The following is a 116939-nucleotide window of genomic DNA, read 5'->3' as shown; positions in this document are numbered from 1 at the left end:
AGGTGGTACACACGGGTGCCACTGTGCATCAGTGGTGGAGAGAGGAAATGTTTGTGGAGGGAGTAGCAATCAAATGGGGCTTCTTTGTCCTGGATGGTGTTGAGCTTCTTGAGTGTTGGAGTTGCTCCCATCCAGGCAAGTGGAGAGTATTACATCATACTCCTGACTTACGCCTTGTAGATTATGGATAAGCTTTTGGGAGTCAGGAGGTAAGTAACTTGTCCCAGGATTCCTGACTCCTGTCTTGCTTTTGTACTCACTGTATTTATATGGTTGGTGCAGTTGAGTTTCTAGTCAAATTTTGCTGAGGGGGACATTCAATGCTGGTAACACCATATAATGTCAAAGGATGATGGTTAGATTGATGGTCATTGCCTGGCATTGTGTGGTGAGAATGTTACAACATAGAAACAGGTTATTCTCCCTGACCAGCCCTTGTCTGTTGTATTGCTGGATGCTTCAGATTTTATCTGGAACATGAGGGGCATTTATTAATAAGGTAAAACCATACAGGTGTTGGCAGCCCATCAGCTGCCCCATTCCTTACATGTCTATTATATGCCTTCTAGATGAATTCTGCCTAAGAGAGGACTCTACCCCTACTTGGTCCCTCAAACCAGGTGATCCTGTTATGCTGTTTTTCCTTTAAAGGGACAATCACCTCCCTCTAATTATTTTACATAATCTTCAAAACTAAATCGCTTGAACCCAAATTCTAACTAAACCTTATCATGAAATTATAAATTGTTCCTTTGAGCGATTGTCTGTCTGCTTCTTGTAGAACGGTGTAATTCTGTACTCTGATATACTGCCACAAGATTGACATTGACGGGAACTGAAAATAATGAAACCACTTCTGTCTTCCACAGAGGCATCAATGATATTTATGAAAGGTCCACCAGATACTTTGGTGCTTACAAGTTTGAAAGTGTTTCTTGATGGCAACATGTCTGCTCGAGCGCTACTGTTCCAGTGCTCCCCAGGTTTCTAAATGATCTGTTTCTCCATATCTATTGGGAATGACAGGAGTCTGATCGCAAAAGACAATAATTCCAGGGACAGCTTGATTTGCTACCAAAGTTTCTTATTTTGATACCATGTCATATTATGTACTTAACATTGCAACAATAAAAAGCCATAGTGATGGCTCATTAAGATTTTGAAGCTTGTGTGATTAAACAAAAATGTTTTTACTAGTAGGCTTTAACTATGCACGGCTCCAAATATGGTCTTGCATGGACTTTTCCCACAAAGGTTTGCTGCTTATTCATTAGTGAATTCAGCAAACTTGTTCAAGCTTGTAATCTCTGTGAATTGCTGATACAGCTGTCAATTTTAATGTTTTACTTTACCTTTTCAGTTAATTTTCAATCAAGCTTCCTTTCTTCAAGCTCGTATTCTTCTGATGAAATTCATCACTGGATTTGTTATTTTCTGCATGGAGTTCAGCTTATTCTTGATTGTCTTATTGAATTGTCCTTCATTTTGTAAATTGTTTTGCAACTTTTTTTTACAGTTTGCTGTCAGTCATTTATTTCATCTTGTGTTAATGACTTCTTAAGAATTATAATTCTTTCTGCTGGTTCCTCTCTATCTTCAGAAGATCCTAGTTTCTTTTGAAGTCTGTAATTCCTTTGTTTCTCCCAAGTTGAATCCTTGATGTACTTACTGGCCACATACATTTCACAAATTGAATCTTCATTTCTACTTGTCTTAACTTCAGCGAAACCCTTTTTGATTTCACTCGTTGGTTAGGTCCGTCTCTGGCTCAGTGCTGACTTGTTTCCATTCTGCAATTATCTCATTGCATTCCTTCTGAGGTCTTTAATGATTGTTCCCCCCTTCTGGGGCTTTCATCATTGCCTCCCCCCTTCTGGGCCCCCCTCCTCTTTCTGAGCTCTGTCAGGGTTCCCCCCCTTCCCTTCCGGCTTGTGTGACACCCTCCCCCTACCCTTATGGCTTGTGTGTCACCCCCCCCCCCCCCCCCCCCCCGATTCTGTTGGCGTCCTCAGAGATCACAGAATCTCACAGTGCAGAAGAGGCCCTTCGACCCATCAAGTCTGCAAAAACGCATGAAAGGCCTTGACCTGCCCATCTAATCCCACTTGCCAGCACTTGGTACATTGCCTTGAATGTTATGGTGTGCCAAGTATTCATCGAGGTACTTTGTCAGGCATCCTTTCAGCTCCTGCAATTTCCTCCCTTGCCTACCACAACAGCCTGGGACACAATTCATCCGGACCTGGAAATTTGTCCAGTTTTAAGCCTGCCAATACCTCCAATACCTTGTTACTCCCTGTGATAATTTTCTCTAGAGCCTCACAGTCTCTCTTTCCCAAATTGCATAGCTACCTCCACATTCTCATAGGGGAAGACATATGTGAGATATTCATTTAACACCCTACCAACGCCCTCTGCCTCCACCCACAGATTTCCCCCTTGGCCTCTAATGGCCCCTAGTCATTCCCTGGTTATCCTCTTTCCATTGATATACTCATAGAATATCTTGAGATTTTCCCTACTTTTACCAGCCAGAGCTTTTTTATATCCCCTCTTTGCTCTTCTGATTGATCTCTTAAACTTCATCCTGCACTTTATGTACTCCACTAATCCCTCCGCAGACTTATTCTCCTCTTATGCTTGTTAAAAGCCTTTTTTCCTGCTCATTGTATCCAGAATGTCTCAGGTATTCCATGGTTCTCTGGGTTTGTTACACCTTCCTCTTACCCTAGAAGGAATATGTAGGGCCTCACCCCTCCCTCCCCCTCATAAGAGCATAAGAAATAGGAGCAGGAGTAGGCCATCTAGTCCTTCGAGCCTGCCCCGCCATTCAATAAGATCGTGGCTGATCTGAAGTGGATCAGTTCCACTTTCTTGCTTTCTCCCCATAACCCTTAATTCCCTTGTCTATCAAAAATCCACCTACCCGTGACTTAAATATATTTAGCGAGGTAGCTTCCACCACTTCAACGGGCAGAGAATTCCAGACACTCACCACCCTTTGAGTGGAGAAGTTCCTCCTCAACTCTGATCTAAACTGCTCCCCCCACCTTATCTTGAGGCTGTGCCCTCCAGTCCTGCTATCCTTTCTAAGTGGGAAGAATCTCTCTACCTCTACCCTATCCATCCCCTTCATTAACTTCTATGTCTCGATAAGATCCCCCCATATCCTTCTAAACTCCAACGAGTACAGACCTAGTCTATTTAGTCTTTCTTCACAGTCCAACCCCCTCATCTCCGGTATCAGCCTAGTGAACCTCCTCTGCACCCCCTCCAAGACCAGTATATCCTTCCGCAAGTGTGGTGACCAAAACTGCATACAGTACTCCAGCTGCAGCCTCAGCCCGAGGGGAGGACCAAAGGATGGTGGGTATGGAGACCCCGACTCTACAGGGCCTGCGTGTCCTTCGATGGGCTGTCAGATGCCATGTGTTGTCACAGACTGCGTCTCAGCCAGGAGACAGTTGCAGCAAGACCTCCCTACTTTTATATTCTATCCCCCTTGCTATAAAGGCTGCCTTGATCACCTGCAGACTGGATTTTTGTGAATCGTGCACAAGGACCCCGAGGTCCCTCTGCACCGTAGCATGCTGCAGCTTTTTGCCTTTTAAATAATAATCCCTCCTACTATTATTTCTGCCAAAGTGGATAACCTCACACTTGCTAACATTACACTTGATCTGCCAGGTCCTCACCCACTCACTCAGCCTATCCAGATCTCATTTCATCTTTGAACACTCCCCACTGCTCTTCTGTAGATTTTCTCCACAAGTAACTCTATCCAGTCTATCTTGGCCAGATCTTGCATAATTTTGTTAAAATCTATTCTCCCCCAATCCAAAACCTTTTTCTGCAATTTGTCAATTTCTTTGTCCATAGCAAATTTGAAATGAACCATGTTGTGGTTGCTATCACCAAAATGCTCCCCCACACAACCATCTGTCCAGCTTCACTCCCCAGAATTAGATCCAGCACAGCTTCTTTCCTTGTTGGATCCTCTGCATATTGACCTAAGAAGTTTTTCTGTGAACAGTTTAAGAACTGTACTCCATCTAAGCCTTTAACATGATAGCTATCCCAATTACTGTTGGGAAATCACCTGATATAATTACACTTATTATGTTTACATCCCTCTGCAAGTTGTGCACATATTTGTTCCTTCCCCAGTCCTTGGGTGTCCTGTTTCCCCATCTCAGGTCTCCCGCTGTCTCTTCCCTGATGTCTTAATTTCCTCCTCTTCCACCTTGCTGACATCTTAATGCGTCTTCCCCAAGATCTGATGTTTCCTCTTCGTTGAGGTCTTACGTTGCTTATGGACCTCTTTTTGAGAGTTGCACTCTATTTGGGGTTGTCTTCAATTTTCCTGTCCTTTGCCCTATTCCTTTTTGTGGTTCTTGCATTAAAAGTATTGCCACCTTAAATGCATTGCTGATTTAAGACCGTCAGTTTTTTTAATGGTTGCCTGTTGTCAGTTCGCTTTGTGCTTTTCCTGTGCTTTAAAATTTTGGGGGGAACCTGTTACACTTTTGAACCATTTTTTAAACTTTTAAAAACTTCTTCTCCGCAGATGGAAAGCTCTCAGTGATCTCTGCAGCTTTTTCCTCTCCTTTGATCGCCTCTGTAGCTTTTCCCCCTCCATTTGACATGCCCACTTTTTTGTTGATTTCACAGGAAGATCTTGTGCTCTTGAGGTCCAAGGGGCCATTTTGAAAACATTTTACTTTTAAACAGATGGAGGTCTTGTAAAAACTTAGAAACTTTACTGCTTGAAATCTGTCAGTGCAGGGACCACTACCCGAAACCTGCCCCACCCAGCCTGGCAACATCTCACTATATACACGTCTCGGGCCACAGGTTGTGCTGTCATAATCCATTTACCAGTGTAATGTTGCATGCTTCAGACTATCAGGGACTTAAACATATTTATTAATACAAAAAGCTGTGTCGTCTTGTCCTCCTCCTCGTACCCCCCACCGCCCCCAAAGGACAATTGCTACATCTGTGCTTCAGTTGAGTCTTCTATTTTTTTCATCTAAATCTATGGCAATCAAGGACAAGCATAAAAAATACACTTTTGCCACCATTGTCCACATCTTGGGAATAATACATGAAAGTACAGGATAATAAAAACCACGGACAATGATATGCATTAGTGACAGCATCTTGCATCTTTATTGCCACAGAATATTTTTAGCATTATATACCTAGTTTTTCTTTCTGCTTCTCCAGCTTTAAACTGTAAGATGGTTGTGTTGCTTATTAAGTAAAGACCTGAGAGCAAACATCATCTGACTGTGGCTGAAAGGGTGAATGGATGGCTTCTGGAGTGTATGTTCTGAAAAGTTCTCAGCTCACTGATTGAGAAACATAGGAAACACAAGGAATGAATAACCACCTGTAACGGAGATTGGAACAAATGCGGAGGATCAGTGTAAGAGATCACTTTGTCTTGATTTGTCTATTTAATTTTGTTTTATGTATGTGGCAGAGAAAGAAATGTAGCATTCGGCAGACCATTGTCTTTTGAGCTTGCTCTGCATTCAGTATGATCGTGGCTGATCCTCTATTCCAATGCCATTCTCAAATGCTCGCCCATGTCCTTTGGCATCTTAAGAGTCTAGGAATCTATCTATTTCCTTCATATTTAGCGACTTGGCTGCCACAGCACTCCGTGGCAGAGAATTCCACAGGTTCTCTACCTGTGGGTGAAGATATTTCTTTTCTTTTCGATCTTAAACGGCCTACCCTGTATTCTGAGACTGGGCCTTGTTCAGAACCTCTCAGCCAGAGGATACAACATCTCTGAATCCAATCTGTCCAGCCCTGTCATAAATTTATACATTTCAATGAGATCCCTTCTCTTCTAAATACAAGCCTAGTTGATCCAACCTCTCATAGAATCATAGAAAAACTACAACACAAACAGGCCCTTCGGCCCACAAGTTGCGCCAATCTTATCTCTACCTACTAGGCTTACCTATAACCCAATCCCATGTACTCACCTAGAAGTCTCTTAAAAGACCAATCAAATTTGCCTCTACCACCACTGACGGTAGTCGATTCCACTCACCCACCACCCTCTGAGTGAAAAACTTACTCCTGACATCTCCTCTGTACTTACTCCCCAGCACCCTAAACCTGTGTCCTCTTGTGGCAGCCATTTCAGCCCTGGGGAAAAGCCTCAGAGTCCACCTGATCAATACCTCTCATCATCTTATACAACTCTATCAGGTCCCCTCTCATCCTTCATCTCTCTAAGGAGAAAAGACCGAGCTCTCTCAACCCATCCTCATAAGTCATGCCACCCAATCCAGGTAACATCCTTGTAAATCTCTGCACCCTTTCAGTGGCTTCCACATCCTTCCTGTATTGAGGTGATCAGAACTGAACATAGTACTCCAAGTGGCATCTGACCAGGGTCTTATACAGCTGCAGCATTATCTCCCGACTCCTAAACTCAATTCCTTGCTTGATGAAGGCCAGTGCACCATACACCTTCTTAACCACATCCTCTACTTGCAAAGCAGATTTGAGAGTCCTATGAACCCGGACCCCAAGATCCTTCTGATCTTCCACACTGCTAAGAGTCTTACCCTTAATATTATATCCCTTCATCCTGTTTGACCTGCCAAAATGTACCACCACACATTTATCTGGGTTGAAGTCCATCTGCCACTTCTCCGCCCAGTCTTGCATCCTATCTATGTCACGCTGCAACTTCTGACACCCTCCAAACTATCCACAACACCTTCAACCTTCGTGTCATTGGCAAACTTACCAACCCATCCCTCTACTTCCACATCCAGGTCATTTGTAAAAATCACAAAGAGCAAGGATCCCAGAACAGATCCCTGGGGCACTTCACTAGTGACTGATCTCCATGCAGAAAAAGACCCATCTACAACCACTTTCTGCCTTCTGCGGGCAAGCCAGTTCTGGATCCACAAAGCAACGACTCCCTCGCTTTCTCACCTCATGACTATCCTGCCATCTTATGAATCAGTCTGGTGAATCTTCGGTATACTCCCTTTATGGCAAGTGTATTTTTTGTTTTGCTGAGGAGACCAAAACTGCACATAGTACTCCAAGTGTGGTCTCTGCAAGGCCCTGTACAGTTGCAGTAAGACAACCATTCTTCTGTACTCAAGTTCTCTGAATAAAGACCAACATACCATTAGCCTTCTTAACTGTTTACTGTATCTTCATGCCTGCTTTCAGTGACTAATGTACGAGGATACCCAGGTCCCTTTGTACGTCAACATTTCCCAATGTTTCATAGTTTAAGTACATTGCCATTCTATTTCTCCATCTGAGGTGGATAACTTCACTGTTACCCATAGTCTGCATCTGTCATGTATTTTTCCGCTTACACATAACATAAGAACGTAAGAAATAAGAGCAGGAGTAGGCCATCTAGCCTTTCGAGCCTGCTCCACCATTCAATAAGATCATGGCTGATCTGAAGTGGATCAGTTCCACTTTCCCGCTTTCTCCCCATAACCCTTAATTCCCTTCTCATGTCTAAATCATCTCAAAGCCTAATAACCTCCACCCACAAGTTTTGTGTTATCAGCAAATTTGGAAATATTACATTTGGTTCCCTCATCCAAATCATTGATGTATATTGTGAACTGCTGAGGCTCTAGCACTGATCCCTAAGAGACCCCACTAGTCACTCATGAGCAGTGCCATGAAACAAATAGTTACATAGAATGAAAATAGTACCATTAACAAGGAGAACAGGTTTGTTGACTGTTCTATACTTAAGAGGATATGTTGAGGCAATGACAACTGGGACTTTTGAACGGAGAGTTGGCTGCTAGTGATGAGTGGAGAAGTGTTTGAAACATAGAAAATAGAGCAGGAGTAAGCTATCCCCCCCCCCTTTGAGTCTGCTGTGCCATTCATTTTGATCATGGCTGATTTTTAAATGCAATATCTTGATCCTGACCCCTCCCCCCACCCCATACACACATAACTTGATCCCTTTAGCCCCAAGAGCTAGATCTAATTTCTTCTTTAAATTACACACTGTTTTTGCCACAACTACTTTCAGTGGTAGTGACTTCTACAGATACACCATTTTCTGGGTGAAGAAATTTCTCTTCACCTCAGTCCTAAAAAGTTAGCCACTTATCCTCAAATTATAGTCCCTAGTTCTGAACTCCTCCCACCCCCCCCCATTCAAATAATAATCTGTCTTTCTATTATTGCTACAAAGTTGTTAACATTTATCCATGTTATATTGCATCTGCCATACATATTCCCATTCAGTCAGCCTGTGCAAATCTCATTGAAGCATCTCTGTATCCTCCTCATAGCTCATCCTCCCATCCAACTTTATCATCTTAAAATTTGGAGATAATGCATTTAGTTTCCTCTTCCAAATCATTAATATATAACGTAAACAATTGGGGTCCTAGCACAGATCCCCACAGTACCACACTAGCCACTGCCTGTCAATTGGAAAAAGACCTATTTATGCCTACTGTTATGTAGCAGAAGTTGATCCCCTCTGAGAGTTCACACCTAACCACTCAAAGAGGAGTACCTTGCTTTATAATATGTTAAAAGTGTGTGAGAAGTAGTGCGATCTGTTCTTCAACATTTAGTAATCAAATAAAAATTACTATCTGAGACTCTTTCTGTAAAATTGGCAAGTAACATTTTATTTACCTACCTAACAGTAAACAGGTTAACTATTAACAAACCAAATAAAACACTATTCTAATGGAATGCTGTTTAGATAAGTGCAATTTCCAGTTATTAACAAAAAAAAAATTATTAGTATTCTCAAAATTTCAACTAAGTTTGTTGTCTTCCAGAATCTTCTGTATTCTTTCTTCTATCTGGAATTGCTGTCTTCTTTTGGTACCTTTGCTATTCAGATGAGTCTTTGAGCTAAAAGCAATTAGCTGTGACAGTAGTTGCTGTGTCTGTCTGGAGCTGAGAGCTGTTTCTTTATACCCTGATGACACACCAACATCCCCACAATAGGGTTGATTCTCAGATTATCAAAATATCAGATTTAAATCTAACAAGCTGCTGTTATCCAAGTGCCTAATTTAAATTGATTGGTTAAAATTCAAAAACAGCACTACTGTTTGGCCTTTAATACAGTGTTTCAGTCTGTGTACTACATATGCACATGCATCTTTTTTTAAACTCTTCAGTACAGAAAAAGCACTACCTTTTTAACAGTTAATTTTACAAACCTCAACTTTGCAAAACTACTCTGCTTCCTATCTGCTAACCAACTTTCTATCCATCTCACTACCTGCAATCCCACACACTTTGAATTTACATAGTGGCCTGGTATGTGAGACTTTGTCAAAAAACCTTTGGAAAGTCTAAATAAACCTCATCCACCGGCTTTCCTTAGTCAACTCCACTAATTATATCCTCAAAAATTCCAGTAGATTCATCAAGCATGATTTCTCTTTTGTAAATCCATGCTGACTTTGCTTGATCATACCACTGCTTTCCAAATGCTGAGCTATGAAATCCTTTAAAATGGACTTTAACAACTTCCCCAACATAGAATCATAGACTCCCTATAGCGCAGTGGAAGGACATTCGGCCCATCAACAACAATTCCACCAAAACCCTATTCCCATAATCACATGAATTTATGTTGTTAACCCCGATTTACCCTAAGAGGCAATTTAGCATGGTTAATCAACCTAAAATAGTGGCCTATTTCCAGACCACTTCCTTACATATTCTGGGATGTAGATTATCAGATTCTGTTTGTGTTTAATATAAATGTATATAAATGACTTGGAAGAAAACATAGCTGGCCTGATTAGCGAGTTTGCGGACAATGCTAAGATTGCTGGAGTTGCAGATAGTGATGAAGATTGTCAGAGAATACAGCAGGATATTGATACACTGGAAAATTGGGTGGAGAAATGGCAGACAGAATTTAATCCTGTCAAACGTGAGGTGATGCATTTTGGTAGATCCAATTCAGGTGGGAACGATAAATGATGGAACCATCAAGAGCATAGGTACACAGAGAGATCTGGGAGTACAGATCCACAAATCCTTAAAAGTTGCAGCACAGGTGGAAAAGATGATGAAGAAAGCATATGACATGCTTGCCTTCATCAGCTGAGGTATTGAGTATAAAAATTGACAAATTATGTTACGGTTATATAAAATGTTGGTTAGGCCACATTTGGAACACTTTGTCCGGTTCTGGTCACCACATTACAAGAAGGACGTGAAGGCTTTGGAGGGAGTACAGAAAAGGTTAATCAGGATGTTGCCTCCTCATATTAACTATGAGAAGAAATTGAAGGAACTGGGACTGTCCTTCCTGGAAAGACAGAGGATGTGGGGGCGACTTGACAGAAGTTTATAAAATGATGAGGGGCGTAGATAAGGTGAACAATTGAAAGTTTTTTCCCAGGGCAATTACAATTACGGGGGGGCATGAGTTCAAAGTAAGGGGAAAGGTTCGGTAGAGATGTGGGAAGTGAGGTTTTTTTTACACAGAGGTGGTGGGGACCTGGAATGTACTGCCAAGTGAGGTGGTTAAGGCAGACATATTAGTGACGTTTAAGACTTACCTAGATAGACACATGAACATGTGAGGAATAGAGGGATATAGGCAGTTGGTCCAGATAGGACAATGTGTTCGGCGCAGGCTTGGTGGGCAGGAGGGACTGTTCCTGTGCTGTACTTTTCTTTGTTCTAACTCGCACATCTTTGGATGATGTTAGGCTCAGTGGTCTTTCTCTCTATTTCTGAATAGTGGACTTACATTAGCTACCCTTCTATCTGTAAGAACCAGTTCAGAGCCCAAAGAATGTTGGAAAATGACCACCAATGGATCTGTGATTTCCAGGGCCACTCCCTTAAGTACTCTGGGATGTAGACTATTAGGCTCTGTATATTTATCTACCTTCACTCCAATCAATTTCCCCAAAAACATTTCACAGCAAATACTGAAATCCTTAGCTCCTCATATTTCTTTCAGAACTTCTAGGAATATTATTCATAACTTTCTTTGTGAAGATGTAGAGATGCTGGCGTTGGACTGGGGTAAACACAGTAAGAAGTCTTACAACACCAGGTTAAAGTTCAACAGGTTTATTTGGTAGCAAACGCCAGTAGTTTTCGGAACACTGCTCTTTCGTCAGGGAGTGGGAGTTCTTTTCACAAACAGGGCATATAGATGGTGTTGTAAAACTTCTTACTTTCTTTGTGAAGACAGATATTTTCTGCTCTTGCTGCTAAACCCGCCTAGCACAAATGGGAGTAGGAAATATCATCCTTATACCTTATTCTTAATACCCACAAAAATATAAATTAACTAAACTATTTCTATTTCCTAACACAATTGAAGCACTTAACAGAGCCATTAATTCCCACTTAAGAGTTTCATCCACTGTCACGAGTATTCTCCCTGGGCAAACAGAGAACTCGCTATGGTAAGTCTGAAAAGCAAACCCTGTTTGGGTTACTTGCAGGCTTTGAGGAGGGGATTGTCCTTATTCAAAGACAGGCTGCCTGAACAATGGACTGTTGCTAAGAATATGGAGCTTAGAGTCAACCCCTTGCCCTTGCTTCCAACCCTCTTTCAGCTGTAATCCCCAGTCTGCCCCACTTCTTTCAGGTATTCAGTGACAGTTCATTGTGAAGACTTCAATGTGTTAATTGCAGCATCCATGTCCAGGTTTTGGGGGAGGGATGGGAGAGGTGGAATATTCACCCTACCATGAGTGGGAGGGCCGGTTCTGTCTGTTTATGTGTCTGCTTATCTTATAATTGCGTTGGGTTTCCTTTGGATAGGCGATGCAGAATTACTATCAGTTTTCCAATTGGTGGGCTGTGTGGTTGTTGCTGCTACATAAAAATACTGTCCGTGTAGTCTAACTAATTTCCTAAATTAATTGGGAAATTGTGCATGTTTTATCCTAATAGAATGTTGATTGAAAAACACTGTAGGTGGAATTTTACGAGAAAAAAGTATCCAAGTGTGAAACCGGGAGAGTTTCAGATCTTTTTGGGGGAGTCTTTACGCTCAATCTTGTGCATTTAGTGCATGAAAAAATGAGCTAGACCATTTCCAGCCACTGGAGGCAGTAGGTGGGGCTGACTTTGCCAGCCAGCTTGCTCTAGCAGCAAAGGGAGATAATGCACCTGTGCAGATTGCTCCTGAACCCGCTAAACACATGGTAATGAGGATTAAAATAAATATGCATAATATATTCAGCCTTGCCTGAAATGGGTGAGAGGCTGACTGTGCTGGGAATCTGGAGTCAGTAATATCAGGCATGATCCTGATTTCTTGGCTTTTGCATGATTTTACAGCTGGCCCCACCCAACAATAGGTGGGGTGAGCCGGTACAATTGTGGCCTATAATGAGATAGAGTTGATTGTAACTTTCATTGACTGACGTGTTTCAAAGACAGGTAGAGAGACAGAAGTTGTTTAATTGAACAGGGCTGGAAATGGCAGCAGGTATGATAATATGTAATTAAGCTGAACATGTTCCTTCTGTGCTGCCTGCTAATTTGCCTGATAACTTCATACAACCAATGCTAAACTGCTGTTTAGTGGCTGCCTGCCACAGCAGAGGTTCAAGCTTGATGCTAGCATTAAAAGCTAACTTGCATTTCTTCAATCCAGCCTGTATTAAAGGATAGGACATTTGTTGGAACTAATTGCAGAGGAGCATGAAAGCAGGAAGAACACTGAATTATGGCACTTCAAAGTTCCATGAAGTTGCTTTGGTAGAAGTGGTGGATGGGAAGAAAGAGGGATCCTACTCACAGGAGGTCCTTCAGACAAGCTACATGAAGGCAGCTGGACTAGATAGCCATTGTGGTATTTACCAGAAGTCTGACCCTGAGATACCTGGATGCAATGTGGCAAGAAATGCAGTGACCCCCACATGGATGGTCAAAGTCTTGAATTCATCTTCCAGTGCCAAATCATACAAACTGAATGACTAGCCTCACTGCTCAATACACCACATTCCATTACTCTTTTAACAACAGTCTCCATCAGCCATGAATCATACCTCACTTTCATAGCTTCACACTCTCAGACTTGCATCTCCTCTCTGTGCTAGATAGTGCATAACTGGAGGCAGCAGCGCCCACCCAGTAGGGAAATGACATAGCAACATATCTTAACTCTGATGGGAGAGACAATGGTCAACATCATTAGAGCACTTCAACCCACTGAAGGGGCTGAAACAATGAAAGAAAACAGTGTCCAGATTCCTTGCCTTCTTTCTCAGATAATATTACAAACTGGAAGTTGTTGCAAATACCTCCTGTCCCAGTTTGGCAATGCAGTCCTCATCCTGCTCTAATTTTGCATGTAGCAGGTGGCAGATTTCAATGATATTGTCCTTAATGTAGTGGAGATGTCTGACACTGTTCCCCACTGAGACTGAGGTAGGAAAATTATTCCCTGAAGATTCTGGGTGAATAATGGCCTCCTGCTGCAAATCCTTCTTCCATCTCCATGTCCTCTTCAAATAGCTTATCCAGTTCTGTGTCACCTCTGTTCATTCTATTCAAAGGAGTTACAAAAACTAGTGCCTCCACAGCCAGTAAATTTTTTTCAGTAATTAACCTAAAAGTAATTGATCCCTTTAGATTAATTCTGATGGGGGTTCTTTACTACTGTGTGAGGTTAAGAAAAGACAATAAATGGAATGATGTTGATTTCCAAAGTGACAGTGCTGGTATCAAATCATAATTGACACCCTGATCTGCATACTTCTGGTGGACGGTCCCTTGCTAATGTCCTAAGTAAAATGGCATCTAACACAACTAGCTTCATAGTTATATCTTCTGGACACCATTTTGTAGGCAAAAAGCCACCTATAGAGCAAAAAACTAGGTTCCATGGAGTTGAATTTTGCGATGAAAGATTTCCTAAAATCTGTCAAAAATTGGTTTGCCGGTGTGCTAATTAAAGTTATCACCTTGATTGAGAATTGCCCTTATTAGCGAGAGTACGTAATTTTGGTGTTTGTTTTGTCTGGTATTAATTGTTCTGCTGAACATTCCAGATGGCTTTGTATATGAGGAAGATAATCTTCTGTAAATTAAAGCTGACTTTGTCAGTAACAAATCTTAAACCAAACTCTGATCAAGGCCATGGATAAAACCCCCAATGAATTATGTCAGCTTTACCCAGATTGTAAGTGGAACTAATTATTCTGAATTATAATTTTTTAATACAGATGAAGGAAATAATTGAATGCTGTGAAATATTGCTTGTCTCGGATATGCAGTAACGTCCGCCAGTAAAACTCCAGAATGTTTGACACCATAATCTGTATACTCTATTGCAGCTTTGTATCTTTGCCACCAACTCTGTGCCCTCTTTGGCTATTGTCTCAGGCTGAACTAGATTTCCTGCAAATTTGGCATGCTGGTTGACCCCATGTTGAGGTTCTGATCACATATCCTGTTCCACCTATGTAATGATTTCCCTGTTTACCTCAGCTGTATTTAGGTGATCATCACTTCCTGATGGAATAACCATATTCTCTTGATGACTGGCTTCAGAATCCTTCAATGTGCATAAACTTAGGAAATTTCCCCTGACCCTGCTGAGTGCATTGGAATTGTGGCCAGAAGGGCCTCATAGCTGAGCATTTTCCAGCAAAAATCATTCAGTGGTGATCAAGACAGGAATTTTGGGCTATTTTCTCCCTTAGGTTGAAACAGAGTGTGTGAGGCTAGTTGTAGTCTTACCGTTATTTTGACTGAGATGAACTAACTCAATGCAGAGTGGAGATCAAATTTGAGAGCTTCCTGACCTGGATGACTGCGTTAAATTTATTCTTGTTATAGAATGGCGTGAGTGAAGAACAGGTTGCAGGAAAGGAGGTTATCTTGCGTCCCTAGTTTGTACTCTCATCTTCTCAGTTTATTTTGTTAATTTTGTTTTCTGGTTTACTTCCTTCTTTTACTCCCCTTTCTTTTCCTATGCTTATTTTAGTGTTACCTTTGTATTATATTTGTATATTTTAATAGCTATCTATTATACTGAGTTAATAATTTAGAAGGAGAACTAAAGTCAGCTTTAAATTAATATTAGGTTGATGATGGAGCCAGGAAAAGAACAACACTGTAATGTTCTGCATCGTCTTATGAGGAGCTGCTCCTTTGACAGCTTTTTCCAGTGCAGATGGACACATGAGAAGGAATGTAGTGGATTAAATCTGAAATGGCGTAACAGTGTCGACAGCTTGATGTGTACCAAAGAGCAGCACTCTGCATTAAGCGATGCTGCGGTAAAGAAGACTTTATCATTCCCTTCAACAGGTACACATGGTAAGTTTTCCCTAGCAAGTGATTATATAGTGATTCACCCTATGCATCAACTCCCACTCTTTGTTCTTTCTGACTTTCTCCAATATTATATCTCTATATATCTCCAAGCTATTAAGAGGGTGCAGAGGAGATTTACAAGGATGTTGCCTGGATTGGGAGGCATGCCTTATGAAGATAGGTTGAGGGAGCTAGGTCTCTTCTCCCTGGAGAGACGAAGGTTGGGAGGTGACCTGATAGAGGTTTATAAAATATTGAGAGGTATAGGTAGGGTGGATTCTTGGAGGCTATTTCCTAGGGCTGAAATGGTTGCTATGAGAGGACACAGGTTTAAGGTGCTGGGGAATAGGTACAGAGGAGATGTCAGGGGTAAGTTTTTCACTCAGAGGGTGGTGAGTGAGTGGAATTGGCTGCCGTCGGTGGTGGTAGAGGTGAACTTGCTGCGGTCTTTTAAAAGACTTCTGGATGAGTACATGGTATTTAATGGGATTGGGAGTTATAGATAGTTCTATGGCCTGGTAGGTATGGATATGATTGGCTTGTGGGCTGAAGGGCCTGTTTGTGTTGTTATGTTCTAATACTTAATTCAGACATGATTCAGAAATCAGGAGCTGTATCTCATTTTTATAGATATCTTTCCATTGTTTGATCTGAACATTGCCTTCCTCAGAAGAGTTGTGATGAAAGGTCAGATTTAAAGCATTAACCTTTTTTGCTCTTTTTAGGAGCTGATAGAGTTGTGCATTTGCTGTTTCACTTAGTGGGGCATCAGTTTCACCAGTTCTTAGTGATTGAGTTTTATGTATTAGCAGTAACCTCAGAATAAATTAGCCAAATTTAGTAGAGCTGCTAGGAATAAAGGGTTTATATAGGGCAATGTTAAAAAATCTGGTGTTTTTACTTTAGGTTTACTTATTGCCAAGCAAGCACCTTACTGAGCTCAGTGGATTTTTATTAGACATCATTCTATATTTAAATTAGTAGCACTTTATATCTCCAAGAATTTTAATCCTTTGACTAGACTGTCAAATCCTTCAGCTTCACTGTTATGAAAGCACTAGATTCTAACGCATGCTTGTTGTTAATCAATATATGTAATTACAAAATCTGCTCAGCCATTTAGCTGTTTAAGTTTCTCTGGTAGTGCCATAAATGATTGGACAAAGGAAAAGGCTGGAAAAAGACCAGAACCCCATCAATCTGCCTTATACCTCCAATTCATACAATTACCTCAGAGATACAAAAATCTGAAGAAAAGAATCTGGCTATTTTGAAAGACTTTAGGTGACTGATATGTTTAAAGGAAAACTGTGATTTGATCACCTTTGTCATCTCAGCCAGGCTGCAGTGAGAATAGGCCCTTTCTGATATCTTCAACAAAGAAAAACATGTTAATGGACGGCTTTTGAGTGACAAACCCTATTCCTGTCCTTAAAATAATCTCACTAAAGGTGGTCCAATCAGTAACAGGAACACTGCAATGAGGCACTGTTATCTGTAAAATTGGGGTGGCTTAAAAATCATTCAGAATCTTAAGGGGATGTTTTCACTGACTAGATAAGTGGTGGTACTGTACATTATGCTGCAGGTGCACAGCTATAGCCTTCAGTGCCCTGCACTTCAGTTCACAGCTATGTCTAGAGTTTCATTTGTCAGGCGGTGGAATGATGAGGTGTCCAAGACTTTGATAGAGGCAGAACATTATTTGCTAGCTTTCCTAGCAAAGGAAAGCGTGTTAGGGAACTGGAGAAGGAGCTTGATGACCTCCGTCTAATTCGGGAGAATGAGAAGTATATGGACAGTAGCTTTAGGGAGGTAGTTACACCTAAGCAGCAGAGCACAGGAAATTGGGTTACTGTAAGGAGAGGAAATGGAAAAGTGAAAGCACAGGCAGAGCAGTGTTCCCCTGTGGCCATACCCATCCACAACAGGTATACTGAATTGGGTGCTGTTGTGGGGGATGCTTTACCTGGGACAAGCTGTGACAGCCGGAACTCTTGATACTGAGTCTGGTTCTGCAGCACAAAAGGGTGGGAGGAAGAAGAAGAGTGGTAGTGATGGGGGACTCAATGGTCAGAGGCACGGACAGAAGGTTCTGTGGTCGGGATAGAGACTCCCGCGTGGTTTGTTGCCTCCCGGGTGCCAAGGCCAGGGATGTCTCTGATCGTGTGCACAGTGTTCTAAAGTGGGAAGGTGATCAGCCAGATGTCGTGGTACACATCGGTGCCAATGATGTAGGTAGGAAAAGTGAGGAGGTCCTAAAGAGAGAGTATAGAGAGCTTGGAAGGAAGTTAAAAAGCAGGACCCTGAGGGTAGTAATCTCAGGATTGCTACCTGTACCACGTGCCAGTGAGGGTAAGAGTAAGATGCTGGGTGGATGAACACATGGCTGAGGAACTGGTGTAGCAGGCAGGGTTTCTGATTGTTGGATCATTGAGACCTCTTCTGGGACAGGTGGGACCTGTACAAGAGAGACGGGTCACACCTAAACTACAAAGGGACCAATATACTTGCAGGGAGGTTTGCTAGTGTTATTGGGGAGCGTTTAAACTAGATTTGCAGGGGGATGGGAACCAGAGTGCCAGAGCAGATAGTGGAGCGGGGGTAAAAAGACAGGTTAGTTCAAGCAAAATCACAAATGGAAGGGTTGAGTGTGGTGGAAATAATCTTTTGAGGTGTGTCTGTTTCAATGCCAGGAGTATTGTGGGGAAGGCAGATGAGCTGAAGGCGTGGATTGACATGGAAATACGACATTATAGCCATTAGTGAAACTTGGCTACAGGAGCGGGGGGACTGGCAGCTCAGTGTTCCAGGGTTCCAGTGTTTCAGGCGTGATAGAGGCGGAGAGATAAAAGGTGTGGGGGGGGGGGGGGGGGGTAGGTGGCATTGTTGGTCAGGGAAAATGCTACAGCGGTACTCAGGCAGGATAGATTAGGGAGCTTTTCTAGAGAGGCCCTATGAGTGGAGCTGAGAAACAGGGTATGACTACATTAATGGGGTTGTATTATAGACCACCCAATAGTCAGCGAGAATTGGAGGAGCAAATCAGCAGAGAGATAGCTGACAACTGCAAGAAACAGAAAGTTGTGATAGGGGATTTTAATTTTCCACGTATAGATTGGGACTCACATACTGTTAAAGGTTTAGATGGAGTAGAGTTTGTTAAATGTGTTCAGGAGAATTTTCTACATCAGTATATAGAGGTGCCAATTAGAGAGGGTGTGATACTGGATCTGCTATTGGAAGATGAGTTAGGGTAGGTGATGGATGTGGGTGTGAGGGAACACTTTGCATCCAGTGATCGTAATGCCATTAGTATCAACCTGATCATGGACAAGGATAGATTTGGTCCTCGGGTTGAAGGTCTAAACCGGAAAAAGGCCAAATTTGATGAAGTGAAAAGGGATCTGGGAAGTGTGGATTGGCACAAGCTGTTCTCTGGTAAGGATGCAAATGGAAAGTGAGAGGCCTTCAAAGGAGAAATTTTGAGAGCGCAGAGTTTGTATGTTCCTGTCAGGATTAAAGGCAAAGTAAATAGGAATAAGGAACCTTGGTTCTCGAGGGAGATTGTAACACTGATTAAGAGGAAGAGAGAGTTGTATGAAATGTACAGGCAGCAAGGAACAGATCAGATACTCGAGTATAAAAAGTGCAATAAGCTACTTAAGAGGGAAATCAGGAGGACTAAAAGAAAGCATGAGGTTGCTTTGGCAGACAGAGTGAAGGAAAATCCAGAGAACTTCTATAGGTATGTTAGGAGCAAAATGATAGTGAGGGATAAGATTAGTCCTCTTGAAGACCAGAGTGGTAGACTGTGTATGGAACCAAAAGAGATGGGGGAGATACTAAATGGGTTTTTTGCATTTACTGAAGAAACGGGCATGGAGTCTACAGAAATTGGGCAAACAGATAGGGAGGTCATGGAACCTTTACAGATTAAAGAGGAGGAGGTGCTGGCTGTGTTGAGGCAAATCAGAGTGGATAAATCCCCAGGACCGGACAGGGTATTCCCATGGACCTTGAGGGAGGCTAGTGTTGAACTTGCAGGAGCCCTGGCAGACACATTTAAAATGTCAATATTCATGGGGGAGGTGCTGGATGATTGGAGGGTGGCTCATGTTGTTCTGTTGTTTAAAAAAAGTTCCAAAAGAAATCTGGGAAATTACAGGCCAGTAAGTTTGATGTCAGTGGTTGGCAAGTTATTGGAAGGTGTGATAAGGGATAGGATCTACAAATATTTGGATAGACAGGGACTTATTAGGGAGAGTCAACATGGCTTTGTGTGTGGTAGGTCTTGTTTGACCAATCTATTAGAGTTTTTCAAGGAGGTCACCAGGAAAGTGGATGAAGGGAAGGCGGTGGATGTTGTGTACCTGGATTTCAACAAGGCCTTTGACAAGGTCCCTCATGGGAGGTTAGTTAGGAAGGTATAGATGGGGAGGTTGTAAATTGGATTAGACACTGGCTCAGTGGAAGAAACCAGAGAGTGGTTGTGGAGGATTGCTTCTCTGAGTGGAGGCCTGTGACTAGTGGAGTGCCGCAGGGATTGGTGTTGGGTCCGTTGTTGATAATGTGGTAAATTGGATCAGCAAATTTGCTGATGATACAAAGATTGGAGGTGTAGTGGACAGTGAGGAAGGTTTTCAAAGCTTGCAGAAGAACTTGGACCAACTAGAAAAATGGGCTGAAAAATGGCAAATGGAATTTAATGCAGACAAGTGTGAGGTATTGCACTTTGGAAGGGCAAACCAAGGTAGAACGTACAGGCTAAATGGTAGGACTCTGAAGAGTGCAGTTGAACAGAGGGATCTGGGAATACAGGTACAGAATTCCCTAAAAGTGATGTCACAGGTGAATAGGGTCGTAAAGAGTGCTTTTGGTACATTGGCCTTTATAAATTGGACTATCGAGTATAAAAGTTGGAGTGTTATGATAAGGTTATATAAGGCATTGGTGAGGCTGAATTTAGAGTATTGTGTACAGTTTTGGTCACCCAGTTACAGGAAGGATGTAAAGAAGGTTGAAAGAGTGCAGAGAAGGTTGACAAGGATGTTGCTGGGACTTGAGAAGCTGAGTTACAGACAGAGATTGAATAGGTTAAGACTTTATTCCCTGGAGTGTAGAAGAATGAGGGGAGATTTGACAGAGGTGTATAAGATTTTGATGGGTATAGATAGAGTGAATGCAAGCAGGCTTTGTCCACTGAGGCTAGGGGAGAAAAAAAACCAGAGGGCATGGGTCAAGGGTGAAAGGAGAAAAGCTTAAATGGAATATTGGGGGGGATTCTTCACGCAGAGAGTGGTGGGAGTGTGGAATGAGCTGCCAGATAAAGTGGTAAATGCGGGGTCACTTTTAACATTTAAGAAAAACTTGGACGGGCTCATGGATGAGAGGGATATGGTCCAAGTGCAAGTCAGTGGGACGAGGCAAAAAATGGTTTGGCACAGACAGGAAGGGCCAAAAGGCCTGTTTCTGAGCTGTAATATTCTATGGTTCTATTATATAGTGCATTATAATCACCAGGAGTCTTTAATGACAGCTGCAAAGGGCAGTAGAGCACACTTTATTGTAGAGCTTCAACTTTTTGCTGTAATATTGTCTGTCATTGACATCACAGTCATAACTTTTCCTCATCCATTTACAAATAAAGAACCTTTCACTCTAATTCCTATCCTCGCACCTGACACTGACATAGTGGAAGATTTTCTGGCCCTCCTGTGGCTTACTGGAGAAACCGTCGGTGGGAAGGGCAGGCAAATCCCACCTGTAGTATTTTCTTCTCTGCATAACTACATAGGAACATAGGACCATGTCAGTAATCATCATGTAATTGAATGAGTCAGAACCAAATTGCATCTTTTCTGTACGACTCTAAATCCATAAATAACTAGGCATCGGTGCAAATTATATTATAACAAAATTCAAAGTGAACTGGAATTAACTATTTACACGATATAGTGGAAAATACTTAACAGTCATGTAGCCTCGGGAAAGAAACTGTTAACATTTCAAGTCAGTGATGTCCCTTCATCAGAACTCTTTGGAACTCATTGAGTGCCATTCTTCCTCTGGATGAACTTATTGTGCATCCTGATATAACCTGACTATGTTGTGGATGGTCCTTTTCAGGCTCCATAATCTGTTGTGATTATTTTAGTGTCCTGTATGTTATTGTAATAAATTAGTTAATACAATTTAATCCCACCCAAAAAAATTTAATCCCCTGAATGCATGGCCATAAATCTTTCTTCAATAGAAAATGCTGGAAAATCTCAGCAGGTCTGGCAGCATCTGTGGACGGAGAACTGAGCTAACCTTTTGAGTCTGGATGACTGTTAATCGGAGTTCTGTCATCCAGACTCAAAACCTTATCTCTGTTCTCTCTTCATAGATGCTTTCAGACCTGCTAAGAATTTCCAGCATTTTCTGTTTTTGTTTCAGATTCCAGCATCCACAGTAATTTGCTTTTAATGTTTCACCAATAGTTTAAATAGCACTTCTTGTTGAATGAGGTAATTTTGTTTTATTTACCTAATGCTATGTGGATAATGTGTCAGAAAATGGATTTCTTGTCCTTTCAGAATCAATGTGTGAAATTATAGCAAAAGACTCCTTTGAGAAATCAGCTGACATGGATATCTGCTCAGAGGAAGATGTTCTAAATTGCACATTTGAATCCTGTGATATTGAAGGAAAAGGTAACGTAACTTGCATAAGGTAATATGTAACTTGCTTGTAATCCAATGAAAGGATTTAAATGTTACCAAAAGCTTCAGTGCAGTTTGCAGAGATATTGTACAATGTAAGGGTTGTACTTTGGAACTGTGTTCAATAATAGCCACATACCGTAAAAGAAGGTATGTGAAATGCATGAACAACAAATAATCCGAAACGTAAAGGAGCTGAGTCCTGAGAGAAAGTTAGAGAAGCACAAGCTCTACAACCCATTGCCAAGATACAACTTCAGAATAAGCCATGCCAAATAGAAATTATAAATGAGCCAAAAGTAAACTTCAAATAGATGTTAGAAAAACTTCATTATTCAAAAGGAGATATTTTAGTGGAAACAAAGATAATAGAAACAACTAAAATGGAGTTCGATATTCAGGCGAGGAGAGTTGGAGTGCTAGACAGAAGACCTTTGAGGGAATATATTACTGTTGATGACCCTGGACTGTTCTAATGCTCCTGTGTACAGGCTATTGTAAAGTTGATTGCGTTTTAAACTAGCTGTTTTTCAATGGTCAATGAAGCCTGGCATTGACTATTCCTCTTGTGTCCGTAGGGGAAGTATATGTATCCAGAATCATTGGATATCTGGAAGATGTAACAGGACAAAGCTGTGAGAAAGGACAGTTAAAACTACTGCACAAAATGCTAAATCCTGAAGAAAGAGACATTGCTGTGAATTTAGGAACTTTTCACAATATCATGAAACAATGGATTGCTGAATGCAGACAGGAAGGGTAACTACCATAGTTTATAGATATGCTGTGCCAAAAGGTTTTACATATATGTTGTATATTTATTGAAAGCTTTGCAATTGTATTATTGTAATGAAGTTTAACATTTCTGACATGCGATGATTTCTGAGTTTAATTTGAATTCTTTCAAATAATGAAAAAAGGAATGAAAATGTAAGAGCAGGTTTTCTTTTGACACTTCTCTGGGTGTTTTATCAGTTGCAGTTTATTTGAGTTGTGCTGTGCTTGTTTAAAAGTGAGTAATGTATGTCTCATTGCAAACCTTTCAAAATGGCCATCACACAAAAGTGCAATAATATTCAGATTCTCCATATACATGTTACACTCTGAGGTGCTTCAATGTAATCAAAGATATATTACGGACATTTCAAAATGATCATTACAAATGATGCAAAGGTACTTTAAGTTTTCTCCTAGAACAAGTTGCATTCTGAGATGCTTCCATACGATTGTATGATATATATAATATTCACTGCATACATTCAATAAAGCCCAAGGGGGTTCTATACAATTTCCCTCTCTTCAGTTAACAATGGCTGGAAGGTCTTCTGCAGTAAGAAGTCTCACGACACCAGGTTAAAGTTCAAAAGGTTTATTTGGTTCTGAAAGCTAGTAGCTTTTACTACCAAATAAACCTGTTGGACTTTAACCTGGTGTTGTGAGACTTCTTACTAAGTTTACCCCAGTCCAACGCCACCATCTCCACGTCATGAAAGGTCTTAGACAGCAAGCTTCCCCCATTGCGCTTCTGTGGTGGCTGAACCCAAGATTTAATGCATCCCTCAGCACTTAACCCTGAGCTTTGGAATGTGTCAGTCTGCAACATTTTGCCGCAGACAAGTCCTTGCACTGGAAGACCAACAAGTTTTGGATAGACCAAAGAGCATCTTTCACCAAATTGATGTTTGTCTCAGTGTGCGTACCCCTAGGAACAACCCATAGAGCACAGACTCCTGTGTTACCGAGCTGCTCAGGATGAACCTTGACAAAAAATCACCTCATCTCTCATGAGACCTTTTTTGCACAGACACATTTTACAAGGAGATGAACAATGATCTCTTTCCCCACCAGTCACTTCGAGAGCAACATAAAGATGGGTTAAGGTTCTGGGTGTGCAGGAAGGATCTGTCGGAGAAGGCCTTTCTCATCACCAGCCAAGCTATGTTTTGGTACTTGTTTGAAAGTTCTGGTGATTCTGCAAAATGACTTTGACAGTCTGCTCAGGGAACGATCCAACAAGAACAAAGAAAGGTACAGCACAGGAACAGGCCCCATCAGCCCTTCAAGCTTGTGCCAATCATTATGCCAAACTAAACTTCCTCCTGCCCTTACTTGATCTGTATCTCTGTATTCCTCCCTCTTCATTTACCCATTCAGATGCTTCTTAAACATTGCTAATGTGCCTGCTTCCACCACCATCTCTGGCAGTGCATTCCAGTCACCCAGTATTCTCTGTTTGAAAAATCTTCCCCCATACATCTCCCTTAAACTCCACCCCCCCCCCCCCCCCCCAACCTTGAACCTATGCCCCCTTGTAATTGACACTTCCACCTTGGGAAAATGCCCCTGACTGTCCATCCTGTGCTTGTCATAATTTAGTAGACCTCTCTGAGGTCTTCCCTCAGCCTCCATCTTTCCAGTGAAAATAATCCTAGTTTATTCAACCTTTCCTCAGAACCAACATCCTGGTGAGCCTTCTTTGTCCCCTCTCCAAAGCTTACCTGTCCTTTTGGCCGTGTGGCGACCAGAACTGCAAGCAGTATTCCAAATGCAGTCTAACCAAGGTTTTATAAAGCTGTAACATGATTTCCCAAATCTTGAACCCAGTGCCCTGGCCCGTGAAGGCAAGAATGCCATACACCTTTTTAATAACCTTGGCCACCAGTGTTGCCACTTTTAGGGAAATATGGACCTGCACGCCCAGATTCCTTTGTATATTAATGTTCCTAAGGGTTCTGCCATTTACAGTATAATTCACACCTAAAATGCATCACCTCATATTTGCCTGCATTAAACTCTATCTGCTTTTTGTGTGCTCAAGTCTCCAATCTATCTATATCCTGTGTGTCCTCTGACAATCCTCTGGTGGTACTGCATGGTCCAACTACTTGGTGCACTCTGTGAATGTGCTACCAGATCCATTCTTTGCAACACTTGGGACAGGTAGAGCCTCAGCACATAGTGACACTTGATATTTGCGTATTGAGGATCTATGCATAGCTTCATGCTGTTACACACAAAGGTGGCCATCAGGATGAAGGCGATGTTGTTCATTTTCTCCTCCTGTTTATCTGGAGGTTTGTACATCATGTCCTGATGAATGTGGTTCATTATTGACTCCCAAATGAAGCAGAAAATGGCTCAGGTGATTATCACATAAGAACATAAGAAATAGGAGCAGGAGTAGGCCATCTGGCCCTTCGAGCCTGCCCCACCATTCAATAAGATCATGGCTGATCTGTCGTGGCTCAGTTCCACATTCCCGCCCTCTCCCCATAACCCTTAATCCCCTCTCTTATCAAAAACCCATCAACCCGCGTCTTAAAAATATTTAGCGAGGTAGCCTCCACCACTTCAACGGGCAGAGAATTCCAGAGATTCAGCACCCTTTGAGTAAAGAAGTTCCTCCTCAACTCCGTTCTAAACTGCCCCCCCTTTATCTTGAGGCTGTGCCCCCTAGTCCTACTATCCTTTCTGAGCGGGAAGAGTCTCTCCACCTCTGTCCTATCCATCCCATTCATCATCTTATACATCTCAATGAGATCTCCCCTCATTCTTCTAAACTCTAACGAGTACAAGCCTAATTTATTCAGCCTCTCCTCTTAGCTCAATCTCCTCAACTCCGGCATCAGCCTAGTAAACCTCCTCTGTACTCCCTCCAAGGCCAAAATATCCTTGCGTATTACAGCACAGGAGCGATGAATGGGCCAGACCTTTGCCATATACAGCAACACTAAGAGTGCCTCACACTTGATGACCAGGTTCTTACCTGCAATGGAGAGGAGCATTGCTCCACGTGCCCAGTTTTTGGTTCATTGTATTTACTTGTTCCTTCCAGTTTCTAATGCATATTCTGGTTCCTTTGAGCGTTATCCCCAGCACTTTAGATCGACTGACGTGATGGTGAAGGGAACAAGGTGTCGGTCAGCCCAGTTCCCAAAGAATATGGGTCGCTTTTGCCATGGTTTACCTTGGTTTGAACTGGTAACAGAAGTTGACCAGTCAGCGCTCCAACAGTTGATCCGAGCAGAAGGCGATGACATTGTCCATGTACAGGGAGGTTTTGGTTTGAGTGCCTCTGTTGCCTGGGATCGCCACTCTTCTTAGGCCCATGTCCTACCTGATGGACTCAGTAAACGGTTCTATGTATCACACAAACAGGATGAGAGAGACAGTGCAGCCATGTTTGATTCCAGATTTAATTGGAGAAAACTTTTCTATCCCATCTGTTGATTGAAACTGCGCGACTGATATTTGTGTAGAGTAGTTGGATTCAATTGCAGATTCCTTCTGCAAACTCCATTTTGGAGAGGATATCCATCATGTAGGTGTCAAAGGCCTTTTGATACAGACTGAGGCAGGTATCCACATTCTTGTCCCACACATAGGTGATAGTGTCCCTGGAGTAGTGTGACGCTATCGGAGATCTTTCTGCTTGGAACAGAGCAGGTCTGGTTAGTATTTGGATCACTGACTCCAGAGTAGACCTGGCATTAATGTTTCCTTTCTACACATGCCTCTCTGATGAGAGGTTCAGTGGTTGACTGAGGAGTAAAATGAAGTGGGCCTCATTTTTCCTCTCATCTTCACGTTAGGACTGTACCAATTCCAGGCATTGATGATGGAGAATTGACTTAATGGGTCACTGTTGCTTTTTGTTGCTTTTCGTCCTTGTTGCGTGATACCTCAAATCCCACCTGCTTTTTCTAAACACCAATTTACTCTTCTCTACCAACTTACTTAGCTCTGTTTGAGCCTTTACTGAAAATCTCCATTACCTACTCCAAAAGTTTTTTAGTTTCTGGTAAAAGAAAAGCCAAGACATACGTTAACCGCTATCATTTTAACAAACTTTTGGTCATCCATTCAGTATAACTAGAATGGTTGGGGGGAGAGAATTGAAATGAAGTGACTGGGAGAGTGGAGGTTAGCTTGCAAATAGAGAGAGAGATTGTCAACAGTGTGAGAGGGAGGATAGGTGGGTGATGGAGAAGGGGAGCGCTCAGGCCGAAGGTTTGAGATGTGTCTATTTTAACACTCGGAGTGTTAACAAAGTGGATGAGCTTAGAGTGTGGATCGCTACTTGGAAATGTGATGTGGTGGCCATTACAGAGAGTTGGATGACTCGGGGACAGGACTGGATACTTCAAGTGCCTGGTTTCAGATGTTTCAGGAGAGACAGGGAGGGAGGCAAAAGAGGTGGGGTTGATCAGAGGTAGTGTCACGGCTGTAGAGAAGGTAGACGCCATGGAGGGATTGTCTGCAGAGTCTCTGGGTGGAGGTTCGGAACAGGAAGGGGTCAATAACTTTACTGGGTGTTTTCTATAGGCTGCCCGATACTAACAGGGATGTTGAGGAACAGATAGGGAAACAGATTCTGGAGCGAAGTAACAATAACAGAGTTGTCATGATGGGAGACTTTAATTCCCCAAATATCGATTGGAATCTCCCTAGGGTAAGGGGTTTAGATGGGGAGGAGTTTGTTAGGTGTGTTCAGGAGAGTTTCCTGACACAGTATGTGGATAAGCTGATAAGAGGAGTGGCTAGACTTGATTTGGTATTAGGTAATGAACCTGGACAAGTGGGAGAGCATTTTGGGGATAGTGATCATAACGCTATCTCCTTTACACTAGCATTGGAAAGGATAGGATCAAACAAGTTAGGAAAATGTTTATCTGGAGTAAGGGGAATTATGAAGACATTAGGCAGGAAATTAGAGGCATAAATTGGAAGGAGATTTTTTTCAGGGAAACGTACAAAAGTAATGTGGCAGATTTTCAAGGAATGTTTGTCTGGAGTTCTGCACGACAACATTCTGATGAGACAGGGCAGTTTTGGTAGGTTACAGGAAGCGTGGTGCACGCACGTTGTAATGAACTTAGTCAAGAAGAAAAGCATACAAAACGTCCAGGGAGCTAGGTAATGTTAGGGATCTAGAGGAGCATCAAAATAGAAAAATCGCTGAGACCGGATGGGATGTACCCCAGGCTACTGTGGGAGGCGAGGGAAGAGATTGCAGAGCCTCTGGCGATGATCTTTGTGTAATCAATGGAGACGGGAGAGGTTCCGGAGGATTGTGGATGTGGTTCCTCTATTCAAGAAAGGGGTAAGAGATAGCTCAGGAAAGTATCGACCGCTCAGTCTAACTTCAGTGGTTGGTAAGTTGATGGAGAAGATCCTGAGAGACAGGATTTATGAACATTTGGAGAGGTATAGTATGATCAAAAATAGACAGCATAGCTTTGTCAAAGGCAGATCGTGCCTTATGAGCCTGGTTGAGTTTTTTTGAAGATGTGACTAAACACATTGACGAAGGAAGAGCAGTAGATGTGGTTTATATGGACTTCAGCAAGGCATTCGATAAGGTCCCCCATGCAAGGCTTATTGAGAAAGGAGGGGGCATGGGATTCAAGGGAACATTGCTTTGTGGATCCAGAACAGGCCTGCCCACAGAAGGCAGAGTGGTTGTAGATGGGTTTTTTTCTGCATGGAGGCCGGTCAGCAGTGGAGTGCCCCAGGGATCTGTTCTGGGACCCTTGCTCTTTGTGATTTTTTGTTATAAATGACTTGGATGAGGAAGTGGAGGGATGGATTGGTAAGTTTGCTGATGTCATAGAGGTTGGAGATGTTGTGGATAGTTTGGAGGGATGTCAGAAGTTGCAGCGAGACATTGATAGGATGCAAGACCGGGCAGAGAAGTGGCAGATGGATTTCAGCCGGAACAAGCATGTAGTGGTTCGTTTTGGCTGGTCAAGTGGGATGACGGAATATAATATTAAGGGTAAGACTTTTAGCAGTGTGGAAGATCAGAAGGATATCGGGTTCATAGGACTCTCAAATTGGCTTCGCAGGTAGAGGATGTGGTTAAGAAGGCATATGGGTGTACTGGCCTTCATCAGTCGAGGAATTGAGTTTAGGAGTTGGGAGATAATGCTGCAGCTGTATAAGACCCTGGTCAGACCTCACATGGAGTGCTGTGCTCAGTTCTGGTCACCTCATTACAGGAAGGATGTGGAAGCCATAGAAAGGGTGCAAAGGAGATTTACAAGGATATTGCCTGGATTAGGTGGCATGCCTTATGAGGAGAGGTTGAGAGAGCTCGGTCTTTTCTCCTTGGAGAGACGAGGGATGAGAGGTGACCTGATAGAGGTGTATAAGATGTTGAGAGGTATTGGTTGAGTGGATTCTCAGAGGCTTTTTCCCAGGGCTGAAATGGCTGCCACAGGAGGACACAGGTTTAGGGTGCTGGGGAGTAGATACAGAGGAGATGTCAGGGGTAAGTTTTTCACTCAGAGGGTGGTGGAATCGGCTGCTGGTGATGGTAGTGGAGGCAGATTCGATAGGGTCTTCTAAGAGTCTTTTGGATATGTACATGGGACTTAGTAAGATAGAGGGTTATAGGTAAGTCTAGTAGGTAGGGATATGTTTGGCACAACTTGTGGGCTGAAGGGCCTGTTTGTGCTGTAGCTTTTCTAAGTTCTATCTCCTTTGACTGTCTTTTATTGGGATTTGTCTACATTAGAGTGTTATACAAATGCAAATTGTTATAGTCTGAAGCGCTTTGGAATGTTCCACAGCAACTGTACACATATAATTCCTTTTAGATGCTTTTTTCTAGAGACAAAATTGAGTAGAATTAATTAGACGCTTTGTACAGCCACAAATGAGAGAAATAGGGCAGGAAATCTTTGTTGAAAGCAAGGACTGATATAGATATAAATACATTTTCGCATCTGCCACCTCACTCAAGTAACATTTGAGCACATGTCTAGAGATCTGCCTCTCTCAAGCAGCTTCACTGTTCCTGAAGAAGAAACTACTTGAGGTGAAAGAAAGTAAAATAATGTGTTCAGCTGGTTTGCTTGTTAATTGCCTTCCTTAATGATAATGAACCATGTTGATTAGGAAGGTTGTTTATAATGCAACTTGGTTGGAGATTTAGATAGTAAGGGTGGCTAAGATTTCCAGTGTTTTAAGATATAAAAGAAGCTGGTGACTTGATTATTAAAAATATAATCTCTCTAGGTTCTCCAGTGGAAAGAATGAAGAAGCTACATCCTTTGAAAACATTTGCATTTTACCAGCAGGTTTGTATCATGCTGTATCAATTTTTAAATATTAATTGGTGAAGGGGGACTAATGAAGTTAACATCTTCAGTTTTAGGATTTTATTTCCACTGGCCAATGAGAAAGGTTCTGCATAACATTTGAAACAAGGTAGCAGAAGCGTGTGGCAATAATATTGGGCGTGTTGAACTTTCTGAAATTACTAAACAGAATTAATTGCTTTGTACACAGGCAGAATAGGTTGGAAAATCAGGGCTACTATTTTCTATTTCTGACTTGTTTTCCTTCGAATGTGGCTTCTATGGAATCTTGGGATGATGGAATTAACCTTTGTATTTAATGGTAACTAGCTTTTAACTAATTAGAAAAAAAACAATGTTTTTCCCAGATAAGAAGTCTGATGCAACTTCAGGGCAACTGGAAGGCTATGGAGGTGACGTAAACAGAGGAAATCTGTAAGTATTTGTGTAGCTATTGAATTTAAAATTAGCAAGTACAATCCCAAAACTGTAAAGTATTTTGTTGAACTATTACATTCGTAATGTTTACAGTTTCCATCCAATTCCTACCTCCCTTCCACCCCTTCAAGTCACTTTTAGCAAAAGTGTTCTCAGTTTTCTTAGACAAAATGTTGTATGTATGTGTTCCCTCATCTTTTTGGAAGACAAACACATTGGTCAAGTGGAATGACAGCTGACTCCTGGGCTGTAAATATTGCATAGACCTGAATGTAAAGGCAGCAAAAACCTGATTGACAAGGGAACCTCCAGGACTCAAATGGCCACAAGCCAGAAGAGAAGGAAGAGAAAGAACGGAAATTTCTCTCTTCTGCGTTGCACGCTGGGAAAAGGTGGAAGCAGTGTCTTGAAAAAATGAAGTACTTTCAGCTTCTATAAAGAACTTTGCAGCTGTATCATTCATTGCTGCTATGAAGGCAGGAGAAATATTTAGTATCTGAGTCATGAATGAATCTAATATATGAAAAGAAGAATGAAGAACATTATGAAGACACTGCTGGCCACGAGGAAAGGAGGACTTACTGTTAATAGAGTAGGAATTTCATTTTCTGGAAGCAGATTTTTAATCAGGGAATCAAGAAATAAAGTAGAGCTGAGGTCTATCGGATTAGTCGTGATCTCATTGAATGGCAAAGCTGACTCGATGCTCTTAAGTCTTTTGGTCTTCCCTTGCTACAGCACAAGGCTGAGGCAATGTGATTTCTGCGTCAACAGGAGAAAGGAGGTTTGTGCCATCATGAACATTGGAATAAATCTCAGGACTGGAAGTTATGAGAAGTTGGTGCGTTGTGCTCTGGTCTACAAATGTGCTTGAAAGTTAAACATCAGTCTTGAGGCTTTCTATTTCAAGGATCTTGCTAATAATGGAAAAGACAACGAATGTCAGTACCTTTTCAGAAGTTGTTCTGTAGCGAACACTTCCATCAGATGCTGTGGCAATTTCCTTTGCAGTACAGCATTTATGCACTCCTGTACTGCAATATGTTTACTTTCTTTTGTTGTACCATTTCTAATGTGTGAATCCTTCTGTGGCTTGCTAGTGCTGTGTAACTGCTAAAGACTGGGTTTTTCATTCAGTATCCTATTTAGATAGTTAGACTTCCACCATCTTGCTTAATTTGAATCTATTCAAGCTCTGTTTGATGTTTCACTGTAGTTTGTGCTCCTTCTTTACTGAAGAAAGTTTGGCTCGCTGATGAGATCCAAGTGTGAGCTCCAGTTTACATTTGCATTGGTTAGTAAGTTCTTTACTTTCACTGTTGGTTTGATTCGATTTGGATTTGAACATCTCTTCTTCCTGGATAGCTTTTTGCTGGCTGATTGCAATTGTTGATACATATCATCAGGTGGGCTCAGTGAGTAAGTAGACAAATTCACTTCTTTATTAGCTTTTGAAACAAAAGGATGATTCTCCTCAAAAGAGAAAAGAAAGACGTCATGATCATTGGCAATGGAGTCAGAATGTAGTAAAGTTTAAGACCTCTTGCAGCAGATAGTTTGCCTGGGCAGCAGTTTGATTCTCTTGAATTTATCCTGAAAGAATAAACCAAGATCTACGGGCTTACTAACAACTGGTCACTGCCATTGGTGCATCAGGCTTCTGCCTCTTTTAGCTTGTTTCCAAAGAGAATTGAAAGGTCTGCAATGTCCTCCTGTGGCCCGGTTGATGGTGCTTCTTCAGTAAAGACTGATTCATTGTGTAATGAGTTGACTTCAATTGCTTCTGCAGTTCTGAGCTTTTCTAGTCCTTGGAACACTAATTCCTGAATGTTTGTCTGCTATTATCTACTGTGACCTCATCAACCCTTTGTGGAAGACCAAGCCCTGAACACGCTGCCCTGCTGAGCAGAGAAATTTGCTGGCTCCGTAAGATACAAAGAGTTTCTTTAATTCTTTTCATTATGCCTAAAGATTATTCTGATCTGACCTTTCATTTTGAGCTCTATGCCTCCTGGTTCCTGTAAATTTATTTTTGATGGGTGAATCTGAACATAATCGCCAGCCCGATTTGCCCATTAAGATTGTTACCCTAGCCCCAGTATCCAGTTTAAATTCTGTTATATATTATTTGATTTCCAGCTCTACAGATCAGAACTGCTCATTGGGATCTTTTATTTCTGCCAGGAAATCTTCAGTTCCAAGTTTTTATTTCCAATTTCCTTTACTATTAAAAAGCATTTAGATAGTTCCATGGATACGATGGGTATAGCTGGATATGGGCCAAATGTGGGCTATTGGGATTAGCTTAGGGGTTTTAAAAAAAAATGCGGCATGGACAAGTTGAATCGAAGAGCCTGTTTCCATGCTGTAAACCTCTATGACTCTAGAATGGCTGGAAGCTTGTTCCAATTTTGTTCCTTTTAAATTGTGCTTTAGAACTGCAGAACTATTTCAAATGTCTAGTCCCGCCTTTACAACTTCCCTTGCTGACAAGCATTGTTGCAATGCAGGCTTTTGGCTCAATTTTTTTAATTCATTCGTGGGACATGGGTGTCACTGGCTGGCCAGCATTTATTGTCCATCCCTAGTTGCCCTTGAGAAGGCGGTGGTGTGCTGCCTTCTTGAGCAATTGATACAACTGAGTGACTTGCTAGGCCATTAAAATAGGTGGTATTGTTGACAGTGAGGAAGGTTATCATAAATTGCAGTAGGATCTTGATCAGCAGGGGAAGTGGGCCAAGAAATGACAAATGGAGTTCATACAGATAAGTATGAGGTGTCCCATTTTGGAAAGTCAAATCAAGGTGGGACTTTCACAGACTTTTCATACCTTAGGAAGTATCGTGGAACAGAAGGACCTTGCAGTTCAGGTGCACGGTTCTCAAAAGGTGAAGTCACAGGTAGAAAGGGCAGTGAAGAAGGCTTTTGGCATGCTGGCCTTCATCAGTCAGGGCATTATGTTGCAGTTGTACAGGACATTGGTGAGGCCGCACCTGGAGTATTGTGTTTGTTTTTGGTCACCTTGCTACAGGGAAGATGTTACTAAACTGAAGAGATTTACAAGAGTGTTGCCAGGACTCAAGGGACCGAGTTTTAGGGAGAGAGTGAACAGACTAGGACTTTTTTCTTTGGGGCATAGGAGACTGAGGGGTGATCTTAAGGAGGTGTATAAGATCATGAAAGGCATAGATACGGCGAATGCACTCAAGTCTTTTTCCCAAGGTTGGAGAATCGAGAACATTAAAGTCACTTAGTTTGTAAAATATCCACAGCAATGTTTGAGTTGTGAAGCAAGAGAGAAATAAATATTTTATTCATGAAAAACTAACTAATGTGAAATATTTCTTTTTGTTTTGTTTTTATTCCAATTCAATCCAATCAAGACCAATTCAGAGTCTCAACAAGCTGAGACATTCCCGATCAAAGCTGACAAGACAGGGCTGTCACCTCCTGTTTTGGGCTTGATCTACATGATCCAAGCTATTTGGAGTAGGCATTGCACCTCCTCAAAGGCTTGATCTCATTTGCATCTTAGCCAAAAAGCTGAGATGCCAGTTTTAAAAATTGCTTCAAATAAAGCTAAAATATAATCTAATGACTTCAACCAAGCACAGCATGTCGATACTACACTCGATCTTAGCCAAAAGGCCGAGAAGCAACACAAATCCTGATTTGGGAGTGAGTGTCTTTAAACATTGACTTTGAAGTAACTTTTAAATGTAACTTTTTTGTTCTCAAGAGAAACAACTGAGCTAATCAATGACATTGAATGTCTGGAATACGCGAACAGGAAGTTGGTGGATCAAAATGCAAAACTACAGAGATCAGTAGAGGGATGTGAGGAAGCAAATGTACGTCTGACTGAGGAAATCTTTGACCTGAAAAATAAACTCAAAAGGTAGCTTGAAATAGAATGCCCATGAAAAGCCTGTGCTACAAAACAGTGACCCTACCTAATGATAGAAAATGCTGTATCAATATAAATTAGATGAGTGAACATCAGAATCACAAATGTTTGTTAGTTTAAAATGCAGCTTCTGCCAGCAGAGGGAATCGTGACAGGTGGTGACACTAAATTTGACATCAGTTTCCTGCCAGCAGGAAATTAGTTTGGAATTTTGTTCTCCCATCTTTAATGGCTGGTTAAAGGTGGGTCGGGTCTCTCAGCTTGGTAGCACGGTGATCAGCGCTACTGCCTCAGCGCCAGGGACCCGGGTTCGATTCCCGGCTTGAGTCACTGATTGTGTGGATTTCCTCTGAATGCTGTGGTTTCCTCCCACACTCCAAGGATAAGTTGGTTAGGTCCATTAGCCATGTACCCAAACTGGTGTCAGAGTGTGGCGACTAGGGAATTTTCACAGTAACTTTTTCATTGCTAATGTGTAAATGTAAACCTTATTGTGACACTAATAAATGTTAAACTTTAAAAACTCACTGATCTATGTTACACACATGTTCAAAGACCAATGCGTTGTAGTTAAGTTCCCCCTCCAACTTAAGTGTCCCTCCGGTGGATAATTAAAATGGTCTATTTCACAATGTATGTATACTTGAAGGGTTATTAGGGATAGACAGGAATGTGAGTTTGAAGTTACAGTCAGATCATCCATGATCTTATGGCAGAGCACGCTCAAGGGGTTGAGTGACTGCTGCTGCTCCTAAGTTGTACATTTGCATTTAAGTGGCACGCACCTGGCGAGCTTCACTTCATCAATGACATTGAATTACATAGACTCTGCTTTTGCCTAGCTTGAGGAGTATTGCTGCTATATTTTGGGTGCTTGTATCAGAAGCTGCAACAAGGCTACGCGTGGGAGGTGACATCAGAGGGGAGGGGGAGATGGATGCAGGACTAGGTGGAGTGGTGGAACGAGGGAGGGAAGGGGAAAGACGGGCAGGACTGGCGGTGGTTAAATGTTATGTCAATAAGTCATGATACCAAAACTATGTATCAGATGTTATTCTTCCTTGCTATTTTAGAAAATGGACTCCTGAACCACTAATTGCACCACATCTTTTGGATACTGCCCTTGAGATGTTTATTTTTACACACATTAAAGGACAGAACAATATTTGTAACTTGGGTATCTTTGCCATGTCAGCGCTGATTGCTGTCACATCAGTGACCACATTTTCAACGATGTGGGCTTGGAATATTTGTTAGACCAACAAACCTTTTTCTTTGCACAGTTCTAAGAAAAGAGAGGGCACAGATTTGAAATAATTCATAAAGGAAGCAGAAGTGACATGAGGGAAAGAAATTTCAAGCAGCAAGTGTTAAGGTCTGGATTGTATCGCCTATCAGTGTGGTGGAGGCGGGTTTGAGGTATTCAAAATGCTTATCTGAAAAGGATGTGCAGGGTTACAGGGAGAAGGTGGGGAAATGTTTTTTGTGATGCACTGAATGGCTGCCTTTGATGCTGTAACAATTCTGTGATTCTGCAATTCACTTCTTTGATCCATTGCTTGCAAATGTCTTCATTTATTTTTATTAATTTATGGGATATGGCCATCACTGGAATTTATTGCTTGTCCTTAGTTGCTCTTGAGAAGGGGGTGGTGAACTGCCTTGAGCATGGATGACAGTGCCATTCTGAAATCTCTTTGGGGATGCTTTGCGCTTGAACATCACCATTGAAATTAATTGTCACCTGCTATGTGAGATAGAGTTGCTGTGTATCACATAGTTTCATGACTTGCCATCTTTACAAGGATGGTTTTTTTTCACCAGTCTTGATAATTCTGTACATAAAATGCTTGTTAAACTCAGCAGGTTTGGCAGAATCTGGAGAGAGAAACAGTTAATGTTTCGAGTCCACCTGAACCTTCTACAGAACTGAAGAGGGATAGAAATAAGATGAATTATATACTTGAAAGAGGGATGTGTCAGAATCATATTTCCATCCCTCTTCGGTTCTGTACAAGTTTTGTATAGATTTGAAATGTTAACTGTTTCTCTTCACAGATACTGGCTGAGTTTATGCAGCATTTTTTGTTTTTATTTCAGTTTTCCAGCATCCATAGTATTTTGCTTTTATTTGATAACGGTCTTGCTTGCCGTCATGTCAAAGTTTATTGGTGCTTTGTCCATATTTTTAATGCAGGCAAACTGATATTCGTTCTGACAAATTGGTGGAATTTGGTGGGTTCATTGTCTAGTGAACTGATGGATGCCGTGACATTTAATTTTCTGTGGAATACTGGTATCTTTTAATGAACCTTCTGCACCACCTAGCAGTAGCCTTGACTTTTGGAATATCATCTTTCTTTGCTTCTCTAAATGTGTAGAATATTGGCAGCATGGGTGATGTGACCATTTTGCTGATGTTAAGTCATTCCATTATGATTTTTGACAGTTTAAATTGAGCTGTGTACTGGTTGTTCTTTCTTGAAGGCACTATTGTTGATTGCCTGGGAGTTTGCTGCTGGAATTGGCAGAAGGGAAGTATTGAAACCTTTACATGAATGAGCCTATTGAGGCTATGTGGCCCATTGAGTCATGGCTAATTCGCCTCCTTTTGTGCTGTAATAATTACTCTGTCTTTACAACCAGATGGGGGATTTTAAGAATGTGCTTGAATTGACCAGAAATTGTCCGGTGGTGGGGATGTCAGTTACCCTTGGGTTTTAGTAAAAAGGCGTGATGGGTTATTCAATGCATTTCAATATAAAGGGGATGATTTTTGCTTTGGAATATTATGCACCTCAATGGACGCTCTGTCCTCCATTGATGGAAATTTAGGGCTTTAGTGCAAACAATTTCATAATACGTGCTCCTGGCCTGCACTAAAGTGTAGAATAACTAAATAAAAACAGAAAATGCTGGAAAAGCTCAGCTGGCTTGGCAGCATTTGTGGAGAGAGAAACAGAATGAATGTTTTGAGTCCAGATAACTTCTTCATAACTATTTGTCTCTCTCCACTGATGCTGCTGAGTTTATCCAGCATTTTTTCTGATTTCCAGCACCTGCAGAATTTTGCTTTTATTGTAGAACAATATTCCTGTACCTACATCAGATTCTTCAGGGAACCACATTATAATCATAAGGAAACCACATGGAAACTACTTTTTAAAGTTCAGACCATGTTCTCAGTCCAGACCTGTCCACTGCAGAATGTTAAATAATGGTGCTTATTAACCCTTGCAGCTCCCAACAAGTGTTAATTCATGTGAAGTTACTGGAGAATGAACTGGAGGATTTGAAATCCATTGTGAAGAACCTGGAGGACAAAAATTATAAGCTGCAGAGCCATAACAAACAGCTGGTATGTATAAGTTTCAAATTTGATTTTAAAAGAATACATTAAGGTGAGGTTTACATTTGAAATGCTTGCCTGAATTGAATTTATTTGAACATAGAACCCTACAGTGCAGAAACATTGAGTCTGCACTGACCACAGTCCCACCCAGGCCCTACCCCCACACATTTACCCACTAACCCCTCTAACCTACACATCCCAGGACACTAAGGGGCAATTTTAGCATGGCCAATCAACCTAACCTGCACATCTTTGGACTGTGGGAGGAAACCGGAGGAAACCCATGCAGACACGAGGGGAATGTGCAAACTCCACACAGACAGTGACCTGAGCCGGGAAGCGAACCCAGGTCCCTGGAGCTGTGAAGCAGCAGTGCTAACTACTGTGCTACCGTGCTGCCCACAGTAGCTTTGGGGCTAACTAAAAATAAATTCCTTCTCTCTCCTACTGATCAAGTGGATTACCACAGATAACTGTCATCCTTCACAAAGAAGTCTTGATAGTGATTTGTCAGTAGGTTCTTCAACAGTAAAGAATGTTACATCTAAACCTGATCTTTTCTTCACCTAGTGTCCATAGTATGTTTTCCAGCAGCAGTGACGGGATAGTCATTGGGCAACTGGTGTTCTGAGGCCATTTGTTGACAAAGATGAGCCTCAACTGAGATAAGGAACAGATCACACAAAGATGCCACAGGAGGAAGATAACATAGACATGTAGCAGGATCCCTGATAGAGTGAATAAGTCTGAGAGAAAAGAGTGTATTATATTTCTCAAATTGCACTAAAAGGACCGCTGAGTGGGTTCATCATTCCATTTGTCCCAGTTGGGACCTGTTGTGTTCATCATAGGCTTGTGGTTCTTGTTTTACTTTATTTTTGCAGTAAAGCATTGTTCCTTTGCAGCCGACTCCTGGAGTTATGATAAAGAAAAGGGAAGGTAATAACCATCTGACAGATTGAATCCTTGTCCTTGATTCATTGATTAGAAGAGTTTGAAGAGGTTATTGGTAGCTTACCCAATGGCAATCTCCAGCAAAAGGGTATATTCACAAGTGCTCAGACACAGGGTACTGTCACACATCATATACTGGAGAGGTGACAGTGCTTATTGGATGGCTGTTAACCCCAGAATGGAAGAGGAGGAGTAGGAAAATCACATCAACGCATTCTGTGCCAACCATACATCGAGAATCATAGAATCTCTGCAGTGCAGAAGGAGGCTATTCAGCCCATTGAGCCTGCACTGACAGCAATTCACCCAGGCCCTATGCCTGTGACAAATGTATTTATCCATCTAATTCCCCCTGACACGAAGGGGCACCTTAACGTAGTTAATCAACCTAATCTGCACATTTTTGGGCTATGGGAGGAAACGGGAGCACCTGGAGGAAACCCATGCAGACACGGAGATAATGTACAAATTCCACACAGAGAGTCACCGGAGGCCAGAATCGAACCTGGGACCCTGGCACTGTGAAGTAGCAGTCCTAGCCACTATGCCGCTGCCCACTAAATCTAGAACCATGAGCGTATGCTTTTTCTGTCCAATTAATTACTGCATCATATCTACACTGTAGTTTGTTAAGCAACTTAATAAACCATTTAAAATTCCTTATGACTATTTATGAATCTGTGGCCCCTGAAATTGGCAGACTCTTACAGTAATTTCTTTTGAACACGTATCTTCCTGTGTTTCTTTGAATTCAGTATTGATTAGGGTTCAAACCAAGCTTTAAATCAGCACTGCACAGGTTGAATATAAATACCTATCCTTTAAAAAAGAAACAGAATCTTTTCTTGTCCTGAGAGAACATGGTGATTTGTTCCAACTGGACTGAATTCAAACACAAACTCAATGAGGAAAAGAATGTTCCAACTTTATTTACAGATGCTAGGGCCTTTCTTTCTACTTCCTCAGGCCTCAGCTTTGAAGACCATGTTCCAGTGAACTGTCATACAGTATTAACTTGTATTTAAATGGCACTTTTAGTGTTAAGAATGTCCCAAAATGTTTTATAGGATGTATTCAAAAAGATAACCAAAATGTAGGTAATAGAAGTGGGTATTAAGAAAAAAGGCAGATGAGGGCAGTTGAAATGTGCGTGAGTTCCACGTTTGGATTTCAGACTGACGCGTAGCTGCTAATGGCATAGTTGCCGATGTGGATGGGAGATGTACAAGAAGAGTCAAGGGAACAGGACTTTCCAGGTGGGAAGGAAGTGTACGGCTGAAGTGATCTTTGATGAGGAGGAGGCAACATCATGTGGAAATTTAAGCCAGAAGATGAGAATTTTAATAGTTGAACAAAGTCAGCCGGTGGACTTTGTGCAAGGAAAGATATATTTTTATTCTTTCATTGGATGTGGGCATCACTGGCAAGGCAAGCCATTGTTGCACGTTGCTAATTGTTCTTAAGAAGGTAATGTTGAGCCTTAATTGTCTGATGTGGGTATTCCCACAGTGCTGTCAGGAAGGGAGTTTGAGAATTAGGGGATAGCCAATGTTGTCCTGTTATTTAAGAAGGGTAGCAAGGATAACCCAGGTAATTATAAACCAATGAGCTTGACATCAGTGATAGTGAAATTGTCAGAGTAGATTCTTAGGATCTGTAAACACGGGCGGCACAGTGGTTAGCACTGTTGTCTCACAGCGCCAGGGACCTCGGTTCCATTCCAGCCTCGGGTCACTGTGTGGAGTTTGCACATTCTCCCAGTGTCTGGGTGGGTTTGTTCCTGGTGCTCCAGTTTCCTTCCGCACTCCAAAGATGTGTGGGTGAGATGGTTTGGTCATGCTAAATTGACCCTAGAGTCAGGGGATTAACAGGGTAAATATGTGGGGTTACAGGGATAGGGCCTGAGTAGGATTGTGGTTGGTGCATATTTGATGGGCCAAGTGGCTTCCTTCTTCACAAATAGGGATTCTATGATACAAGGGGCGGCACTGTAGCACAGTGATTAGCACTGCTGCCTCTCAGCACCAGCTCGATTCCTGACTTGGGTTACTGTCTGTGTAGAGTTTGCACATTCTCCCCATGTCTGTGTGGGTTTCCTCTGGTGCTTCGGTTTCCCCCACAGTCCAAAGTTGCACGGGTTAGGCGGATTAGCCATGCAAAATTGCCCCTTAGTTAGGGGGACTAGCTAGGATAAATGCATGGTGTTATGGGGATGGAGCCTGGTGAGATTGTTGTCAGTGCAGGCTCAGTGGGCCGAACGGCCTCCTTCTCCACTGTAGGTTTCTATGATTCTATGACATTTGGAACTCAATAATCTTAATAGTGACAGACAGCATGATTTTGTACAAGAGAAGTCATGTCTCACTAATTCAGTTTTTTGAGGACGTGACAAAAATGATTGACAAGGGAAGGGCCATGGGTGTTGTCTACATGGACTTTAGTAAAGCATTTGACAAGATCCCTCATGGCAGGCTGGTACAAAAAGATTAAATCACACGGGATCAGGGGTGAACTGGCCAGATTCCTTGGCCAAGCCAGAACTGGCTTGGCCACAGAATACAGAGGGTAGCGGTGGAAGGGTGTTTTTCTGAATGGAGGTCTGTAAATAGTGATGTTATGCAGGAAGCAGTGCTGGGACCTCTGCTGTTTGTTATACATATAAATGACTTGGAAGAAAATGTAGCTGGTCTGATTAGCAAGTTTGTGGATGATACTAAGAGTTGTGGATAATGATGAAGATTGTCAGAGAATACAGCAGGATATAGAAAGGCTGGAAAATCGGGAGGGGGGAGAAATGGCAGATGGAATTTAATCTGGACAAATGTGAGGTGATGCGTTTTGGTAGATCCAGTTCAGGTGGGAGCTATAAAGTAAATGGCAGAACCACCAGGAGCATAGCGACACAGAGATCTGGGCATGAAGGTGCACAGATCCTTTGAAGTGGCAGCACAGGTGGCAAAGACGGTGAAGAAAGCATATGGCATGCTTGCCTTCATCGACCGAGGCATCGAGCATAAAAATTGGGAAATTATGTTCCACTTATATAAAAGTTGGTTTGGCCTCATTTGGAATACTGTGTCTAGTTCTGGTCACCACATTACCAGAAGGATGTTGCGGCTTGGCGAGAGTACAGAAAAGGTTTATCAGGATGTTACCTGGTATGGAGGGGATTAGCTATGAGGAGAGATTGAATTAATGGGATTGTTCTCCCTGGAATGACAAAGGCTGGGTGGCGTCCTGATGGAAATTGATAAAAATATGAGGGCATAGATAGGGTGAACAGTTGAAAGCTTTTTCCCAGGGCAGAAATGACAATTACGAGGGGGCACAAGTTCAAAGCACGGGAGGAAAGGTTCAGTGGAGATTTGTGGGGGAAGTTTTTACACAGAGGATGGTGGGGGCCTGGAATGCACCGCCAAGTGAGGTGGTTGAGGAAGATACATTAGTGACATTTAAGACTTATCTGGATAGACACATGAACAGGTGGGGAACAGTGGGATACTGGTGGTTGATCTAGATAGGACAAAGTGTTTGGTGCAGGCTTGGAGGGCCAAAGGCCCTATTTCTATGCTGTACTGTTCTTTATTCTTTGATTTTAATCCAGCTGTAGTAAATGAAAAATTATATAGTTAAAAGTCAAGATAGCATGTGGTTTGGAGGGGAACTTGCACGTGGTAGTGTTCCATGCATTTGCTGCTTTTGTCCTGCTCAAAGTAGTGGTTGCAGGTTTGAAAGGTGCTGCTGAAGGAAACATGGTGAGTTGTTGCTGTGCATTTTGTATATAAGTAGATACCGCTATCACCGGTGCGCTGGTGGTAGAGGCGGTGAATGTTTAAGCTGGTCAGGTAGAATGCATTCAACACCAGATTCATCAACTGCACTCACAAGATAGCCCCGAACATTACCCAAGCATAACGCAGTGCCATCCATGCTCTAAAGACCAACTGCAACATTGTCATCAAACCAGCAAAGTAGTGGCTTCAGTATCGTCATACTGAACACAACGGATGACTGCAAACAAGTGTACTGGCAACTGAACAACAAGGAACACTACAGACAGTTATCCGCAGATCCAACCAAAGAACACACCCGTTAACTCAACATTGTTATCAAGACTTTTGATCCGGACCTTCAGAGCCCCCTCCATGCTCTCATTCCATGTACTCCCCAAGTTAGAGACCTCTACTGCCTCCCAAAGATACACAGAGCAAACACATCTGGCCTTCCCATCGTATTGGGCAATGGGACTGTGTGCGAGAACCTCTCCGGCTACATCGAGGGCAGCCTGAAACCCATTGTACAAAGAACCCTTAGCTTTTGTTGCAACATTGTGGACTTCCTACAAAAACTCAGCGCACGTGGAGCAGTTGAACCACTCCTTGTCGCAATGGATGTCTTGATGCTCTTCACCAATGTCCCCCATGACGATGGCATTGCTGCAACTGCCTCAGTACTCAATGCCGACAACTGCCAGTTTCCAGATGCAATTTTACAACTCTTTCACTTCATCCTGGACCACATTGTCTTCACCTTCAACAACCAGTTCTTCATCCAGACACACGGAACAGCCATGGGGACCAAATTCGCACCTCAATATGCCAACATCTTCATGCACAGGCTTGAACAAGACTTCTGCACAGGACCTTCTACCGATGCTATACACTAGATACATCAATGACATTTTCTTCATTTTGGACTCATGGTGAACAATCACTGAAACAACTATATGATGACATCAACAAGCTCCATCCCACCATCAGAATCATCATGGACTATTCTCCGGAATTGGTTGCATTCTTGGACACTCGCATCTCCATCAAGGACGGTCATCTCAGCACCTCACTGTACCGCAAGCCCACAGCCTCATGATGCTCCACTTCTCCAGCTTCCACCCTAAACACGTTAAAGAAGCCATCCCCTACGGACAAACCTTTGGAAAAAGCAGGATCTGCTCAGATGAGGAGGATCGCAACAGGCACCTCCAGACGCTGAAAAATGCCCTCATAACAACAGGATGTGGCGCTCGACTCATCGATCGACAGTTCTGACGCGCCACAGCGAAAAACTGCATTGACCTCCTCAGAAGACAAAACACGGGACACAGTGGACAGAGTACCCTTCGTCGTCCAGTACTTCCCCAGAGCAGAGAAGCTACGACGTCTTCTCTGGAGTCTTCATGCCATTGATGAAGATGAACATCTTGCCAAGGCCATCCCCACACCCCCACTTCTTGCCTTCAAACAACCGCATAACCTCAAAGAGACCATTGTCTGCAGCAAACTACCCAGCCTTCAGGAGAACAGTGACCACAACACCACATAATCCTGCCACAGCAACCTCTGCAAGACATGCTGGATCATTGACACGGATGCCATCATCTCACGTGAGAATACCATCCACCGGGGCACGGCACATACTCTTGCAACTTGGCCAGTGTTGTCTACCTAATATGCTGCAGGAAAGGATGTCCTGAATCTTGGTACATTGGGGAGACCATGCAGACGCTACGACGATGGATGAATGAACACTGCTCGACAATCACCAGGTAAGACTGTCCCCTTCCTGTTGGTGAACGCTTCAGTGGTCACGGGCACTCGGCCTCTGGTCTTTGGGTAAACGCTCTCCAAGGCGGCCTTCAAGACATATGACAGCGCAGAGTCGCTGAGCAGAAACTGATAGCCAAGTTCCGCACACCTGAGGATGGCCTGAACTGGGATCTTGGGTTCATGTCACACTATCTGTAACCCCCATGACTTACCTGGGCTTGCAACATCTCACTTACTGTTGTGTCTGGAGACAATACACATCTCTTGAACCAATGTATAATGCTTTCTCCACTCACATTGTCTGCACCTTTTAAGACTTGAATAGCAGATTAGCTATAAAGACTTGCATTCTAATCAGTATTCTGTAAACTGTGTGTGCCTTTATATGCCCTGTTTCTGATCAGAATTCTCCACTTACCTGACGAAGGAACAGTGTTCCGAAAGCTTGTGGCGTTTACTGTCAAATAAACCTGTTGGACTTTAACCTGGTGTTGTGAGACTTCTTACTGAGTGTACTGGGGATACAGGAGTATACTCAAGGATGAGATGGCTTTGGCTGAGAGGATTAAGGTGAATCCAAAGGGATCCTTTATGTATATTAAAGGAAAAAGAATAACTAGAGAGAGAGAATAGGACCCTTTAAGGACCAAAGTAGACACACGTGAATCCGCAGGAGATGGTCAAGGTTCTCAATAAATATTTCTCCTCTCTGTTTACTGTGGAGAAAAACATGAAGACTTGGAAACCTGGGAAAGTTAGCAGCGATATATTGAGGACAGTTCGCATTACAGTAGAGGAGGTGATGGATGTATTAAAATGTATGGAGATGGATAAATCTCCTGGCCCTGACCAGGTGTGTCCAAGAACACTGCGTGAGGCTAGAGAAGAAATTGGAGCCCTGGCTGAGATATTTGCATCATCATTAGCCTTGAGTGAGGTACCAGAAGACTGGAGGGGAGCAAATGTTATGCTCTTACTTAAGAAGGCTGCAAAGAAAATCTTGGGAATTATAGAGCGGTAAGCCTAACATTCGTGGTGGGTATGTTGAGAGATAAGATATACAGACATTTGGAAAGACAAGGTATGATTAGGAGTAGTCAGCACGGCTTTGTGCGTGGGAGATCATGCCTTACTAATTTGTTGGAGTTCTTTGAAGTGACCAGGATGGTTGATGAGGGCAGGGCAGTAGATGTAGTCTATATGGACTTCAGTAAGGCTTTTATTAAAGTTCCACGTGGTAGGCTGCTCTGGAAGATTTAGATCATGTGAAATCCAGGGAGAGCCAGCAAATTAAATATACAATTAGCTTGATGGTAGGAAGCAGAGAGTAATGGTGGAAGGGTGCTTGTCCATCTGGAGGCCTGTGACTTATGGTGTGCCTCAGAGATCAGTGCTGGGCCCATTGCTATTTGTTAACTATATCGACGATTTGGATGAGAATGTACAAGACATGATCAATAAGTTTACAGATAACACTAAAATAGGTGGAATTGTAGACAATGAGGAAGGTTATCAAAAATTGCAGCAGGATCTTAATCAGCTGGGGAATGGGCCAAGAACTGACATTTATATTAATGATTTGGATGAGAATATAGGGGGCACGGTCAGTAAGTTTGCACATGACACCAAGATTGGTGGCATAGTGGACAGTGAAGAAAGTTTTAGCACTGATTGCAACGGGATCTTGATCAGTTGGGCCACTGGTTTGACAAATGGCAAATGGAGTTTGATTTAGATAAATGTGAGGTGATGCATTTTGGTAGATTGAACCAGAGCAGGAACTTAGTTAATAGAACATGGAAAAACTACAACACAAACAGGCACTCCGGCCCACAAGTTGCACCAATCATATCGCTACCTACTAGGCTTACCTATAACCCTCAATCCTATTAAGTCCCATGTACTCACCCAGAAGTCTCTTAAAAGACCCTATGGAATTTGCCTCCACCACCATCACTGGCAGCCAATTCCACGCACCCCCCATCCTCTGAGTGAAAAACTTACCCCTGACATCATCTCTGTACCTACTCCCCAGCACCCTAAACCTGTGTCCTCTTGTGGCAGCCATTTCAGCCTTGGGAAATACCTCTCAACATCTTATACACCTCTATCAGGTCACCTCTCATCCTTCGTCTCTCCAAGGAGAAAAGACCGAGCTCTCTCAACCACTCCTCATAAGGCATGCCACCCAATCCGGCCAATGTTCTTGTAAATCTCCTCTGCACCCTTTCAATGGCTTCCACGTCCTTCCTGTAATGAGGTGACCAGAACTGAGCACAGTACTCCAAGTGGGGCCTGACCAGGGTCTTATACAATTGCAGCATTATCTCCCGACCCTTAAACTCAATTCATCATTGAGAAAGAATTAATGGGAACCTGAGGAACAACATTTTTACACAGAGTGTGGTATGTATGAGCTGCCGGAGGAAGTGGTTGAGACAGAGACATTGACAACATTTAAAAGGCATTTGGACAGATACTGGGATAGGAAAGACTTCAAGGGATATGGGTCAAATGCAGGCAAATGGGGTTCGCTTAGACAGGCATTTCGGTTGTCGTGGACAATTTTGGGACGACGATCCTGTTTCCGTGCCATAGATTCCAGCATTCTATAATTCTTCAAATGATGCCTAGGAACAATATTACTAGGGTCAGTGCTCCTTTAAACTTTTCTGGAAAAGTCCATTTATTCTTTCTAAGAAGCTTAAAACAATGGAAGTTCTGACTCTTATTAGTTATGTAATTATATATTTTATGTAGAGAAAATAGGGAGGAATTTAAAATGTGGATTAAGAGGACTGAAAGTGATCATGGAATGTCTTTGGCAAAACATAGTCAAGGAGAATCCCAAGGCATTTTATGCATATGTTAGGAGGAAGAGGGTGGCAAGAGAAGGAGTAGGCCCACTTAAGGACAAAGGAAGGAAGTTATGTCTGGAGCCACAGGAAGTATGTGAGATCCTTACTAAGTACTTTGCATCGGCATTCACCAAGGAGAAGGACATGACGAATGTTGAAGTCAGGAATGGGCGTGTGAGCGCTCTAGAGAATGTCAATATATCAAAGGACGAAGTGATGGGGATTCTAAATTGCATTGAGGTAGAACATAAGAACATAAGAAATAGGAGCAGGAGTAGGCCAAGTAGGCCATCTAGCCCTTCGAGCCTGCCCCGCCATTCAATAAGATCACGGCTGATCTGAAGTGGCTCAGTTCCACTTTCCCGCTTTTTCCCCGTAACCCTTAATTCCCTTGTCTACCAAAAATCTATCTACCCGTGTCTTAAATATATTTAGTGAGGTAGCCTCCACTACTTCAACGGGCAGAGAATTCCAGAGATTCACCACCCTTTTGAGTGAAGAAGTTCCTCCTCAACTCTGTTCTAAACTGCCCCCCACCCTTATCTTGAGGCTGTGCCCCCTAGTCCTGCTGCTCTTTCTGAGCGGGAAGAATCTCTCTACTTCTACCCTATCCATCCCTTTCATTATCTTATACGTCTCTATAAGATCCTCCCTCATCCTTCTAAACTCCAACGAGTACAGATCCAGTCTATTTAGTCTCTCTTCATAGTCTAACTTCCTCATCTCCGGTATCAGCTTAGTGAACCTCCTCTGCACTCCCTCTAAGGCCAAAATATCCTTGCGCAAGTGCGGCAACCAAAACTGCACACAGTACTCCAGCTGCGGCCTCACCAGTGCCCTGTACAGTTGCAGCAAGACCTCCCTGCTTTTATGTTCTAGACAAGTCTAGGTAGACAAGTCCCTGGAGCCAGATGGGATCGATCTCAGGTTACTGCTGGAAGGAAGGGAAGAAATAGCTGGGGCCTTAACAGATATCTTCATGCTCTCTTTGACCGTAGGTGAGGTTCCAGACAACTCGATTGTGTAAGTCGTTGGTGAGGCCTCACTTAGAGTATTGTTACAGTTTTGGTCACCCTGTTAGAGGAAGGACATTGATAAACTGAAAGGAGTGCAAAGAAAATTTGGAGGATGTTGCCAGGACCAGTGGGCCTGAATTATAAGGAGCAGTTGGCCAGGCTAGGGCTTTATTGCTTGTAATGTAGGAGAATGAGGGGTGACCTTACTGAGGTGTTTAAAATTATGAGGGGCCCACGTAGAATGCATGCACATAGCCTTTTTCCCAGGATAGGGGAATTGAAAACTGGAAGGCGTGGAACATAAGAACAGAAGAACTAGGAGCGGGAGTATGCCATTGAGCCTGCTCAAGTGGCCTTAGGATTCAGAAAGGTACAAAAACTAATACCTCCGTTAATAACATCTCCTGAGTTTTCCTTCCTTTTTAACTTTTTTCCTGATTTTCAATGTAGTTGAAACCTTCTCCCCACTTGCTAACCTGCTGCTTTGTTTTCCATTAATCATTATACTTCCTGTAGTTTTACTCTTCCCTTCTACCCAACTTGCTAGTTTAAATTCCCTGTGAGCACCCTATTTATCCTTTTCGCACTGGTCCCAGATTGGTTCAGGTGAAGACCGTCCCAACGATACAGATCCCCCCTGTTCCAATAGTGATGCCATTGCTCCATGAAATGGAATCCTTCTTTCCTGCACCATTCCTTTCGCCATGTGTTAAATTCCCTAATTTTCTCAACCTAGTGCCAATTTGCTCATGGCTCAGGTAGTGTTCCAAAGATTATAACCCTTCAGGACTGTTCTTTAATTTAGTTCCTAGTGCTTGATAGTCGCCAAACAGATCCTCTTTCCTAGTTTTGCCTGTGTTTTGTCCCAACATGGACCACAAAAACTGGATCCACCCCCTTCATTCCAATATCCTTTCAAGTCGGTCAGAGATGCCCATCACCCTGGCACTAGGCAGGCAACATATCATGCGGGTCTCACGATCTGGCTTACAAAGGATGCTATCAATCCCCCAAATTATAGGATCTCCTACAATGACCACTTGTCTTTTAGCTCTCCCCTCTTGAATGGCCTCCTGTACCACTGTGCAGTGGTCGGCTAGCTCATCCTCCCTAGAGCCCTTTTCCTCATCCACACAGGGAGCAAGTACGTCATACCTGTTGGACAAGGTCAAGAGCTCAAGCTCCTCAGTTCCTAAATTCTGGATCCCTCTATCTGCCTCACTTGCATAAGGTTTAAGGTGGGGGGAAAGATTTAAAAGGGACCCGAAGACAACTACTTCATGCAGAGGGTGGTGTGTGTATGAAATGAGTTGCCAGAGAAAGTGGTTAAGACAGTTCCAGTAGCAACATTTAGAAAACATTTGTATATGTACATAGATGAAAAAGGATTAGAGGAATATGGGCCAAACGTGGGCAATTGGAACTAGATTGGTTGGGCTGAAGGGGCTGTTTCCATGCTGTATTGCTCTATGATTCTATGACTGGAGAATAGCCAGAATTTTTTCATTGTTTAAGACAGGAAGCGGGGATAATAAAGGAAATTATAGGCCAGTGAGCCTGACATCTGGTAGAGAAGCTTTTGGAGATGATACTTGGGGACAGGATATATGCACATTTGGAAGAAAATAGACTAGTTACTGATTGCCGTATGGTTTTGTACAGGGAAGGTCATGTTTCACCAACTTGATTGAAATTGAGTTTTTGGAAGAGGTGACAAAAATAATTGAAGGAAGGGCTGTGGATCCCGTTTGTATGAACTTTAGATAGGCATTTGACAAGGCCCCACATGGCAGACTGGTGCAAAAATTAAATCGCATGGAATTCAGGGTGGGCTGGTTAGATGGATACAATTACACTGGTTTAGTTATAGAAGACAGATAGTAGAAGTGGAAGGGCGTTTCTCAGAATGGAGATCTAGTGGTGTTCGCAGGGATCAATGCTGGACCTCTGTAGTACGTATAAATGATGTGGAGAAAAATGTGGGTGGTCTGATTAATAAGTTTCTGGATGACATGAAGATTGGTGAAGTTGCTGCTAGCGCCGAGGATTGTCAGAGGATACAACAGGATATATAGATAGATTGGAGACTTGGCCACATAATGGCAGATGGAGTTAATCTGGACAAATGTGAGGTGATGTATTTTGGAGGATCAAATTTAGGTGTGATTATACTGTAAATGGCAGCACCCTAAAGTACATTAATACACAGAAGGATCTGGGCATATAGGCCCACATTTCCCCAAAGATGGCAACACGGGTGGCCAAGATAATTAAGAAGGCATATGGCCTTCTTGCCATTACGGGCCGGGGCATCGAGTACAAGAGTTGGTAAATCATGTTACAGCTATATAAAATTTTGGTTAGGCCACATTTGGAATATTGCATGCAGTTCTGGTTGCCACACTATTTGAAGGACAGGGAAGCTTTGGAGAGGGTGCAGAGAAAATCCAACAGGATGTTGCCTGGTCATAAGGGCACTGGCTATGAGGAGAGGTTGAATAAACTAAGATGGTTTTCACTGGAAAGATAGAGGCTGAGGGGAGACCTGATAAAGATCTACAGAATTATGAGAGGCATAGAAAGAGTGGATAGTCAGAAGCTTTTTCCCAGGGTGGAAGTGTCAATTACAAAGAGGTACAAGGTTCAAAATGCGAGGGGAAAGTTTAAGGGAAATGTGCAGGGCAAGTTTTTACGCAGAGTGATGGATGCCTGGAATGTGCTGCCAGTTGAGGTGGTGGAAGCAGGCACATCAGCAACATTTAAGAGGCATCTGGATGGGTACATAAATAGGGAGGGAATAGAGGGATATGGACTGAGTAAGGGCAGAAATTATTTTTAAAGTTTATTTGGGGCGTCTGATCGCCACAGACTTGGAGGGCTGAAGGGCATGTTCCTGCACTGTACTTTCCTTTGTTGTTTGTTCTCTTATAAACAGCAGCCTTTGAAGTTTGGCATCATCTGATTGCTACTCTTTGATTGAATTCACCTCCTATCCTGACATTTACTGTCTAGCTGGTGTCCTGCTTTATAGATTTTGCCTTTAATTAGATTCCCAAATTCAAAATTAATGAAAACATTCCAATTGAAATAGATATGCTAAAGTCTAGTTGAAGAATTGCAGATATGATTGAAATTATTCCAGTGTTGCAATAAAATATAATGAAAAAAACATTGATTTTCCTTGACAGGTGGTAGACAGAGGGGAACCGGTGGATGTGGTGTTTTTAGATTTCCAAAAGGCGTTTGATAAGGTGCCTCACAAAAGGTTGCTGCAAAAGGTTAGGGTGCGCAGAGTTGGGGGTAAGGTGTTAGCGTGGATAGAGGATTGGCTGCCTAATAGGAAGCAAAGAGTTGGTATCAATGGGTGCCAATCTGATTGGCAGTTGGTGACTAGTGGAGTGCTGCAGGGATCAGTGCTGGGGCCTCAACTGTTTACCATTTACATAGATGATCTGGAGGAGGGGGCTGATTGTAGGGTAACGAAATTTGCTGATGACACGAAGATGAGTGGAAAAGCAAATTGCGTGGAGGGTGTGGAAAGTCTGCAGAGCGATCTGGATAGGCTGTGCGAGTGGGCGAGGACCTGGCAGATGGAGTATAATGTTAGCAAGTGTGAGGTTATCCACTTTTTGGCAGAAATAATAGTAGGAGGGATTATTATTTAAAAGGTGAAAAGCTGCAGCATGCTACGGTGCAGAGGGACCTGGGGGTCCTTGTGCACGAATCGCAAAAACCCAGTCTGCAGGTGCAGCAGGTGATCAAGAAGGCGAATGGAATGTTGACCTTTATAGCGAGGGGGATAGAATATAAAAGCAGAGAGGCCTTGCTGCAACTGTACAGGGCACTGGTGAGGCCGCAGCTGGAGTACTGTGTGCAGTTTTGGTCGCCGCACTTGTGGAAGGATATATTGGCTTTGGAGGAAGTGCAAAGAAGATTCACTCGGCTGTTACCGGAGATGAGGGGGTTAGCCTATGAAGAGAGACTGAATAGACTGGGTCTGTACTTGTTGGAGTTTAGAAGGCTGAGGGGGAGTCTTATAGAGACGTATAAGATAATGAAGGGGTTGGATAGGATGGAGGTAGAGAGATTCTTCCCACTTAGAAAGGATAGCAGAACTAGAGGGCACAGCCTCAAGATAAGGCAGGGGGGTGCAGTTTAGATCGGAGTTGAGGAGGAACTTCTTCACTGAAAGGGTGGTGAATCTCTGGAATTCTCTGCCCGTTGAAGTGGTGGAGGCTGCCTTGCTGAGTATATTTAAGTCACAGGTAGATAGGTTTCTGATAGACAAGGGAATTAAGGGTTATGGGGAGAAAGCAGGAAAGTGGAACTGACCCACTTCAGATCAGCCATGATCTTATTGAATAGCGGGGCAGGCTCGAAGGGCTAGGTGGCCTACTCCTGCTCCTATTTCTTATGTTCTTATGAATTTAATTAAGTCTCTTTTCAATAGGAAAAGGAACAACAGAATCTAAGCACAAGGATTTGCCAACTTCTGGAAGAGGTAAGGTCTTGGATTGGGGAGGTATGTCAATTATAGATCTTTTTGACTACCACCTGAGGTGAGGGTGCGTATATTCATTTAGGATATGTGGGCACTGTTGCCTGAGTCAGCACTTATTGCCCATCCCTAATGGCCCTTGAACTGAGTGCTTTGCTAGGCCATTTCAGAGGGCATTTTTAAGAGTCAGTGCCATTTTGTGGGCCTGGAGTCACATGTATACCAGACCAGGTAAGGACAACAGATTTCCTTCCTTCATGGACATTTGTGAACAAAGTTGGGTTTTTACAATAATGAGCAATAGTTTCATGGTCATTGTTGGACTTTTTTTCCTGAATTCAAAATTCACCATTTGCTATGGTGGGATTCAATCGCTGGTCCCAAGAGCATTACCCTGAATCTCTGCATTATTAGCCTACTGACAATATCTCTGCAGTAGTCCAAATAACACATTGGTTGGAATTCTCTGTTTTTGAGGCTAAGTGCTGTGGCGGATGGTTTTACCGTTCCCACTGGCCAGAATTGCGGAATTCTGCACCAGATTTTGCACTTGAAACCTCATTAATTACGCACAAGTGAGTTGCCCTTTGAATTTCGTGCCGGCCCTCTGTCAGCTGACGGGTTTGAAAGTTCAGGCAATAGTCCCACCTACCTGTGTCACTCCCTCCAGCCACCAGACCAAAGGATGTAGGAGTGCAAGCAGTCCATTTGGCCTGTTGAGTCTGCTGTGCCATTCAGTAGATCATAACTGATCTGATATAATAATCTCAATTCCACTTTCCTGCCTTAAACCCATAACCCTTAATTCCCTTGACTGATTAAAAATCTGAATATATCATCCTTGAACTTTCTTAATAACCCAACCTCTACATCCCTCGGCAGCAAAGAATTCCAAGGTTCACTACCCTTTTCTCCTCATCTCTGTCTATAACCCCTTACTTTGAGATTATGCCCTCTAGTCCTAGAGTCTCTCACAAGAGGGAAAAAAAAACACCCAGCATCTACCCTGTCAAGCCCCTGAGAATCCTATATGTTTCAATAAAGTCACCTCTCATTCTTCTGAACCTTAATGAGTACAGGCTGAACCTACTGAAATACCTGGGTTCAGCCTTGAGAAAAGCTTCTCTGGAATGCCTCCAGTGCCAGTACATATTCAGGAGAGAATGCAGAGGAAGTTTACAAGAATACTGCTAGGGCTAGAAAAGTCTAGCTAAGAGAAGAGATTGGATATGTTGGCGTTTTCTTTGATTTTCGTTCGTGGGATGTCGGAGTCCCTGGCTGGGCCAGCATTTATTGCCCATACTTGGGGCATTTAAGTGTTAACAACATTGCTGTGGATCTGGAGTTACATGTAGGCAAGGCCAGGTAAACCTGATAGATTTCCTTCCCTAAAGGACATTAGTGAACTAGGCTTTTTATGACAATTGACAATGATTTTGTAGTCATCATTAGACTTTAATTCCAAGTTTTTAATGAATTAAAATTTCACCACCTGCCATAGTGGGATTCAAACGTAGGTTTCTGGATTACTAGGCTAGTGATGATTTCACTCTGCCACTGCCTCCCCTGTTTTCCTTGGAACATAGGATGCTGTGGGATGAGTTGATTGAGGAGTACAAAATTATGAAGGAAAGAGATTGAGCGGACGGGATAAAATTGTTTCCCTTGGAGGAGCATTCTAGAACCAGGGTGACATAGATTCAACGTAAGTGGCAGAAGATGTTGAGTGGACATGAGGAAGAACTTCTTTACACAGAGGATAGTGAGTGTTGAGAACTCACTGCCTGAGTTGGTGGTGGAGGTAGAGACTCTAAACTCTTTTTAGAAGTACCTGGATCTGCACCTTAAGTGCTGTTAACTACTGAGCTATGGGCTGGGTGCAGAAAGTTGGGATTAGAAAGGGCACCTGAGTGTCCTCATGCTGGTGTGGGCCAAATGGCCCCCTTCTGTGCATAACTTTTCTATAGTTCTGTTCTTCGTTAGGTAAGAGGATCAAAGCTGATCATAGTAGCAGTGTGAAATGGCTATCTTTATCTGTTGGTGTAGTTCTTGAGCCACCAAACCCTTCCAATGTTATTTGTAATAGTCTGGGCATTTCTCAGATCTGAAAGTGGCAGCCTTATGCCCATTCGTGTGTGTTATCCATAGCAAACAATGGACTCTTTGGGGTAGCCATTGTCCCGCAGGATAGCTTTGTTGTATCCTATTTCAGAGTCAGGTTTGAATGGTGAGGCAAATGGCTTAAGCCCTATTTTGCTGTTGATGCCAATCCTATTATGTGTAGAACTTGAGAAATTTCAATATGTATATTGACCAGTGAAGATTTTGGCTTGCAGTGGACATTAGTAGAACATAGAACATAGAACATAGAACATTACAGCGTGGAACAGGCCCTTCGGCCCACAATGTTGCGCCGACCAGTCTTATTTTTAAAAAAAAACACTGACCCACTAATCTAAACCAATCCCTTTTCGTCCATAAACCTATCCACCAATCTCTTAAACGCCCCCAAACTAGGCGCATTTACAACTGCAGCAGGCAGGGCATTCCAGTCCCTCACCACCCTCTGGGTAAAGAACCTGCCCCTGACATCCGTCCTATAACTACCCCCCCTTAATTTAAAGCCATGCCCCCTCGTGCTAGATTTCTCCATCCGAGGAAACAGGCTATCACCATCCACCCTATCTAAACCTCTAATCATCTTATATGTTTCTATAAGATCCCCTCTTAGCCGCCTTCTTTCCAGTGAAAACAACCCCAAATCCCTCAGTCTCTCCTCATAGGACCTCCCCTGCATACCAGGCAACATCCTGGTAAACCTCCTCTGCACCCTCTCCAAAGCCTCCACATCCTTCCTGTAATGTGGGGACCAGAACTGCACACAGTACTCCAAGTGCGGCCGCACCAGAGTTGTGTACAGTTGCAACATGACGCTGCGACTCCTAAATTCAATCCCCCTACCAATAAACGCCAAGACACCGTATGCCTTCTTAACAACCTTATCTACTTGATTCCCAACTTTCAGGGATCTATGTACACATACACCTAGATCCCTCTGCTCCTCCACTCTATTCAAAGTCCTCCCGTTAGCCCTATACTCAACACATCTGTTATTCCTACCGAAATGGATTACCTCACACTTCTCCGCATTAAACTCCATCCGCCACCTCGCAGCCCAGCTCTGCAACCTGTCCAAGTCACCCTGCAAACTTCGACACCCTTCCTCACAATCTACCACACCTCCGACTTTGGTGTCATCAGCAAACTTACTAATCCACCCAACTATACCCTCATCCAGATCATTAATAAAGATTACAAACAGCAGTGGCCCCAAAACAGATCCCTGAGGCACACCACTCGTAACCGAACTCCATGATGAATAATTACCATCAACCACCACCCTCTGTCTCCTATCTGCTAACCAATTCCTGATCCACGTACCTAAATTACCACCAATCCCATACATCTGCATTTTCTGCAGAAGCATACCATGGTGAACCTTATCAAACGCCTTACTAAAATCCATATATGCCACATCTACTGCCTTACCCCTATCCACCTCTTTGGTCACCTTCTCAAAGAACTCAATAAGGTTAGTAAGGCACGACCTTCCCGCTACAAAACCATGCTGACTATCTCTAATCAATTCATTACTCTCCAAATAACTATAAATCCTATCCCTAATAATTCTTTCTAAAACCTTGCCCACTACAGAAGTAAGACTCACTGGTCTATAATTCCCAGGGAAGTCTCTGTTCCCCTTCTTAAACAATGGGACAACATTCGCTGTCCTCCAATCTTCCGGTACTATACCAGAGACCAACGACGACCTGAAGATCAGAGCCAGTGGCTCTGCAATCACCTCTCTTGCCTCCCATAGAATCCTAGGGTAAATCCCGTCTGGACCAGGGGACTTATCTATTTTCAACCCATCTAGAATATCCAACACATCCTCTGTATCATACAATACTTTCTATTTTACACCCCTTCACCCCAGTGACCTCCTCAGCTACATTCATATCGTCCTGCGTGAACACCGAAGAGAAATAATGGTTCAATGCCTCTCCAATCTCTTCCGGTTCCACACACAACTTCCCCCTACTGTCTGTAACTGGCCCTAATCTTGCCCTGACCAACCTTCTGTTCTTGACATACCTATAGAACGCCTTAGGATTCTCCTTAATCCTATCAGCCAAAGTCATCTCATGCCCTCTTCTAGCCCTTCTTAACTCCCTCTTCAACTCCTTCCTAGCCAATCTAAAGCTTTCTACTGCACTACCCGAGCCCTCAAGCCTCATCCGAACATAAGCCTCCTTCTTCTTCCTAACCAACAAATCAACTTTTTTTGTGCACCACGGTTCCCTAGCCCTACCAATTCCTCCTTGCCTGACAGGGACATACCTATCACAGACCCACAGTAGCTGCTCCTTGAAAAAACTCCACATTTCAGACGTTCCTAGTCCCTGTAATCTCCTAGTCCAACCAATGCTTCCTAATTCTCTCCTAATGGCCTCATAATTACCCTTCCCCCAGCTAAAACTACTGACCCGAGGTTCATGCCTATCCCTTTCCATCACTAAGGTGAACGTAACCGAATTGTGGTCACTATCACCAAAAAGCACACCAACTTCCAAGTCTAGCACCTGGTCTGGCTCATTTCCCAGCACCAAGTCCAATATAGCCTCACCTCTAGTTGGCCTATCTACATATTGAGTCAAAAAACCTTCCTGCACACTTTGAACAAAAACTGACCCCTCTAACGAGCTAGAGCTATAGCAATTCCAATCAATGTTAGTAAAGTTAAAATCCCCCATAACAATTACCCTATTACTTTCACTCCTAACCAGGATCGTCTCTGCAATCCTTTCCTCAACCTCTCTAGAACTTTTTGGAGGTCTATAAAAGACTCCCAACAGGGTGACCTCTCCTCTCCTATTTCTAATTTCTGCCCATACTACCTCAACAGACAAATCCTCATTAAACTTCCTCTCTGACACTGTGATATAGTCCTTGACCAATAATGCTACTCCACCCCCCCTTCTACCTCCTTCTCTACTCCGACTAAAGCACTTGTACCCCGGCACCTGCAACATCCATTCCTGACCCTGCTCTATCCACGTCTCTGAAATGGCCACAACATCAAAGTCCCAGGTACTGGTCCACGCTGCAAGTTCATCCACTTTATTGCGAATACTCCTCGCGTTAAAGTATATACATTTCAAACCTCGCTCCGCCCCACCCCCACAATGCCGTGCAATGCCGTCCCCTTCTATGCCCCCCTCACTTTCACCCCCTCTACCCAGGATCCCACCCCCCCTCTGAATCAGTTTAAACCACTCCGCATAGCCTTCACAAATTTACCCCCCAGGATATTTGTTCCCCTCTGGTTCAGATGTATACCATCACTCTTATAGAGATCCCATTAACTCATGAGTTAGAAAACTCATTAACGGAATACTTGGGATAGTAACTATCCTGATCACTTCTCGCTATGAAAATATTCCCAACTTCTCCAATCCAACCATAGTAAGAAGTCTCACAGCATCAGGTTAAAATCCAGCAGGTTTATTTGGTATCACAAGCCTTTGGAGCACTGCTCCTTTATCAGGTGAGTGGACAAGTAGGTTTCACAAACACAGCATATACAGACAGAGATTGCAGGATAATGCGAGTCTTTACAGATAATCAAGTCTTTACAGGTACAGACAATGTAAGTACAGAGAGGGATAATCGCAGGTTAAAGAGGTGTGAATTGTCACAAGCCAGGACAGCCACATCAATCCAACCATGTAACTGAATTTCCTCAGAGAAACACACGTTCACAACTCTCTAAGTGAATAAGTTCTCCCTCACCTCAGTCCTGAATTGTTTATCCTTTATTCTTAGACTGTGAGCCCTACTTCTTGCACTTCCTCAACATCAGGAACATTCTTCCTGCATCTAGCCTGTCCAGCTTCATCAGCATTTTATATGTTTCTATGAGATGCCCTCTTATTCTTCTGAATTCCAATGAGTACAAGCCCAGTCAATCCAGTTTATCTTCATATGTCAGTTCTGCCGTTCTGGGAATCAGTCTGGGTGAACCTTTGCTGGACTCCCTCAGTAGCAAAAATGTTCTTCCTCAGACCACAAGACCAGAACTGCATGCAGTCCTCACGGTGTGGCCTCACCAAGGCGTTGTATAACTTCAGCAAGGCATCCCGACTCGTGTATTACTCAAGGTGTGGCTTTCACAAGGCCCCTGCATAACTGCAGCAAGACATCCATACTCCTGTACTCAAATCTTCTTGCTATGAAGGCCAACGTGTCATTAGATTTTCTCACTGCCTGTATGCCAACCTGTTCCACCATGATATCCAGATCACGTTGCACTTCCCCTTTTCTTAAATTGCCACCATTTGGATAATAATCTTCCATCCTGTTTTTGCCAGCAAAATAGATAACCTCACGTTTATCCATATTATTTTGTATTTGCCAAATATTTGCCCAGTCAGCCTGTCCAAGTCATCCTGCAGTCTCTTAGCATCCTCCTCACAGAAAACGCTGCCACCCAGCTTGGTATTGTCTGCAGATTTGGAGATAGTCAATTCCTGAATGTATATTGTGAAAAGCTGGGGTACCAGCTCTGAACCCTGCGGCACTCCACTAGTCACTACCTGCCATCCCGAAAAGGACCCATTTATCCCCACCCTGCCCACTGTCTGCCAATCACATCAATCAATTAACCGCAATACCATGAGCTTTAATTTTACTCGTTAATCTCTTATGAGTGACCTTGTCAAAAGCATTCTGAAACTCCAGACACAACATGCACTCATTCACCTTTGTCCACTTCACTAGTCACATCCTCAAAAAAAAGATTTGTCAAGCACAACTTCCCTTTAGTTATTACATCTTCAATAATTGATTCCAGCATTTTCTCTACCGCTGATGTCAAGAATAACCGGTCTGTAATTTCCTGTTTTTCCTCTTTTTAGGAAGTGGGGTTACCTGGTCGAGTGAGGGAACCATGGCTCACAAAAGAGGTTGAATGTCTTGTCAAGAGGGAAAAGGAAGCGTATCTAAGGATGAGAAAACAAAGTTTAGTTGGGTCGCTTGAAGATTACAAGGTAGCAAGGAACGAGCTTAAAAAAAGGGTTTCGGAGAGCCAGGAGGAGGCATGAGAAGTCTTTGGCGGGTCGGATCAAGGAAAACCCCAAGGCTTTTTACTCTTATGTGAGAAATAAGAGGTTAGGGCCAGTCAAGGATCGTAGTGGGAACTTGTGCATGGAGTCAGAAGAGATAGGAGAGGCGATGAATGAATACTTTTCTTCAGTGTTCAGCAAGGAGAGTTTTTGAGGATGAGAGTGTGATGCAGACTGATGGGTTGGAGGAGATGGATGTTCTGAGGGAAGATGTATTAGCAATTTTGAAAACCTGAGGGTCAGTAAGTCCCCTGGGCCAGATGGGATATATCCTAGGATTCTTTGGGAGGCAAGGGATGAGATTGCAAAGCCTTTGGCTTTGTTCTTTGGGTCCTCACTGTCCACAGGGATAGTGCCAGAGGACTGGAGAGTGGCAAACATTGTTCCCCTGTTCAAGAAAGGAAATAGGAATGACCCTGGTAATTATAGACTGATTAGTCTTACTTTGGTGGTCAGTAAGTTAATGGAAAAGGACCTGAGGGATAGGATTTATGATCATTTGGAAAGATGCAGCTTAATCCGGGATAGCACAGATTCGTGAAGGGTAAGTCTTGCCTCATAAATTTGATTGAATTCTTTGAGGAGGTAACTAAGTGTGTAGATGGAGGTAGAGCAGTTGATGTTGTATACATGGATTTTAGTAAGGTATTTGATAAGGTTCCCCATGGTAGGCTCATGAAAAAAGGTGTGGGATAGAGGGAAATTTGGCCGATTGGATAAGTAACTGGCTGTATCATTGAGAAGACAGAGGGTGGTGGTGGTGGTGGTGGATGGAAAATTTTCAGACTGGAGGCCAGTTACCAGTGGTGCACCACAGGGATAAGAGCTTGGTCGTCTGCTATTTGTAGTTTTTATCAATGACTTGGAGGAGGGGGCTGGAGGATGGGTCAGTAAATTTTGCTGATGACACCAAGATTTGTGGAGTAGTGGATGAGGTGGAGGGCTGTTGTAGGCTACAAAGAGACATTAGTAGGGTGCAGAGTTGGGCCGAAAAGTGGCAGATGGAGTTTAACCCTGATAAGTGTGAGGTGATTCATCCTGGTAGGACAAATTTGAATGCAGATTACACGGTCAATGGCAGGGTTCTGAGGAATGTGGAGGAACAGAGAGATCTTGGCATTCATGTCCACAGATCTCTGAAGGCTGCCATTCAAGTGGCTAGAGCTGTGAAGAAGGCCTATAGTGTGTTAGCATTTATTAACCGGGGGTGAGGGGAGGGGGTTTGAGTTTAAGATCCGTGGGCTAATGCTGCAACTGTACAGGACCTTGATGAGACCTCATTTGGAATATTGTGTGCAGTTCTGGTCACCTCACTATAAAAAGGATGTGGAAGCGTTGGAGAGAGTGCAGAGGATATTTACCAGGATGCTGCCTGGCTTGGAGGGTAGGTCTTATGAGGAAAGGTTGAAGGAGCTGGGGCTTTTCTCTTTAGAGCGGAGTAGGATGAGAGGCGACTTGATAGAGGTTTATAAGATGATGAGGGGGAATAGATAGAGTGGATGTTCAGAGACTATTTCCTCAGGTGGACGTAGCTGATGCTAGGTGGCATAACTTTAAAGTTCATGGTGGGAGATATAGATTCTTTACTCAGAGAGTGGTTGGGGTGTGGAATGGACTGCATGCTGTGATAATGGAGTCGGACACTTTAGGAACTTTCAAGCGGTTATTGGATAAACACATGGAGCACCCCAGAATGATAGGGAGTAGTGTAGCTTGACCTAGGTTTTGGACATAGCTCAGCACAACATCGGGGGCCAAAGGGCCTGTACTGTTCTATGTTCTATGTTCCACATTCTGCATTAGCCACCTTCCAATCCATTGGACTGTTCCAGCGTTTATAGAATGCTGAAAATTGATCACCAATGCATCTGCTATTTCTAGAGCCTCTTCCTTAAGTATTTGGGATGCAGAGCATCAGGCCCTGGGGACTTATTGGATTTTAACGCCAGCAACTTCCTCAATTCAATTTCCTGATTAATAAGGATTTCCTTCATTTCCACCATGCTAGACCCTGCCCTGAGTATTTCTGGAAGCTTATTTTTATCTTCTTTAGTGAAGACAGATCCAAGTATTTGTTCAGCTGGTTGGCCATCTTTTTGTTGCCCATTATGAATTCACCTGATTCTAACTGTAAGAGACCTATATTTGTTTTCAGTCTTTTAAAGTTTAATTAGTGTCACAAGTAGATAACATTAACACTGCAGTGAAATTACTGTGAAAGTCCCCTACTTGCACCTAACCAGCACATCTTTCAGACTGTGGGAGGAAACCCACGTAGATGCAGAAAACGTGCAGACTCCACGCAGGCAGTGACCCAATCTTGGAATTGAATTCAGACCCCTAGCACTTTAAGGCAGCAGTGTGAATCGCTGTGCAACCATGTCCTCTTCGCATATCTAGAGAAGCTTATGCAATCATCTCTGGCAGTATTCTTTTAAATCTGTTCAACACGCTTAGGCTTAGAATTCCTACAGCACAGAAAGAGGCCAGTCAGCCAATCAAATCTGCATGGACCACAATTTCACCCAGGCCCTACGCCATAACCCAACATATTTACCCACTAATCCCTCTAACCTATGCATCTCAGGACACTAAGGGCAATTTTAGCATGGCCAATCAACCTAACCCGCACCCCTTTGGACTGTGAGAGGAAACCGGAGCATCCGGAGGAAACCCACGCAGACACGAGGAGAATGTGCAAACTCTATACAGACAGTGACCCAAGCCGGGAATCAAACCAAGGTCCCTGGAGCTGTGAAGCAGTAGTGCTAAGCACTGTGCTACCATGCCGCTCTGTGATGCCTTAATATTGTTCCTAAAGTGTGATGCCCCAAACTGGATGAAGTACTCCAGTTGAGGCTGAAATAGTGTTTTCAACAACTGTAGTCGATGTCCCAACTAATTCTTAGTAACTGTATATTTTATTAATTGCTATCTCAACCATTTGGAAGGCAGTGGTATAATCGGACAAAGTCAGACCCCAACTGTTCACATTATGTATTAATGATTTGGAAGCGAGAACTGACTGTATTATCCCCAAATTTGCAGATGATACAAAGTTGGGTTAGAGGGTGATCTATGAGGTGGATGCAGAAACTCTTCAGTGTGATTTGGACAGGCTGAGTGTGTGGGCATGCATGGCAGATGCAGTATAATGTGGATAAATGTGAAATTATCCCCTTTGGTAGCAGTAATAGGAAGACAGATTATTACTTGAATGGGTGTAAACTGAGAGAGTTGGATACTCATTGAGACCTTGGGGTCCTCGTGCATCAGTCGCTGAAAGTAAGCGCGCAGGTACAGCAGGCAGTAAAGAAGGCAAATGGTAATGTTGACCTTCATAATGAGAGCATTTGAATCTAGGAATAGGGATGTTTTACTGTAATTGTATAGGGCATTGGTGAGGCCACACCAGGAGTATTGTGTGCAGTTTTGGTGTCTTCATCTGAGGAAGGATGTCCTTGCTATGGAGAGAGTACAGCGAAGGTTTACCAGGCTGATTTCTGGCTTGGCAGGTCTGTCATATGAGGAGAGACTGTCGGTTAGGATTATATTCACTGGAGTTTAGAGGAGAGAGATGCTCGCATAGAAACTTAAAGAATTCTAACGGGGTTAGACAGGGTAGATACAGAAAGAATGCTCCCAATGGTGGGGGAGTCCAGAACTAGGGGTCATAGTTTGAAGATAAGTGGTAAACCTTTTAGAACTGAGGTGAAGAGAAATTTCTTCACCCCGAGGGTGGTGAATGTGTGGGATTCACTACCATGAATGTAGTTAGGCCAAAATGTTTCTGGTTTCAAGAAGAAATTGGATATAGCTCTTGGGGCTAAAGGAATCAAGGGATATGGGAGAAAGGAGGGATCAGGATATTGAATTTGATGATCAGCTGTGATCAAGATGAATGGTGGAGAAAGCTTGAAGGGCTGAATGGACTACTTCCGCTTCTAGGTTCTATGCAACCTGTCCTGTCACTTATGCAACCAGATCCTCTGCACCTACATTCTTTTTATATTTGCACCCTTTATATTGTCCTTCCACTTTGTACCTACAGAAATGAATCACTGTGTACACTTCTGCACTGAACTTCATCTGCCAATTGTTTTCCTGTTCTGCTGACGTCGTCTTAAGACCTTTTTGAAGTTCTACATTACTCTCATCACAAAGCTTCCAAGTTTACTATCTTCCCCAAATTTTGAAATTGTGTCCAGTTTACCAAGATCTAGGTCCTTAATATGTGTCAGGAAGAATAAGAGTCCCAACACTGACCCCTGGGAACTCCAGTTCAAATCTTTCTCCAGTTTGATAAACATCCATTGACCGCCACACGCTTGTTTCCTGTTCCTCATCAGTAAAATAATGAAAATTTGAATAAAATTGATGTAATGATTGAGGTTGAAATCTGGAATAACATTGATATATTTAAAAAGTAAGGTTATGCGTTCTTTGCATATAATGCAGAATGGAAAATTAACAGCCGAGAAAGACTATGCACAATGGAGAAATGAGGAGCTCGTATCAGAGAAGGCTGAACTGAAGGTATGTTACTACAGTGCTAGAAAAGGTGCAAAATGACAGTAACTCAGGAAGCCACGATAGTGCATTGCCATTTCACTTCAGGGTTCTGCAGTTCGTCTGGTGATCCTTGCTAAAAGTATCAGAATTAGGTGAGGACAGGATTGTGATACTGTGTGGTGTAATTGTGAAGCTGTCAAAGCAAAGCCCGATCCTGTTACAACCATATGATCATATTTGTGTACGTCCAACAATGGCTGCCGAGCACCACCTGGGACTGAGAACCTTTTTCTGCTGGTTTTTATTAGCTTCCCGGGAAAAGAAACCGAGGTCAACTGCAATATTATTGTGCTGCCCTTGCTGAGACTAACCGGTTCAGCAGATTGAGTTTGTTTGTGTGGTTGTAATTAATTACTGAATGCACTTTTTATTCACTGCTGATTTGGGATTTCACAGTATCAACTGAATCAAATCATATCTTTGACTGCCAAAACTGAAAAATAAACCATTGTCCCATATCCTTTACAAATATATGGGTTGAACTTATTTGTGGGGGGTAGGTGACGGAGAGGGAGGAGGATCTCCCAATTGTCCATAACCTTGGAAGAATCACAAAATTGATGCTAACACTCAATTCGGAGTGTTGTAATAAATGATAAGGAGAAAGCCCATGGAAACAACTACAGTATAATTCAATTTTTTTGCCAGAAGACATTGCTAGAGAATGTAGTATGAATATCTAAAATGTTGATGTTCCTGCTTTTAAGAACCAGATGTACGAAGCCAAGAGACTCATTTCTGATAAGGATGTCTTATTAACTGAGGTGGGTGTAAAAATGACATGTACTTGTTGCACACTAATGTACATTCTCATTGGTTACTTATTATATCAGGTTTCCTAAAGTAGATGTTGACTAAGTTTATTAGTAACTGTAAACAGATTTCAGAAAATCAATATATAGGTGATTACCTGTTTTATATCCAGATGATGAATGTAGCTTTAACATGTCATGTGATGTGCTGTACTCAGTCTAGATCAGACATATTTCAATGAATGGATTTTAGTTATCTGGGGCACCTGTTTGCAACAGGCATTAGTTTCCTTGAGTCTGCAAATTGACATTCTGTGCCAATTGTAGGACTTCAAATGAGAAATTAAGGTACAAATGGATAGAAATTTTGTCATGTATGCTCTACCTAATTGTATTATATCTTAAATGCCCTATAACCATAGGACTTTTAAGGAGATTGCTGGAGGCTGGTCAATAAAAGAAGTGGCTGCAAAGATAGTAAATGCATCAGTTGTGATTTTTCAAAATTCCCTAAATTCTGGAAAAGTCCCAGTAGATTGGAAAATCTCAAATGTTGCACTTCTATTCAAGAAAGAAAGAGGACAAAAAGCAGGAAACTATAGGCCAGGTAGCCTAAATCTGTCAAAGGCAAAATGTTAGAATCTATTATTTAGGAGGTAATAGGCTATAGGAAAATCATAATACAGTCAGGCAGGGTCAGCATGATTTTGTGAAAAGGAGATTGTGTTTGATAAATGAGAGTTATTTGAGGAAATAACAAGCAAGGTAGGTAGAGGGGAATCTGTGGATGTGGTGGACTTGGATTTCCAAAAGGCATTTGATGGGTCCCATATCAAGATCACTACACAAAATAATAATTCATGTTGTAGAGGTAGTAGAAGATTGGTTGGTTAATAGGAAGCAGAGAATAGGGATAAGTGAACAGTTGTTAGATTATCCTGCTGCACCTGCTGGAGTACCAAAGGGATCAATACTTGGGCTCCATTTACAATCTGTACCAATGATTTGGATGAAGGGATCAAATATATGGTAGCTAAATTTGCTGATGACACAAGGATAGGTAGAAAAGTCCTCAAGAAGAGGTGAATAGTCTACAAAGAAATTTAGATAGGTCAGGTTAATGGGAAGAATTATGGCAGATGGAGTATAAAGTATTATTTAAATCGAGAGGGACTGCAGAATGCTGTGGTATAGAGGGATCATAGAATAGAATCATAGAATCCCTACAATGCAGAAGGAGGCTATCTGGCCCATCGAGCCTGCACTGACAGCAATTCCATCCAGGCCCTATCCCCGTAACCCCACATATATACCCTGCATCACCCTGACACAAGGGGCAATTTAGCATGGCCAATCAACCTAACCTGCACATCTTTGGACTGTGGGAGGAAACTGGAGCACCAGGGGGAAACCCATACAGACATGGGGAGAATGTGCAGACTCCACACAGAGGAAGCCGGAATTGAACTAGATCCTTAACTTAGCCTTGGATAAATTAAATTAACCAGCCCTGCAGTACTTTCTAGGGAAGAGAATGCCATAGATTAATAACCCTGACACAACTTGAGTCTCAAAGGAGACTCAGTCTAGAAACTCAAGAACATGAACTGATTGCAAAAGAACATTTCATGAAAATGCTGTGACTACAGCCAAATTCTTTAGGAAAAAAATAGGCAAGTACTACGTAATTTCTACATGAGTCCATCATTGTTTGCAAGCTGTTGTGTTCAATATGGAGCAATAATAAGTTATATTTACATAGCACCTTTAATGTAATAAAATATTCTAAAACTGCAGCATTATGAAGCGAAATCAGACAGAGAGGAGATATTAGGATGGGTTACTAAAGCTTCATTAAAGAGGTAGATTTTAAGGAGCACCTTAAAAGTTTTAAAAAAAATTCTTTCAAAGGATATGTGCATCACCTGGCTTGGCCAGTATTTATTGTCCATTCTTAATTACTTTCAAGAGGGTGGTCTTCTGCCTCCTTGAATTCTGTAGGCCAAGTGATACAGGTACACTTGCAGTGCTGTTAGGAAGGGGGTTTCAGAATGCTGACCCAGCAGTAGTAAAAGAATGGGTGAGATGGTCCCAAGTCAGGATGGTGTGTTGCTTGTAGAACTTGAAGCTGGTGGTGTTTTGGTGCATCTGCTGCCCTTATTCTTCTAGGTGATAGTTGTTGCTATCTCCCTGCTGCCATCAGACGTTTGAATGGACCTACCTTATATTAAGTTGATCTTTCACTACATCCCAGCTATGACTGTAACATTATATTCTGTAAGGTATGCTTTGTCTGTATAGCACTCAAAAAGCAACATTGTTCACAGTATACCAATATATTTGACAAATCAAATCAAAGGAGGCTTGGTGAGGTGCTGCAATGCATATGTTACATTGGTACATGAACTGGCATCTTCCTTTGTACTAGGTATGATTCCAACTAATTTGACACCTCACACCTCACCTCACTCATGAATCACAAAAAGTTAGTATGCTGGTACAGGTGATTAGATGGGCAAATGGAATGTTGTTGCAGGGGAATTCCAATATAAAAGTAGGGAAGTGTTGCTACAGCTGTACAGGACCTGCATCTGGAGTACTGTATATGGTTTTGGTCTCATTATTTAGAATATAATTACATTTGAAGCAGGATAGAGATGGTTTACTCGACTGATTCATGGGATGAAGGAATGAGGAAATTTGGCATGTCAGCTACGACTCTCACCAGCATTTACAGATGCATCAGAGAAGGCATTCTTTCTGGTTGTATCACAGCTTGGTATGGGCTCCTGTCCTGCCCAAGACCGCAAGGAACTACAAAAGGTCGTGAATGTAGCCTAATCCATCATGCAAACCAGCATCCCATCCATTGACTCTGTCTACACTTCCCGCTGCCTCGGCAAAGCAGCCAGCATAATTAAGGACTTCATGCACGCCAGACATTCTCTCTCCCACCTTCTTCCTTTGGGAAAAAGGTACAAAAGTCTGACGTCACGTACCAAACGACCCGAGAACAGCTTCTTCCCTGCTGCTGTCAGACTTTTGAATGGACTAACTTTGCATTAAGTTGATCTTTTTCTACACCCTAGCTATGACTGTAATACTACATTTTGAACTCTCTTGTTTCCTTCTCTATGAACGGCGTGTTTTTCCTGTATAGCATGGAAGAAACAATATTTTTTGCTGTATGTTAATACATGAGAATAGTAAATCAAATCAATTATCTTATGAGGAATAATTGAGCAGATTGGGCCTACACCCGTTGGAATTTAGAAGAATAATGGGTGATCTTATTGAAACAATAAGACCTTGAGGGGACTTCTGAAGTTAAAGTTTATTTATTAGTCACAAATAAGGCTTACGTTAACACTGCAATTAAGTTACTGTGAAATTCCCCTAGTCGCCACTGGCGCCTGTTCAGGTCAATGCATGTTTTTCAGAATCTGGGAGGAAACCGGAGCACACGAAGAAAACCCATGCAGATACGGGGAGAATGTGCAAACTCCACACTGACAGTGACCCAAGCCAGGAATCGAACCCAGGCCCCTGGTGCTATGAGGCAGCAGTGCTAATCACTGTACTACCGTGCCTCTCCAGGACGGTGGTTGAGAGGATGCTTCCCCATGAAGGGGAATCTTGAGCTAGGTGTCACAGTTTAAAAGTTAGGGGTTCCCAATTAAGATTGTGATGAGGTTTTTTTTCTGTCAGAATGACTTCAGTATTTTCTTTCCCAGAGAGCAGTGGAGGCTGAGTTGTACTGATTTTTGATCAACAAGGGAATCAAGTGTTATGGCGGCATATAGGAAAGTGGAATTAAGGTTACAATCAGATCAGCCATGATGTTATTGAATGACAGAGCACGTTCAAAACGCCAAATGGCCGACTCCAGCTCCAAAATATGGTGTTCTTGTGAAAAGGTCCAATAAACGGGCAGTTTTAATTTTTGTGGACCCACAAGCTTGCTCCTCTTGAGCTCATAAATAATTTCCAGCCTGCCACCAGTGCATTTGAATTCCTCACTCAAATTGCCTCTCCCCAATCTCCTCAAAACCTGACCTCCAAATGAGAACTAGTCAATTTCCTGCCCTACACAACACATGAGCTGAGGCACCTTAGGTTTCTTAGAGCATTTAAATGGAGCCCAAAGCCTAATTTGGTTTGAATCCTTGGCTGGCATGGACTAGCACACAGAGTGATTGTTTTGCTAACTTTGCCATGTTTTGGTTGCAAGTTGATTTTTTTTTTCCCTAAAGTAAATTACTGGTGTAAGGAAATAGAAATGTTGAGAAGAATCTGTAAAACTGAATATTGGATCGAAGGATAGATGTCTGTAACTGTAATTAATTACCATTTATGTTGCATGCCATTAATTCAGTTGTAAGACTGTTAACTGCATCTGCAGGAGGCTTGTAGGAATATTTCTAAAGCAAGATGCATAAAATACTAACATGACATATTAATGAGGGAAAAAGGAGTAGAGAACAATGTATGAATGTGTAGACTAAGGACCAGAATTAAATTTGGACAGAATTCAAACCTTCTGATGTGTTTTAAAATAAAAAAGATCTAATAGAGCTTCTTTGACAATTTATCGCATTGTGTTTCTGAGGCTGTTGTCTATTATTATTTTACAGAAAATAAACCAGTCAGAGGAATTGAAATCAACTGTAGATGAATACAATAACATCATTAAGGTAAAATAATCCAAGAAACAGACAAAAGGCTGAAATAAAATTGTTTCTTTTACATCAGCACCAATATATTTGCTGCTGAAACACTTCAGAAATGTTTAGTGTGACCGATGTTTTAATCAGCTTGGTGTAGGTCAAAAACCAAATTTGTGTTCATGATCTAAAATAAAGTTTGAAAACGTTGAAAATGCACTTAATAAATGTTAAATAAATGATAAATGTTATTTATCAAAATTCGCTGGATTCTGGGGAAGTGCTGGCTGATTGGAAAACAGCTTCTGTTACGCTGCTGTTTAAAAAAGGAAGTAGACAAAAGGCGGGTAATTACAGGCCGGTTAGCTTAATGTCCATAGTTGGGAAAATGCTGGAATCCATCATTAAAGAAGAAATAGCAGGACACCTGGAAAAGAATGGTTCGATCAAGCAGACGCAGCATGGATTCATGAAGGGAAAGTCATGTTTGACGAATTTACTGGATTTTTATGAAAATGTGACTAGTGCGTTTGACAGAGGGGAACCGGTGGATGTGGTGTTTTTAGATTTCCAGAAGGCATTCAGTAAGATGCCTTCACAAAAGGTTGCTGCAGAAGATTAGGGTACATGGAGTTGGGAGTAAAGTGTTATCATGGATTGAGGATTGGCTATCTAATAGGAAGCAGAAAGTTGGAATAAATGGGTGCTTTTCTGGTTGGCAGTTGGTGACTAGCGGCGTGCCGCAGGGATTGGTGCTGGGCCTCAACTATTTACCATAGACATAGACAAAGAACAAAAACAGCCCGGGAAACAGGCCCTTCGGCCCAACGAGCCCATGCCGCCATTTTAACATTACCAGTCCCCCCTCCACCCATGACCCTTATCTATGATTATGGCATTCCACATTGAGGGAAACTAATTTAGGGACAATTTATTACCTCCAGTCAGCCTAATAGCACATCTTTGGGGTGTGGGAGGAAACTGGAGCACCCGGAGAAAACCCACGCAAGCGCAGGGAGAATGTGCAAAATCCCACGGACACCGGCCCAAATCCACGTGTCTGCACAACAAACATTGATAGTCACTGAGCTCTTGTGTTGCCCAGCATCTGGTCCGGTTTAAGCGCACACCAACGACGTGAAGCCTAGGCTACTCTCGAACATCCAAGAGCAGTCCTAGTACAATCCATCGCATGTGTGCCCCTCGTTGGACAACAAGACGGACCGACTTAGAACATGTGAATTAAAAGAGAAAAACATTAGTATCATTCCTCATCCTTATACATTACCAGGGATGTACCAATGCTAATGAACCTTATCTAAAACAATCTCCTAAATCCTCCCATCTCCAACCCACTCGTGCCTGTCTAAGTAACTCTTAAACAAATCCAGCGTGACTGCCTCCACCACCTTGCTTGGCAGAGCATTCCATACCCCCACTACCCTCTGTGTGGAAAAACCTCCCTCTAATATCCGTGTTATACCTCTCCCCCCTCACCCTAAGCCTGTGGCCCCTCGTACTGTGTGTCCCTAACATAGGAAATAGCTTACCACTGTTTACTCTATCTATACCCTTCATAATCTTATATACCTCTGTTAGATCCCCCCTCAGTCGCCGTCTTTCAAGGGAAAACAGCCCCAATTTGCTCAATCTTTCCTCATAACCCAGACCTTTCATACTAGGCAACATCCTGGTAAACCTCCTCTGCACTCTCTCCAGAGTCTCCACGTCCTTACGGTAGTAAGGTGACCAGAACTGGATGCAGTACTCCAAATGTGGCCTAACCAACGTTCTATACAACTGCAACATTAGACTCCAGCTCTTATACTCTATACCCCTTCCTATAAAGGTTAACATACCATAGGCTTTCTTCGCAACCTTCTCCACTTGTACTGCCACCTTCAAAGACTTGTGCACTTGCACCCCCAGGTCCCGCTGTGTTTCTATACTATTTATAGGCTTACCCTTTATCATATAACTCCCCCTACATTATTCCTGCCAAAATGCATCACCTCACATTTATCAGGATTAAACTCCATTTGCCATATATCTGTCCAATATACCAGCCTATCTATATCCTGTTGTATTGCCAGACACTGCTCCTCACTGCTCGCCAATCCAGCCATCTTGGTATCATCAGCAAATTTGCTGATCACACCACTTACTCCCTCTTTCAAGTCATTTGTATACACTACAAAAAGAAGAGGTCCCAGTACTGAGCCCTGCGGCACACCACTAGTGACAGACCTCCAGCTAGAAAAGGACCTTTCCACTACTACTCTCCGTTGCCTCTTAGCAAGCCAGTTCTCCACCCATCTAGATACCTGGCCTTGTATCCCATGAGCCTTAATCTTTTCTACCAACCTACCATGAGGGACTTTGTCAAATGCCTTATTGAAATCCATATAGACGACATCAACGGCTCGTCCTTTGTCAACCGTTTTTGTCACCTCCTCAAAAAATTCTACCAGATTCGTAAGGCAAGACTTCCCCTTAACAAAGCCATGCTGTGTATCCCTAATCAGATCGCAACGCTCTAAATGCCCATACATCCTATCCCTAAGAATCCTCTCCATCAACTTGCCTACCACTGATGTCAAACTCACTGGCCTATAGTTACTAGGGTTATCCCTCCTACCCTTTTTAAACAAAGGTACCACGTTTGCTATCCTCCAGTCCTCTGGGACCTCACCTGTGTCCAAAGAAGAGACAAAGTTTGCAGGAGCTCCTGACGATCTGGAGGAGGGGACTGAGTGTAGGGTAACAAAGTTTGCTGATGACACGAAGATGAGTGAGAAAGCGAATTGCGTGGAGGATGTGGAAAGTCTGAAGAGAGATTTGGATAGGCTGTGAGTGGGTGAGGATCTGGCAGATGGAGTATAACGTTGGCAAATGTGACGTTATCAACTTTGGAAGAAATAATAGTAAAATGAAATATTATTTAAATGGTGAAAAATTACAGCATGCTACTGTGCAGAGGGACCTGGGGGTCCTTGTGCATGAATCACAAAAACCCAGTCTGCAGGTGCAGCAGCTGATCAAGAAGGCAAATGGAATGTTGGCCTTTATAGCAAGGGGGATAGAATATAAAAGCAGGGAGGTCTTGCTGCAACTGTACAAGGCACTGGTGAGGCCGCAACTAGAGTACTATGTGCAATTTTGGTCCCCTTATTTGCGAAAGGATATATTAGTCTTGGAGGAAGTACAGAGAAGATTCACCAGGCTGATACCGGAGATGAGGGGGTTAGCTTATGAAGAGAGATTTGAGTAGATTGGGCCTGTACTCATTGGAGTTTAGAAGGCTGAAGGGGTAATGTTATAGAGACATATAAGATAATGAAGGGGCTACATAGGGTAGAGGTAGAGAAATTCTTTCTACTTAAAAAGGAAACCAGAACTAGAGGGCACAGCCTCAAAATAAGGGGGAGTCAGTTTAGAACAGAGTTGAGGAGGAACTTCTCCTCTGAGGGTGGTGAATCTCTGGAATTCCCTGCCCATTGAAGTGGTGGAGGCTACCTCGTTGAATATATTTAAGTCATGGGTAGGTAGATTCTGATCGATAAGGGAATTAAGGGTTATGGGGAGCAGGCGGGTAAGTGGAACTGATCCACTTCAGGTCAGCCATGATCTTATTGAATGGCGGGGCAAGCTCGAGGGGCTAGATGGCCTACTCCTGCTCCTATTTCTTATGTTCACTGCTAATCCATCAAGATCAGGAAGACAACATACATTTTTCATATTTTATCTGAGCGTTGGATTTCATCTAAGTGGATTAAACTGGACTCATTTCAAGTTTAGTATGCACCTGTACTGACTCAGGGAACTGATGAGAAAGGAATATGGTTTATTACAGAATGCAAAGTAAAACCATTATCGTGGTGTACACACACTAGACCTGCCTGGCACCACAGAGCCTTATAAAAAAACTCAGGTAATGAGTTCCAGCTGGACAGGCCACTAACTGTTACCAGGCCAACTCATATTCAAGAAGGTCCACAGGGAGATCATTCAGTGATTCCCCATGGACCATGTGGGGTTATCACACCCCTCCCCCACCCCCAAGTCTGAGGATTCCTCCTTGCTGACATGTTGATGGGGCCTGCTTTGTCTCCTTGCCCACGGCCTCATCTCCATAGCTTGTAGGCTCTGGTCAGGGGCATGTAATGGATAGGTGAATGCCTCCTCGTGTTGAGGAACCACTGCAGGGAGCTCATTCTCGGTGGTGACCTCTGACTGGATGTCTGCCGCCTCTGTCTCCACGTTCGAGACAGAATCTTCATTAACCAGATGACTGTCTCTTCGCGTTTTTAGAGGGCGGAATTTCCCATCCAGAGGCTGGTGTGAAGGACGCCAATGGTGGCACATCTGTAGAGATGGTTGCTTCTGCGGAGGTTCCTTATGACAAAGGTGATCTTTAAGATCTTCTACCTGGTTTTTACCTTGTAAGATACCAGCCCTGTTCACTCGAATAACTCCCGGAATCCATGGAGCATCATTGCTGAAGTTCATCATGTGGACTGTATGTCCTGATTTGAAGTCTCTTTCCAGTATCTGAATATCATGGCCCCTTTTCTGGGCTTCTCCTTTTAACTTAACGTTGTTGGCCAAATTTGGGAATGTCAGGCTAAGCCTACTCCAGTGGCATTGGCCGACCAATTGCTTCACTAGGGCTATTCCTAGCATAGTCCTATAGCAGCGTTGTCCTACAGTTAAAAATGAAATGTGTGAGCTTCATTTCTAGAGAACCTGTGGTTTGTTTTTGATGCCATCTTTGAATGCCTGGACCGTCCACTTAGCCAGGCCATTTGAGGACGGATAGTAGTGTGCTGTGCAGATGTGCCTTGCTCCGTTTGTACTCGTGAAGATTTGAAACTCCCTGCTGGTAAATTCTAAATTGGGGCAAGGCCAATTTTGAGAGTATTAGACCCAAACTTTCAGAAGTTGATTGGGGGAGTCTGTTGGCAGACTGTTGGTAGGGGCGAGGCTTTCGGAAGTGTTAACCAGGGTTCAGGGTAATCACGTTCCTTAGTCACAAACAGGCTTTCATTAACACTGCAGTGAAGTTACTGTGAGAATCCCGTAGTCACACACTCTGGCACCTGTTTGGGTACTGGAGGCTGAAGGGCCTGTTCCTGTGCTGTAATTTTCTTTGTTATTTGTTCTTTGCACTTTACCTCGCTGACCTAGAACACACATTTTTCCTTTTTTAATTGGATGCTCGTGTCAAAAAGAGCCAGAAGACCTCCCCCAAATTCTTCAAATGTTCCTTTGCAGGAGCTCCTGAGATTAAAACATTAGCCAGATAGACTGCCACTCTGGGCGCCACTTGAAGGACGTTCATACAGTCCTTTGTAAGTATCTATGGTTACATACTTCCTGGATGACACCTCAAGCTCCACTTATAGGTTGTCATGCCTAACTTGGAAAATATGTGACCTCCAGCCATACAAGTCTTCTATGCATGGCATAGGGTACCTATCTTAGTGGGGAATCTCTGCTGACTATAAACTTAAAATTCCCTCAGAGATGGATCGAAATGCCAGGTTTTAAATCTGGGACTACTGGTGCGGCTCATTCAGCAAATTGTACTGGCGCCCTCTAGACACTCCAAATTGGCCTGTACTTTGGCCAATCAGACATAGAGGCCGGTCATGCCTTGAAGTATTTAGGTTGGGCTACATTGTCCATGTAGATCTTGGCCCCAGCATTTCAAATCTTCCTGAGGCATTCTTGGAACAATTTGGGATATTTCCCAATGATTGCGTATAATTTGCTAGTACCCAGTCCAGGCAAATTTTGTCGCCAGTTCCTACCCAAATACTGGGCCTAACCCTTGCACCACTGATAGGGGGAATCAGACTGTCGGTTGCCCGTGTGTAATTGTGGTTTCAGTGGTTCCAACGATATGTAAGCACTCCCCAGTATATGTGGCCAATTCAGCCTTGGTGTTCTGCAGGCTTAAAGGCAAGAGAACCTAAAGGTTTGTTCCCCAACAGCAGATATAGCAGTCTCTGTGTCTACTTCCATGTCCAGAGAGTGGCCATTTACCTGGAGTTTAGGTTTGATTAGAGCCAGTTTGGGTGCAACAATACAATTAAGCTACATGAATTTCTTATTCTCAGGCAGGTTTATCTGTAAAGCCCTGTCCTGAGGTGGCTTCAACCTTCAGCCTGGGCAGTACGTGTTTTGCCTGTTTCAGTAGCCTTGTCTGGGACTGCAAGTGCGACACGAATGTGCTGTTTCTTTTTAAACTGTATTGTAGCCCATCTGGCTCTGGAATCTTGTGGCCTCAGACTCCAATTGGCCTTTCGTGCCAGTAAATGGGAAGTTTGAGCATTATCCGCTGGGGTTTGGTTCTGCAATATGGGGGGGTGCCCAAGGCTGACGATGGTACAGTCTATGGATGCCTGAAGCTCTTGGGCCCGTTATTCCACATTTTTGCAGGAAAGAGCCATATTATGGCTTTCTTGAGTTCTAGAGTTGGTTCAGTCAGTAGCTTCCTTTGGTTTGCAATATCATTAATTCCACATAACAAACAATACCTTAACATTTCCGGAATTGCTGACCTGTATTCTGTGTTCCAACAATTTACATTGTCTTGCCAAAAATTCAGTGACTGATTCCCCCGGGAGTCTAGTTGCTATGTTAAACCTTAAGCATTGTAATATAACGGACGGTTTAGGGATGTAGTGGTCCAATACCATAGTTACCAATTTGTCAAAAGCATAGGTCAAACTTTATATGATGTTGAAAATTGGGGCCCCAAAAGTGGTCAGGAGGATGACTTTTTGTCCCGTTTGCCAGGTAGAAATATCTTACTCTGTCAGTGTACTGGGGCCAATCCTCCATGTAAGTTCCCAGTTTTCCAAACAGTGGCATTTTCAGTATCTCCCTGCCACTGTCTTACATGGGTTCTTTGAAAGGCAAGGCTGTCTGAAATTTTTCTTGTTCCTCTTCGCCAGTGTATTGAATCTGGAAGCTCAGCTGGGAAGGAACATAGTTTGTTGCAGAATGCAAAGTAAAACCATTACCATGGTGTACCCACACCAGTCTCCCTTTGAGACTAGAGTTCAGCAGGTACAAAAGGCTCAGGTAATGAATTCCAGTTGGGCAGGCCACTGCCTGTTACTAAGGGAACATATACTCAACAAGCTCCACAGTCAGTGATTCCCATAGGACTGGTAGGGGTTATCACATCAGGCAATGAATGCTGGAAAATGCAATTAGAATAGATAGGTACTTGGTGGCTGGCACAGCACGATGGGCCGAAGTGCCTCTTTGTGATGTAATACTCTATGACTCTTAAGGTGGTTTGGCCTACGATATTACTCAGGAATTCCTGGAATGGTGTCCTAGAACTAAGATGAATGACCTCCAAACCCAGAACGATCTTCCTTTGTTCCAGCTATGATTTCAACCAGTGGGCAGTTTGCCCCCAAAAAGCATTGACACTAGTTTTCCTTGGGATCCTTGATGTCATACTCAGTCAAATTCTGCCTTGATATCAAGGGCAGCCACCCTCACCTCGACCCTGGACTTCAGCTCTTTTATTCGTGTTTGGACCAAGGATGTAATGAGATCCCAATCTGAGTGACCCTGGTAGAACCCAAAGTGAATGTCAGTGAGCAGTTATTTCTAAGCAAGTGCCATTTGTTAGCACTGTTGATGAACTCTACCATCACTTTACTGATGATTGAGGATAAACTTATTGGGTAGTAATTAGCCAGGTTGGATTTACCCTGCTTTTTGTTGCATAGATATTATTGCAGGAGTTCCTCAGGGTAGAATCCTAAGCCCAACCGTTTTCAACTGCTTCATCAGTTACTTTCCTTCCATCATAAGGTCAGAAGTAAAGGATTGCATAACGTTCAGCACCAGTTTCAACTTCTCGGATACTAAAGTGGTCCATGTTCAAACGCAGCAAGATCTGGATAGTATCGATGCTTGGGCCGAAAAATAGCCAATAACATTTGGACCACACAAGTGTCAGCAATGATCATTTTCAGCGAGGGAGAGTGTAACTATTGCCCTTTGACATTCATTGGCACTACTATTGTTGAATCTCCACTACCAACACACTGGGGGTTATCATTGACCAAAATATAAATACTGTGGCTGCAAGATCTGGTCAGCATTTTGGAGCACTAGCAAGTAACTCACAGTCTGACTCCCAAAAGCCTGTCCACTATCTGCAAGGCACAGATGAAGAGTGTAATGGAATAGTGTCCATTTGCCTGAATGAGTGCAGCTCTCCAACAACACAGAAGAAGCTTGACACCATCCAGGATAATGCAGCCTGCTTGATTAGCACCCCATCCGCAGACATTTGTGCCTGCCACTACTGACGCACAGTGACAGCATTGTATACAATCTACGTTGTAGCAATTCACCAAGGCTCCTTAGACAGCAGCTTCTAAACTCATGACTACTATTGTCTGAAAGGACAAGAACAGCAGATGCATGGAAACATCACTACCTGGAAATTCCACTCCAAGCTGCGCTCCATCCTGACTTGGAAGTGTTATACTCTTTCTGCACTGTCGCTGGTTCAAAATTCTTGAACTTGAGCATTGTGGATGTACCTACACCAGGGATGTCAGTGGGTCACAAAGGCATTGCACCACCAGCTCCTCAACTGTAATTAGAGACGGGCAATAAAGCAAGGCCGACGTCTCATGGATCAATTAAAAAAATACATGGTAACTGAAACTTATCTTTATGGTATTCTGTGCCTGATGACTTTCTTGTCAACTCTTAGTTCACAATTATTATGTGCATGTGGTGTTAAATTCATGTTCTTGCCTTTTTTCCAACACAGGGATTGAGAGAAGAAATAAACAGATTACAATATCATCTCACATGTGAAGATTTGACAGTGTAAGTTGGATATAGTAATAGACGTCAGAGTTTGGAAAGCTCACAAAGCCAGAGTTTTATCAGGATGTTTTTAACTCTGCGTTGGGGTTTTCTGGTGTATTTTCATAGAATTATAGAAATCATAGAAGCCCTACAGTGCAGAAGGAGGCCATTTGGCCCATTTAGCCTGCACCGACAACAATCACAGCGAGGCCCCATCCTGCTAATCCCCCTGACACTAAGGGGCAATTTAGCATGGCCAATTCGACCGTACCAGCGCATCTTTGAAGTGGGGGAAGAAACCAGAGAATCCAGAGGAAACCCACGCAGACACAGGGAGAATGTGCAAACTCCACACAGACAGTCACCCAAGTCGCAATTGAACCTGCGTCTCTGGTGCTCTGAGGCAGAGTGCTAACCACTGCACCATTGTGCCGCCATTTTCACAGTACTGGCTGACCTATCATGAATATCATGACCAAATTTGATTTTTGCAACAAAGTAAAAAAGGTCTTTGCAAAAAAAAGATGGATTATACATTTTAAAATGAAATTATATATTTTTGTTATTTCAGACTATACTTACTGTGTTATGGTTTTTGGATAATGTTATTTCTGACACTCCAGGGTGTCAAGTCCATCTGTTACTTAAATTTTATGATAATATTATACCTACCTTTCAGTCCTTTTAGTGTGTGGAGGTGCTACTACTCCAAGGTTCACCTCTTGGATCTATTTAGTTGGTGCTAAAGCTAAGTTTTTATTTGGAATCTGTATCATTTTCATTTGTAGTCCTGCTGTGTAAAAAAGAAATTAAATTTAGTTAAGCCACGTTGCCACCTTGAGCCTAACTATTTGGTGCTCGTTTTACTTCCTATGTCTTTTGGGTGAAGCTAATGGAGTCAAAGAACAATACAGCACAGGAAACAGGCCTTTCGACCCTCCAAGCCTGCACCGCCCATTGGTCCAACTAGACCATTCTTCTGTATCCCTCCATTCCCAGTCTGCTCATGTGACTATCCAGATAAGTCTTAAATGATCCCAGTGTGTCCGCCTCCACCACCCTGCTTGGCAGTGCATTCCAGGCCCCCACCACCCTCTGTGTAATATATGTCCCTCTGATATCTAAGTTAAATCTTGTCCCCCTCATCTTGATCCGCCCCCCGCCCCCATGCCACATTAGTTTAAACCCTCCCAAAACACTCTAGCAAAACTCCCAGCCAGAACATTTGTGCCCTTCCAGTTTAGGTGTAACCCGTCAGTCTTGTACAGATGCCATCCTCTCTTGAAGACTTCCCAGTGATCCATGAATTTGAAACCCTCCCTTCTGCACCAGTCCTTTAACCACGCGTTCAATTGTACAATCCACCATTCCTAGCCTCACTAGCACTAGGCACTGGGAGCAGTCCAGAGATTGCTACCCTAGAGGCCCTACTTTTTAGCCTAGCACCCAACTCCCTGAATTGCTCTCGCAGGATCCCCCTGCTCTTTCTACCTGTCATGGGTTTGGAAGATGCTGTTGCAGAAAACTTGGCAAACTGCTGCAGTGTGACCTTTATCTGGTAGATGCTGCGCCCAATTTTTACCATCAAGTTGCGACTGGTTTTGGGCATGAAAACTTGGTAAAGTCAGGTGTGAGGCTAGTAACATGATCCATACTCACCTCCACACCGGTTCCCCCTTTACCAAGGCCCGAAAATGGTCGCGATTGGGACTGTGCCTGAAACGGGCGTGACAGCCATTTAAATGCGTTTGCGTACATTTAAATTGACTTAACGGGCTGCACGTCTAACCTTACTGGCACTTCCCTCTTTACCATTGTGTTCGCCCATCCAGTTTTGGTGCGGGGGTGGAGAAGCGGGGTCCACTGCCATTCTGCCTGTGATCAGTGAGGGGGAGCATAGAACATGTAGAACAGTGCAGTACAGGGCCTTTAGCCCTCAATGTTACGCCGACCAGTGGAACCAATCTAATGACCCTCTAACCTAAACTATTCCAATATTATCCACATGTCTATCCAATGACCATTTGAACGCCCTTAAAGTTGGCAAGTCCACTACTGCTGCAGGAGGGCATTCCACGCCCTTACTACCCTCTGAGTAAAGAACCTACCTCTGACATCTGTCCTATATTTATCACCCCTCAATTTAAAGCTATGTCCCCTTGTGTTAGCCATCACCATTCGAGGAAAAAGGCTCTCACTGTCTACCCTATCTAATCCTTTGATCATCTCATATGCCTCAATTAAGTCACCTTTTAACCTTCTCTCTAACGAAAACAACCTCAAGTCCCTCAGCCTTTCCTCATAAGACCTTCCCACCATACCAGGCAACATCCTGGTAAATCTCCTCTGCACCCTTTCCAATGCTTCCACATCTTTCCTATAATGCGGCAACCAGAACTGTACGCAATACTCCAACTGCGGCTGCACCAGAGTTTTGTACAGCTGCAACATGATCTCATGGCTCCGAAACTCAATCCCTCTACCAATAAAAGCTAACACACTGTACGCCTTCTTAACAACCCTATCAACCTGGGTGCCAACTTTCAGGGATCTATGCACATGGAAAGGGGGGAGGGGCCCATGTTCGGTCTGGCTGGTGGAGGGGGTGGAGAGATAAGGGGGTCAGTAATGTTGTGGGGGATGGGGCAATGTCTGTGGTGGCTTGGAAAGGCATTATCCAACTCGGGAAAGATGTGGCAGGCTAGCATTATTCTATCAACATCTTTTCTGCGCATGTGCAGTTGAAGGCACCAATGAGAACTACAGGATTTTGGGCATGTTGAGCCCTGCCCACAGGCTTGTGCAGTGCGATTCGGAATTGCTGATATTTTTTCGGGCAGTGTGTATGGGGGTATCTAAGAACGGGTCTAAAAGTCGGATCTGAAACACTCCTAGTTTCAAGTCTGCCCAGCTCTCGGAATCAAAATATTAAAATAGGGCACTGTGTGCACTAGTGGTGGAGGGAGTGATGCATGTGGTGTTGATCAAGTTGGCTGCTTTGTCCTGTATGGTTTTAAACTTCTTTTATTGCTGAAGCAATAAAAAGAACAACGTGCATTTATCTAATAGTTTTCATGACCCAAAGGTCATCCCAAAATGCTCTACTGGCACTAAGGTATTTCTGAAGTGTACCCACTGTTGTAAAATAAGAGTGATGTGGAAATGCCGGCGTTCGACTGGGGTAAACACAGTAAAAAGTCTGACAACACCAGGTTTCAGTCCAACCGATTTATTTGATAGTAAACTCACTAGCTTTCGGGTTAGCCCCTTCGTCAGGTAAGAAGGGGCTAACCCGAAAGCTTGTGAGTTTACTATCAAATAAATTGGTTGGCCTGAAACCTGGTGTTGTCAGACTTTTTACTGTAAAATAAGAACCCAGCAGCAGCTTGCTCAGCAAGCTCTCTCAAACAGCAATGAGATAGTACCCAGATAATGTTTTTGTCATTTGGTTTAAGGATGAATATTAGCTCAGACACCTCATCTCTTTTTTTTTGGTGTCCACAGAGCCTGTGGTCTGCAGGGTGTAGAATTACAAAGTGCCACTGGTCCTGTAAAAGCTCCAGAACACTCACTGCAACTAGAAATAGAAGAGATTCAGCAGGTGGGAATTATCTATAGAACTCAATTAGATCAATTAACATAGACATTTATGTGCCAAAGCCAGAACTGAAAGGAGGCAGGCCCTTGGAGTGTGATCATGACTCAACGTTTCACATTTGGTCAGCTGATTTTGGTGTCCAGCTTATTTTCTGCACGGCCCTGTGGAAAAACAGAACAGCCAGTTCCAAAGCAATCTTGATGCATCTCTGTGAAGATGTTAGTTGAAGGTAAATTGACTTGCATATTTTCACACTCTTTTTTTCCCTTTGGAAAGTAAGGACTTCACAGATTGATTAACATCCTATTTTGAGTCATGTGCACACTTCTCCAATGGCCAACAAGTCCAGGAACTTGTAGCTCAGTGCAGCAATGCACAATCCAGCCACTAAGACTCTACTGATGTTGACTAAAGCCAAAGGAAGATATCATTGTTTAAGAGAATTGGTCGCCTGCATGTCCATTATGAGTTTTGTATTCCTCAAATTGCCTGTGTACTGATGATTGCATAATGCTCAATACAATAGTGTCAAGGCTATTCAAGGCAATGAAGCAGAAAATAATGGAAATGCATGGAGGTCCACCAACATCCAATAGACAAAAGCTGGGTGACCCTTGAGAATTTGGAGGAAAAATTTGTGCCTGAAATCTGTGGGCCATAAAAGCCTAGGCTTTCTGATGATGACCCACCATTTTTCTGACATGTCGTATGGAAATGTGCTCTGGGATGTTTTCTACCAAAATCCACCACCCAGTTTGGAGGGCGATTCAGGTGGCATAAAAATGACCTACCCATATGTGAGCAGGCATATATAAATGAAACAAAAACGAAAAGAAATTAAAATAAAAATGATCATGCAATAATACTTCACTATAAATCGTCAAGGCCAAGAACACACGCACACCTATAATCTTGTGTAATCTAGGTCACAAATAACACTTAAGGAAATGTACAATAATGCAGGAGAAAATTGTGAAAAAAAAGGTAATCAAGAGGCTAGGAAAATAATTGGTAGTTGATTTAAGAGGTAACAAAAGTTACATTAAGCACAACAGAAGTTTTCCTAATTTTGTCTCTCTCAGTGGCTCATTTAAATCATGGTTCTGCATCTTATCCTGAGTCTTGCATACTGTGAACTTTATCAGATTACAATAACTTAGCAGCTCAGCACTTGTTGTCTTGGTGTCAATGGAAGCAGGTTATCTTGCAAGTTTAAAAAAAACTACCCCATCTTGCTCAAGGAACAAGGAAAAAGATTTTACCCCCAACTCGGCTCAACTCAATATTTATTATATTAGTAGAAATAGAAGCATGGATCCAGAACCTTAACTGCTGATGTTTCTGGTGTATGGAGTACATCAACAATCTAGGACAATGCAGCAATTAATGCTACGATAGCCAATTGTTTTGCAGTTAGTTATATCACAATGATCTGATGCAGGTTTTCACTCTGCCCCAATTTAATTTCTATCATGAATTTTTGCCATAACAATTAAACTGCTTTTATACTTCTGACAGAGGACGGACCTTGCAGCAGATAGTTTACCCACACCACTGTGTGGCATGGTGCCGCTTCATGACTCAGCCGAACAAATCAAAGACGTTCTGTATCACCTATATTCTCAACTAAACCGGATGGATTTTCAGGCAATTGATGAAGAACTGGTAAGAATTATTGTCACCTCTGATCCTCTAATGTGGATGTTGGGATTGTTTGTGGACCTTATTATTACCCGTCTTCACAAATGAGTAGCCTGTTCATATTTATATTGGCTTTCTCGTGAGGCAAAAATATTTGGATGAGCTACTATGGCAAATGAAACATACACCAACCTAAGTAAGAAGGGAACATTGGGGAAAATAAGTCCTTTAGACCTCAACTTTGCTGGGAAAAAGCACAAACTTTTCACTGTTACTATCTCTTTGCCATTAAACTTTTCTAGGATGATTAATACATAGTGTTGATGTTATTGCAAGGTGGGAAGAATGGAACCCTGGTTCAAAAGATTATAGCTTTCACTTTTTTGAGGACATGTGAATGAACAAAATTACAGGACTCCAAATAGCTCTTAACAATGGGAAAAAATTGAAAAATATGACTAATATAGTACTCCTTCACTCCCAGTTACCTACACAAATGTATGCAGATTTTAAGGGTAGCAGATTACAAAATGTAGAGAAATGTACATTTATTAGTCACAAGTAAGGCTTACATTAACACTGCAATGAAGTTACTGTGAAATTCCCTCAGTCGCCACACCACGACGCCTGTTCGGGTCAGTACACCTAACCAGCACATCTTTCAGACTATAGGAGGAAAGGGGAGCACCCAGAGGAAACCTGTGCAGACATGGGGAGAACATGCAAACTCCACACAGACAGTGACCTAAGCCGGGAATCGAACTGGGTCCCTGGCGTTGTGAAGCAGCAGTGCTAACCACTGTCACTGTGCTGGGAATCGAACCGGGGTCCCTGGATTTGTGAGGCGGCAGTGCTAGCCACTGTGCCAGCGAGCTGCCAACTTATATTTATAACATTTAAAATATGTTTTACGCTATAATGTTTTCCGTGAATCCATGGTTCCTGTAAACCAATAGGTCAACTGTAGTCAAACGTACCCCACTCAGATGCCACCTAATCAAACTTACATGGGTTACTCCTCAAATCCCCCAAGATGATCCCACTGTACTCTGACTTCCACACAAATGTTTCCCAAATGCCACTCTTGAAGACATAGCTTAGAATCTTCTTCCAAACATTGCTTTCTCTCAGCTTTTTGCAGCAAAAATCTACTTCCAGGATTTCCAATTCTCTGGCATGTGGCACACTGGCTAGCACTGTTGCCTCATAGTGCCAAGGATGTCAGTTTGATTCCTGGTTTGGGTTTCTGTCTGTGTGGAGTCTGCACATTCTCCCTGCGTCAGCATGGGTTTTCTCTGGGTGTTCGAGTTTCCTTCCACAGTTTGAAAGATTCACTGATTAGGTGTATTGTCCATGCTAAATTATCCCTCAGTGTACCTGAACAAGTGCCTGAGTGTGGCGAGTAGGGGATTTTCAGAGTAACTTCATTGAAGTGTTAATATAAGCCTACTTGTGACACTAATAAATAAACTTCAAAACAACCTCTCCTTTCAACATACCCTCTGCCTTGAATTGCCACATGCATTCAAGGTTCCACACAACCTCTCAGATACTTAGACATGCCAAAAGAACACTACTACTTCACAGACAGTAGTATAATATCACCAGCTTTAGGATTACGTCAGATAGTTGGCTTCTCTCTAACCAACTTCACCAGGTCTGCATTTTTCAGCTCCGTCTTCAACTTCAATGGAGAATGCCTTGTTCAAGTTCCTTTTGTCCCTTTGACTTCAATCATTCTGGGACCTCTTTTCATTCCCTGATTTCTAGAACTATCTGTTATTTAGTTTTTGGGACTTGCTTTCTTTCTGTGACTGCATGTTTCTACTTCTGGGGAGCTGTGAGAGCTGTTTACTTCCTAGTTGCCATTTAAAACTGTACTTAAAAAGTCATTCTTGGTGGCCCCTGGTTGCTAACAGTTCAGCCCTTCTCTAAGCCATTTGCTACTCACATTATAAATTCTCTAAGCACAATACAGACAAAGCTTGAAATGAAACCAAAACACCCATATATGCAAACATCTGTTTAACAAGAATCTAACTAAAGTTTTAACCCTTTCTTGCACAGTAACACTGGGGAGGCAGTGGCCTCGTAGTATTATCACTAAAATATTAATTCAGAAATTCAGCTAATGTTCTGGGGATTTGGGTTCAAATCCCATCATGGCACTCAGTGGAATTTGAATTCAACAAAAAAGAAATTTGGAATTGGTAATCTACTACACAGGCAGCATGGTGGTACAGTGGTTAGCATTGCTGCCTCACAGCACCATGGACCTGGATTCAATTCCCAGCTTGGGTCACCATCTGTGTGGAGTTTGCATGTTCTTCCCACGTCTGCGTGAATTTCTTCCAGGTGCTCCGATTTCCTTCCACAGTTTGAAAGATGTGCTGGTTAGGTGCATTGACCTGCGCAGGTGCCGGAGTGTGGTGATTAGGGGAATTTCACAGTAACTTCATTGCAACGTTAATGTAAGTCTTGTACTAATAAGAAAACTTTTTACTGATGACCATGAAACCATTGTTGATAGTTGTAAAAACCCATCTGGTTCATTGATCTCCTTTAGGGAAGGAAATCTGCTATCCTTGCCTGGTCTGACCTACATGTGACTCCAGAGCCACAGCAATGTGGTTGTCCCTTACTTGCCCTCCCCAAGGGCAACTAGGGATGGGCAATAAATTTTGGCCAGCCAGCGATACCCATGTCTCAGGAATAACTAAAAAAAAGTTAAGCTTACTTAAATCTATACCTTATTTATAATATCCAACAGAACAGACATAGGTTGCTTAAAACTACCTCTTCTTCTTGACAGTAAACACATTAACAAAGGCGTTGATCACGTGCTTGTACCCACTTTGCTGAAAGGGAAGGAAAAAAGTAGAAACAAATGGGTTGAATTTTCAGAGGGACTTTGCCTCTTGTCTGTCATAACTATTGTCAAAAAAACAGCAGGGACTTTGGAAAACCATAGTATAATTACAATAACTTGTCATAACTTGTATTTATATGTGCTTTTAACTTGCCAAGATGCTTTACAGAAATGTTATCAAACAAAATGTGATACTGAGCCACTTGGAAAGACTTGGTGCCTCATCCATCCCTCAGGTTAGGGCAGAAGATCCTAAACTTGGGTAAAAGAGAGAGGTTTATGGAGTGCCTTAAAGTAAGGTGGAGAGGTGAAGAGGTTTATGAAGGGAATTCCAGAGCTTGAGGCCTTGGCAGCAGAAGGAATGGCCAGCAATGGAGAGGCTGTAATTTTAGGACCATAGGTATGTCTCAGGGTTGATGGGCTGGAGGACATTACAGAGATACGGAGTGACAAGACCTTGTAGGAATTTGGAAAGAAGGATGAGAATTTTAAATGTGAGACATTGCTTGACTGGGAGTCAGTACAGGTCATGTGTGAATACGGTTTGGTGCGATTTAGGATAGGCAACAGAGTTTTGGATGACTTCAAGTTTATGGATGGTAGATAATGTAAATTTCATTTTTCCAGGGTTTTCACAGTTCTGCTAACGTAAATGGCCGATGAATGGAAGAACCCCAATGAAAATTGACCTGTAATATTGAGTGATTAGGTGGTTTTTAGAAAATTATTTCTTTTTCTTTCCCCCCCTGAGGTCAACCATTCTCATGCATCTTCTTTGATTGAAGATGCATCTGAACACATATCATATTTAACAATACCAATGCATATAGTGAGATTAAAGTAATCTAGAACATAGAACATTACAGCGCAGTACAGGCCCTTCGGCCCTCGATGTTGCGCCGACCAGTGGAACCAATCTAATGACCCTCTAACCTGAACTATTCCAATGTTATCCCTATGCCTATCCACTGACCATTTGAATGCCCTTAAAGTTGGCGAGTCCACAACTGCTGCAGGTAGGGCATTCCACGACCTTACTACTCTGAGTCAAAAACCTACCTCTGACATCCGTCCAATAATTACCACCCCTTAATTTAAAGCTATGTCCCCTTGTGTTAGCCATCACCATCCGAGTTAAAAGCCTCTCACTGTCCACCCTATCCAATCCTTGCTGGCCATAAAATATTATTGAACCTTTTATTCCACTGAAGCGCCTTGCAGCACAGCATGTTGTGCCCACTTACCTGGTCAGTGCCCAGGTCTTTTTAGTCAAGTGAGATAGCCTTCTCTTGCCATTCCTGGGCATGAGAATGTCCTGCCTGGCATTGATCTCCACCAGGACTCCCAGGCACTCAACCAAGGGATGGCAGCAGTGCCCATCGAACATGCCTACCTGCCTTACATGCTGACAAGCTGCTGAGGACATGACCTCTCTGAAAACTTTTGCTCATCTTCACACAACTCCATTTGGCTTCCCTGCAACCTTTGGTAGCACTCTGAGTGTTGCCTGCAGAGTTTTTAAATCCACTCCTGGGTCCCTTTTGAAGTGGTGCCCGACTCTTTCTTACCCCTGCCCTTACTATCAACCCACCGGCAGACATATTTTACACTCAGTGGCTTTAATTGATCACCCAGCATGAAGAATGTGATCTTAGCTGGCAGTGGGTTTTCCTCATCTACAATATAATGTTTTCTATGTTATTCTGTAGATGAGGAAATTACCAACTTAATGTTTTGTTAAGACAAATCACTTAGAGTCCACATCGTTCACTCTGGGAATGGCTAAGATAATGTAGTGAAGAGAAAACCCAGGAGTTTGACATTGTCTTGGTTTATGAGGAAATGAAGGGCATCTTTATTTGCACTATATAGCAAATTCTTTATTGTTTGCTTGTGCATCTGCGTAACTGTCAATCTGCTCGACAATCACCAGGCAAGACTGTTCCCTTCCTGTTGGCGAAACTTTAGCGGTCACAGGCATTCGGTCTCTGACCTTAGGGTAAGCGTTCTCCAAGGCGGCCTTCACGACACACGACAGCACAGAGTTGCTGAGCAGAGACTGATAGCCAAGTTCTGCACACACGAGGACGGTCTCAACCAGGATCTTGGGTTCATGTTGCACTATCTTTAACCCCCATGACTTGCCTGGGTTTGCAAAACCTCACTTACTGTACTGGAGACAATACACATCTCTTTAACCTATGCCTAATGCTCTTTCCACTCACATTGTCTGCACCTTTGAGACTTGAATGGCAGGTTAGTTGTAAAGACTTGCATTCTAATCTGTAAATTGTGTGTGCTGTTACATGCTCTGCCTGAGGCCAGAACTCTCCATTCACCTGACGAAGGGACAAACCCCGAAAGCTTGTGAGTTTACTATCAAATAAATTGGTTGGATTTTAACCTGGTGTTGTGAGACTTCTGTCAATCCACTAGCCAGTCAGTCATTAGTCAAGCTTTTAAGAGTTCTCTTAATTTCTTGCATTCTGTCTTTCAGATCTGGTTGCTGATCTGATTATTTATTCATTTATTTTGTCAGTCATTCTGCCTATAATACCTGATTTATCTGTTTGTTCCAACTGCCAACTTGTGCCTGATTATTTACTTATCATCTTTTACTTACAGTTTATGCAGCAAGAGGTTGAAGAGGAGGCAAAAGGATTTCTGCAGAAAATCAGTGCTCTGTTTAACAGTATGATTGCTTGGAATGTGTACAAAGGGAACCAAGCTTCACAGGAGGTATCAGTCACACGGCACTGTCAGGCAACAGAAATGGATTCACTCATTAGGTACCTAGGCTAACTGCTCAAGGCGCAAACATTAATGTCGTTCAATTAATTTGAATTATGAGAGAGCAAGATTTAATGAGTCCTATCATTTACTGCCTCGCCTATCAAGAAATTTGCGTCAAAGACCTTTAATATATCAAAATTCAGCTGAAAGTTAGAACCTTTCAAATTAATTGGCTGTAGATGTTAACTCTTTCTCTCCACAGACGTTACCAGAACTGCTGAGCATTTTCAGCATTTCCTGTTTTTCAGATTTTCAGCATCCATCATTGACCTCCTCACAGTTCAGTTTACAGTACTTCTGCCTTTGTGCCATCTGCGAATTATGAAACTTTGTCCACTGCACACAAATCTAGGTCATTAATATAGATCAAGAAAAGTACTAATGGTAGTTTTGAACCTTGGTAAACCCCACTGTTTGCAAAACAACTGTTACCACCACTGTATTTCTTGTCACTCAGTCAACTTGAGATCCATTCTGACATTGTCCCTTTTGGACAGCAAATTTGCTGGCAAGCTAAACCTTAGGGTCCTCAGGCCCCAAATATTTATAATCTATATTAATGAGTTGGATGCAGGGATAGTCGGTACCATAGCCACATTTCAGATAACACTAAAATAGGTGGAATAGTAAGTTGCGATAATGAAATAAGAAACTTATGAATGGATTTGGATTAGAACAAGAACAAAGAAAAGTACAGCCCCGGAACAGGACCTTCTGCCTTCCAAGCCTGTGCCAATCATGACACCCTAACTAAACTTAAAAAAAACCCTGTCCTTTCATGGACCCATCCAGATGCCTCTTAAAAGTTGCTAATGTGCCTACTGCCACCATTTCCTCTGGCAGCTTGTTCCAGGCACTCGCCACTTCCTATGTGAAAAACTTCCCCTGCACTTTTCCCTTAAACTACCCACCACCTCCCCGTGTCCTCTTAACTTGTGCCCCCTTTAATTGACACTTACACCCTGGGAAAAAGCCTCTGACAATCCACCCTGTCAATATCTCTTGTAATTTTGTAGACGTCTATCAGGTCTCCCCAGATCCTCCATTTTTCCAGTGAAAACAATCCTAGTTTACTCATTCCCTCCTCCTAGCCAATATCCTCAAGACCAGGCAACATCCTGGTGAACCTTCTTTACACTCTGTCCAAAGCTTCCACATCCTAATAGTGTGCTGACCAGAACTGCACACAATACTCTTAATGCAGCCTAACCAAGGTTTTATATAACTGCAACATGAATTGCCAACTCTTGTATTCAGTGCCCCAGCTGATGAAAACAAGCACACCATATGGTTTCGTAATCACCTTGGCTCCCTGCGTTGCCACTTGTAGGGAACTGTGGACTTGCGTGTCCAGATCCCTCTGTATGTTAATGTTCCTAAGGGTTCTGCCATTTAGAGTGTAATTCATACCTAAATTTAACCCTCCAAAATGCATTGCCTCACGTTTGTCCAGATTAAACTCCATCTGCCATTTGTGTCCCCAAGTCTCCAATCTATCTATATCTTGTTGTATCCTCTGACAACCCCTGACACTATCAGCAACTCCATAATCTTCTTGCCGTCCACAAATTTACTAATCAAGACACCCACATTTTCCTCCAGATCATTTATATGTACTACAAACAACAGAGGTCCAGCACTGATTCCTGCAGAACATCACTCCATTCTGAAAGAAACCCTTCCACCGCTATTCTCTGTCTTTTATAACCAAGTAAGAAATCTCACAACACCAGGTCATAACTTCTATAACCAAGCCAGTTTTGTATCTATTTAGCTAGCCAGCCCGCCCCAAAGCCCATGTGACTTTAGTTTTTGTACCACGTGGGGCCTTGACAAACACCTTACTAAAATTCACATAACCTACTTCCATAGCCCTTGCCATATCAATTATATTTGTTACCTCTTCAAAAAACTCAATCAAGTTGGTGAGACATAATCTTCCCCCTACAAAACCATGCTGTCATTAACTAGTCCATTTTCTTCCAAATGTGCATTTATCCTGTCCCTCAGTATCTTTAAAAGCTTCTGACATCAGTTTGATTGGCTTATAATTTCCTGGATTATCCCTGCTTCCTTTCTTAAACAAGGGAACAACATTGATTATTCTCCAGTTCTCTGGATCCTTGGCTGTAGTCAAAGAGGATGTGAAGATATTAGTTAACAGATTAAGTGAGTGACACAAAATTTGACAGATGGCGTTTAATGTGGATGAGTGTGAGGTTATCCATTTTGGTAGGAAAAATACTAAGCCAAATTATATATTATGGGTGGCACAGTGGTTAGTACTGCTTCACAGCTCTAGGGATCTGGGTTTGATTCCTGGCTTGGAGCACTGTCTGTGTGGAATTTGCGAATTCTCCCCATGTCTGCGTGGTTTCGTCCGGCTGCTCCGGTTTCCTCCCACAGTTCAAAGATGTGCAGGTTAGGTTAATTGGCTACGCTAAATTGTCCCTTAGTATCCCAGGATGCATAGATTAGAGGGATTAGCGGTAAATATGTAGGGATATGGAGATAGGGTCTGGGTGGAATTGTGGTCGGTGTAGACTTGATGGGCCAAATGGCCTCCTTCTACACTGTAGGGTTTTTATGCTTCTATGAAGTGGAGAGCAACTTCAGAGCGCTATGGTGTAGAGGGATCTGGATGTCCTTGTGCATAAATTGCAGAAAACTATGTATGTAGTGTCCAGTAGGTAATAAGGAAGGCAAATGGAATCTTGGCATTTGTTGCTAAAGGAGTAGAATACAGGAGTCGTCAAATGTTGCTGCTACAATACAAAGCCTTACTGAGACCGCACTTAGAATATTGTATACAGTTTTGGTCCCCTTACTTGAGGAGGGATGTAGTGGCATTGGAGGCAGTTCAGAGGAGGTTCACTAGATTGATTCCAGAGATAAGGCAATTGTCTTACGAAGAGAGATTGGGCAGTTTAAGCCTATATACAGTGGAGTTTAGAAGAGTGAGAAGAGATCTTTTTGAAGTGTACAAGATAACAAGGGAGTTTGACAAAGTACAGAGAACAAAGAAAAGTACAGCACAGGAACAGGCCATTTGGCCCCCCAAGCCAGCAGAAATAGATGTGGAGAGGATGCTTCCTGTTGTGGGGCAATCTAGAACTAGAGGGCATAGATTTAGGATAAGGGGTGGCAGATATAAAACCGAGATGAGGAGAAATTACTTCTCTCAAAGGATTGTGAGTCTGTGGAAGTCACTGCCCCAAAGCATGGTGGATGCCAAGACGTGGAGCAAATTTAAGAAAGAGACAGACAGACTTTTAGCCAGTAAGGGTTTGCAGGGCTGTGGTGAATGGGCAGGAAAGTGGAGTTGAGGCTGAGGTGAGATCAGCCATGATCGTATTAAATGGCAGAACAGGCTCGAGGAGCCTACTCCTGGCCCTGATTCTTATGTTTCTTATGTTCATGTGGTATTTTATCAGACACCTTTTCGAAATCCATGTACTCCAATCTCAACCACATTACTCTTGTGGACATTTTCTCTTACCTCATCAAAAACTCAAGGTAGTCAGACAGGGCGGCACTGTAGTTAGCACTGCTGCCTTACAGTGCCAGGGACCCGGGTTCAGTTCCCGGCTTGGGTTACTATCTGTGTAGAGTTGGCATGTTCTCCCCGTGTCTGTGTGGGTTTCCCACTGGTACTCAGGTTTTCTCTCACAGTCCAGAGATGTGCTGGTTAGGTGACTTGGCCATTTAAATTCTCTCTGTGTACCCAAACAGGAGTGTGGCGACTAGTGGATTTTCAGAGTAAGTGCTTTGTGAATGTAAGCCTACTTGTGACTAATAAACAAATAAACTTTAAACATAATTTAAAATTTCCATGCTGGCTTTCTTTAATTGATTGACATTTGTCAAACCAAGATAAAATTGTCACTTTAACATCATTAAGTGCTTACCCACCACTGATGTTAAACTAATTGGCTTGTAGCTGCTGAGTTTTGCAATTCTGCAGTCCTCTGGCACACCCTCAAATCTAGGGAGGATTTGAACATTATGACCAGTGCCTCAGCAGCTTTCACCCTTATTTCCTTCCACAATCTTGGATGCCTTCCATCTGGTTGTTGTGGTTTATAAACTATAAATACAGGTAGCTTTTTAATACTTCCTCTCTATTAATTTGTAGTCCATCCAGTATCTCATATAGCAATACACCTTATATAGCAATAGGGCTTGTCAGCTGCGGTATGTAAAAATATTCGTGAAATAGGGGATAAATACCTTAAATATGAGGCAAAAGATAATGGGGGCGATTCTCCCAAAAATATTCTAAGTGTCGAATTTGTGTAAAAACTGGAGTAAATCAAGCTGTTTTTTTCAGCAGGAGTTTCAAAGTGAATCTCCCACACTCTGTGCACTGCACTGTGAATCATGCTGGAAATCAGGGGTGGGTCTACTCACACTGGAGAGGCCAGCAGCATAGCGCTGAGCGGGTTACTGCGCGTGCATTGATCTGTCAAACTCTAACCCCCCCCCACTGGCACGGAGCATGCAAAACGGCCTCAGCTCGAGAATCGCCCCCAATATGTAATTACCATTACTGCAACTTGTTCGCAAATACTTTTTTCAAAATGTATATTCTATTTGACTTTCAGAAATAGTGCAACAGGAAAAAAGAAGCATCCTGCATTAGAAGATAGTGTAAATGCTATACCACATCTACAGAGATTACAAGAAGATCAGTGGAATATGTTGGCCACAGACCATGTATCTGAAGGAGGCATGGATAATGCAAGAAGATTATTTAAGGAAATAAAGGTTTTGAAAAATGAAACTCTCAGAAACACACTTGATTGGCAAATGGAAGAGGACTACATAAACAAAATAAGCACTGGAGTTACACAAGAGTCCCTGAGTTTCACTGTAGAGAATGCTGCAGGACAAGAAACTGAAACAGAATGGCAGGTGAAGTTAAAGTTGCACTGAGTTAGAAATGGAAATGTTTTCCATCAGAGTGAAGTATTTTTGTTTTACATGGAACATAGAAGCAGGATAATTGGACCATCTGCTTCATGTTGCCATTTATCGTCATCCTATCTTTCCTCATCTCACTCAGTCAACATAACCTTTTATTCCCTTGACTCTTGTATGCTTATTTAGTTTTCCCTTAAAAAATCAATACTATGTGTCATATTCACATCCCTGGAGAGAGAAAATTCTTCTGAATTTCCTATTTGATTATCTTAAATTGATGGCCTCCAGTTTTGCTCTTTCCCACAAGTGAAAACATTCTTTCTGTCAATTGTATCAAACCCTTTCTTAATTAAAAACATCTATACTAATACTTCCATATGATGGAAAAATCTTATACTGTTTAGTTTGAATGTCCATTAAGTGACCTCCAGACTGGAATGGAGGTGTAGCTCTGATAATAAAGACATAAAGGTCACAGTGAGGAAAGACCTTGGTTTAGAAGATTAGGAAGTAGAATCAGTATGGGTGAAGATTAGGAATCACAAGAGTGAGAAAATGCTGGTGGGAGTAAGTTACTGGTTCTCAAAATAGTATTAATGTTATAGGACACAGCATGAAGAAAGAAGGAATTGGAACATGTAATGAACAAATGTAAAAGTTGTAAAGGACTTTAATTTTCATGCAGACTGGATAAATCATAGGTAGTCTGGATGATGAGTTCATAGAATGTTTTGACAACATTATCTGGTAGAACTAGCTATTTTAGGCAATGATGGGGAGATGCCGGGATCGGACTGGAGTGGGTACAGTAAGAAGTCTCAACAACAGGTTAAAGTCCAACAGGTTTATTTGGAATCACGAGCTTTTGGTGTTGCTCCTTCATCAAGTGAATGGAATCCATAGATGCTGTAAAACCTGCTGAAATTTTTCAGCATTTTCTGGTTTTGTTTCAGATTGCAGCATCTGCTGTAATTTGCTTTTACTTTAGACCAGTATTGTGCATTGGGGCAAGTTCAATTAGTAATCATAAAAGATCCACTGGGAAAAAGTGATCATAAGATACCTGAATTCCATATTAAATTTGAAAGTGACATACTCCAGTTCCAAACAAGAATCCTAAACAAAACCAATTTCATAGTTATCAGGAGAGAGCTGGTTAGGATTGATTGAGTAAACAGACTAAAAAATGTGTTGGTGAATGATCAGAGGGAAGCATATAAAGAAACAATGCAAATTGTTCAACAAAAACTACATTAAATTTAAAAATAGAAACTCTCAGAAAAGATGCGTCTGTGACTTACAAGGGAAATTAATGACATTTTTAGATTAGAGAGGTTTAGAATGTGGCAAATAATTGCAGTGAATTTGTGGATTATGAACCATATTAAAAACCAGAAAAGGGTTGATAAAAAGGGAAGAAAAATACAATGAGAGTTAGTTAGCTAGGAATTCAAAAATAGTTTGAAAGAGCTTTTGTAAATTTATGAAAAGGAGGACACTGTTGAAGTAAATGTTGGTCCTTTGAAAGGAGAGGAGAAATTATCATGGGGAATGAGAAAATGGCAGAGATATTGAATAATATTTTGGCTGGGATTTTATGAGAAGTCTGCAATAAATTGCTTTTATTTTAGACCGGTAGTGTGCATTATGTTAACAGGAAAACATGATGTAATTGTACGTCCCCCTCCCCCCATCCATCCCCCACCATTAGTGATTGATGGCGTTTCCTGACATTCAACTTCAGCCACATCATTATGGTAAATTAATGAACATTATCGGACTCGTATGCTGGAAACATTCTCCCCCGTCAAAAAATCTATTGACAGCGATGCAATGGCAGAATGGCATGAAGCACAACTGGTCTGCAAAGGCATGCACTAGGCGAGCAGCGCTCAAGGTGGGAGGGTGGCAGGAGAGAGTCTCGCCTGGGTAGTCTGGGCATCCATTTTGGCTGCCTGGGAACTACCTTGGCATCACCAAGACATTACCTGGGCACCTCCCAAGCAGTTCCAGCTTGATGCTCATACAGTGCTTGCTGGATGTTTAGGTAGTGGCTGGATAATTCCAGGTTGATGCCTGGATAGTGCCAGCTTTATGCCTGAGAATTGCCTGAATAGTGTCTGGTTAATCCTGGGGGTGATGCCCTGGGTGAACTGGTTTGCTCGCTGTGCACTGGGGTGGTCTTTAGTAATAGCACCCCAGATCATTAAGTGATTGACTTGATGTCAGGGCAGTCAAATCAGAGGCTGCATCACCAGCAATACACCACACAAACCGTGACTTAGTTTCTGCGGCTTCAGTGCTGTTTTTCTCATCTGACATTGACGTTTGCCCAAGGAGCTAATAAGAGTGAAGAATTATGTAATATAACTAGTGTCAATGTATAAAAGGTTTTCACCAGCCTGTTCACCGCTGTCATGAATCCTGACATCCTGCTGATTCGGGCATCGGGGCTAAAATGGGCAGCATTTGACATTCAGCCTGTCCCACTGACCCCAATCAGGTTTTTGCCCGGAAAGGCAAATTTGCTGATTTACATTTCATGGGCTGGATTAATCGGCTTCCCGCCGTGCACCTGCCTCAAGAAGCCATGTGGGTGTAATTTGGTGATGCTCCTGAAAAGACAAGCCCTGGCGCCATGGACACTGAAGGGAGCGAGGGGGTAAGTTGGCTATTTTACAGTTTTCTGGGTGAACATTACAGCACAGTACAGGCCCTTCGGCCCTCGATGGTTCCACCTGTCGGTGCAACAATCTAGTGACCCTCCAACCTAAGCTATTCCAATGTTATCCATATGCCTATCCAGTGACCATTTGAATGCCCTGTGGGTGCATGGGGCTATCATGCATCTCAACTGGGGGAAGTGAGGCTTGTGCTGGAGGAATGGGGAAGACCTTGGGAAGGGCTTCATGGTGTGTTCAAACAGTAGAAACTTGCTGCCAAATAGGCACCTGACTGGTAACAGCTGTGAGGTTTCATGGTCAATGCCAATTTCATGCACAATGGCCGTCTGGATTCCTGCATTTTTGGATCAGCATTCCACTCTCAATCTGGTCCAGGTTAATGCACATAAGGATCAGATGCCCCAGTTGCAAGTGAAAGATGTGCTGGCAGATAGTCCATGTCATATCAAAAACATTGAGACTTTCAGTGAATGCTCCGTTAAGGCTTATGCTCTCTGTCCTTCCCCCCACAGCTGCTCCCTCTTTTCTTGTCCATATCCCACTGTATAACATTTATAATCTTGAAACCTTCCTGAAGATCACAAATCTTTCTGACGAACAGTGGTTATGTCACTCAGTGCAACAAAGGTTCCAGCACAGGCATATATTTCTCAGTCATCAAAATCTTTAATCTATGGGCTACTTCAGCTTTTTCCGAAGGAGACTCTTATTTGCACAGAATTAACATCTGAACCACACAAACAATTGCCACAGCTCAGACAAGAAGGTACAGGGGTCCCTCATTCAGGAGCCCCACCACCCCAGCCTGGAATCCTGGGGAAACCCAGGAAAAGGCCACAGGCCCTATTGCAAGGAATCAATGTAACACCCACAGGCTCCTTGTGTGCAATTTGAACTTTACATGCCAAGTCATACCATGGCCGGAGTCTGGCAACTTGACTGGAAGGAGGTGAGTGACGTCAGCCCAACAACCATCCATCCTCGCCTGTGAGACCAACTGTGCTCTATGGCATCAACATATCAATGGTCCCCATAAATAGGCTGTCCTCCCGGGCACTAAACCTACTCAAGACTCAGGGGAAGAGGCAGCCACAGGTATAACCAAGAGGCTCATGGCTATGGAGCCACTGAGGGGCTTCCGCTATCACCAGAACATGATGCTTACCAAAACTGATGAACTGAAGGGAGGAATGATGTCCAGAATCTGTGTAGCAAAATGAGGGGCCGTGAGCAGTGTCCATGAGCGTACAAGATCGCTGATGTCAGCAGCAGTTGCTCTAAAGCAGCGCAAGGCAGTGAGATTGGTGAGGGTTGGTGAGCCTTCAAACACCAGGACATAGGGAGGATGGGAGTATCCCATGATACTGACTATCATGCTGACTCTCTCTCTCTCTCGCTTTCTGTTCCACCTCTTCACAGTTTCAAGATAAATAATGGTTTGGAGCCATGCAACTCACTATATTCCTGCACAGTGCTGCTGAGGCACAGGGGAGGTGTGAGAGTGCCAGGCCTGAACCTGCATCACAGGAGCAAGACCTGGAACTTAAGGGAGTCTGTTACTGAGGCTCAAGTGCCGCCCACCCATCAGGCTGAGGAAGGGTAAGAAGACAATAAATCCGTGGGCCATGTGTGTAAAGGAGACGCTGATCTTATCACGAGCTGTCAGATAACGTGCCACTGATGACTCCATCTTTGAAAGGAGACACCTGTGCTAGTTAGTTGCACACCTGGCACCCATTGGAGGAGTAGCCTGCACCTGTTGTCTGTGAAAGTCATGGCAGTCCTGAACATTTTTGCCACTCGTTCATTCCAGGACTGTTACTGAATCCCACAACTTTCTGCGCAAAGGTGCATCCTCAAGGTGACGGATGCCTTGTATCAGAGTACAACTCTTTCAAGTTGGACCAAGCCCATCAGGGTGCCCAGGCTGTAGGATTAAGTGCCACTGTTGGAAGGCCACAGATCCCAAGGGCAATTGATGGCAAACATGTCACTATGTAAACACCACTGGACGTGTAGTGCTCTTTATCAAATGAAATGGTTGTCGTCCCTGAACATACAGCTGGTGTGCGACCACCAGTTGACCGTCCTGCACACTTGTGTATGGGAATGTGCACAACGTATTCATCCTAGCACGCTCAAAGGTCCCTGACACCTTTTGAGGGTAACTCTTTACTAAAGGTCTGGCTAGTGGAGGATAAGGGTTACCCGCTAAGATCACGGCTAATGGCACTTGTGCAAAGGCCCGAGACCGAGATGGAAACCTGCTACAATCAGGCCCACTCAGCCACCAGGAGCATCATTGAGTGGTGCATAGGCGTTTAAAGATAGAAATCTGATGTTTGGATGACGGAGCTCTTTAGCACAATACCAGAGGTTCGCACGGATTGTGGTAACTTGCTGTGTACTTCGCAGTCTGGCACAGCAGTGGGGTGACATGGTGGAGGAGGAGGAGGCAGACCTGGACAGGATTGAGGAGGAGTGCAAGAAGGATTCAGAGGACGCTGGATAGGCGACAATCAGGTCCGGAGAACCCCTCACAACCTCCAGATTTTCCATCTAAGAGGATTAATGTCCGGCAGGTCAATTCCTACCACCTCCTTTATGCCACCACCCCCCCTCCACCTCTGTCTTCATTCCCAGATCCATGTCCCTTCTTTCCACCCCCCCACCTTCCTTCCATCCTTTTTCCCCATTCCATGAGCTATGTTCCCCTGCCAACTCCAAGAGTCACTGTTGCATCACACCAGGGTCATGGGTCTGAGTTCGTAGTGTGAGACTGATCATGACTTACTATGAGGAAAGCTCTGGTGCTCTCCTTATCATCAGAAAGTCTTCCACTCCTGTCATTCCTATGACATGCCAATGATCTCCCAGTCCATTCCTGTGCAGTGGGGACATTTTCATCTGGGTCATCGTTAAGTTGGGGGGGGAGGGGGCGCTGAGAATGGAGAGAGTTCTGGCTCACTGAATGGTGAAGCTGACAAAACAGAATGTCTAAGACTGGTGCTCTCATGGCCTCCCATGAGGGTAAGGCGGTAAGGCTGTAGGGCTTGTGTGAAGACCAGAGGTCTGAACTAGAGAGAATACCTCCACACCCTGCCCTACTCCCCACTGCTGAGGGTAACTGCACACAGTGAAAGGCAATTCATTCTGGATGTGAACATTGGTTTAATAGTGAGACGTCACATTTTGTGCCCATTCTTCCAAACTAAAGATGTGAGATTGCCCCCATGCCAACTCGTTCTGCATCTTTTTAATTTTGATGTGGAGATGGCAGCATTGGACTGGGATAAACACAGTAAGAAGTCTCACAATACCAGGTTAAAGTCCAACAGGTTTATTTGGTAGCAAAAGCCACTAGCTTTCGGAGCGCTGCCCCTTTGTTAGGTACGTCGTCTTCGGGTAATTTTCGGGTAAGTGTTCTCCAAAGCGGCCTTCACGACACACGACAACGTGGAGTCGCTGAGCAGAGACTGATAGCCAAGTTCTGCACACGTGAGGATGGCCTCAACCAGGATTTTATGTTCATATCACACTATCTGTAACCCCCATGACTTGTTCTAGGCTTGCAAAATCTCACTAACTGTCCTGTCTGGAGACAATACACATCTCTTTAACCTGTGCTTAACGCTCTTTCCACTTACATTGTCTGTCTGTACCTTTATTATCTGTAAAGACGTGCATTCAAACCATTATTTTGTAAATTGAGTTTGTGTCTTTACATGCCCTGTTTGCGAACAGAACTCCCACTTACCTGATGAAGAGGCAGCACTTCGAAAGCTAGTGGCTTTTGCTACCAAATAAACCTGTTGGACTTTAACCTGGTGTTGTGAGACTTGTTTTTAATCTTACATTGCCTCCTGCTCCTTCTAGGTGTTCTCCAGACTGCACATAAGAAATGAGGGCGGCCTCCTATTTTCTTCACCTCTGGCCTGTGATGTCCTTGGTGGGCATCCTCTGGAGGACCTGGACCTGGAGAATTGCAGCTATCTTTCAGGTATCATAGGTGATGCCATGGAGGTTTACCAGGCTGTTTCTGGGGATGGTGGGACTGATGTATGAAGAGAGATTGATTAGGTTAGGCTTGTTTTCACTGGAGTTTAGGCAATCTCATGTAGACTTATAAAATTCTACCAGGACTGGACAGGGTAGATGCAGGAAGAATGTTCCCGATGGTAGAGATGCCCAGAACTAGGGGTCATAGTCTGATGACAGACCAGGCTAGACCATTTAGGACGGAAATTTCTTCATCAGTAGAGTGATGAACCTTTGGAATTCATTACCTCAGGAAGTAGTTGATGCCAAAACATTGAATGTATTCAAGAGGCGGCTAGATATAGCACTTGGGATGAACGGGATCAAAGGTTACGGAGAGAAAGCAAGATTAGGTTATTGATTTGGACAATCAGTCACGATTGTGATGAATGACGTAGCAGGTTCAAAGGGCTGAATGGCCTCCTCCTGCTCCTATCTTCTATGTCTCTATGTCACCCAGCTGTGACTGCTTCCCAGGGATGTGCCAGTGTTAGGAGGGGTGATGGGATGCACTAGAGACTGCCAGACTCTCCCTGGTGGGAGGATCCATAATAGAGTCTAGAGCCTCCTCCCTCAGGGTGCTCGGCCCCTGTGCCAATCCATGGGTTAAAGGGGCAGCTGGAGTGAGATCCACTTGCCTCAGCATCATCTGGCAATGCCAGTCCTGGAAGCCTGCCATCTGAGACATGTTGGTGATGCCCTTGGCCATGGTCCAGTGTGACTGGGTCATGATCCGCTGTGAATGAGCCAAGCTCTGGAGCGCCACACCCATGTCCAGCTGCGCCTGTGATGTGTCCTGCAGTCATGGACATCATAGAGTGGGCCAATGTAGTTCTTGCCTGCGTATCAGCAGCACCATCTCATGCGAGAGAAGGCTTCAAACTCCACCAGATGATGTATTTGCTGGAATGTTGCTGACACCCACTTCTGTAAGTCTTGCTATGCTTTCTCATGTGCACCATTGGTGAATGACCTTTTCCAGAGGATAGACGCCTGCTTGGGGATAGCTGGTTCCTGGGATCCAGCAGACCTCCGGATGCCAGAACTTGGAAGTTGCTACCTCCATCCACTGCGAACTGTCCACTAACATGTCTCACCAAGGTGAGTGTCTTTGTGCTGGTGAAACCTGTAACAAGAATTTGGGTTCCTGCTCTGACAGGTTAGACAGAGGTGCTGCAAACCCGGATGGCCTGGCTTCATCCGGTGGAGATCCTGGCAGAGAAATTACATAGTGTCAGCCATTGAGAATATGAAGGGTGTGGAAAATGATTGGCTCACTTAAGATAGGTCAACTAGGTAAAGATACATTGGACTGTCACTTCCTCGGGTATTCCGACCTTGCTGTCGGCCACTCCTTACGGGCATCTCTTGCAATTTGCAGTGCCCTTTCAAAGGGGGTGAAGACCTGCAGCTTGGGCATGCCCCTGTCCGTCTTCCCATGCTCCCTCCTGTCGTGGGCACAAGGAGGACATTGTTAGATGGAGGCCTGGTTGGTATGGTGTGGGGGGCTTGACAGAAGATGGCATGTGTGGGCAGTGGACCTAGCCTGCAAGGGGTAGTGATGGGGATCACTGGGGTGGAGAGATTGTGTGGGGTGGTTGAGGGAGAGGCTGATGGTTTTGGTGTTTGAAGATTGTAAAGGTTTAAGTTGAGATCCCAGGTGTTAGGGACAGGAGTGATGCTAGGGACAGACAGGTGGATATTTGTCCTTGCAGCTTGGATCAGCAAATTTGCTGATGATACAAAGATTGGAGGTGTAGTGGTCAGTGAGGAAGGTTTTCAAAGCTTGTAGAGGGATTTGGACCAGATGGAAAAATGGGCTGAAAAATGACAGATGGAGTTTAATGCAGACAAGTGTGACGTATTGCACTTTGGAAGGACAAACCAAGGTAGAACGTACAAGATAAATGGTAGGACACTGAAGAGTGCAGTAGAACAGAGGGATCTGGGAGTACAGATACATAATTCCCTAAAAGTGATGTCACAGGTAGATAGGGTTGTAAAGAGTGCTTTTGGAACATTGGCCTTTATAAATCAAAATACTGAGTATAAGAGTTGGAATGTTATGGTGAGGTTGTATAAGACATTGGTGAGGCTGAATTTAGAGTATTGTGTGCAATTTTGGTCACCTAATTACAGGAAGGATATTAATAAGGTTGAAAGAGTGCAGAGAAGGTTTACAAGAATATTGCCGGGACTTGAGAAACTGAGTTACAGAGAAAGGTTGAATAGGCCAGGACTTTATTCCTTAGAGCGTAGAAGAATGAGGGGAGATTTGATAGCGGTGTATAAAATTATGATGGGTATAGATAGAATGAATGCAAGCAGGCTTTTTCCACTGAGGCTAGGGGAGAAAAGAATTAGAGGACATGGATTAAGGGTGAAGGGGGAAATATTTAAAGGAAATATTAGGGGGGGGGCTTCATCACACAGAGAGTGGTGCGAGTGTGGAATGAGCTGCCAGATGAAGTGGTGAATGCGGGCTCACTTTTAACATTTAAGAAAATCTTGGACAGGTACATGGATGGGAGGGGTGTGGAGGAATATGGTCCAGGTGCAGGTCAGTGGGACTAAGCAGAAAAACGGATTGGCACAGCCAAGAAGGGTAAAAGGTCTGTTTCTGTGCTGTAGTTTTCTATGGTTCTGTGGACTACTGTGAGCAGTTACTTGCACAATACCATAGGAAGGAATATTGACTTTGGATGGCATGCAGTGTAAATTTACCAAAATGATTCCTGGGCTCCAGGGTTACATTACAAGATGAGCTTGCATAGACTAAGGTTGTAATTCGTGGTGTTCAGTGTTCAGAAATTAAAAAATGATTAAGGAGAAAATTTAGAATTGCTAGATAGAAATTATTTCTATTCACTGGGGAGTCTAGGACTAGAGGGCATAATCTAACAGTTAGGGGCACAGTGGTTAGCATTGCTACCTCACAGTGCAAGACACTCCGGTTTGGTTCCCGGCTTCGGCCACTATCTGTGCGGAGTCTGCGTGTTCTCAGTGGCTGTGTGGGTTTCTTCTGGGTGCACCAGTTTCCTCCCACAGTCCGAAAGATGTGCTGGTTAGGTGCATTGGCCCATGCTAAGTTTCCCCCTTGGTGCACTCAAACAAGCACCAGAGTGTGGTGACTTGGGAATTTTCACATTCACTTAATTGCAGTAGGTCTACTTGTGATACTAATAAATATAGTAAAAAATTGAAAAAGGAAACACTTCTACGAGACATTCAAAGATGTGCTGATTAGGTGATTGGCCATGCTGAATTATCCCTTAGTGTTCTATATTGTGTAGGTTGAGGGGATTAGTGGGGCGAATGCATGGGCTAAAGAAATAGGATAGGGGTGGGCCGAGGTGGGATGCTGTGTCGGAAAGTCAGTACAGACTGATTTGATAGACTGAATGGCCACCTCCTGTGGGGATTCTATGATTCAAAGGATGAAAGAAGTTTTGGAACTTTGTTCAGCAAATGACAACTGGCACTAGCTCAATTATTAATATTAAATTTGAGATGATGGATATATATTAACTATAGGTACAAAGGGATGTGTGACAAAGGGAAGTATGTGGAGTAAATCATTCATCTGCTCATTTAGTGGTACAACAGCCTTGAGCTAACTGGCTTGAATGTTCTTATTGAACAACAAGTTCCGCCATTCGTCATTAGACCTGGGTACACCACGGGCTATTCCTGCTTTTCCTCCTCTGAAAACCATCTTTTTAAACCCTTCCCACCTCCTCTAGGCACCCCACATTCACAACCAATATCAAGTAAAAGGCATTAATGGATGACTTTATCATTAAGATTCAACCTCAGATATTAAAATTGTGCCTCTGATGTTAAGATTGAGCCTGTAATGCTTTCTTCTGTTGCCTGGTGTTATGATGGCTGGGAGGATCGTCAATAGATTTCTCCGTGGGCCTCATAGAATATGAGTTCCCCAATAGATGAGTGGAGTCTCATCCAATAGGGAAGGAGCAGCAGGGGTTTAAAACTAACTGGCTCCACTATGGCTGGCAGTCGAAAGATTTCGGGGATGATCTGCACTCTAAGAGCTAATCGACACTTTGAGCATGTTGTAAATATAGGGTGATGGTGACAGAAGACTGGCCTTGGTGGGATTATTACACCCGGCAAACTGCTGACTATTCAACTTTCTTTCAGGGCTCCAATGTTAGCTGATATTTTTAATGGTTCCCCTCATGAGGAACTCTTCCTGCTCTTCAAAACTGCCACCAATATCTCCCTCCTTAAAAAATCTACCTTTCACCCCTCTGTCTTTGCCCCATCCCCTGTTTCTACTTTATTCGCAATATTGCTAATCTCTGCTTATGTTTTTACTTTTCTGTTGTAGAAAGCCTCATTCATGCATTTGTGTTTCTATATTTGACTGTTCCAATTCTCTCTCAGCTGGACTTCCACCTTGCACTCTTTAATGCATTCAGAATGCATTCAGCTTGAACCTTAACTCACACCAGGTTCCATTCATCCACACCCTTGTACTTGCTGACCTACTAGTCTGGCATTATGATTTTTAAAATGCTTATCCTCATGTTCAAATTCCTCCATACCTCATCTTTGTTTATCACTGCAATCTCCTACAGCCCTAAGCTCCTCTAAGGTCTTCGAGGTTTGGCCTTATGCATTCACATCTTTCATTGTTCCACCATTGGCGGCTGTGCCTTCAACTACTTGGCCCTTATGGTCTAGATTATGGAACCATGTCCATTATCCAGGGCCAAATAGTGCTGCAGGCTGATTCATGTATGGTACAAATGAGGGAATGCATGTGGGTTAAGAAGGTAGTGGTATACAGTGTTGTTGCCCCAGCGAATTGGAATTGAAGCTGCGATACACAAACAAATTTTCTCCTTGTCTTTTAAATAACATACATTGCATTTGTGTGAATGGTGTAACTAATAATTTCTGTTGGTTGCTTTAACTGGTCCTGCTAGCTAATGATATGTTCTTCTTGGTATAGCTTGAGTTTCAGATGCCTCCAAAACATTGCATTCTTCATGTAGATGAATCTTGTCAGAAAGTGAATAAGAGAAAATGTGCCACCAGATCAATGCCTTTACAACTTCAAAGAGTTTGCAAGAGTTTGAATCACAACACAGGTCAGCAAAAAATACATAACCTGATGATAAGAGTTATGCAATGATACTGTCTTATGACAAAAATATGTCAGAGTGGAAATTGCAGAGGCATTAATAATCTTCCAGTCTTTCTTAGACATAGGGGTGGTGCCAGAGGAGGATTGCAAAAGTTACATCTTTGTTCAAAGACAGGTGCAAGGATAAATCTGACAACTGTTGACCAGTCAGTTTGACTTCAGTGGTAGGGAAACTACTGGGAATTACAGTTCAGGACAAAATTAATCATTACTCAAACAAGTGCAGGATAATTAAGAAAAAGCAACATGAATTCATTAAAAAAAATTATGTTTATTCTAATTTGCTGGATTTTTTTTATGGAACAGAGGGTTAATGAGGGCAATGCTGCTGATGTGTATGTGGATTTACAAAAGGCATTTGATACAGTGACACGTAGCAGACTTGTAAGCAAAACTCTAGCTTTTGGAATAAAGGGGAAAGTAGGTACTTGGTTAAGAAATTGACCGATAAACAGGAAACAGAAAGTAGTGATAAATTGTTGTATTTCAGACTGGAGGATGACTTATAGATTCCTTAGGGGGTCTTTACTGTTTCTGATGTGACGAAAATACTTTTCACCTGGTGAGTGGTTAGAGTCTAGGACAAACTTCCTGGAAGGTAGTAGAGGCAGGTTTGATTGAGGTACATAAAAGGGAAGTGGCTTGCTATCTGAAAAGAGAGAGTGTGCAAGGTTATGGGAATAAGACAGGGGAGTGGGACTAGGTAGAAAGACTGATTTAACAATTAGAATGGTACTGAATAAGAGAGCCATGTTGCTGAAACTTTTAATCCTGCATTCATCAGAACAAACTCCAAGAATACCAAATTTTAAATGATCACTACAATATATACTACAGAAGAAGAGGAATACTCACTGGTTGGCAAATTGACTCGGCTTTTAAAAATTATTTGGGGTGTATATGGCTGGTGAGGCTAGCATTTTTTTGTTCATCCCTAATTGCCCTTGAAAATTGTGACTGACCAGGCCATTTCAGTTAAGAGTAATCCATGTTGCTGTGGATCTGGAGTCACATAGGTCGGATCTGGTAAGGATGACATCTTCTTCCCCGAAGGACATTAGTGAATCAGATGAGTTTTTATGGCAATCGATGATAATTTCATGTTTAGCAGTGCTACTGCCCCACCTGTCACGGGAGTTGGAGTTGGCAAGGAGCAATCTATACTGGCTATTGACATTTCTGCTAATGAAAATGGGTCCTTCCTGTCTATTCTGTCTTGGCCTCGTAAGTTTAGCGACTTTAATTACATCTTCCCTCATGATCCTATGTCCACAACTTAGCCACTTTTTTTCTGTAACCAAAATTCTCCATTTATTACAATGCCCTTGTAAATCTCCTCGTGACCCCCTCCAGTGCAGTCACGATGTTCCCATAATGTGGTGATATTAGTGACGGCTCTTCCTACATCAGTTACAGATCTGGGAAAAAGGTGAGGGTTAGATTCAATCCAGCACTTGCTCAAGATGATCTCCTTAGTCCATAATTTGTATGGCTGCTTTTAACATGTAAAGACACAGGCCAGAAACTCCAACGTTTTATGAAGATAGTCTAGACCCAAAGTTTACATTTGAATTTAGTATGAGTGAGCATAAGCTGTTTCATTCCAGATATGATTCAAGTGACGCACTAGGAAGCTTTTATATTGTCCCAAGCATAATATCATCCCACAGACATATACTCTAGACTGCGCACAAAAACAAGTATGGTCACGTGATGCTGGATTTTCAGATTTTTAACACCTGCTGTGAATTTGACCTTTGAATGTTGTATTAAATCTCTCAGGTTTCCCAGTCCTAGAACTTTCAAAAAGCCTTTGGGGAGAGAGAGAGAGAGAGAGAAAGAGAGAGAGACACACACTCACACTGCCTGCTTCCACCAGCTTTCTAGCAGCAACTAAGAAATGAAACTAACTTGGATTTTCCCAAAAAGAAATAGCTGTCCCCAGTTATATCGCTTGACCTGTCAATCCTCCCCAAATCAAGCTCCACACTCAGCAATTCCCAAAGAACCATTAAACCACAGAGCATTGCACTAGTCCAGATTAAAATCAGCATAATGTCCATTATATAGCTTCAATAACAATGAGAGGACATTGGTTACATACATCACTACACCAATCACTATAGATAGCTGTTAAGGTTTATACTGTATCATATTTGAATCTTGTGATTGGTAAAAGTAATGTTAATTCTTTTCATGATATTTTAACTGTGTTCTTATATAAACTTTGCCTGAAAAACCTGCAGAGAAACATGATTAAAATACATTTCTTAAAGGCACAGTATTGTTACAAACAGATGTTATCGAAACGTTCAAGATGTTGTAAACATCCTTCTTGTTTTTTAACGGAACCAGGGCTACATGTTGGATCAGGCATGTTGGGGTCTAGTCGTTCATGTATTCAAGAATTTCATGAGCAGGGGGACTTGTTGCTTCAACTGCAGTCTCACTCACTACATGATGTTTCTGCATCTGCTTTCTGTATCGGAGTAAACTTCCTTACACTGGATGTACCCTCTGAGTTCATGACACACAAGTCACTTCAGGATTTAGTGACTTTATCCAATTCTCCATCACTGAACCTCTGTCAATTGCTACTTCAAATTTGGCCACATCTTTGAAAGTGCTGCTTGTTCCCACATCATCTATAAGGGTTTTGGCATCAAGCAGTTGCCTTCTGTCAGAACCCCCTTCTGAAGTTGCCTTCTGGTTCAATGATGGAAGTGTGACCTCATATCAAGGTGCTTGACAAGTTTGTGGGGTTTGGGACTCCACAAGATACATAATGTATCTTATTTTGAACCTTTATATTCCTATTTATGAGGATCATTCTTGTACCATTTGGGAGATCAACATCATTGGCCTTGTAGTCATTTAGCTTTTCCTCTCACTGATTATTTCTGTTTTCTTGGATGCCATCTCAAACAAATGGTTTAGTCTGATATGATGATCAACTAACCACTCATTAACTCGGCCAGTGTCTTCGGGATGTGTGTCGAGCCCAAGTAGATTGTCCCTTGGAAGAACTGGGCCTCCCCCAAAGAAAAGGCATTGGAGGAATGTTAAATGAATAAGCAGGTTCTAGATTATTTAGGCTTTTGTTTGTTCTCAAGATGTTGGAGGTGCAAATCTGCCAAAGGGATCTTGAATCAACCATGTTATCCATTATCTTCCAAATGGTTAGCAGTATTATGACTTGTGGCAATACCATTCATCTTGTATGAGCTTGCCCTCAAAATTTTGCCTTGGTTGTTGTGTATTCTGCATGGAACACCTAGTGGAGCATCTCAGGACAGCCTTTAATGCTAGAACGTACAACATTACAGCGCAGTACAGGCCCTTCGGCCCTCGATGTTGCAGCGACCAGTGGAACCAATCTAATGACCGGTAATGCTGGTAAACCTTTCCTTAGATAAAGGAACTAAAATTGTTCACAGTATTCCAGGTGTGATCTAACTATTGCCTTGAAGAATTTTAGCAAGACTCCCCTATTTTTATATCCATTCCCTTTTGAGAGAAAGGCCAGCATTGCATTTGCTTCACCAATTACCTTCTGAACTTGCATGCTAGCTTTTTATGATTTATGCACAAGGTATGCAAATCTCTCTGTGCTGCAGTTTTTAGTAGTCTTCCTCCATTTAAATAATATTCAGCTCCTTTATTATTCCTACAAAAGTTTTCTGACATTATATTCCATCTGCTAAGTTTTTGCCCATTCACCTAACCTGTCCTTTGCTGCTGGATAAGGTGCTGGTGAGGCCACACCTGGAGTACTGTGTACAGTTTTGGTCTCCTTACTTGAGACGGAATATGCTGGCACTGGATGGGGTACAGGGGAGATTCACTAGGTTGATTCTGGAGTTGAGAGTGTTGGCTCATCAGGAGAGACTTAGTAGATTGGGGCTATATTCGTTGGAATTCAGAAGAATGAGGGGAGATCTTATAGAAACATATAAGATTATGAAGGGAATAGATAAGATAGAAGCAGGGAAGTTGCTTCCACTGACAGGTGAAGCTCGAACTTTGGGGCATGGCTTCAGATTAAGGGGGGAGAAGATTTAGGACTGAGTTGAGGAGGAACTTCTTCACCCAAAGGGTTGTGAATCTGTGGAATTCCTTGCGCAGTGAAGCAGTTGAGGATACCTCATTGAATGTCTTTAAGGCAAGGATAGATAAATTTTTGAACAGTAAAGGAATTAAGGGTGATGGCGAGCAGGCGGGTAAATGGAGCTGAGTCCACGAAAAGATTAGCCATGATCTTATTGAATAGCGGAGCAGGCTCGAGGGGCCAGATGGCCTACTCCTAGTCCTAGTTCTTATGTTCTTGTTCTTATGTCTAATCCCTCTGGACTTTTGGGCAGAATTTTATGAGAAAAATTCTAAGTGTACAACTAGTGTGAAAATGGCAGATCCGTTTTTGAGGTGTGATTTTACTCCCAATCTTATGCACTCAGTGCATGAAAAATGTCTTTAGCTACTAGAGGTAATGGGCCGGGCTTAATTTGCCAGCCAATTTGATCAGACAGCAGAGCGAACTATTGCGCTTGTGCAGACCTCTCATACACAATTATAACAGCAGAGGCCTGACAGAGAGAGAGAGATCGATCTCACCACTTGTCTTCCCATCTATTTTTATATCATTTGCAAAGTTGGCAGAAGTACATTCGTTTCCCTCATTCAAGTCATTAATATATATTGTAAATAATTGTGACCCCAGCATGGATCCCTGTGACTGTCCACTAGTTCCCTGTGACTGTCCACTAGTGTCTTGAGAATGAATGACTGGAACTCTTGTTGTTTTCACACAAACTTTTTCACTGAATGATGCCATCTGTCACAAATAATGAGAATGGTTGACAATCAATTCATATCATAAACAGCATAACAGTCACTGACAAAAATGAACTTATTCAAGATTTTAAAAGGAAAATGCAAATCTTCATAATTTTTAGCTTATTTTACCTATATATTTCTACTTTTCCTCGCAGGACAGATAGGGCTACTTTATGAAGAACTGTTTTTGAGAAAGGAAAAGAGTATGGACAATAATGTAAGTAAAAACATAAATCCCAGCTATTTAAATCCCATTAAATTTAATGCAGATAAAAGAAGCTCAGAGTCTTTATGCTGAGTTTGTAATTTGATTAAGTGCAATAGTACCAAAACTGGATCCAGTGGCCCTAATCTAGAAAGGGGTGACATTTACCATGTAGTTCTTGTTCGCTGTGTATTGTTTCCTTTAACAAAACACACAGTGCTTCATAAAAATTGTTGTAGGGTATTGGTTATAGTTCAGGAGCTCTGAAGAAGTCTTCATAGTCAGATGTAGTTAACTGTAAGCCTTATTACAAATGTGCAGTAAAATAGACAAGCTGGGAGCTGTCTCCATGTTGCTGATGTACACGGCTCTGACCAGCGTTTGGCTGACCTGGATATGGGTTATGTGCTCTCTTACATCCCTTATACTACACCTCTAAACCCCAGCCTACATCCAGTATATTTTACATGATTATAGTTTACATTATGTCTTATATTGTTGTTACCGTCATATATCTGCATTGTCACTACCCTATCTCTTCCTTCAAGTTGTTATATTCAAAATTTCAGGTGGTATGTAGGCCTGAAAATCCTTTCATATCTCATTCACAATACTGTTGGAGGAGTGATAGACTTTGTCACTGTTGGTTCTTCCTGTAGGATTCGACGTTCTGGTGTCTGGGTATCTTTTCATCCTTTTTCTTCCATTCTTTCATGCTGAACTACACCTGGTTGGTGTGGCTGTTGTACTGGTTGGTGGTTGCTAGGCTAACTTGTTTCTTGTGAGGTGGACGACCATTATAAGAACATAACATAAGAAATAGGAGCAGGAGTAGGCCATCTAGCCCCTCGAGCCTGCCCCGCCATTCAATAAGATCATGGCTGATCTGAAGTGGATCAGTTCCACTTCCCTGCTTTCTCCCCATAACCCTTAATCCCCTTGCCTATCAAAACCCTATCTACCCGTGTCCTAAATATATTTAGCGAGGTAGCCTCCACCACTTCAATGGGCAGAGAATTCCAGAGATTCACCACTGTTTGAGTGAAGAAGTTCCTCAACTCCATTCTAAACTGCCCTCCCCCCCCCACCCCCTTATCTTGAGGCTGTGCCCTCTAGTCCTGCTGTCCTTTCTGAGCGGGAAGAACCTCTCCACCTTTACCCTATCCATCCCCTTCATCATCTTATACGTCTCAATAAGATCCCCCCTCATCCTTCTAAACTCCAACGAGTACAAGCCCAGTCTATTCCGCCTTTCTTCATAGTTCAACCCCCTCAACTCCGATATCAGCCTAGTGAACCTCCTCTGCACTCCCTCCAAGGCCAAAATATCCCTGCGCAAGTGCGGCGACCTAAACTGCACACAGTACTCCAGCTGTGGCCTCACCAGTGCCCTGTACAGTTGCAGCAAGACCCTCCCTACTTTTATATTCAATCCCCCTCGCTATGAAGGCCAGCATCCCATTTGCCTTCCTGATCACCTGCTGCACCTGTAGGCTGGGTTTTTGCGACTCATGCACAAGGACCCCCAGGTCCCTCTGCACCGTAGCATGCTGCAGCTTTTCGCCCTTTAAATAGTAGTCCCTCCTACTATTATTCCTGCCAAAGTGGATAACCTCACACTTGCCAACATTGTATTCCATCTGCCAGGTCCTCGCCCACTCGCTTAGCCTATCTAGATCCCTCTGCAGACTTTCTACACCCTCCGCACAATTTGCTTTTCCACTTATCTTTGTGACATCAGCAAATTTCGACACCCTACACTCAGCTCCCTCCTCCAGATCATCTGTATTGATGGTAAATAGCTGAGGCCCCAGCACCGATCCCTGGGGCACTCCACTAGTCACCAACCGCCAATCCGAATAGCACCCATTGACACCTACTCTCTGCCTCCTATTAGACAGCCAATCCTCTATCCACGCTAACACCTTACCCCCAACTCCATGCCCCCCTAACCTTCTGTGCGGCACCTTATCAAACACCTTCTGAAAATCGAGAAACACCACATCCACCGGTTCCCCTCCGTCCACCGCACTAGTCACATCCTCATAGAATTCCAATAAATTCGTCAGACACGACTTCCCCTTAACAAATCCATGCTGCGTCTGCTGTATCAAACAGTTCTTCTCAAGGTGCCTCGCTATTTCTTCTTTGATGACGGATTCAAGCATTTTTCCTACAACAGACGTTAAACTAACCGGCCTATAATTCCCTGCCTTCTGCCTGCTACCCTTTTTAAACAGCGGCGTAACATTAGCCATTTTCCAATCTTCCGGCACTTCCTCAGAATCCAGCGAGGTTTGGAAAATAATCACTAAGGCATCCACTATCACCTCTGCCATTATAGTCATCTCCTTGTCACTTTTTGTGCTTCTATTATTGTATTTCTCATTGCAATGTATGTGCGTTTCAAAATTGGAATTCTAGTCCAACTTGTTTAACTATCTTACCAGAATCTTTGACTAATTTATTTTTTTCCCATTTGCACTGAGTTTATCCATATTTTCATGCAGCTCAGCATCTACTCTGGTAAGTTGATTTGTCTTTCTTTCAGAAATACTTGTGAAACTCCTAAATTTGACAACTTCACCTTGGCATTCAGTTCTGTTTGGAATCTTCCACAGTCACTGACTGCCCTTTGGACTCTTTTCAATTCACTATTTCATAGAATTTCTTTTGTACCCTTTTGAAGTCTGGATTTGTTTTTCATATTGTGTATTTAATCCTTCATGTAGTTCAGATTGGATCGAAATTCAAGAAGTTAATCAGTTTCTGTTTTTATTTTATAGACCTCTATAAGATCTCCGCTAAGCCTCCGACATCCCAGAGAAAAAGTTCCCTGTCTATCCAGCCTCTCCTTATAATTCAAACTATCAAGTCCTGGTAGCATCCTAGCAAATCTTTTCTGCACTCTTTCCAGTTTAATAATATTATTTCTATAATAGGGTGACCAGAACTGTACACATTGTTCCAAGTCTGGTCTTATCATTGTCTTATACAACTTCAACAAGAAGTCCCAACTCCTTTTCGATGTTCTGACCAATAAACTAAGCATGCCGAATGCCTTCTTCACCACTGTGTCTACCCATTTTCAAGGAGCTATGAACCTGTACTCCTGGATCTCTTTGTTCTATAACCCTCCCCAGTGCCCCATCATGAACTGAGTAAGTCCTGTCCCGATTCGATCTACCAAAATGCATCACCTTGCATTTATCTAAATTAAACTCCCATCAGCCGTTTGTCAGCCCACTGACCCAATTGATCAAGATTCTGTTGCAATCCTAGATAACCTTCACTGTCCGCTGTGCCACCAATCTTAGTGTCATCTGCAAACTTATTAAACATGCCTCCTAAATTCTCATCCAAATATTAATATAAATGACAAACAACAGTGGATCCAGCGAAAATAACCCTCTACAGCCATCTTCTTTCTCTTCTATCATTCGTATCCATTTGGCTACCTCACCCTGGATCCCATGAGATTTAAGCTTATGCAACATCCTACCATGTGGTAACTTGTCAGAGGCCTTGCTGAAGTCCATGTGGGCAACATAAATTGCACTGCCCTTATCTACCTTCTTGGTTATCCCTTCAAAAAAACTCAATCAAATTTGTGAGATGTGATTTTCCACTCAGAAAGTCATGCTGACTGTCCCTAATCAGTCCTTGCCTCTCTAAATGCCTGTAGATCCTGTCTTAGAATACCTTACGACAACTTACCCACTGCAGATGTGAGGCTCACCGGCCTATGGGGCTTTTCCATGCAGCCCTTTTTAAACAAAGGCAAAAACATTCATTACCTTCCAATCTTCAGGCATCTCACTTGTGGCTGTTGATGATTCAAATATCTCTGGTAGGGGACCCGCAATTTCCTCCCTAGCCTCTCTCAATGTCCTGGGATACACTTCATCAGGTCCTGAGGATTTATCTACCTTGATGTGCTTTAAGACTTCCAGCACCCCCTGGGGTGATTCCAGCAGATTGGAAAACAGCAAACGTGACACCAGTGTTTAAAAAATGGGGTAGACAGAAAGTGGGTAACTAAGTTAAGATTGTTTTCGCTGGAGTTGAGACAAATGTGGGGGGATCTCGTAGAGATTAATAAAATTCTAACAGAACTAGACAGGATAGATGCAGGGAGAATGTTCCTGATGGTGGGGGAAGTCCAGAACTATAGGGGTCACAGTCTGAGGATTTGGGGTAGACCATTTGGGACGGAGGTAAGGAGACATTTCTTCACCCAAAGAGTGTGAGCCTGTGGAATTCATTATTACAGGAAGTAGTTGATGCCAAAACATTGAATGTATTCAAGAGGCGGCTGACTATAGCACTTGGGGGCAAATGAGACCAAAGGTTACGGGGAGAAAGCAGGATTCGGCTATTGAGTTGGATGATCAGCCATGATCGTGACGAATGGCAGAGCAGGCTTGAAGGGCCAAATGGCCTCCTCCTCCTCCTATCTTCTATGTTTCTATATTTCTATGGATAGCAATCCCCAGGTCCAGCATTCCTTATCTTAAAAATTGTACATTTACAAACTGAAATCATTAAAAGAACCCAAAAATAATGGAGCTGCAAAGAAAGTTAATCATCATTTAGAAAATATAATCCTAAATCCAATGTTTACCCTCAATATGGTTTTCATGTCTCGGGACATTATCACTCTCAAGAAGTAGTCAATTATAGAATATATGACTGCTAAAAAATAGATCCGAGAGATAAAATATGTAGAGCTTGGGAGAGTTTTGAAGCTAATACAAAACTGCAGCAGCTGGAAAAATGAAATCCTAATCAACTTTGAAGATGCTGGCAAAGCCATTTTGTTACCACCTGCAAGAGCAATAAGGACAGATTCAAAGTGCAGAAAACACTTGAATTATTGCCAATATGAAGGCTAATTGATATATTCGCTTTCATATTAACCCTTTTCCAAATGGTGGGAGATGATCAGGTTTATGGGGAATAAAACCTTGAGTATGGAGAATGTGCTCCAGGATTCCTCCTTTTGTGATGGTAGATATTAGAGTATTCCAATGTCCTGCATCTCCAAGCTGAGACATCACTGACATACTTACATTGGGCTCTCATACTGCATTGGCTGACATCAAATTCATTGTTGCTACGCAGGTTTCCCAGAAATCAGGAAAACCGACACTAAAAGGATGCCAGGAGCTGCTGGTTCTACGAAGTAGGTGTTCTTTTTTATAATATCACTGCTTAGCTGCCATTCCTCGTTCTCCACTGCTGCATTTGCTGACTATCCAACCTCCATTTCAAGTTCTGATCATTAATGGTATCCAATTGTGGCTTCCTGCTGTCTGCATCCAAAGGTGTACAAGTTAGGCGGATTGGCCATGCTAAATTGCCCCTTAGTGTTAGAGGATTAGTAGGGTAAATATATGGGGTTATGGGAATAGGGCCTGGTTGGGATTGTTGTCCTGCACTGTAGGGTTTCTGATTCTATTGATTATCTCCTCCCAAG

At 42.8% G+C, this 116939-nt stretch overlaps 1 protein-coding gene and 1 non-coding gene across 2 annotated transcripts; one reads left to right on the top strand and one right to left on the bottom strand.

Moving 5' to 3' along the window:
• Nucleotides 1-575: 575 nt before the first annotated feature.
• LOC145361494 (protein KASH5-like) lies at nucleotides 576-101488 on the top strand. Its single transcript, XM_080217304.1, has 18 exons — nucleotides 576-620; nucleotides 15077-15312; nucleotides 21891-22007; nucleotides 22595-22775; nucleotides 30039-30100; nucleotides 30469-30535; nucleotides 34278-34436; nucleotides 37686-37803; nucleotides 52622-52672; nucleotides 64312-64389; nucleotides 65133-65189; nucleotides 69812-69871; nucleotides 78660-78718; nucleotides 82205-82301; nucleotides 83817-83963; nucleotides 89434-89597; nucleotides 94206-94515; nucleotides 101085-101488. Exons 2-18 carry the CDS (start codon nucleotides 15081-15083, stop codon nucleotides 101271-101273), a joined length of 2148 nt encoding a protein of 715 aa, XP_080073430.1. The 5' UTR covers nucleotides 576-620; nucleotides 15077-15080; the 3' UTR covers nucleotides 101274-101488.
• Nucleotides 34000-34198, bottom strand: LOC145361809 (U2 spliceosomal RNA). The gene has a single exon (XR_013889873.1). It is a non-coding gene; the product is annotated as a U2 spliceosomal RNA (small nuclear RNA).
• Nucleotides 101489-116939: the final 15451 nt, after the last annotated feature.

The sequence above is a fragment of the Carcharhinus amblyrhynchos genome, chromosome 35 (genome assembly GCF_965287045.1).
Source record: "Carcharhinus amblyrhynchos chromosome 35, sCarAmb.v2.hapA, whole genome shotgun sequence".
In the NCBI taxonomy this organism is placed as follows: domain Eukaryota; kingdom Metazoa; phylum Chordata; class Chondrichthyes; order Carcharhiniformes; family Carcharhinidae; genus Carcharhinus; species Carcharhinus amblyrhynchos.
This window is presented reverse-complemented; position numbering and strand designations above follow the sequence as displayed.

Bases quoted from the DNA above. Each gene is read 5' to 3' on its own strand.
- LOC145361494 (XM_080217304.1), top strand. From the start codon at position 15,081: ATGATGGAGCCAGGAAAAGAACAACACTGTAATGTTCTGCATCGTCTT. The intron at 65,190-69,811 runs GTGGGTGTAAAA...ATTATTTTACAG, and splicing joins AGGATGTCTTATTAACTGAG to AAAATAAACCAGTCAGAGGA. The intron at 83,964-89,433 runs GTAAGAATTATT...TTTTACTTACAG, and splicing joins AGGCAATTGATGAAGAACTG to TTTATGCAGCAAGAGGTTGA.